Source organism: Amblyomma mixtum, chromosome 10, assembly GCF_055824585.1.
Source record: "Amblyomma mixtum isolate Tamu chromosome 10, ASM5582458v1, whole genome shotgun sequence".
Lineage (NCBI taxonomy): Eukaryota > Metazoa > Arthropoda > Arachnida > Ixodida > Ixodidae > Amblyomma > Amblyomma mixtum.
The window spans coordinates 150929301-151073479 of NC_143021.1; the positions used below are offsets into that span (position 1 = coordinate 150929301).

General features: G+C 45.3%; 1 long non-coding RNA gene and 9 other non-coding genes across 10 annotated transcripts; all 10 read left to right on the top strand.

Moving 5' to 3' along the window:
• The first annotated feature begins 9917 nt into the window (after positions 1–9917).
• Positions 9918–9989, top strand: TRNAW-CCA (transfer RNA tryptophan (anticodon CCA)). Its single transcript has one exon. It is a non-coding gene; the product is annotated as a tRNA-Trp (tRNA).
• A 10542-nt stretch (positions 9990–20531) lies between these two features.
• Positions 20532–20603, top strand: TRNAW-CCA (transfer RNA tryptophan (anticodon CCA)). The gene has a single exon. It is a non-coding gene; the product is annotated as a tRNA-Trp (tRNA).
• Positions 20604–42757: 22154 nt separating this feature from the next.
• LOC149327365 (uncharacterized) lies at positions 42758–54805 on the top strand. The gene is made up of 3 exons (XR_016285965.1): positions 42758–44108; positions 45213–45286; positions 54658–54805. It is a non-coding gene; the product is annotated as an uncharacterized LOC149327365 (long non-coding RNA).
• A 2372-nt stretch (positions 54806–57177) lies between these two features.
• TRNAW-CCA (transfer RNA tryptophan (anticodon CCA)) lies at positions 57178–57249 on the top strand. The gene has a single exon. It is a non-coding gene; the product is annotated as a tRNA-Trp (tRNA).
• Positions 57250–68288: 11039 nt separating this feature from the next.
• TRNAW-CCA (transfer RNA tryptophan (anticodon CCA)) lies at positions 68289–68360 on the top strand. The gene has a single exon. It is a non-coding gene; the product is annotated as a tRNA-Trp (tRNA).
• Positions 68361–91166: 22806 nt separating this feature from the next.
• On the top strand, positions 91167–91238 carry TRNAW-CCA (transfer RNA tryptophan (anticodon CCA)). Its single transcript has one exon. It is a non-coding gene; the product is annotated as a tRNA-Trp (tRNA).
• A 10597-nt stretch (positions 91239–101835) lies between these two features.
• TRNAW-CCA (transfer RNA tryptophan (anticodon CCA)) lies at positions 101836–101907 on the top strand. The gene has a single exon. It is a non-coding gene; the product is annotated as a tRNA-Trp (tRNA).
• Positions 101908–121478: 19571 nt separating this feature from the next.
• TRNAW-CCA (transfer RNA tryptophan (anticodon CCA)) lies at positions 121479–121550 on the top strand. Its single transcript has one exon. It is a non-coding gene; the product is annotated as a tRNA-Trp (tRNA).
• An 8626-nt stretch (positions 121551–130176) lies between these two features.
• Positions 130177–130248, top strand: TRNAW-CCA (transfer RNA tryptophan (anticodon CCA)). The gene has a single exon. It is a non-coding gene; the product is annotated as a tRNA-Trp (tRNA).
• An 8699-nt stretch (positions 130249–138947) lies between these two features.
• Positions 138948–139019, top strand: TRNAW-CCA (transfer RNA tryptophan (anticodon CCA)). The gene has a single exon. It is a non-coding gene; the product is annotated as a tRNA-Trp (tRNA).
• Positions 139020–144179: the final 5160 nt, after the last annotated feature.

A 144179-nucleotide genomic window follows, 5' to 3' on the forward strand; every position in this document is an offset into this window, starting at 1 on the left:
GCCGCGAGGTAGGACATGATGCCCAGTCATGCAAAGCTAAGAGACCAGGAGATCGTGAGGAGTCCGCCTGTTGCATGACACCTCAATATTCACATCCCGATAACCCTGCAGAGGTAACGCGCGTAGAGGTCCAGTTGGGGGAGATGGTCTGTCCTTCCAACCCGGTGGAAACTGCTATGCCCGTGACGCACGGTGAGGTGTTCGGCCAGCCTGGTTCGGTATTACGGGATACGGGCAGCACCGGTATTGTTGTGCGTGAGTCTCTTGTACCGCCAGCGGCACTTACAGGGAAAAAGGCTACATTATTCTTGGCCAATGGGACCCGTGTAGAAGTTCCGGAAGCGGAGGTGGTGATTTCTTCACCATACTTTTCGGGTAAGGCCATCGCGCGGTGCTTGTCTACACCCCTATACGACATCATAATAGGCAATGTCCCTGGCGCTAAACCTCCATTCTCGGTTGACCCGCCAGTTCTAACTGATCAGGCAGTTTCCCTTGCCATGACGGGTGCGGTCGATGTTCCTTCCCTTACGGTGACAGCAAAGATTTCAGAGAGTAGTAAAAGCCCCACTCTGAACACACTCCACTTGTCACGGCCGGAGTTTCGCCTCAAACAGGAAGAAGACCCGACCTTAGAGGTGTGTCGCAGGAAGTTGGGGCAAATATTTCGTGGCAAGGGACAGGCCGCCCACTCTTTTGATACAGATGACGGTGTTCTTTTCCGGACGTACCAAGTGTGTCCCGGCCAAGTCGTTGAGCAAGCGGTGGTACCGAAGGGCTTACGCAAGCAAGTCCTTAAGTTGGCGCATAAGAGTGCATTATCCGGCCATCAAGGAATACGGAAAACAATAGCAAGGGTGCTCAGTGAGTTTTACTGGCCCGGGGTACAGGCTGACATTAAGAGTTATGTCAGATCGTGTGCTAAGTGTCAACCGACTGTGTCAAAGGAAAGGGAGAACAAAGTAAATGACGCCGTTGTTCCATCGGTGCCGGCGGACAACGGCCGGCACAGAGTGTATAACAACGTAGGACGGGGACATTTAAAACCATGGTGGAGACCGAGGTCGGTTTGGAGAAACCGGTTTCACAAAGGAAAACGGAAGTACTAGTTGAAAGAGTTCTCGCGACGGTGAAGTGGTTTGATGTGAAGAATGGAATACGGAAGAATGTAGCCCACACCTGTTCTTGTTGGCATTATCTGTGCTCATGTTTGTTTTTGAGTGTCGGCTACCTAATTTGTATGCCTTCCGTGTTTCTTCGCCCTTCTATGGACGCTTCACGTTGACTTTCCATGTGCTCTCTGTGCTGTGTGTGCGAATGTCTGTGAACGCTTCGAACATTGACGACCGTCGTATTGTGTGTGGTGTGTAGTGTGCGCGATGTGGTGCGGTGTTCTGTGTTGCGATCGTCGAACGCGTCTGGTGTCGCTCTCCTGAAGTTGAGTTCTTTCCCTTGGAAAAAACTTCCGAAGAGGGGGCCTTCTGTAAGGAGATAGCGCCACCCAGCGGCGTTCGTGAGGAGAAGAAGACAAAGCACGAGGAGCGCGTGCGGAGGGGTACGCCGGGACAGGTCGAAGAGGATTACGTGGGAGAGAAGAGAAGAGCGCGGTGGACGACGGACGTGGACGAGTTCTGCTGGCTCCCCGAGTTCCGGGCTTGGGCCTTAGCCGCAGACGTCCGGGCCACCAGACCTGGACATCCATCGTCGAGAGCCTCAACCACCAGGCCCAGGCGCTACTCTTCTCCGTCCATCCGTCAGCTGCTCCACACAGGCTGCTTCTGGCGCCTACGTGACTTTTCCGGGATACCAGACCTGGGAACCGTGCTGGGAGCCACAGACGCTGACGCTGCGGTAGCGTTGCATGGACATTGGAAAGCCAAGAGACTCCCTAACTGCCCGACACCCAGCCAGTCCTCCCCGCACGTTCCTCGAACAAGAGACAAGTAGTGTGACTTTCCTCTTTGACTTTCTTTTTCCTGTATATTTCGTAAGCATTGTGTTCTGTTCCCCCGTGTGTTTTTCCCGTGTGTTGTTGCGTTGCTCTCTTGTTCCTTTCCTTTTTTCTCGCTCATATTGAAATTGGTTTCCTTTCCGATAAAAGCCGTCTCGTTTATTGTTTGTACTTTTGTGTTTGTTTAAAATAAGACCTGCAATCTCACAGAACCTCACAGGGCCCCAGCTTCCCCACGCTGCACCATGATGGATCTGGGCCAAAGCTGTCACGCTGGTCATTGTGGCAGCCGTACTTGCGTAAACTAGCGAAGTGGAAGGGTCACCGCCGTCTCCCTACCCTCCGAGGAATCCTCTTCTTCGGCCACCTACAGGCGTCGCCAAGCCGCTTCGCTCTCGAGTGACCTCCTCAGCGGTACTAAATAATTCCATTAAAGTGGCAGCTTGGGCTTGTTGGTAACACATGTCAACAAAAATAGCGCAGGTACAGAACAAGGACAAGAAAGGACACACACGAGCGCTAACTTCCAACAGTTTATTGTGAACCGCAGGGCGGTAAGCATATACGACGTGGCGATACATTGCACAGGCGCAGGGTAAATTTTTTCACTTCAATAGTTTCTCAGATAATGTAGTTCCTTACGAGATAATCTAACAGACGGTTTCGCGATGCACAAGTCACCTAGGCTATCTATGGCTTCTGCTTCAATAATTTCACGGCTAAGTTTCCTAGGGTTCTTGGCGATGACATTGCATGATTCATAGTGTGAGGACTCTGTGTGATTTCAGGTCTTATTTTAAACAGACACAAAAGTACAAACAATAAACGAGGCGGCTTTTATCGGAAAGGAAACCAATTTCAGTATGAGAGCGAAGAAAAGGAAAGGAACAAAAGAGCAAGGCAGCAACACACGGGAAAAACACACGGGGGAACAGAACAAGGTGCTTGCGAAAAATGCAGAAAAAAGAAAGTCAAAGAGGAAAGTCACACTACTTGTCTTATTCGAGCAACGAGCGGGGAGGACTGGCTGGGTGTCGGGCAGTCAGGGAGTCTCTGGGCGTTCCAATGTTGATGCTACGCTACCGCAGCGTCGGCGTCCGTGGGCTCCCGGCACGGTTTCCAGGTCTGGTATCCCGGAAAAGTCACGTAGGCGCCAGAAGCGGCCTGAGTGGAGCAGCTGACGGATGGACGGAGAAGAGTGGCGCCTGGGCCTGGTGGTTGAGGCTCTCGACGATGGATGTCCAGGTCTGGTGGCCCGGACGTCTGCGGCTGAGGCCCAAGCCCGGAACTCGGGGAGCCAGCAGAACTCGTCCACGTCCGTCGCCCACCGCGCTCTTCTCTTCTCTGCCCGTAATCCTCTTCTACCTTCCTGGCGTTCCCCTCCGCACGCGCTCCTCGAGCTTTGTCTTCTTCTCCTCATGAACGCCGCTGGGTGGCGCTATCTCCTTACACATAGCGAGGTACACACTCTTCACAGTTTCTGCAGTGGACATCAAGAAAACCCCATCTTTTTTTCTTTTACATTGTAGCGATGCTCGCGAAGACGTTCGTTCAGGCACCTTCCACTCTGACCTATATATTTCTTTCCGAATGGAAATGGTATGCTGTACACAAATAATTCCGTACATTCAACGAACTTTGTTCCATGCTTCGTGGTACACCCACTCTTTTTCGCAGGGCCAGGTCTTCCCAACTTGCAGAGTTCCGGCAGATTTCGGGAGCTGAAAAAATTACTTTGACTTTGGCCCGTTGTCCAATCCAAGCGATGAGACAAACCGTGAATGTATGGAATAATGGCAACTTTCTGCTTATTTGCTCAAAGAGGAGGGACATCTAGAGGTGAACAGATCTGTTTCAGGAGGATTTCAGCAATACTTGCAAGGACATGCATAGGAAACCCAGCGTTAGTTAGCCTCTGTGCTTGTTCAGCGAAACTTGCTACCATTAGCTGTGGAAAGGACTTTTTTGTGGCGTTAGAGAGGCAAAACTTTGCAATTCCCCTCTTGACAAGTTTGGAGTGCGCAGAATTATATGCGAGCAGTGGTTTGTTGGCACGTGGTTGATATTTCCAGAAAGTCTGATCGTCCTGGAATAAAAGGTTGATATCAAGGAACCGGATACTGTCCCCTGATGGCAACTCGTGAGTAATGACTAAAGGCGAGAAGCCTGTGCGTACGAAATCAAGTGTGTTAGTGGCAAGAGATTCGAAAGAACCAGAATCACAGTCAAGGAAGATTAAATAGTCGTCAACGTATCTAAAAACTTTTATTACTTTTAAGTCAGCGAGACGGCTGCAAAGCGCTCTGTCAAGTTCGGCCAAGTATAGATCGCTACGCACGGGGGCAATTCAAGACCCTATACATATCCCCTTTTTCTGCAGATAAGGCGACCCGTCCCAATGAATAAAAGTTGACTTGAGATACAGACATAAAAGTTGCAAAAAACCACAGCTAGACGTACCCTATGCATTGTGGAAGGCAATGACTCAAAACTTGTTGATGCAGGTTTGAACACAAGAAAGCAATTGAGCTTGCGCAAATGAATAAATCAAATCCTTGATATCTATAGAGAAAGCTCTTACACTCTGGAGCGGTGAGGACTTTACGTACGTTATGACAGCATCAGAGTCCTTGACTAAGGAGGGATCGTCGACTTGCAACAGGCTGAGGTTTTCTTGAAGGAAAAGAGCAATACACTTTTGCCACGTGTCACTCTCGGAGACAATCGCCCAGAAAGGAACGTCCTCCTTGTGCGTTTTAGCACTGAAGAAAATGTCAAGGTGATCCCGTTTGGACGATTCTATGCCCTTTAAAACTTTTAGTAGCTGCAGCCTGTTACAAAGCTCTTTGGCTTTTGTTTTCAGCTTAGAAATAGACCGCTTTCGGTGAGCTTCCAAAGCATTAGTGACTACTCCAAGGGCTTTTGCATTGAACAGCCCATGCGACATGACAGCAAAACCGCCCTCTTTTTGTCTGCAGGCAGCACACAAAGTTGGTAATCCCTCAAAACCGAAGCAACGCGTTTTACAGATACCTTCGTCGCTGGCGCTTTTCCATGGATCAAGGCATCCACACCTTCGGAAACACAGCGTGGGGAATCCTCTGTAGAGGCACCTGCTCCTCCTGCTCCTCCCCGCAGTTGCAGTTCCCTGCAGCGACGTGGTTGCGCTACACACTTATCTAAATATATAAAGAAATAACATAAGAAATAACAAGGAGTATAACAGGAATATCATCTAACTCGCAAAGGAAAGCAGAGAAAGAACGATAAGGTAAGATTTTAGCTTACATGCAGATCCAGTGTGGAACAGCGCCAGAAAAGTGACTTGGCATTAGGCAACAGATAGAAATGAATTATATAGCAATTTATGGGTTCAGGGAAGCGCACCTCAGGGACCTCCAAAAAGCTCCGCTTATTCGGGGCTACAGCTGGTAAGGTTGGAATAGGCAGGCTTGATAACGAAATGGCGGAGGAGTAGGAATGTTGCTTAGGCATGGACTCACTTCGCATAGAGTAAATAAACAATGTTAGGGGTATGTATCGATTAAATATAATAAAGCACGCAAAGAAGGAGTAATCTATTTGTGGACCAGAAGCAACAACACGGAGAGAAACGAAGTTTTCTTTAAATGTCTATCCGAAGATATGAAACAAATGCGAGGCAAAGGAGACGTTCTTATACTGGGAATATAAACGTTCGTATAGAAGAACTGAATGGATAACTAGACTTCAACGGAAAATGATGTCGACCATGTGTCAGCAAAACGACTTTTTTACGAAAAATAAAAAAGGGAAATGTGACGGCGTAATGACTTGGGAATAGAGTGCTTCCCACTCCAGTATTGAATACTGCATAATGACAATATGTTTCTATGAAAGGCTGAATGTAATTAAAATAGACGAGGAAGTAAACAGTATTTGTAGCGGTCATAAGAGGTTAATCGTAATGGTTGTGTATAGAGGAAAGGATGAAGCTGCTCCGCGAAAACATAACATTCAGCACGGAATTTGGTAAGGATTGACCGCCATTTGGTGACCGTATAAGAAGCGGTAGAAAACTGTATCCGAAACGTCTGCAGTGGTTCATGGACCTATGATGAAGTTCTAAAGGTAATTCTGAGAGGAACAGATTTCGTACTTAAGAAAACCGGTAGATCAAGCGGCAAAAAGACACCCAATTGTTAATTGCTCGTCGATATTAAACCTGCTGTATCAAGCCGCAAAGCCCCTTCCAGGGCACGCCAGAAAGCAAAAAAAGAAAATAGACCCTTGCCTGAAATTCAAGAGAAATAGGAGACGAGAGAAGAAAACCCTAGAATTATGCCCATAATATGTTCTAGGAAAAGGTTAAATAATAAGCTTGTTTTCAAGGTCCCCCACTATGCTGTTATGTTTTCTTCATAACTGTATGCATGTAATTATCTGATACCTGCTTTGAAGGGGAGAATTTACGTCCTAAGACTGTATACGCTGTGGCGCATGACAATCTTACTGCCGATAGCTCATGACTCGAGACCGGATTTTAGGCAAATGCCTATTTTTTTCAACGCTTCGTAGGCGCACCATTTTTACATATGAGCACGAATTAGGTGTTGACAATATGTTTAATACTGTTTTTATAGTGCCTATAAATGCCTATTTTGGGTGTCAGTGCCTATAAATGCCTATTTCCGACGTCGGTGCCTAAAAATGCCCTATTTTACAGAAAAGGGGCCTGAAATACGCTGTGGTTTTGCTTTCAAATTCTGTTTGCTTTCGAATCCATTTCGGTTTTGAGTAGAACACGCACGTGGCAACATGAGATGACCTCGTCAGTTGGCTGTGGTGAACACTGCACCTACGTCGGCTGTGTACGCAATACCAACCACGTCAGCCGAAAATATCGAAGCAACCTTTTTCCTATTTTCTGCCATTTTATCGTAGTGGCTTGTTGATGACTTTGGCTGTTTAAGTGGTAGTTGACCAGATGGCACCAAATTTTGTAAAGTACACAGAACAAGTTATAGGTTCGTCCAAATAATTCCCAGTTGGTTCCAACTGAAACCAACTGTAAAATGTTCCATAAACCTGCTGGAAACAGTTTAAGTGGTTAAAATTTCCACCTGGGTAACCTGCCTTACTTTCGTTCCTTGCGCCCCAGCCGCATGCCATCTTCATCAAATGGCATTTGGCGATAATCTTGTTGGAGCAGGCTACACTAGACAGCTGGCAGTCGTGCATGCATAAGAAAACGCATTCGTGCACTCAAATCATAGAGTAAATGACTCAATGACTGCTTCCATTGCTTTAACAGTGATTTCTAGATGGATGATGTTGATTTTACCATGGATCATCGTGGATGTACGCAGGCCCGCGCAAAACTATGATTCTTTTCAACATATTCCGCATCAAGCAGCACTGTGTGTAACATTTTATAGCATCTCGTATTTACGGTTTCCAGACACTTCTAATTGCAAGCACCATTTGATAGTCGCGTGGCTCCAGACACCCCTGTTGAAAATTCCAGCAAAAGTCATGTTGGAGAAAACGGTGGGCCGAATGGAAGTGTTGGTTTCCATGTTGGAGAAAACGGTGGGCTGATTGGAAGTGTTGGTTTCCACGCTGGGTGCTGTTGGAGCGAATGGGAGAGATGTTGGATGCACTAATGGCGACTTTGGGCCACCCTGGATTGAGTGGAAATTGTGGTGGCTGCACTGGCACTTTCAGTAAACAATATTGGGCTGAATGGAAACCACGCTGGACACTTCAGTGAACACGGTGAGACGGGATGGGCTTGGTGGTATCCATCGTGATTATCTCGGTGGGCCTGGCAGGCAACACTGGACTATGTGGAAACCACGGTGGGAGCCTATGGATGTGTACAGTCGCGAGCAAAAAATATTAGCACAGATCACTGGCGATCAGAATTCGTATATCTCACCACGCGGCGCTGTGGCTCCAGACACGTGAAGCCACAAACTATAAAATACTGTTTACACAAATGACAACTTATTTATTAATGTTGAAGCATCGTGTATGCCTGCAATAAATAAGTTCAATTCCTGTGTGAGCGAAGACTGAACTCATTTGTCAGATGCTTTGAGCTGACAACGTTTCTATCAATTCCTAAATACATGGCCTCCTGTTAAGGTGTTCATTCTTTCTACTTTTGTACACGACAACCGAATTGTTTTTTTCGAGGTATACGAAAGTGTTTTAAAAGGATTGGTAACCGTCCCTTTTACTCTGCTGAAGCATGTGTATTGTACGAAAAGTTGAGCGACAGCTTTAAAAAAAACGGCTTCAAATGTTCGCACCTTGCTTAAGGTCCCAAATCATTCCTGCTGTGTTTTTGGTTTATATTACGGCAGATATTGCGCACTCAAGTTCCGAACTGTGTGCACTTTTGATAAAGTTTATAGTGCCTATTTTTCTCCGTTAGCTGCCTGAAATGCAATTTTAGCTGCCTATTTATGGCGCATAAAACGTGCTTTTTAGTGCCTAAATATCCGGCTTCTACTCATGACTTAATGCTGAGCTCCTTGTTCGCGTGAGTTGATCGGCGCTGTCGCACGAAGCATTCTACCCATACCGCTTGCCTCGTCGCTCGATCTGCCCGGACAGAAAATTTCGATCGTCGCCCGGAAGTCCTCCCGCGATTAGCCAATCACAGCCCCCACTGGCCATTGCCAGTTTGTCAGAGCTTCTCCTTCGAGGTCTGTCTTCGTCTCAACAAGCGTGCCATTCTGGTCGTCGCCGCCGTAGGGAAAATATTTGCTTTGCTGTAGCTGTGAGGCAGACCCCCAACATTTGAATAATGAGAACAACCTGCTTATAGTTTACGCAGGCCTAACAACATTTGGAGCGCGCTGTACGAGTGCGCGCACTGCAGAGAGAGATGCGTGTCGAGCCGTGAGTACCAGCGCTCGTTCCACCGTGCCGCTGCGCTAAAATTGTGCGTGCAGAAACAATCGCAGCGCCTGTTCTCACGTGCATATTAGAGTTTTCTCACTCACAAGCAGAGTGCGGTGACAGTTTACGGGAGTGTTTTTACTAAGCCGGAGTGGAAATGGGGTGGCGGCGCGGTTCCTGGTCTCGGCTCCATGAAATATCTGCGAGCAAAAGGCTCTCTGTTTATTCCTCCGGTGTTTCATTTTTCGGGTTCAGAAAACCGCCTTTAAAGAAGCTGCTACAGGCTCTAGCCAAGGCTGAGTGCAAGCTGCATGCCTAACGTTTTCATTGTGTCGTCAAAGCGACATTGGCCGATATTCAGTTATATTGGTTTGTGATAAAGCAGACAGGTGAAAAAAATATAGCTGTTCCGTAGCAATGTCCATCAACCAAATTATCGATAAAAGTAAGACACCGGCTTCAAAGAAAAGAAAAGTTTAAAAGAAAATTAAACGTTTTCAGGAAACAAACTTTAATGAATTTCCTTGCCTCCTCACTACGGTATCCATCATAGCCTCAGTCTCTTTAGAACGTTAAACCCCTACAAACCAAACCAAACCAAACCAAACCATTCAAGAAAACTAAGTTTTGTTTTCTCATAAAAGGTGCGGGCTTCAAAAGTTCCAACCACGCCAAACACCCAGGACGAATGTTTTGACAGCGTAGGTTTCTCGCAAGAGCGCTCCAAAAAATACTTAATAAGCTGCATCGCAGTGCTTTCGTAGTTTCCACTGCGTGGTCAGTGCTGAGTTTTGTGGAATGCGCGTTTCAAGAATTTCTGTTGCACCATTGCAAGAGTACACGGTAATCAGCCAGTTCTTCACACAAATATACGAAGGCGACATCGGCCGAAAGAGAAAAAAAGGTTTGGGGTTCTGTGACCCTAATAGCCGAGAGTATCTGGTATCTGTTCTTTGGGAAAACTGGCCCTTATTAAGGCAAATGATGACAGAAGAAAGCTGACCATACAAAGCCGCACACAAGCTCTGATAAGTGTATTCCCAACAACTGCGTTTGCTGCTGCGAGCGCATATCTGACTCGTTGGCGCAACGGTAGCGCGTCTGACTCCAGATCAGAAGGTTGCTTGTTCGAATCACGTACGGGTCACTTTTATTTTTTTCGTGTGTTATAATCGTCGCCAAAGAGAACTTATTTTGTTAGTTCCTCAGTCAGGCTCTTGATTTTGAAGAATGATTATATGGCGGTCAGTCATACATCGAAAATTTTCCAATCGCTTCAAATGGTCCATCAAGAACTGAACGAGGGGTTCCCTGCATATCGAACCAAGTTAAAAACTAAAATTATTTCAAGGGGCCGAAACATAACGTGACTAATTTTATTTCAGTTGGCACAAGTCATTCCTTAGGTCATGCAGTTTTTAAGGCGAAAGCCTTTAGTGCCTCATCGTTGCCGACAGAAGGTTGTCAGCAGAGGTGTCATTCTTTTCGGTTGTTGGAAATGGTTATGACGAAAGAGTGCGCAGATTTGAATTAATTAGGTCACCCACGGTTGCCTGACGCCCCCTTTTGGAGCAGACGACGAATAATAAAAAAAAAATAGTTCTCGTCCGCTCCGACAGGGGGCTTAAGGCATCCATGGGTGACTACATTACATACAAAGAGAGAGAGTCGGGCTAAGGAGGCAGTCAAAGTCGGCAGTCAGTGTGTAGTTGCAATGTGTAGTCAAAGTGTGCAGTCAAATAAAGCACTAGCACAGCACAAAGAGTCTAGCTGTCAATGCCAAACAGTGCGCCTGGAAAGGCCTTCACCTTGCAGCAATTTAGAGAGCCAAAGTGCCACTGAATTTTTTTCTTTCTGACTGTAGCGGCTTAGGTGCGTTGGACGGAGCCACAGTACATTTTTTTTTTCCAGGATAAGTTGAACGGATCAGGGCAGCATTTCTTTTTTATGCACGCCGCACTTAAGGAACATTTCATGCCTGCGTCCGTATTTCGACAAAACTAAGGCGCACCTTTCTATTGCATTTCGAAGCGAGAGCTTCACTATTGGGCCTCGTGTTTCGATCGCCGGGTGCTCAGTTTTGACCTTCACCTGAGTTAGAGGTCAAACCATGGAAAAGAAATTGAATCAATATCCATGACTGGCAGTCGAACCCGCGGCTGCGCGAACAGATCTCCTTCAAGGACCGCTCAGCGAGACCACTAGGCTATCGGCGCATTTTTTTTGTTTCAGCAGTGTATTTATTACAATTACGCGATGTTTTATGTACATGAGCTTTCTACAAAGAGTCGCACATCAACACACAACCACGAGAAAATAGTCAAAAGCTATACATCATAGCTATAGCGTATAGCTATAGTTATACATAGTTATACATCATAACACGACACATCTAAGCAACAAAGACCTAGAAAAAAGGCAATGAAAAACACAGCACAAAGAGTCAGTACCACTCCGGTACATACTCGGTCTGGGCATACAATTCTTTTAGGTGTACAATTATTCTAGAGACATGGTCTTTGGCAGAAACAAGTTTCACAATGTCGGTCCATCATGCGTGTTTTCCAAAGACTGTGTAATCCAATTAAAAAAAAAACTTATCTAAGGGCTCATCATCAAATGGTAGTACAGTGAGAAATCGTACACAATGAGGCGTCAAATTAAGCCTTTTTTTTCAACGTCTGTTGCATGATGTCCCAGAAGAGTATTGCATCTTTACAATGGATGAAACAATACCCCATCGTTTCAGGAGCATCACAAAGGCGGCAGTTCACCATAGAGACGAAAATACCTTTTTTCTCTATCTATGTTTAAACTGGTAGTGTCTCAGTGTGTAGCTTAAATAAAAATATTTTTGCTCATGGCGAGAGGGGCATTATAAGTACTCTCTTGAGTACGTCACGCCCCGTTAAACGAAAAACCCACCCCGAGCAATAGTTGGCGGAAGAAAGAGCATATAAATGAAGTCCTTGTAGAACCGTTTCCTCGAAACAGAAAAAGGGAACTCAGGGGAAAAACGAACAAGTAGGAAACGAACAGCTTTCATTCACCTCATGCATGAATCCCCACAAACACGGACGTCAGAACCATTAGAAGACACAGTGATGCTCGGCAAAGCATGAACAAAATTTACTTGCAGGAATGCCCGCATTGCTGGCCGTGTATAGTGTCTCGAAAAAACATGAAACGTGAAACCACCTGTCGGAAAAATGTGTGGACTAATTCAGGGCGCCAGAGCTTGCAGGCCGGAAAAGGTTATCAGGCCTAGATGATTAAAAAGACGAACCCCATATAAAAGTTGTGAAAACCCTGTGGAAACGTTGGATATAAAGTCTTGTGCAATGCATAATTTGCAGTACAAATAAATTTTAGTGCCGAGGAACAGATTACATGCGGCCGCCCCGCCAAAACTCGAGAGACCATGGGGCACAAATGCCTGAGCATAGCGCTGAAGAGTTGGCACGCGGTCTTTCTAATAATGTGCACTGTGCTTATAGGCACTCAAAGGAACGCCAGGGCACTTTGGTGACGTGCGTATCCATTGTATACCCCCATATTCCGCAGGTGTCGTTCCCCACATACCAAACCAGGGACCGCAACTCTTAGAACTATTAATTCGAACACCTGACACTGAAGCGAAGTCTTCCGTTGAGCTAATAACCTCATCGATGCTTGGCTTATCAGTGCAGAGAAACGCGAGCTCATCCTCGTATGCTAACACCTTCAGTACGTGACCCATAATACGAAAACCATGGACAGCTGCACAGTTTATACCACTTAGACAAATGTGCCCCAAATGCAATCCGAACAGAAGTGCAGACAGTGGGAAACCATGTTTTACAGAGGACTGAATTTGAACTGGTTGTGAGAGACAGCTATTAAAAATCAAGACCGTTGTAGAGTTTTTTTTTTTAACAAAGGCGTATTCGAGTAGAAAGAACTGAACCTATATTGACATGATTTAGAAGAGAAAAAAGAAACCAATGGGACACCGGATCGAACGCCGTCGCCAGGTCAATTTCCAGCAATGATAATTGTTCAAGACCGTCGCTGACATACTGCAACACTGTGCGCGCCGTATGTAGATTAGATTGTATGGACCGACCCCTCAAGCCCCATGTTTGATGAGGTCCAATCAAAGTAGCCATTGCAAGCTGTAGAGGACATTATCGAAGATCTTGTTATCCACATTAGAAACCGTGATAGGTCTGTACCCATCTACAAAACTTAGTTCCTGCTTATCGTAAGTTTTCTGTATTAAGAAAATATGACTTTTGGTAAATGACTGCGGCAAAAATCCAACATCTATACTCTGCTCAAAATTTTGGAATAGGACAGGGGATAACACAGATTTAACGGTCGTATAAAATTCCCCGAGAGGCCATCAGGGCACGGGGTTTTCGAAAGTGGTAATCGATCAATTGCATCTTCCAATTCAGCCAAGGTTATAAGACCACTTATTATCTCGCACTCATCCTCACAAACCGGGGAAACCATAGACACCCAGAACGCCACAGGAACATCGTCAGCAGTGCTTGAAGCGGCAGCAAGAAGCGAGGTGTAGTATTTTGAAAACTCGGCTATTATTTCATCTGTGCTCGGCACCAGGGCGCCACCACAGCAGAGCTCAGAGACACGCTTGGCACTCACGTGCCGACGCTCATCAAGAAATGCATGTCTAGTTGGCTGCTCACAGTGCAAAGCAAGATTGCTGCGGGAGCGTACACGGGCCGCTCGAAAGCGTTCTGTATCGAACCTTTGAAGGTGACACTTTACAGTTGCAATTTCTTCTGTGTACAACCATGGAGCCTCGCATTCAAGTTCGTGCTCGATCACCACACCCGCTATCTCACTACCGATCAAAGAGAACAGACACGCAGGTCAGTCTGGACCAAATGCGGCCACAGGTGGCAGAGCGTTCTCGAGGACGGCCGCAGTCCTGTCGACCTCAATCATAGGCCCCTGTAAGAGGCGCTGCACATGATCGCAATTACGCTGCTAGCGAAGCCTTTGTGTCAGAAATATATCCCTCACGAAGATTTCGCTCTAAAATAAAAATACAAAAAGACAAGCAGGACCGCATTCCACCTCCACCGCGCACTTCTCACCTCTCCTCAGCCAACCACTGCCGACCAACAGTGTGCCGAGTTTCGGCCGTCGGGTGCCAGCTGCGACCAACTGGGGCCGCATTGGCGCTATGCACCCGACCGGCCTCAACGCGTGTTCCACCGGCGTGGATCGGAACCCACAGCCTACCGCAGCCCAAACGCGCGCCTCGAGTCACTCGCCACCACTGCGGTGAAGGTGAAGGTACAGGGATTTCGCGGTGATTATATTTCTACAAGGTAAATGAATTCATTTTTAGGTCACCTGAAATAATTAGAAGAATTGTGTTAGGCACGGCCACAGTAAAAACAGACAGGAGGAAGACGAGCGTGATTTCAAACTCGGATTCAATTGCAATTCTAGTGGTGCCATTTAAAAAGTGTTCAACTCGTTCCGACCCTAACACAGGAGCGAAAACTTCACATTGGGCACACATTTTTGTACTCTGCGCCTCTTGTTCTTCAGTGTAGCTCATATATCCCTTTTCAAGTGCACAGGCTTTTGAAGTCGGAAAAAATGATGGACGATTTCCGTAGTTAGACCACATGCAAATTAGGTGCGCTAGAACTTCAATTTTCACTTCGGTTTCGATATTCAGATCCATTGTTCATGGATGGCAGTGGTTCGGATAGTAATAATGGGTTAAGGCCCATATATTCGAGATTGGTCATTCTCTACACGCATACGATCCTGGGAATCGTCCTACCACTCCACCGCAGTGGTGCAGCGGTGAGGTGATGCGCCACCGCCTTTCTATGGGGGGTGCTGCCTTCTTTAGGACTCCGGCTGCTTTGGAAGGGTTGCGCCCAAGGTTGATCTTTCCTAGCAGCCTATCACGATTTAATGAATGGTCGCCTGACACGGTGGGCAGGTGAGCAGCCAACCATAAAACAGGCTTCAGCCGGACGCACAAACACACAACGGCTAAATGCGGGGAAGGGCCACTGTTGTAGTTTAGTTAGCCTGGACGGAGCGTGTTAATGCGTAACCGTAGACTGGTTACCGCGGGACCTATCTGGAGGTTGTTACCGAGAAGGAGGAGATATAGTATAGCCACTGCGGAGGAATGAAATGAATTATATAGCAATTTATGGGTTCAGGGAAGCGCACCTCAGGGACCTCCAAAAAGCTCCGCTTATCCCGGGCTACAGCTGGTAAGGTTGGAATAGGCAGGCTTGATAACGAAATGGCGGAGAAGTAGGAATGTTGCTGAGACATGGACTAACTTCGCATAGAGTAAATAAACAATGTTAGGGGTATGTATCGATTGCTGAAGAAAGGAGATTGCTGATCTTGTAAGCTTCAACGAAAATCTTCGAGCTGAAAACAAACGCTTGGCTCAAAAAGTGGAAGAACTTGAACAATGCGGACGCCTAAAAAACCTAGAGATCAAAGGTGTGAAGCCAGATATTGAACCCCGAGAAGTAATTGAGAAACTTGGCGAGGCCATCAATGAACAAGTTTCTACCGCCGACTTAGACACGTGTCACAGAATTCCCACAAGCACTAAAGGCGAAACCAACATTTTGGTCCGCTTTGTTCGCCGAGATAAGCGCTAAGCATTTCTTTCTAAGGCTAGAAAGCACGAGCTATCTAACAAGGACCTTGGCCTCACTGATAGCGGGCGCATCTATGTCAATGAACATTTGACTTACGGCAACAAACAACTGCTGGGAGCAACTATTGCCCGTAAGAAGGAAGAACGTTGGAAATTTGTTTGGACGAACGGAGGCAAAATTTTTGCACGCAGGGATGAAACGTCTGACACAATCAAAATTTGTGCACGATCTGACCTGAATAAAATGACCGAGTAGGCATCCACATCTTTGTCAGCTAGTGACTAGCCACTCGTTGGCATGGATTGCCCGCCCCAATGTATTCTTTGCGATACTTCTTGCTTTAACAATAAGGTTTCTCCTCTAGCAGATATGTTCTCTGCTATGCATGTTAATGTTCGCAGTATGAAGAACAAACGCGACTGTCTAGACATGTTTCTTGGGTCTCTAAACCGACCGTTTGATGTACTTTTGTTTACCGAAACATGGCTTACAACACATGATGATCATCTTCCATTCAAGGATTACCAGTATCATGGCCTCCTTCGTTTGAATATGAGAGGTGGTGGTCTTGCCGTGTACGTAAAGAGTTGTTATCCACATTTTGTGTTAAACGAAATTTCTGTGACAAATTCCAATGTTGAGTGTTTAGCCGTATCACTCTCCAGTGTCATTGTAGCTGTTTTGTACAGACCTCCCGCAGGGAACAAACTACTATTTTTCAAGTTTCTTGAAAGCTTACTCTTGAACCTCGTAGATTCCCGCTTGCCTTTTGTAATAATGGGTGACATTAACATAAACCTCATGCACGATGATCACAGTACGCGCGAATTTAATAGCCTTATTGCATCTTATGGTTGTTTAAATACTATAAACATACCTACTAGAATTACCGTTGCTACAGCTTCCCTGTTGGATGTTTGTGTCACAAGTATAGTGTCTCCAGAAACTGAGTCAGGCCTGTTATCCTCTGAAATCAGTGATCACATCCCGATTTTTTGTTTTCTTCCTGTAAAACGCATTACGTCAGTATCTAAAAATGCCTCGAGGGTAACTAGAGTCATTCCTGATGAAAATCTAGCCAAATTTACGACTCTTATACAGAATATGTGTGTGGAGAACGTATACAGCATATCTGAAGTTAACGAGGCGTATACTGCTTTTATTGCAAAATTCATTGAATGTTATAGTGCTGCGTTTCCTGCAATCGAGGTAAAACACAATTTCCGAAAATCCAGAAAGCCGTGGGTTGATAAAGTGTTATATAACAGGATACGTATTAAAAAAAAAAAGTATCATGACTTTGTACGTACTCACGATGCTGCGCTTTTTAGAGAGTTCAAAAAATTCAGAAATAAACTAAATAAAGACCTCAAGTCGGCAACAGCAGTTTACTATACAAAACGTTTTTCCAGAATTTACAATGATCGCAAGAAAGTTTGAAGCGAGATTAACGAACTATTAAACAAACACAAGTGCAGGGATAACTCAGAATTCGCTGCAACTAATTCCGAAACTAACGGAACTCAATTAGCTAACACCATAAACCACTTCTTCATTGAAGCTTGCAAGCTTACATTAGAACAAGCTCTCTCTAATGCTCCCGTAAGCAACCTCATTGTCCCTTTACCTAACTCTGTTTCGTTGCTGCCTGTGATCCCACAAGAAGTAGCTGCCTACATTGGGAAAATAAAAAACAATGTTTCAGCAGGCCATGACGACATCAAAGCTGTACCTTTGAAGTATGTGTCTGCATTAATAAGCGATGTTTTAGCGTATATTATAAATCTGATGCTCACATGTGGTGTGTTCCCAGATGAATTGAAGGTTGCTCGTGCTTGTCCTATATATAAAGGAGGAAACAGAAATGAAATCACGAACTATCGCCCGATCTCCGTCTTATCAGTGTTATCGAAGGTGTTTGAAGGAGCCATTAATAGCAGATTAGAAAAGTTCCTTAGCGTTCATAACATTATTAACCCCTCTCAGTATGGCTTTTTGAAACATAAATCGACTGAGCAAGCTTTACTCGCCGTTAAAGAAAAGATTATTGATAACATTGAATCCAGAGCATACACTCTTGGTCTGACCTGCGGAAAGCTTTTGACTGCGTACAGCATGATATTCTTTTAAGTAAACTGAACAGTTACGGTATACGCGGAATAGCTCTAAACCTGCTGAAAAGCTACTTAACTAACAGGATACAGTACGTTAAATGGAATAATTTTGTCTCGAACCGTTTGTACATAACCCAAGGGGTTCCTCAGGGGTCTATATTAGGTCCACTTTTGTTTTTATTGTATATTAACGATATCTGTAACATACCTGATTCTCCAGACTTGGTTATGTACGCTGACGATACAAATGTTTTTTTCACATCACATACTCTGCCAGAATTAGAAAATATCGTAAACACTTATTTGGTAAAATTATACACTTGGATGCAGGCGAATAAGTTTAGTTTAAACTTGTCAAAAACCAGGTACATAATTTTCAAGCCTATTAATGCCCCTGTTCATTGAACTCTTAACCTTACATATGCCAATACAAAACTGCAACAGGTAACAACTCAAAAGTTTCTTGGTGTCTGGTTTAATGAACATTTCTCATGGAACACACACATTTCCAAACTTCTCACTGACCTCAGTAAAACTGTTGGTTGTCTTTACAGGATCAGCGATCTCTTGCCCGTTTCCCTAAAAGTGTCCATATACTATGCACTATTTTTTTCCAAATTGTCGTATTGTGCACTGGTCTGGGGCACTAAAACAATAGGTAATTTTCAAAAGTTACTGATTTTGCAAAAGAAGGCATTACGGGCTATTGAGGGTTACCATGGTAGGCCGGAAAACCTACCAACATCACCACTCTATCATAAACATAATTTACTTAACGCAAACCATGTTTACATATTTCGCCTGTTACTGCACATTCATCGTAATCGTTTATATTCCATTGCTTCGAACCGCCCTCCTAGTAAATACCCCCTTCGGCAACACAGAAACTTGGTCCCTAAAACAAGGACAAATTACGGAAAACAAAAGCTCGATTATCAAATTCCAGTCGTTCTCAATAACCCATCTCTAAGTGTCATGCTTGATTTCCCAAAGAACAAGTTTAAAAAAGACATCAAAAGGTTACTAATCAGCACTGACGCAATATAATTTCGGTTTTACTTAGCGTAGAATCTCTTGTTTTCATGTTAAATTGTTTGTGTGTTTGCGTTTCTTTTTGTGACCTCCTGCCATGTTTATATACTACCTTTGATATGATTTATGGTGCACTGTCTTTGTTTTATTTATTATTGAAATACTGTCGCTTGCTGCAATGTTTTTTTTTGTCCCAATGTATTTTTGTCATATTACTTTAAATTTTGTTATGTGCTGCACACTGCTGCATGAACTGTATTGGGGAACTGTGACCTCGTCAGGCCTTACCGCCTTTTGTCACAGTTCCCTCTTTCATTTATTTGAAGGAAAATAAACCTCAAACTTCAAACTTCAAATATAATAAAGCACGCAAAGAAGGAGTAATCTACTTGTGGACCAGAAGCAACAACACGGAGAGAACCGAAGTTTTGTTTAAATGCCTATCCGAAGATATGAAACAAACACGAGGCAAAGGAGACGTTCTGATACTGATAATATGAACGCTCGCATAGAATAACTAGATGGATAACTAGACTTCAACGGAAAATGATGTTGACCATGGGTCAGCAAAACGACTTTTTTACAAAAAATAAAAAGGGATGACTTGGGAATCGAGTGCTTCCCACTCCAGCATTGAATACTGCATAATGGCAATATGTTTATATGGAAGGCTGAATGTAATGAAAATAGACGAGGAAGTAAAAAGAGTATTTGTAGCGGTCATAAGACGTTCATCGTAATGATTGGGCATAGAGGACAGAATGAAGGCGGTCCACGAAAACATAACATGCAGCACGAAATTTGGTATTTAATGTCCATATCAGAAGTGGTGGAAAACTGCATTCGAAAGATCTCCAGTGGATCAAGGACGTGTGATGAAGTTCTAAATGCAATTTAGAGAGAGATAGATTTGACACTTGAGAAAAACCGTTACATCTATGGGCAAAAAGAGACATAAACGTTGATTGGACGTGGATATTAAAGCTGTTATATCAAGCCTCCAAGCCGCTTCCTGGGCACGCCAGAAAGCAGAAAAAAAATAAAATAGACCCTTGCCCGAAATTCAAAAGAAACAGGAGACGAGTGAAGAAAACCCAAGAATTATGCACAAAATATGTTCCAGGAAAAGGTTAAGTAATCAGTTTGCTTTCAAGGTCTCCCACTATGCTGTTCTGTTTTGTTCGTAATTGTATGCGTGTAATTATCTGATGCCTGCTATGAAGTGGAGAATTTACGTCCTAAGACTGTATACGCCGTGGCGCATGACGATCTTACTGCCGATAGCTCATGAGTTAGCTCCATGTTCGCGTGAGTTGATCGGCGCTCTCGCACGAAGCATTCTGCCCATACCGGTTGCCTCGTCGCTCGATCTCGAGAAAGGAAACTTTAAAGTTAAAAGCTGTCACGAAATTTAGTAATCAATTTCCTTGCTTCCGGTTGAAAGAACTAAATTCTGTTTTCTCATAAAATGTTCGTGCTATAAAAGTTAAACCACGAAAAAGCACTCGGGCGAGTCTCTTGACAGCGTACGTTTCACGCAAGAGCGGCTCAAAAGATACTTATTAACGTGCATCGCAGTGCTTCCGCAGTTTCCATTGCGTGTTCTGTACAGTGTTTTGTTAGACGTGCTTTCATGAATTTCTGATGCATCACTTCAAGAGTTCAAAGTAATCAGCCAGTTTTTGAAGCCGTCATCGGCCAAAAGCGAAAGCAGATTTCGTGTTACGTCTACTCAATAGCTGAGACTATCTGTTCTATGGAAGGGCAGGCCCTTATCAAGGCAAATGATGAAAGAAGAAAGCTGGCCATGCACAGCCGCAGACAAGCTCTGATACGTGCACTCCCAATAACTGCGCTTGCTGCCAACAAAGCATGCCTGACTCGTTGGCGCAACGGTAGCGCGTCTGACTCCAGATCAGAAGGTTGCGTGTTCGAATCACGTACGGGTCACATTTATTTTTTTCATGGGTTATAATCGTCGCTAAAAAGAACCTATATTGTTAGTTCCTCAGTGAGGGTCTTAATTTTGATGAATGATTGTATGACCGCCATTCATACATTAACCTGCCGTGTCAGTGTAAGTGTTGCTGACATGTTTTACTTCTTTGTACCCGTTGTGAAAATGCAATAAAGAAAAAAAAATACGTCGAACATTTTCCAGTCACTTTAAATGTTTCATCAAGAACGGAACGAGGGGTTCCCTCTATATCGAACCAAGTTAAAAAGAAAAATTACTGCAAGGGGCCGAAACACAATGTGACTAATTTTATTTCAGTTTGTATAAATCATAATATAAATCATCTAAGTAATTATAGGCGTATTACGGTTCTTCCACTTTTTTCCAAAGTCACAGAACGTATTACATATGTCCGTTTGACTAACTTTCTTTAATCACTGGATGTAATTACGAACTGTCAATATGGGTTCGAAAAAGCCAAGTCGACTGAATCTGCATTACTACGAGTTAAAAATAGCATTCTTAGCAATATAGAGAGCAAGCTTTTTACTGTAGGAACTTTTTTAGACTTTCGAGAAGCATTTGATTCCATCAAACACAACATTTTATTACGAAAACTTGAGTTATGTGGAATAAGGGGTGTTGCACACCAGCAAATGCGTAGTTATCTTCAGTCGAGACTGCAGTATACATCAGTGCACGGTGTTTCATCCGCAATGAGTGTTATAAAATATGGAGTTCCACAGGGATATATATTAGGACCTTTACATTTCATTATTTACATTAATGATATAGTAAACATTCCTTCAACCAATGATATAATTTTATATGCCGATGATACTAACGTTTTCTTTCATGGTGAAAATCTTAAACAATTTGAAATTATTTCTAATACTTGGATACTGGAACTTAGCACGTGGCTTTTCCTAAATGAACTCCGATTAAATACAAATAAAACGAAGTTTATGTTGCTTTGTGCAAAAAGTAAGCCCATATTCCATGTTGTGAGACTGTCGTTTCGAACTTCTGTGATTGAACAGGTTGAAAATCTTTCGTTCTTAGGAGTTACCTTTGACAGTAAACTTAGTTGGTCATATCATGTTAATCATGTGCGCATCAAGGATGCAAAATCAGTTGGCATGCTGTACAGGCTTCGTAATCTGTTGCCCGTTTGGCTCAACTCGCGACTGTATTTTTCTCTTGTTCAATCTCATATAAATTATTGTCTGTTGGTATGGGGAACTGCCACAAAAACTAATCGCGAAAGACTATGTGTGCTCATTCGGAAAGCTGCACGTTTATTTCAGCCAGAAAACGGACAAGTCAGTGCTTCTGAGCTTATGATCCGCCACAATCTACCGTCTTTCATGTTTTCATATCACCTGAAACTGAGTCTGTATATATATATATATATAAAGAGCTGACAACAAATTCTGTGGCGTTTTGTAATCTCTACCTTGATAGAGATACCGGTTATTCATTGCGCCGTACTACCTTACTGACAGAAAGGCCAAGAACAAATTATGGTACACAAACTTTCGAGCATCAAATTTCAAAGTTCTGCAATTCCTATCCAGATATAATAGCTACTGCAAAAAATGTTACATCTGTATATCAGTTTAGGCAAAGAGCACGCATCCTATTGGGTCATTGATGTTCTCGTTTGTTTGTTTTTGTTAAATATTCCTATGTTTCTTCATGTCGCTATTAAGCAAAGTGTCATTTATGTCTCTCAGCTTGTGCATATGTGTATTGCATGTAGGATTATATAATCATCTGATCCGATCGTGATTAGGATGTATGCTTAAGGTGATATGTTATGTACTACTGCCTCTGCTGCGACCGGTGAGGCCAAGACCTAGTCAGGAGACCAAAAGTCTCCTTTGTCTTGCCTCGTGGGCAATACTTGTATTGCCTAAAAATGAATGAATAAATAAAAATAAATAAAAAAATAAAATAAATAAATTCCCTAAGTCATGCAATTTTCCTTTTCACCTTTAGTGGCTTAGGTACGTTGCACACAGCCGCAGGACATTTTTTTCCAGGATACGTTGAACGGATCCGGTCAGCGTTTCTTTTTTATGCATCAAATTTCCAGAGGCCCGTGTACTGTGCGATGTCAGTGCACGTTAAAGAACCCCAGGTGGTCCAAATTTTCGGAGCCCTCCACTACGGCGTCTCTCATAGCCTTAGTCGCTTTGGGACGTTAAACCCCATAAACCTAAACCTTTTTTATGCATCAATAAAAAATACACCGCACTTACCTCAAGAAAGATTTCATGCGTACATCCGTGTGTCGCGCTGATGTCAGGCGTATCTTTTTATTGCATTTTGAAGCCAACGCTTCACTACGGGACCTCGTGCTTCGATCACAGATAGGTTAGTGCACTGTGGTTCGTACCTCGGGATGGTCTCCGAAGTTGTTCTTCTCTCCAGCAACGTGCGGAATAAGATGCAGCCGGTTACTGCCAGACAAGATAGACGATTTTATTTACATAGCAGGTTATCAGGAGTCTCTCCTTTAAAAGCACACTGAAGCCACATTTTATACATTTTCAATTCCCCAGGTACCTATCTGGGGAAACTTGGTTGTTCGAACATCGCCAATCACATTCCTTGACGAAACCCGCCCACAAAAGGGCGGAACATCACCCTCTCGCCGATCCTCCCACCGTGACAAAAAGGCGGGACATTCACACTCTCGCCGGTCCTCCCACGCACAGGTGGTCGATTTGTGTATTTTGTTCACCCATCGTTCCGTGGAATTAGGAGTCCTTTGGCGGCAACTAAGGTGATATACACATTCTCGCTGTCAAGTCGGAGCCGTTTCGCACCATGATGGACTCCCTTTCGTTGTCGCTCCGCTGTCGGTTTTGAGCGAACTTGAGAATCCAAACGGACGCGTTTCCGCCGACAACCGATTTAGGGGCCTCCGTCCCCTGGTTGCGCCGCCACGCTTCCCCCCCGCAGCAGCCGCCGACAAAGGCTGCCGCAAAGGTTAGCCAGCAGTGTCTCTCGGCCGTGAAGGAGGGGGCGACGGCCGTTTCTCGACCTCGAAGGAGAGGGTAAGGAGCCACCGGCGGGCGCATGTGTGCGCGACCAACACACTTCCCAGAACGGGACGCCGCAAGCAAACGCGTACACAAATACACACACACTCAGCGTGCTGAAACCGGCCGTTATTCACGTAACCCAGTCCCGCTGGCGCCAACTGTCGTAGCTGCAGACGGCGCGTCGAGCCCAACACCTCCCCACAAAACTGTGCGGCACAGTCTTCGAACTTGCTGCACACAACAATCACAGGAGCTCGACGCATTGTTCCCACTTCATCTGTCAACAAGTACCCCTCGGTCCCCCGCCAACGCAGCACCCAACAATGCCATACCTCTCGCAAACCGAGGCCGCGAAAACGGACGACGGTATCTTACTCGCTTTCGTCATTGGCGACCATACGCGACATAGCGTCGGCATTTGCGTTTAGAGACCCCTTTTTGTACTCCACTACAATGTTATACTTCTGGAGAGCCAGCGCCCACCTTGTCAGCTTCGCGCTTAGTGGCGTGGTCAGAGTAAGAAATTTCAAGGGATTGTGGTCGGTAATTACCCTGATTCGTGCACCGAACAGCTACGTGTCAAGCTTTCCCAGCGCCCAAATGATGGCGTAGGCTTCTTTCTCGATTGTAGCCCATCGTGACTGGGCCGGGCTTAATTTCTTGCTCAGGAATGAAATGGGTTGCTCTTTTCCTTCGTCATCAAATTGTGCTAAACATGCTCTGACGGCATAATCTGAAGCATCAGTGGCCAGAATGAACTCTTTGTTCAGATCAGTTGCGCTCAACGCTGTGGCCTTTGTCAAACACTCCTTTACTTTTATAAACGCACCCTCGGCATCCTCCTTCCACGGTATCTTCTGAGGCACGCGCTTTCCAGTCAGGTTCGTCAGTGGTAGCACCACCTTTGAATACTCCGGAATGTAATCCCGGTAATAATTTGCTAGCCCCAAAAAGCTACGCAGCTGCCTTTTTGTTTGTGGTACAGGAATTTCTTGAATGGCTCTAAGCTTTTCTGGATCTGCGCCGTGTTTTCCTGACCCCACGATATGACCCAGAAACCGCACTTCCTTTTGCGCGAAATGGCACTTAGTGACATTAACTGTGAGCCCTGCGGCCGCTAGCGAAGCCAGTACCCTTCCGAGGTGTTCGAGGTGCTCTTCCCATGTCTGCGAGAAGACGCACATGTCATCTATATATGCGCACGCATATTCACGGTGTGGTACAAGGATCTGATTGATTATTCTTTGGTAGGTGCTTGCCGAATTTCTCAGTCCAAACGGCATAACCTTCCAAGCGTACTGTCCAGACGAGGTGACAAATGCTGTGTACTCCTGGGCTTTTTCGTCCAACGGAATCTGCCAATATCCTCTTAGCATATCGAGCAGGGTTATGTACTTTGCCTGCGCTACCTCTTAAATTAGGTCACCTGGCAGGTTCGTAGGAAACGCATCAGGCTCCGTTGCTTCATTCAGCTTGCGATAGTCACAGCATAACCTGACACTGCCATCTTTCTTAGCAACGCACACCACGGGATGTGCATGGGAGCTTTCTATCGGATATATCAAACCCCACGACCTTAGCTCTGCCACCTGTCGGTCAACTTCCTTTCTTAGTGCCATGGGCACCTTGTAAGGGTACGCACGCTTCAGCTGCGCCCAATCTTTTAGCTTGATTTTGTGCACTCCCCAGTTGCAGCGGCCAGGTTCATCACTGAACACCTCACAGTGCTTCCCGATTAGTTCCTTTACCTGCCTTTGCTGCAGCAGATCTAAATGGCTGAGAGTTACCCGTTCCAGCTGCTCAACTGCTGTCGTTGTATCTGACCACGCGGGAAGTTCTCCAAACTCCGTGTCGCCTTCAAATACTATGCCTACAGTGTTGACCCTCGCGTCGTATGGCCTAAGCTTATTTGCATGCACTGATCGGCGCGTGCCATCACTTAGCTCAATCGTATAGCTATATGGCCGCACCTTTTCCACAACTGTTACTGGACCTTTCCAGTGTGCCATTAACTTCCCATCGTCTTCTTTCTCCAGCCAAAGAACCTGGTCACCTGGAGAAAATTGTTTGTCGGTGATCCTCAAGTTGTACCTCCCCACATAAGCCTGCTGCGTGAGCTCGCTACTTTTTGCCGCTTCCCTACTGGCTGCCTCAAGATCATTTCTCAATTTCTCGAGATAGTCTGCTGCTGGCACTGCCAATGAGTCGGAAACAACCCAGTCTCCTGACCACGTCTTTTGCAGTATAGCCAGAGGTCCGACAGGCATCCTACCATACATAAGCTCGAACGGTGATTTACCCGTGATGGCATGTGGCACCTCTCTATAAGCCCAAAGCAGGAATGGCACCATTCGATCCCACTCGCGTCCATGCTCACTTACAATGTGAAACAGCATCCTTTTAAAAGTGCCGTTCCACCGCTCTACCAGTCCATTACTTTGTGGATGATCGGGAGTGGAAAATCTGAGAGTCGCTCCCATTTTCTGCAGCATAATTTGCGTTAAATTTGATGTAACATTTGTGCCCTGATCTGAGCATATGGTCTCTGGCACTCCCATTCTGGAAAATATCTGGGTGAGCGCGTCACAGGTGGCCTTAGCTGTTAAGGACCTCAAACAAACAACCTCAGGCCATCTAGTATGCAAGTCAACTACACACAGTGCGTAGCGATGTCCCCTTGCTGATGGTGGATCCAGTGGACCGATACAATCCATGTATACCACCTGAAATGGTGCACTAGGCCTGGCCAATGCCGTTATGGATACACGGTCCTTAGTTTTCATGGGGGCCCTGATTTGGCACTGGTGGCAGGACTGACAATGCTCCTTGACCTCCCAGCCCATGGTCGGCCAATAAAATGACATTTTTATGCGCTGCAATGTCTTTCGCTCTCCCAAATGGCCTGCCCAAGGCGAATCGTGTGCCCTCACTAGTGCTTCCTGTCGTTTAGGCGATGGCAGCACCAACTGCGTGCACATGCGTCCCACTACGTGCTCCTGGTGATAGGGTAACTCATCCTGGATTATCATTCCATGTGTGCCAGCTCTAGCCTGCTTCCGAGCCTCCTGCAGCGACGAGTCATTTTCCTGAGCCTCACGGAAAACTTGCCGCGCGCTCCGCTTTTTCTCGGCTTCTTCGTCTGTTCCCGTAACCGCCAAGGACGCACCCGTCTGCTGATTTTTATGCTCTGTCGTCTCCTTCTCACCTCCTTCGATCTCTGTCTCCGAAACAACTTCGATTACCACTGCCCTTTCTTCAAGGAGTTGTCGGTAGTCTGCGGGAGTTATGAGCGCGTCTATTCCGGCCAACAGTTTGTCTGTCAGCGCACATAGCAAAGCTGGTTGTGCCTTGTCGAACGAGACAAACGGTGCACCTTCTGTTGCTCTGAGAGGCACATATGCAAGCTCAGCTCTCACTTCATCGCCGAAAGCTCCCCTCAGCTTTATTGTGGAACCAGCTGCCTCATACTTCGGCACCAGAGCTCGCCTGATAACAGCCATTTCAGTCCCGGAATCAATCACAGCATTAATGCTTTGTTCCGAACTTCTCAATGTTACTGTTTTGAGGCAATTCCTACCTACCCTCTCTGTTTCCTGCATGCCAACCTCATTCGCGGGAGCTATTTCTTCCAAATGAGCATTCACTTTAGCCACCACGGCGCGGTCTCCTCGTTTTTCTTGGCCTCGTCTGCCTGCCTTATCCCCTGTCCTTTTAAGAGGGCAATCTCTAGCGAAGTGATTTGGTGACTTGCATTCAAAGCACCGTCCTTTCATTCCTCTTAGAGTAGAATTCTCCCATTGATGAGGTGTTGCACCGGCCCGCTCCTTCTGGTCACCACTCGGCCTCTTTCGATAGCCTCCAAAATGAGCTGCTGACCCTGGTTTGCATCTCACGCTTTCGTCGAAACTCTCCGTCAGCTTGGCCACTTCGCCCAGAGAAAGGAACCTCTGATTCTCATTGACAACAATATGAGCCCGTGCCTCAGCTGCTAAGCACTCCTTCAACCTGTCTGTGACCATTAACTGCTTTAATTCTGCAAAAGTGGTAGCCTTCGAGGTTTTTGTATAGTATTCAAAATAGTTTCCCAGCCGGATTTCGAATTGGCCCCCTGTCTCATCTGCTCCTTTTGCCGACCTCTCAAACATCCTTCTATATTCTGCTGCTGACAACCTCAATCCATCTAGAATACTTTGCTTCATTTTTTTATAGTCCTTTCTTTCTTCGGCTGTCAACGTAGAAAGCAATCCGCATGCTCTTTCACTCAACTGTGGCAAGACAAGCCCGGACCGCCACTCAGACGGGACGTCATATGAATCAAGAGTCGCCTCCACATCCTCAAACCACCCGGGCACTAAGAATTCCCGACTCGGCATCGGTGCTAGCACTCCTTTCAATAAGGATGCATATTTTAGGCGCCTATCCTCCTCTGACCTATCCACAGCTAGCGCTCCGCTGTTACCCTCTTCGTGGGACTCAGCCCGCTCTTGGGCTCGCAACTTCTGGCTCTCCAGAATTAAGCGTTGCTTTTCTTTTTCTGCTTCAACAATTTTGAATCGAAGCTCCAGCATTCTCATCTGCTGCTCCGACGCTGTTTCCGCCATGGCGCTACTCAGATCCCTCACCGCGTCACTGGTCACCGCCAACTCCTGCAAGCTTTCAACCCCGTCCGACTCCGCATCTGTGGTGTTAACCTCTCTGTCTCGCAAGTTATATGGCATTGTCATCAACTGCGCCCGACAGGAAACCAAGAGGCACTCGCCTGACTTCTGAAGAGTCACTCCGCGGTGCTCTCTTCTTCCACAGGCCTGGAGGGACTCGCTTTGGCAGGCCGCTGGCTCCTCAGTGACGTTCTCGGGTCCGCCGTCCACGCCACCAATCTCGTTCGCCGTCCACCGCTGCTGCTCTCATTCGCCCATCGCTGGAGATCCTGTCGACTGCGCCAGGTAGGTTAGTGCACTGTGGTTCGTACCTCGGGATGGTCTCCGAAGTTGTTCTTCTCTCCAGCAACGTGCGGAATAGGATGCAGCTGGTTACTGCCAGACAAGATAGACGATTTTATTTACATAGCAGGTTATCCGGAGTCTCTCCTTTAAAAGCACACTGAAGCCACATTTTATACATTTTCAATTCCCCAGGTACCTATCTGGGGAAACTTGGTTGTTCGAACATCGCCAATCACATTCCTTGACGAAACCCGCCCACAAAAGGGCGGAACATCACCCTCTCGCCGGTCCTTCCATGCACAGGTTGTCGATTTGTGTATTTTGTTCACCCATCGTTCCGTGGAATTAGGAGTCCTTTGGCGGCAACTAAGGTGATATACACATTCTCGCTGTCAAGTCGGAGCCGTTTCGCACCATGATGGACTCCCTTTCGTTGTCGCTCCGCTGTCGGTTTTGAGCGAACTTGAGAATCCAAACAGACGCGTTTCCGCCGACAACCGATTTAGGGGCCTCCGTCCCCTGGTTGCGCCGCAACGCTTCCCCCCGCAGCAGCCGCCGACAAAGGCTGCCGCAAAGGTTAGCCAGCAGTGTCTCTCGGCCGTGAAGGAGGGGGCGACGGCTGTTTCTCGACCTCGAAGGAGAGGGTAAGGAGCCACCGGCGGGCGCACGTGTGCGCGACCAACACACTTCCCAGAACGGGACGCCGCAAGCAAACGCGTACACAAATACACACACACTGAGCGTGCTGAAACCGGCCGTTATTCACGTAACCCAGTCCCGCTGGCGCCAACTGTCGTCGCTGCAGACGGCGCGTCGAGCCCAACAATCACCGAGTGCCTAGTTTTGACCTTCAGCTGAGTTAGAGGTCAAACCATGACAAACGGCAAAAGAAATTGAATCGACGTCCATGACTGGGAGTCGAACCCGCCTCTGCACGAACAGATCTCATTCAAGGGCCGCTCAGCGAGACCACTACGCTATCGCCGCATTTTATTTTGTTTCAGCAGTGTATTTATTACAATTATGCGATGTTTTATGTGCATGAGCTTTCTACGAAGAGTGGCACATCAACACACAACCACGAGAAAATAGTCAATAGCTATACATCATAGCTATAGCGTATAGCTATACATCACAACACGACACATCTAAGCAACAAAGAACTGGAAAAAAGGCAATGAACAACACAGCACTAAGAGTCAGTACAACTCCGGTACATACTCGGTCTGGGCATACAATTCTTTTCGGTGCACAATTATTCTCGAGACATGGTCTTTGGCTGAAACAAAAGTTTCACAATGTAGGTCTGTCATGCTTTTTTTCCACAGGATGTGTAGTCCAGTTAAAAAAAAAACAATCTAAGGCCTCATCAACAAATGGTAGTGCAGTGAGAAATCGTACAGAATGCACCGTCAAATAAAGTCTTTTTTCCAACGTTCGTTGCACAACGTCGCAGAAGAGTATTGCATGTCTACAATCGATCATCACAAAGGCAGCAGCTACCCATCGACACCTTTTTTCTCTCGCCATGTTTTAACTGGTAATATCTCAGTGTGTAGCTTAAAGAAAAGTGTTTTTGTACATGGCGAGAGGGGCATTATAAGTACTCTCTTGAGTACGTCATCTCCAGGTAAACCAAAATAAACAGGGCGATAGAGTGGCGGAGGAAAGAGCATACAGATTAAGTTTTTGTACAACCGTTTCCTCGAAACCAGAAAGAGGAACTCAGGGGAAAAACGAACAAGCAGGGAACGAACAGACTTCATACACCTCATGCATGAATCCCCACAAACACGGACGTCAGAACAATTAGAAGACACAGTGATGCTCGGCAAAGCATGAACAAAATTTACTTGCAGGAATGCCCGCATTGCTGGGCGTGTATAGTGTCTCAAAAAACATTAAACGTGAAACCACCTGTTGGACAAACAAGTGGACTAATTGAGGCCGCCAGTGCTTGCAGGCCGGAAAAGGTTATCAGGCCTAGATGATTAAAACGACGAACCCCATATAAAAGTTGTGAAAACTCTGTGGAAACGTTGGATATAAAGTCTTCTGCCATGCATAATTTGCAGTAGATATAAATTTTAGTGCCGAGAAACAGATTGCATGCGGCCGCCCTGTCAATAGTCGAAAGACCATGGGGCACAAATGCCTGATCATAGCGCTGAAGAGTTGGCACGCGGTTTTCCAATAATGTGCACTGTGCTTCTAGACACTCAAAGGAAAGCCAAGGTACCTTGGTGAAGTGCGTGTCCATTGAATGCAAGGATATTCGACAAGGAAGTGTCGGAAGTGTCGTACCCCACATACCAAACCTGAAACCGGAACTCTTAGGACGATTAATTCGAGCTCCTGACACTGAAGCGAAGTCTTCAGTTAAACGAATTACCTCATCCATGCTTGGCTTATCAGAGCAGAAAAACGCGACGTCATCCGCTTGGGCTACCACCTTCAGTTCGTGACCCATAGTACGAAAATCATTCACAGCGGCACTGTTTATAAGTGGCTCCAAGTAAAATGTGAACAGACCTGAATTTCAACTGGCTGTGAGACAGAGACAGTCCTTCCGTCCTTAAGAATCCAGAGCGTTGGCAGTTTTTGTAACAAAGGCGTATCCCAGTAGAAAGAACGGAAACAAGATTGGCGTGACTTACAAGAAAAAAAAGAAACGAATGGGACACCTGATCGAATGCCTTCGCCAGGTCTATTTGCAGCAATGCTAATTGTTCATGACCGTCGCTGCAATACTGCAACACTGTGCGCGCTATATGTAGATTAGATTGTATGGACCGACCCCTCAAGCCACATGTTTGACGAGGTCCAATCAAAGTAGTCATTGCAAGCTGTAGAGGACTTTAGCGAAGATCTTGTAATCAACATTAGGAAACGTGATAGGTTTGTAACCTACTAGAAATCGTAGATTTTCCTTGTCGTCAGTTTTCGGTATTAAGACAATATCACTTTCAGTAAATGACTGCGGCAAAAATCCAAACATCAATACTGTGCCCGAAAATTTGTAGTAGAACAGGTGATAACACAGATTTAAAGGTCTTATAAAATTCCCCTGAAAGGCCGTCAGGCCCTGGGGTTTTGGATAGGGACAATCGATCAATTGCATCTTCCAAGTCAGTCAAGATTATAAGACCACTCATTATATCGCACTCATCCTCGCAAAGCGGGGAAACCGTAGACGACCAGCGCGCTAAATGAACATCGTCAGCAGTGCTTGAAGGGGCAGCAAAAATACGAGGTGTAGTATTTTGAAAACTCAGCTATTATTTCATCTGTACTTGTGACCAGGGCGCCACCACAGCAGCGCTCAGACACGCTTGGCACTCACGTGCCGACGCTCATCAAGAAATGCATGTCTAGTTGGCTGCTCACAGTGCAAAGCAAGATTGCTGCGGGATCGTACACGGGCCGCTCGAAAGCGTTCTGTATCGAACCTTTGAAGGTGACACTTTACAGTTGCAATTTCTTCTGTGTAAAACTCTGGAGCCTCGCATTCAAGTTCGTGCTCCATCGCACTCCACCACACCCACTATCTCGCTGCTGATTAACGAGAACAGACACGCCGGTCAATCTGGACCAAATGCCCACAGGTGGCACCGCGTTCTCGAGGACGCCCGCAGTCCTCTCCACCTCGATCATAGGCCCCTCTAAGAGACGCTGCACATGTTCGCAATTACGCTGCTAGCGAAGCCTTTGTGTCACAAGGATATCCCTCACGTAGATTTCGCTCTAAAATAAAAATACAAAAAGACAAGCAGGACCGCATTCCACCTCCTCCGCGCACTTCTCTCCTCTCCCCAGCCAATCGCTGCCGACCAACAGTGTGCCGAGTTTCGGCCGTCGGGTGCCAGCTGCGACCAACCGGAGTCGCATTAGAGCTATGCACCCGACCGGCGTCAACGCGTGTCCCACCGGCGTGGATCGAAACCCACAGCCTACCGCAGCGCAAACGCGTGCCTCGAGTCACTCGTCCTCACTGCGGTGAACGTACAGGGTTTTCAGGGTGATTATAATTCTAAGAGGTAAATGGATTCATTTTTAGGTCACCTGAAATAATTAGAAGAATTGTGTTAGGCAAGGCCACAGTAAAAACAGACAGGAGGAACACGAGCGTGATTTCAAACTCGGATTCAATTGCAATTCTAGTGGTGCCATTTAAAAGGTGTTCGACTCGTTCCGACCCTAACACAGGAGCGAGAACTTCACATTGGGCACACATTTTTGTACTCTGCGCCTCTTGTTCTTCAGTGTAGCTCATATATCCCTTTTCTAGTGCAGAGGCTTTTGAAGCGGGAAAAAATGATGGTCCGTTTGCGTAGTTAGACCAAATGCAAATTAGGTGCGCTAGCACTGCGATTTTCACTTCGCTTTCGATGTTCAGATCCATTGTTCATGGATGGCAGTGGTTCGGATAGCAATAATGTGTTAGGGCCCATATATTCGAGATTGGTCATTCTCTGCATGCATACGTCCCTGGGAACCTTCGTACCACTCCATCGCAGTGGTGCAGCGGTCAAGTGATGCGCCACCGCCTTTTTATGGGAGGTGCGGCCTTCGGTGGGACTCCGGCTGCTTTGGAAGTGTTGCGTCAAAGGTTGATCTTTCCTAGCAGCCTCTCACGATTTACTGAATGGTCACCTGACATGGTGGGCAGGTGAGCAGCCAACCATAAAACAGGCTTCAGCCGGACACACAAACACACAACGGCTAAATGCGGGGAAGGGCCACTTTAGTAGTTTAGTTACTCTGGACGGAGCGTGTAAATGCGTAACCGTAGACAGGTTACCGCGGGACCTATCTGGAGGTTGTTACCAAGAAGGAGAGATAGTATAGCCACTGCGGAGGAATGTAACGCGGTCCATCTGAAGCAGCTGCTGCGAAAGGCATCGCTTGAGGAGAGGGTCTGGTTCAGACCGATCCAGGTTCGGTTCCAGGGGAGTAAAATGAATGGGTTCGGTTCGAATCGAGTTAGGACTGAAGATACAGCTTCAGCCCCTGTTTCGTGATCAGGTTCGGCTTTCGGTTCGACACCCTCCTCGAAACTCATTTCAACTCACTCCGAGCCGTGACTCATTCTGAGTCGACAAGTCCTTATGACTTACAACTGATTTAGACTTATGACCCTCCATATTCACTTAACTCACGACTCATCTGGACTTGATCACTCATTTCTACTCTCGACTCCTTTGTGCTCACTCCCTTAATTCGACTTACTGCTCATCTAGAATGACTCGTTTCGACTGATGACACGGTTGGCCTCACTGAATCATCTCAACTCCGGACCCATTTGGGCTCTCTCACTCGTTTCGGCTCAAGACTCAAGCGCGCAGCCTCCCCGCTGACCGAGACGCGCAACAAGGTTCCCCAGCTTCCACACGCTGCACCATGATGGATCTGGGCCAAAGCTGTCACGCTGGTCATTATGGCACCCGTACCTGCGTAAACTAGTGAAGTGGAAGGGTCACCGCCGTCTCCCTACCCTCCGAGGAATCCTCTTCTTCGGCCACCTACAGGCGTCGCCAAGCCGCTTCGCTCTCGAGTGACCTTCTCAGCGGTACTAAATAATTCCATTAAGGTGGCAGCTTGGGCTTGTTGGTAACACATGTCAACAAAAATTGCGCAGGAACAGAACAAGGACAAGAAAGGACACACACGAGCGCTAACTTCAACAGTTTATTGTGAACCGCAGGGCGGTAAGCATATACGACGTGGCGATACATTGCACAGGCGCAGGACAAATTTTTTCTCTTCAATAGTTTCTCAGATAATGTAGTTCTTTACGAGATAATCCAACAGACGGTTTCGCGATGCACAAGTCACCTAGGCTATCTATGGCTTCTGCTTCAATAATTTCACGGCTAAGTTTGCTAGGGTTCTCGGCGATGACTTTGCATGATTCATAGAGAGGTGCACACTGTTCACAGTTTTTGCAGTGGACATCAAGAAAACCCCTCTTTTTTCTTTTACATTGTAGCGATGCTCGCGAAGACGTTCGTTCAGGCACCTTCCACTCTGACCTATATATTTCTTTCCGCATGGCAATGGTATGCTGTACACAAATGATTCCGTACATTCAACGAACTTTGTTCCATGCTTCGTGGTACACCCACTCTTTTTCGCAGGGCCAGGTCTTCCCAGATTCCAGAGTTACTGCAGATTTCGGGACCTGAAAAAATTTCGTTGACATTGGCCCGTTGTCCAATCTTTTTCAAGCGATGAGACAAACCGTGAATGTATGGAATAATGCCAACTTTGTGCTTATTTGCTCAAAGAGGAGGGACGTCTAGAGGTGGACAGATCTCTTTCAGGAGGATTTCAGCAATACTTGCAAGGACATGCATAGGAAACCCATCGTTAGTTAGCCTCTGTACTTGTTCAGCGAAACTTGCTGCCATTAGCTGTGGACGGGACTTTTTTATGGCGTTAGAGAAGCATATATTTGCAATTCCCCTCTTGACAAGTTTGGAGTGCGCAGAATTATATAGGAGCAGTGGTTTGTTGGCACGTGGCTGATATTTCCAGAAAATCTGGTCGTCCTGGAATACAAGGTTGATATCAAGGAACCGTATACTGTCCACTGATGGCAACTCGTGAGTAATGACTAAAGGCGAGAAGCCTATGCGTACGAAATCAAGTGTGTTAGTGGCAAGTGATTCGAAAGAGCCAGAATCACAGTCAAGGAAGATTAAATAGTCGTCAACGTATCTAAAAAATTTTGTTACTTTTAAGTCAGCCAGATGGCTGCAAAGCGCTCTGTCAGGTTCGGCCAAGTATAGATCGCTTAGCACGGGGGCAATGCAAGACCCTATACATATCCCCTTTTCTGCAGATTAGGCGACCCGACCCAATGAATAAATTTTGAGTTGAGATACAGACTTTAAAGTTCCAAAAAATCACTGCTAGACGTACCCGGTGCATTCTGTAAGGGAATAACTCCAAACTTGTCAATGCCGGCTTGAACACAAGAAAGCAATTCAGCTTGCGGCCATGAATAAATCAAATCCTTGATATCTATAGAGAAAGCTCTTAAACTCTGGAGCGGTGAGGACTTTACGTAGGTTATGACAGCATTAGAGTCCTTGACTAAGGAGGGATCGTCGATTTGCAACAGGCTGAGGTTTTCTTGAAGGAAAAGAGCAATACACTTTTGCCACGTGTCACTCTCGGAGACAATCGCCCTGAAAGGAACGTCCTCCTTGTGCGTTTTAGCACTGAAGAAGATGTCAAGGTGATCCCGTTTGGACGATTCTATGCCCTTTAAAACTCCTAGTAGCTGCAACCTGTTACAAAGCTCTTTGGCTGTTGTTTTCAGCTTAGAAATAGACCGCTTTCGGTGAGCTTCGAAAGCATTAGTGACTGCTTCAAGGGCTTTTGCATTGAACAGCCCATGCAACATGATAGCAAAACCGCCCTCTTTTTGTCTGCAGGCAGCACACGAAGTTGGTGATCCCTCAAAACCGAAGCAACGCGTTTTACAGATACCTTCGTCGCTGGCGCGTTTCCATGGATCAAGGCATCCACACCTTCGGAAACACAGCGCGGGGAATCCTCTGTAGAGGCACCTCGAGACACTTCTCGTACAAGCGACAGGAGTTCCGGCGCTGTCCTGCTCTTGTCCACGGCAAACGTTGGGCCCTGAGACAGCACCTGAAGCACATTCTGCGGTAGGCTCACACGTTCCAGGAGGTGGACGGGGCTCTTGGTAGCCGGACACTTCTGGGGGAGACGATCTAGCAGTTGCTTGAGCTCAAGCTGCCAAACGAACTCTGTAGTGCGTTCAGTCAGGGCTGACAGCTCACGAAGCTGCTTCTTGGCAGCCTGAGGGGCACAGCAGTGCTGACCTGTAATTGCAGGAGTCTCCTATGCAGCCGTGCAAGACGGAGCCATTCAGATTTCTGAATCTTGCAAGTGCGGGTAGCATGACCAATAGAAGGGAGGAAACCTCTAAGCAAGGCTCGAACGTCGTCTGGTAGAATCATGTGGCGCATGCAAAAGGAGAGAGCCCTTGCTTTGCAGATGGCACTGGCAATGAAGGCCACTGTCGCCCCAGGGTCACGTGAAAGATGAAGAAAAGAGCCCGATGTACTAGGAATTAAATCTATTAAGGTGGCAGCTTGGGCTTGTTAGTAACACATGTCAACAAATATAGCCCAGGAACAGGCGCAGGACAGCGCCGGAACTCCTGTCACTTGTACGAGAAGTGTCTCGAGGTGCCTCTACAGAGGATTCCCCACGCTGTGTTTCCGAAGGTGTGGATGCCTTGATCCATGGAAAAGTGCCAGCGACGAAGGTATCTGTAAAACGCGTGGCTTTGGTTTTGAGGGATCACCAACTTTGTGTGCTGCCTGCAGACAAAAAGACGGCGGTTTTGCTGTCATGTCGCATGGGCTCTTCAATGCAAAAGCCCTTGGAGCAGTCACTAATGCTTTGGAAGCTCACCGAAAGCGGTCTATTTCTAAGCTGAAAACAAAAGCCAAAGAGCTTTGTAACAGGCTGCAGCTACTAAGAGTTTTAAAGGGCATAGAATCGTCCAAACGGGATCACCTTGACATCTTCTTCAGTGCTAAAACGCACAAGGAGGACGTTCCTTTCAGGCGCGATTGTCTCCGAGAGTGACACGTGGCAAAAGTGTAGTGCTATTTTCCTTCAAGAAAACCTCAGCCTGTTGCAAATCGACGATCCCTCCTTAGTCAAGGACTCTAATGCTGTCATAACCTACGTAAAGTCCTCACCGCTCCAGAGTTTAAGAGCTTTCTCTATAGATATCAAGGATTTGTTTTATTCATTGCCGCAAGCTCAATTGATTTCTTGTGTTCAAACCTGCATCAACAAGTTTGGAGTCATTCCCTTCCACAATGCATAGGGTACGTCTAGCAGTGGTTTTTTGCAACTTTTACGTCTATATCTCAAGTCAACTTTTATTCATTGGGACGGGTCGCCTAATCTGCAGAAAAGGGGATATGTATAGGGTCTTGCATTGCCCCCGTGCTTAGCGATCTATACTTGGCCGAACTTGACAGAGCGCTTTGCAGCCATCTCGCTGACTTAAAAGTAACAAAAGTTTTTAGATACGTTGACGACTATTTAATCTTCCTTGGCTGTGATTCTGGTTCTTTCGAATCACTTGCCACTAACACACTTGATTTCGTACGCACAGGCTTCTCGCCTTTAGTCATTACTCACGAGTTGCCATCAGAGGACAGTATCCAGTTCCTTCATATCAACCTTTTATTCCAGGACGATCAATTTCCTGGAAATATCAGCCACGTGCCAACAAACCACTGCTCCCATATGATTCTGCGCACTCCAAACTTGTCAAGAGGGGAATTGCAATGTTATGCCTCTCTAACGCATAAAAAAGCCTTGTCCACAGCTAATGGCAGCAAGTTTCGCTGAACAAGCACAGAGGCTAACTAACGCTGGGTTTCCTATGCATGTCCTTGCAAGTATTGCTGAAATCCTCCTGAAACAGATCTGTTCACCTCTAGATGTCCTTCCTCTTTGAGCAAATAAGCACAAAGTTGTCATTATTCCATACATTCACGGTTTGTCTCATCGCTTGAAAAAGATTGGACAACGGGCATATGTCAAATTCATTTTTTCAGCTCCTGAAAAGCTGCAGGAACTCTGCAAGTTGACAAGACCTGGCCCTGCGAAGAAGAGTGGGTGTACCACGAAGCATGGAACAAAGTTCGTTGAATGTACGGAATCATTTGTGTACAGCATACCATTAGCATGCGGAAAGAAATATATAGGTGAGAGTGGAAGGTGCCTGAACGATCGTCTTCGCGAGCATCGCTACAATGTAAAAGAAAAAAGAGGGGGTTTTCTTGATGTCCACTGCAGAAACTGTGAAGAGTGTGTACCTCTCTATGAATCATGCAATGTCATCGCCGAGAACCCTAGCAAACTTAGCCGTGAAATTATTGAAGCAGAAGCCATAGATAGCCTAGGTGACTTGTGCATCGCGAAACCGTCTGTTGGATTATCTCGAGAAGAACTGCATTATCTGAGAAACTATTGAAGTGAAAAAATTTACCCTGCGCCTGTGCAATGTATCGCCACGTCGTATATGCTTACCGCCCTGCGGTTCACAATAAACTGTTGGAAGTAAGCGCTCGTGTGTGTCCTTTCTTGTCCTTGTTCTGTGCCTGCGCTATTTTTGTTGACAAATAATTCCTCTCGACTGTTAGCAAACAAGAATGTGAAAAAAGCAAGCGCACACCATCGGCCCGAATACACAAATCTGAGCAGGGACACGTATGACTGAGATCATGACTTAAATGTGATTACGGAAACACCCGCGACTCAGATCACACTCTGCATCTGACCCCGGACTCAGTCAGGACACAGATCATGATTTGAATGTCAGCCCGAGCGAGGGTGAGTGATTGGACTCGTGAGTGAACCCCCGACCTATGAACTGGCATGACGGCACACCTGCTCCTCCCCGCAGTTGCAGTTCCCTGCAGCGACGTGGTTGCGCTACACACTTATCTAAATATATAAGGAAATAACAAAAGAAATGACAAGGAGTATAAAAGCAATATGATCTAACTCGTAAAGGAAAGCAGAGAAAGAACGATAAGGTAAGATATTAGCTTACATGCAGATCCAGTGTGGAACAGCGCCAGAAAAGTGACTTGGCATTAGGCAACAGATAGAAATGAATTATATAGCAATTTATGGGTTCAGGGAAGCGCACCTCAGGGACCTCCAAAAAGCTCCGCTTATTCGGGGCTATAGCTGGTAAGGTTGGAATAGGCAGGCTTGATAACGAAATGGCGGAGGAGTAGGAATGTTGCTTAGTCATGGACTCACTTCGCATAGAGTAAATAAACAATGTTAGGGGTATGTATCGATTAAATATAATAAAGCACGCAAAGAAGGAGTAATCTATTTGTGGACCAGAAGCAACAACACGGAGAGAAACGAAGTTTTGTTTAAATGCCTATCCGAAGATATGAAACAAATGCGAGGCAAAGGAGGCGTTCTTATACTGGGAATATAAACGTTCGTATAGAAGAACTGGATGGATAGCTAGACTTCAACGGAAAATGATGTTGACCATGAGTCAGCAAAACGACTTTTTTACGAAAAATAAAAAAGGGAAATGTGACGGCGTAATGATGGGAATAGAGTGCTTCCCACTCCAGTATTGAATACTGCATAATGACAATATGCAGTATTCAATGACAATAAGGAAAGGATGAAGCTGCTCCGCGAAAACATAACATTCAGCACGGAATTTGGTAAGGATTGAACGCCATTTGATGACCGTATAAGAAGCGGTAGAAAACTGTATCCGAAACGTCTGCAGTGGTTCATGGACGTATGATGAAGTTATAAAGGTAATTCTGAGAGGAACAGATTTCGTACTTAAGAAAACCGGTAGATCAAGCGGCAAAAAGACACCCAATTGTTAATTGCTCGTCGATATTAAACCTGCTGTATCAAGCCGCAAAGCCCCTTCCAGGGCACGCCAGAAAGCAAAAAAAGAAAATAGACCCTTGCCTGAAATTCAAGAGAAATAGGAGACGAGAGAAGAAAACCCTAGAATTATGCCCATAATATGTTCTAGGAAAATGTTAAATAATAAGTTTGTTTTCAAGGTCTCCCACTATGCTGTTATGTTTTCTTCATAACTGTATGCATGTAATTATCTGATACCTGCTTTGAAGGGGAGAATTTACGTCCTAAGACTGTATACGCTGTGGCGCATGACAATCTTACTGCCGATAGCTCATGACTAGAGACCGGATTTTAGGCAAATGCCTATTTTTTTCAACGCTTCGTAGGCGCACCATTTTTACATATGAGCACGAATTAGGTGTTGACAATATGTTTAATACTGTTTTTATAGTGCCTATAAATGCCTATTTTGGGTGTCAGTGCCTATAAATGCCTATTTCCGACGTCGGTGCCTAAAAATGCCCTATTTTACAGAAAAGGGGCCTGAAATAAGCTATGGTTTTGCTTTCAAATTCTGTTTGCTTTCGAATCCATTTCGGTTTTGAGTAGAACACGCACGTGGCAACATGAGATGACCTCGTCAGTTGGCTGTGGTGAACACTGCACCTACGTCGGCTGTGTACGCATACCAACCACGTCAGCCGAAAATATCGAAGCAACCTTTTTGCTATTTTCTGCCATTTTATCGTAGTGGCTTGTTGATGACTTTGGCTGTTTAAGTGGTAGTTGACCAGATGGCACCACATTTTGTAAAGTACACAGAACAAGTTATAGGTTGGTGCAAATAATTCCCAGTTGGTTCCAATTGAAACCAACTGTAAAATGTTCCATAAACCTGCTGGAAACAGTTTAACTGGTTAAAATTTCCACCTGGGTAACCTGCCTTACTGTCGTTCCTTGCGCCCCAGCCGCATGCCATCTTCATCAAATGGCATTTGGCGGTAATCTTGTTGGAGCAGGCTACACTAGACAGCTGGCAGTCGTGCATGCATACGAAAACGCATTCGTGCACTCAAATCATAGAGTAAATGACTCAATGACTGCTTCCATTGCTTTAACCGTGATTTCTAGATGGATGATGTTTATTTTACCATGGATCATCGTGGATGTACGTAGGCCCGCGCAAAACTATGATTCTTTTCAACATATTCCGCATCAAGCAGCACTGTGTGTAACATTTTATAGCATCTCGTATTTACGGTTTCCAGACACTTCTAATTGCAAGCACCATTTGATAGTCGCGTGGCTCCAGACACCCCTGTTGAAAATTCCAGCAAAAGTCATGTTGGAGAAAACGGTGGGCCGAATGGAAGTGTTGGTTTCCATGTTGGAGAAAACGGTGGGCTGATTGGAAGTGTTGGTTTCCACGCTGGGTGCTGTTGGAGCGAATGGGAGAGATGTTGGATGCACTAATGGCGACTTTGGGCCACCCTGGATTGAGTGGAAATTGTGGTGGCTGCACTGGCACTTTCAGTAAACAATATTGGGCTGAATGGAAACCACGCTGGACACTTCAGTGAACACGGTGAGACGGGATGGGCTTGGTGGTATCCATCGTGATTATCTCGGTGGGCCTGGCAGGCAACACTGGACTATGTGGAAACCACGGTGGGAGCCTATGGATGTGTACAGTCGCGAGCAAAAAATATTAGCACAGATCACTGGCGATCAGAATTCGTATATCTCACCACGCGGCGCTGTGGTAGGCAGAACTGCCTAACGGGCCGTTTCCATGTTTGCAGCCTAGGGGGGGGGGGGGGCGGCGGCAGGAAGTAAGCTTTATCAAGCGTGCACCGCCCGAGCGTTGAAGTGCCAACCCTACGTGACTGTGCTTGCGGAATTTATTTTGGCTCGGTTATCATGAGCACAGATGGCTTCTTTTTATTACTGTTTTTTTATGTCCGCGATGGTTTGTCAAAAGGAACTCGCGGGAACAATAGATGATAGCGCTGCTTTTAGTCAGCAGTTTTGCTGTCCGTGGCAGTCCGCTAATTTGCTGTCCGTGGCAGTCCGCAGTAATTTTACTGTCCGTGGCAGACCCCCTTAATACTGTAGAATGGGAACGGCCCGGCACTCCCGTTATCAGCCTCTCCGCCACCCGCAGTGCCAGGCGTTGTCATTCCGGCGCTCTGGTGTTCCGTCATGTGTGCTAATCTTTTTTACCCACGACTGTACCTACTTGTTTGGCATGGCACAAACCATGGCTGTATTTGAATGGCCGATGCTGGGCAGCAGATACTGCATATGCATGTGCCTATATGGTTGACAAAATGAAACTCATCAATGCACTAACAATCTCAGTGGGTCAAATCCATCAAACGTACAGTCTTTGTCAAAAGTAACCAGGCTGCATGGTTTGCTTCTAGCTCGTACAGCGGATCCCTCACAGCTTCCCTGAAGCTGGAATGGTAGCTAAAGGTAAGGGCTGAGGGTCTTATTACCTTCCAACACGTTTTGATCCTTAGGAATAACACAAGGGCTCCTCTATACAAGCTAGAAGCAAACCATGCAGCCTGGTTACTTTTGACAAAGACTGTACACTTGGCACTTTATGCTGTTAGAATAAAAACTGCAAGACAAATTTCTCTTTTTTTACACGTGCATTTGTTGACTTGACAGTTTCAGAAAATTTTTTTAAAAAGTAACGACTTATATACTTGGGCTTAGATTATCATTAGCAAAATATTTGAGAAAAAGTTTAACTTCATTGTTCACAAAATAATAAATTGCAGGTTTGCAGAGCCCTGCATGCCTGAATCCGAACACTCAATTTCATTCAGAAAATTTTATTGAGCGTGCATTTCAAGACATATACTAATTCAATTAACAAATTGTTAACCACATAGCTGGCCACACAGCTTCTTTGTAGAAGGGTTACGAATACAAATATATACACAGAATATTTCGACAAGGCTGCACTCTTATACATGCACCTCGGTACACAATTACCAGTACAACACTGTTTTTCAAAATAGAAATGCAGATATATATAAATACAATATGAGGATATAAATTACACAGCATATTTCATACTAAGAATTGATTTGGTTTTCACGTTGGATGAGAGAACTCCACTATAAAAAATGCACACCTTCACTGTAGTCTCAAGAAAGCATATACCGTGGAGGTTGTTCTCTCGACGCGCGTTTCAACGCTGCCGCCTCTCACGTCGTGCTGCCGATCAAACAGCGTCACCATGTTTTTACGACAACCTACTCTCTACGACTGCTACGTTGGGTATTTTGTTAGCCTTGCTGATCTCCCATCAATATAAAAAAAAACTTCCCCATACAAACAGAAATCGGCATGTAATTTCGTGAATGAGCAAAGCAGCAAGCCATACTGCCGTGAGAACTCAGGCATTTTTCAACCGCAGCGCAAGCAACAGGTCGTTAATTCGCGCGTTTCTACCAGTGGTAATTGCTCGCAATCGCTGCAATTTCTGTGGATGCCGATACGGCTGAATACCCAATAAAAATACCAAAAATAAAATAAAAAGTAGGATACAAGCTTTTTCACAACGAAACCGAAACAAAAACTGGTTGTCACCGCCAGGTGGCTGCCGGTAGCTGTTTTTCTGTATAACCCTCATGGCGGTTCGGGTGCTGCGTCGCGTGCATCGCGCTTCGGCGCTTGCTACAATTCGCTACTTGGATTGTGAGCCGTCGTGAACTGTGTTGTGGTTTGCGTGTGTTTCTTCTTGCTCAAGGGTGCACAATCGCGCAGTGCTGTCGACGTAGCCTATTCGAGGCAAAGTGTCATTTTTCTGGTCTCTCTAACTTTTCAGTCTGTGCGCTTCTTTGTGTAGTCCAGGATGGGTGTCCAGGCACAAAGACGCGCGGGCAGTGTCGCGGTGGAAATGTTCCAAATAAGGCCCGGAATATTTTCTTCTGTGTGACTACGTGGTAGAGAGTGCCGGCTACGTAGCACTCGTGCTGAAATCTCACTGGTTGGTGTAGTGCCCGTGACACGAAGGCAAACAGCGTTCTGCACGACTACGCAATCATCTGAAAAGGTAAGCAGTACTCGTGCATTATCCGAAGCATATAATGCTGGAACGGTGACCTGTCGTACTGCTGCAGTATTCGTGTTCAATGCTATAAAAAGCGTTTAAGGCGCTTTTGTTGTCGCCGCGGTGAGTTGCTCTGCCAAGAATTGTCGCTGTCGGTACTTGTTTTGGCGAAGGGGATGCGACCGTGCGTGCGCTAGCTTTGCATGATTTTGGTATGCGCATGTTTGCGCGTTTTGTTTCTTGTTGAGCACAGATTTGTCCTCGTATATGCCTCGTTCTACGCGTTTCTGCCCATGCTTGTTCACACCACCGCGCACGTTTCAAGGACCGGCACTTTGGCTGTGCGTAAAATGTATGATTGTCTTTCAAGATAGCGTTAGCACTTTGAGGGGGATTGAAACACTTTTTATTCGCCGCGGTTTTTGCTTGGCCCTAGACTGTTGAACCTTAGGTCGTGGGGTCGATCCTGATGGCAGTAGCCGCATTTCGATTTAGGTGAAATGAAAAATAGAATGCCCCTGTGCTGTGCGATGTCAGCTCACGTTAAATTCTAGGTGGTCTAAATTAATCCGGAACCCTCCAATACGATCAGTGCCCATTTTCCGCATCTGAATTCAAACCCCACTATAAAGAAAGCACTGTCTCAGGTTGCAGTTACCAACGAAAGTTAATTTCCGGCCGTCAGGATCTAATTTTTAAATGAGTATGTGAAGATTTTTTTTTTTATGATACCGATAGCGTTTCTGGCTACCCAGAGTATAGGATCTTGCATTTCGATCACTCTGCTGTTTGAAAATTGGTTTCTGAGGAAAACAAGTGACGCAATAATTGTCTCAGTTATTACGATGTTTATCTACGCTTTCGAACGCAGATTTGTTTTGCTCATAGCAAGATTCCTTTACTAGTGCTAGGGGAACTGATGCATTTTAAACAGGGTAGTTTTCCTTTGTATTGAGGCGTATACTTGGGCAAGTATATTTGCGTATACTTGGGCAAGTATATTTTTCGTGATCTTTTTACATTCATGTGATATTCACTGTTGGACCGAGTTCGCATGCTTGTTTTTGTACTCCTGTCATAGTGATAATGGAAAATTGGTATCTGCAGGTGGCACATCTGTCTTCCAGTCCGAGTCAATGGCATGGATTTTGTGGCCACCAGATGAAGTCAAAAGCTGTGTTGTAAGTTGTTACTGCATTGTGCTTTGTTCTTGTGGTTGCCATGAAATGTTCTCTTACTTTCATTGCTCTTTTCCTTAATGCTACTGCTTGGAGCAGTTTGGATTGCTCTGGCCTGATATGTTTACATGTTTATATGAGTAATATTAGTTGGCTGTCAGAATGGGCCGGTTGCAGGCCATTTGAAGTTTTACATTCAATATTGCTCGTCTTTTAACCGTTGCATTCTATGCATGAAGTGCGAAATGTCTGCATGTTTTTGGCTGCATTATGTGATACTATTTGACTACGAATATTAACATTATGATGCATGTGTGTTAACTTAAATATGTGTTTTTATGCCACTCATCGCAGGTCACAGATGTAAAAGAAAAAGTGCACACATGAGAACTGGTTTCATTACTGCTGCCTTGTTTTTGCTAAGCATGGAGAGCTGAGCTAATTGGTTCTGGGTAGAATTATGAGACATCATTCCAGTGTACAAAAACACATGAACGAAGAGAGTAGACTCCATAGACCCCATACTTCAACTGAGGTTGATTCCACAACATGAGCTTTTTACATGCAAAGTGGTACTAGTGACCCCTGTGGCTGAAAAGTGTTTCCTCGACCAGGTAACAATTATTCAATGTTGCAAAAACAAAAACATAGGCGTAAGGTAAGCTTGTCACTCAAGTTGAATGCATTGGCGTGACTAAACATTGCCTACCTGGCTGACCCAACACACATTTGCGTTGAGATAATCTATTTCTTTTTCTGCCTGCCTGCTCCAGTCGCCTTACTTCGGCATTGACGCTGTCACGACTCTGTGACAGCATCAATGCGCAAGTAAGGAGACTGGAGCAGGCAGTTTTCACAGGAGAAATTGTAGCCTTAGTGGTAGAAAGCCAGGTTCGAGAGATGAAGTGTGCTGGGCAGCGCAAGCCGGAAGACAACGCACATTCGCAACAGTGACCTGTCATTGTGCCCTATTGCCATCAGGTGTCACACCGCCTCAAGAAGGCCAGTGACAAACACGATGTACATGTCGTATTTTCAGCTTGGGAAAGCTGGGATGCATGTGCCACCTGATAAATGACGTTACGAAAAAGCCTGCCTACAAAACTAAGCACACCAAACCCCTCGTTAAACATGAGGTTGACATGGTGTACAGCATCCTCCTTGCCTGTGGCAAACATTACATTAGACAGACGAGGCTTGCATCAATGAACGCTTGCTTGAACATTGCAGGACAGCTGATTCATTAAGTGGCAGAGGTCATTTAGCTGAGCACATTCGCCTTTGCTCGCACAAGCGAGCATGCAAGGCGTTTTTGAAAGAAACACATGCCTTGTGCAAGTTTAGCACTTGGAAGGGCTGGGAAATTTTTTAAGCCTTTTGTATCTCTGTTGAAAAAGAGAATTGCGTCAGCAGCCCTTCTGCAGCGCTCCAGAAAAAGAAATAGATTATCTGGAGGCAAATATGTTTGTTGGGTCAGCCAGGTAGGTGATGCATAGGCGTGCCGATGTGTTTAATGTGAGTGGCAAGATACCTTTACCCCTATGTTTTTTTGTGTTTTGGTTTTTGCCGTCCTGAATAATTGTTATCTGGTGGCGGAAATACTTTTCAGCCCCAGGGATCACTAGTACCCCTTTGCACATAAAAAGCCTGTGTTGTGGAATAAACCTCAGTTGAAATATGGTGTCCATGGAGTCTACTCTCTTCATCCGTGTGATTTTGTGTGCCGGAATGATGTCTCATAATTCTCCCTTGTTTTCAGTGAATAAGGAGGGCTTCTGGTGTCTCTTTTTTTGTATGTGATGGTTATAACAAAGTGGCTACCCATAAACTGTCATTTTGGGCTTAATTGAAGGATCCTTGGGAATTTGTTTGACAGCATATTCCATGGGCACTTTCTTGAGAAAAATCAGTTATTTGTTACCCATTTCACTGCATTAACCATTGCTTCTCATCATGTCTCGAAAGTCATTGATAAGCACAAGCTTTCGAGTACCTGAGGGCTGTGTGAGAAGCCTTCTGACATACTTTAAACTACTGAGGATATCTGAAGACAGATTTTACCAATAATTGTTAGCCAATCCAAACCTCTTGGTTCTATCCCTGACAACCTGAAGCTGACCTGTCAATAATTAAGGCTGGAAACCGTTCTGATCCCCAAACTGTTCTCCTATTTTATTGATGTGCATTTTGCATGAACTGTTAGAGCACGAAATGAGTCCGCATATTACTTGCCACCATAATTCAAACTAATATTTCTATACCACTCATCACGGCTCCCATTCTCTTTACTAATGTGCAATCCAACTTTTTGAATTCACAACAGATTTTCACCCAAATTTAGATTCTTTATTTTAGGCAAGTGTCATCGACTTGAATTTCTCGAAAGCTTTTCATGTTTCATTATAACCTTTTAGCTACACTCTCATGCTTGAGCCTTCATTCTTTGATATTAGTGTAGATTCATTGCTTCCTGTTCTACGGCTGGCCTTAAAAAACTATTGTACTTCTTCTCTTATGAAGCCCAGCATATCAATATGCAAAATCATAAGGCGTCCCTCATCCTGAGTCACTTTGGGATGTTAAACCCCCATAAACCAAACCAAGCACATTACTAAAGTGCATTAATATTAGCCATTCAATAACAGTCTTTGTCTTTATGTCCCAACCTTGTCTTTATGACTGCATTATTCTGAAGGATGCCCCAACTATCTCTGCTACTCTGACTGTATTCATTTTTGCAAGACGGATGAATGGGCTTGTTTGTAATTCATTATGTCAAAACAGCGCAAAGAAGAGAAAGATGAGGAAGGAATGCGACGGTGCGAGTGCTGACTTTCAAGAAGGTTTATTGGAAAGCACATCAAAATATATACACTGTGGCCTAAAAAAAGAATGAAGAAAGGGTGCCTTGTAACATTCACTTTGGATCTGTCAAAAACAAAACGAAAGTTGAATATGAAGCATTTAAGAGCATGAACTCTTTCTTAGGGAGCGATAAAGAAGGTGTGTTAACACATTGATTGCGTTTTTTCTACAATTTCAGTGGCCTCGATCATCTCATGCACAAACTTTTCTGTGTCTGTCTATCACAATGCAGCACAAGAAATTACGCCTCACAGCATAAAGGATGTGGCAAACGATCGCAGTCGCGACAATGAAACATCAGATTCCCCCTGCTAGCTTTGTTCACATCGTAACGGTGGTCTTTTGACCTCTCATTGGCACCTCTGCTAGTTTCTTGCTGAAGTTGATACATTAGCCAGATGGTTCAACTTTAGATTATTACATAGTTTCTTGGCTCTGGACATTGTTATTAACAAATCAGCTGTTGTGTGACACTTGAACTCAGAATTAACTGCCTCCGTTGCCTTGGACAGAAAGACGCCTTTAGACATGACCACAAAACCACCTTCTTTATCAGCAGTTGAATGCGATAGGGCCCACCGTCTTAAACCCGTTACAGTTCAGCCTGCGGGCAAGTTTCTGGCATGGTTCAAACCACGACACCCCATCAACCAACGCCCCCTGAAACACACCTGTCACGCTCAGGTCCAGGCACAGGAAGGCAAGACGTCAAAGTATGGCAAACAGCTCCAGAATATTCCTCTTCGAAGGAACAATGGCAAATTTTTGCCCGTATATGCTTCAAGCAGCAGACGAGGCAGCAACTCAGTGTCGACATTGTGCACCTTGTTTTGAGACACTCGTGCCTTGGCTTCTCTGCTCCGGGCTAGTGAGCGCAAAGTGGCTGCAAAGTGGCATTCCAGATGGCTTTCACCTGGTCAACGGTGCGTGACACCGTCAACCAGCCACTCCCTGGCTTGTTTTCAGGCACAAGAGTTTGACAACAAGGTGCACACCTTCAGCTTGGAGTCGCTGCCTCGTCTGGTCCTTGAAGTGCTTATGGACCAAAATTTTCCGTTCCTCCGAAGAGAACTATTGTGGAGATGCTTGCCATGGTTTGACGAGTTGCCTTTTCCACGCACAGACCTGAGTGTGACAGGTGTGCTTCGGGATGTTTTGATGCAGTGTCACGGTTTGAACCCTCTTTAGGAACTTGCCCACAGGCCGAACTGTGTCGTATTTAAGAGGGTGGGCCCTCTTGCTTTCAACTGCTGATAAACGGTGGTTTTGTGGTCGTATCGAAAGGCGCCTGTCAGTCCAAGGCCACAGATGCAGTGTATTCTGAATTTGAGTGCCACTTACTATCTGATTTGTTAAAAGCAAAGTCCAGTGCCAAGAAACATTAACAATCTAGAGTTTAACCATCAGGCTAATGCCATCAACTTCAGTAAGAAAAATTGTCCAGCTATCTTCTTTACCGCAAAGACCCATAAAGGTGACTGCTCCTTGAGGGTTGTAGTTTAAGAGAATGGAACCTGTCAGAAACAAATCGCCTTCTCTTTGCGACATAAAATTAAGTTGCTGAGCATTGATGACTCCTCTCGTGTAAGATCTGCAGAGAAAGTAACGCAGTTTCTACACAATAACTCTCGCACCAGTTTCATGGGGTGCTATGTTGACATCAAGGATTTATATTACGCCATCCCTCAATCAGGATCAATAATGTGTTGAAGAATTCATTAACCTAAATGGAGCAGTGGCATTCCAAACGTCTCAGGCGTTTTGGTGAATAATTTTGTCGCACTTTTAAGCTCATACCTTCAGTCCACCTTTATTACATTTCAGAATAGCTTGTTTTTGCAAAAAAAAACTATTAGCGCCGCTGTTACGTGGCTTATTGCAGGATCTCCAATCCTGACGAAGCATTGTCTAAGGTGAGAGAGGAGTTCAGTCAAAGCCTCAGTCCACTTTGAATCACCACTGAAATTATAGAGGATAATATGTCATCACATTTATTGGATCTCAATCTTGGGTGGTTACACTTGTTGGGCTTACGAGTCAAGGGAAAACAAGCTACTTTTACCATTTTCTTCGGTTCAGTCTAAGCTGGTCAAGAGGTGTCACTAACCTTTGCTTCAAAAATTCCTTAATGAAATCCTGTTTGATTGCCATGACATCCAGTTTTGCCCAGCTCATATGCCGTTTGTCCTTTACTGGATATTTAGAACCTTTGTCAGTGTCTTTAGCCGATTGCTTTAAGCAGAAGTTGAAACATTCTTTTTGTGCCCCCGTCGAGACTGTAACTCCCAAAAGGAAGTTTGTACGTACCTTTCTCTACATCCACAATTGGTCGCACCGGTTAAATAGGCAGTCGAGTTGGCATCGATATTGTTTTTCTAACCCTATGAAGTTTCAGTACCTGTAGTCAACCGAGATTATCCATCAGAGTCTCTTCGTGCACTGCACAGAAGACATAGTGTGTTCGAACGCCTTGAAATGCGGCTATGTTTACAGTGGGAAAACAGGCAAGTGTGTCACTGAGAGGTTTAAAAGACCACCACGACGATGTGAACAAAGCTTGCGGGAGAACTTTGATGATTCACTGTCGCAATTGCAATTGTTTGCCAGATCCTAAACGCTGTGAACCGGAATTCATGTTCTGCATTTTGCCTGACAGACACAGAAAAGTTTGTGCGTGAGATAATCGAGGCCACTGAAATTTAAAAAAAAAACCGTAATCACTGTGTTAGCACACCTTCTTTACGCTTCCTAAGGAAGAGTTCATGCTCTTAAATGCTTCTTTGTCAGTTTTTGTTTTGTTTTACACTCATGCAATGTGGTTGACACAAGGTGCCCTTTGTTCGTTGTTTTTTTTAGGCCACAGTGTATATATTTTGACGTGGTTTCCAATACACATTGGCGATAGTCAGCACTCATGCCATCATATTTATTCCTTCGTTGTCCTTGTCTTGTCTGCATTGTTTTGTCACAACGTATTGACCTCCTTTCCCACCTCTAGGGTTAATGGTATGGAGAAACCTTAACCAGATGCAGCCCCACATACTTGGAGCATGTCACGATACATGCTGCTGGCACCACAAGGGCACTCGGGTTTATCAGGAGATGTCATGATCTGTGTGCTCTTGCCATGCTGCGCAGTTTATGCATAAAAATTTTATTGATTCCAAACTGAAGTATTCCCTAGCTCTTTCAATTTTGCACCAAACTGTTTGATGCTACGCCACCAACTCCCTTTAATCCAACAGCGACACTTGGTACAGCATATGTGTAATCAGTCATCTCATTTGACCACCAGACATCACTGCATAAAAGGGGAAACGCTCGTTTAGGTGTGTTCCATATACTCTACAATACTTTTCCACAACTTAATGTTAAATGTTGCTGCCCCGCTTCAGACCAGGATGCCATCACAACTAAATCAAGAAATTTTTCCTGTTCCCATTTAAGAATAAATCAAATCAAAGTTTATTTCCCATCTAGCACTACAGATGGAGGAATCGTAGAAAAAAGCTGCCCTTGGGCAGCTTGACGAGTCTACAATCCTTATTATTGACAGGGAGGCAACACAAGAGTTTATACAATTTTAAAAAACAAGCACATCAAGGAAGCACCGGAGAATACACGAAACAGCAATATGTATACATAATGAAACTTAAACAATGTTATGCAAAAACAAATTATGTAGTTCATGACGTGAAAAAGAAAACAAATCGAGGTTAATGTGGATATACCTATTTAGAAGAGATGGAAGTGTGTACTGAAGGCATTCCCTACCAAGATTTAGTCGAGGTGTTGGCACTGTCCATTCTTCGCCACGTCTTGTTGGATAGACTGATTCTTTTTTCCTTAGTTCTGCAAAATTTTTAAGATTTGTTACATTCTTCTTGATTTCTGTTTTAAAAGTAACACTGAGGCGATATTTATAAAGATTATGTGCTTTAATAACTCTGGAATGACAAAAGAAAGCTGCACTGGGATGTCGGAACGGTAAATTATATGCATTTCGGAGATATCTCTTTTGCATTAAATGAATACGTTCAAGGTTAGTGAATGTTGTAGTGCCCCACACCAACTGGCAATAGTTTAAATGCGAGTTGAATATTGAATTGTATACCAGCATCTTAGTTTTTGTGGGAAGTATGTATTTTAGACGGCCTATAACACCAGTGATTTGAGCTATTTTTTTTAAGATATCATTGACATGATAATCCCATGACATACTGGCAGAAAATATGACCCCAAGGCATTTAAACTGCTCAACAATTTCTACAGCCCGCGAGTTTAATATAATATTCTCGTGCAGTGGGATAACTTTATTTTTCGGCCTAAATATGACAGCTTTGGTCTTACTCTCATTTATTTGCATCAGGTTAACTGCAGACCAGACCTCAAGAGGCATTGTGGCATTACATTGTTTGATAAGTTCATGAACATTTTCACCCGAAAAAAATACGCTCATATCGTCTGCATAGATGGAAAACTTTGTATTATCGCTAATGTTGACAATATCGTTTCGGTAAATATTGAAGAGTAGAGGCCCTAGCGTACTGCCTTGGGGGACACCGTAGAAGAGCGGCTTCGGTTCAGACTGTATACCATTTATGTACACCACTTGCTGTCTAAACGACAAATAAGAACTTAACAATGAGAGCGCTTTTTCTCGGATACCATAGTAGTGTAATTTATTTAGTAAGATTTTATGATTTACCAGGTCAAAAGCCTTTGAGAAGTCCACAAATACACCAATGACAATAGATTTGTTTTCAAGTTGCTTTATTATATATTCCTTTTGTTGGAGTAATGCAAGTTCAGTGGATTTGGTTTTGCAGAAGCCAAACTGAAATGGTGTTAGCAAGTTAAATTTATGGATGAAATTTGACATTCTTAGATGCAGCATTTTCTCAAATGCTTTCGAAAACACTGGCAAAATAGAGATTGGTCTGTAGTTGGCGAGGGCGTTGCGATCTCCTTTTTTGTAAAGAACAACAACTTTTGCTAATTGCATTTTTTCCGTAAAAACTGCAGTTTCTAAACAGATGTTAAAGATGTGAGCAAGTATGGGAGCAATTATGTCAACTACATGCTTGACTGGCCGTATTTGGATATCATCAATGTCACAGCTACTGCTATTGTTAAGATTTGTTATCACCGACACTACTTCGTCTACCGTGACTGGGTGCAGAAAAATTGTTTCATCATTCTGAATTCGAACATATTTGCAAGCGTCAGATTCGGCAGCACGTGTTATAGCACGGGTAGCCAAGCTCGTTAAAAAAGTATTGAATACATTAGCCAGTTCGACCCCAGAAACTTCCTTTCCATCAATATTTAATTTTGTTAATGCAGTGCGTGAACTGTCCCGCTGCAGAAGTGTATTTAATCTCGACCATAGTACACCATTTCGAACATTCTTAACATCTAGAAGTGACACGTGATAGGCTGTTCGTGTAGACCGCAGTTTTTTAGTCAATTTGTTCCTATATTTCTTAAATACCGCAAGGTCCTCAACCTTCCGGCTGCTCAAAAATTTTCTGTACAGCTTGTCTTTCATTTGTATTTCTCCGCGAAGCTCTGGCGTTACCCATGGCTTGCGGATTCTGCGACTTTTCACGCGTGTTACAAGAGGAAAGCAGTCGTGATATATCTGTTTAAAGCAATCGACAAACGTATTATAGGCAACATTTGCATCATGAAGTTCAGCTATCTTACTCCAATATACTTTCATGAGCGCATCCCTAAAGGATTTCAATGATGATTCTGTAATAGCTTGGTATGTGATTGATGTGGACTTACTTCCTATTGTACTAGCGTTCTCAATGCAAGCAAACACAGGAAGATGGTCACTAACACAACAAGATAAAACACCAGAAAAAGCATTCAGCTGCATAGAGTTAGTAATAATTAAATCGAGAATAGAATGGCCTTCGCTTGTGACTCTACCTCACCACATTTTCATTGCATGTGGTCCCTCAAAATTATGGAAATAAGTGATATCGCTTGGAGCATTGACACTGGTTTGTTTTACCTTTTCTTTGCTGCTGTTTTTATTTTTTGCAACTGATGTATCAATGGATTGTATGCCTCTTTTCGTAGTGTATCGTCTGCGACATCTCAGCTGTGCTACTGCAGTCACCCTTCTGATGTTACCTTTATATTGTCCCTCTTATTAATACCCCACTAAAAGCCTTCAGAGGACAAAAAACGATGGCTTTTTTATTTTGCTCATTATGGCACACGTCAGGCTTATGTTTAGGGATATAGGAGAGGCCTTTGTCTTGCAGTGGTGCTAGTTATGCTGCTGATGATGGTACTTAATGACGAGCATATGATATATTGAATAAGAACCTCAAATTATTTTTCTTTTTGAGTGCGAATAGCTTCAGTGGTTCTTGATTTAGGCTCACTTTATTCCTGTGGCCACAATACGGAGTTTACTTTTTTAGCACTCTAATACTGGCAAGAATAAAAACTTGTGGATCCTAATTCTTTCATTTCAATCTTTTCTGCAGAGTGCATCGCCCAGTTTTCCCAAGCCCTCATGCACCGGTGGTACATCAACAAGGCTGTTTCATGGGGCCCAGCTGCATTGACAAGTGGCTAAAGAAGAGCAAGAGGAGCATGAACACAAAATAAAACTGGCTGTAGGAGCTTCATCTATTTTGAAATTTGCTGTCTCATTGCGACAGACATAACATTGCTGCATGGCCCCTGCCCCAACATCTCCCAGTCATTCCAACATGCCCAGTCATTCCAACATGCCCAATCATTCCAACATGCCCAGTCATTCCAACATGCCCAGTCATTCCAACCTGCCCAGTCATTCCAACATGCCCAGTCATTCCAACATGCCCAGTATTCCAACATGCCCAGTCATTCCAACATGCCCAGTCATTCCAACATGCCCAGCATTCCAACATGCGCAGTCATTCCAACGCATTTTCCATTACCATAATCCACCAAGGTTTCCAGTGTTGGTTTCCAATATTTACATCATTGCCTTTTTTTCCAATAGGGACGTGAAGCCACAAACTATAAAATACTGTTTACACAAATGACAACTTATTTATTAATGTTGAAGCATCGTGTATGCCTGCAATAAATAAGTTCAATTCCTGTGTGAGCGAAGACTGAACTCATTTGTCAGATGCTTTGAGCTGACAACGTTTCTATCAATTCCTAAATACATGGCCTCCTGTTAAGGTGTTCATTCTTTCTACTTTTGTACACGACAAGCGAATTGTTTTTTTCGAGGTATACGAAAGTGTTTTAAAAGGATTGGTAACCGTCCCTTTTACTCTGCTGAAGCATGTGTATTGTACGAAAAGTTGCGCGACAGCTTTAAAAAAAAAAACGGCTTCAAATGTTCGCACCTTGCTTAAGGTCCCAAATCATTCCTGCTGTGTTTTTGGTTTATATTACGGCAGATATTGCGCACTCAAGTTCCGAACTGTGTGCACTTTTGATAAAGTTTATAGTGCCTATTTTTCTCCGTTAGCTGCCTGAAATGCAATTTTAGCTGCCTATTTATGGCGCATAAAACGTGCTTTTTAGTGCCTAAAAATCCGGCTTCTACTCATGACTTAATGCTGAGCTCCTTGTTCGCGTGAGTTGATCGGCGCTGTCGCACGAAGCATTCTGCCCATACCGCTTGCCTCGTCGCTCGATCTGCCCGGACAGAAAATTTCGATCGTCGCCCGGAAGTCCTCCCGCGATTAGCCAATCACAGCCCCCACTGGCCATTGCCAGTTTGTCAGAGCTTCTCCTTCGAGGTCTGTCTTCGTCTCAACAAGCCTGCCATTCTGGTCGTCGCCGCCGTAGGGAAAATATTTGCTTTGCTGTAGCTGTGAAGCAGACCCCCAACATTTGAATAATGAGAACAACCTGCTTATAGTTTACGCAGGCCTAACAACATTTGGAGCGCGCTGTACGAGTGCGCGCACTGCAGAGAGAGATGCGTGTCGAGCCGTGAGTACCAGCGCTCGTTCCACCGTGCCGCTGCGCTAAAATTGTGCGTGCAGAAACAATCGCAGCGCCTGTTCTCACGTGCATATTAGAGTTTTCTCACTCACAAGCAGAGTGCGGTGACAGTTTACGGGAGTGTTTTTACTAAGCCGGAGTGGAAATGGGGTGGCGGCGCGGTTCCTGGTCTCGGCTCCATGAAATATCTGCGAGCAAAAGGCTCTCTGTTTATTCCTCCGGTGTTTCATTTTTCGGGTTCAGAAAACCGCCTTTAAAGAAGCTGCTACAGGCTCTAGCCAAGGCTGAGTGCAAGCTGCATGCCTAACGTTTTCATTGTGTCGTCAAAGCGACATTGGCCGATATTCAGTTATATTGGTTTGTGATAAAGCAGACAGGTGAAAAAAATATAGCTGTTCATAGCAATGTCCATCAACCAAATTATCGATAAAAGTAAGACACCGGCTTCAAAGAAAAGAAAAGTTTAAAAGAAAATTAAACGTTTTCAGGAAACAAACTTTAATGAATTTCCTTGCCTCCTCACTACGGTATCCATCATAGCCTCAGTCTCTTTAGAACGTTAAACCCCTACAAACCAAACCAAACCATTCAAGAAAACTAAGTTTTGTTTTCTCATAAAAGGTGCGGGCTTCAAAAGTTCCAACCACGCCAAACACCCAGGACGAATGTTTTGACAGCGTAGGTTTCTCGCAAGAGCACTCCAAAAAATACTTAATAAGCTGCATCGCAGTGCTTTCCTAGTTTCCACTGCGTGGTCAGTGCTGAGTTTTGTGGAATGCGCGTTTCAAGAATTTCTGTTGCACCATTGCAAGAGTACACGGTAATCAGCCAGTTCTTCACACAAATATACGAAGGCGACATCGGCCGAAAGAGAAAAAAAGGTTTGGGGTTCTGTGACCCTAATAGCCGAGAGTATCTGGTATCTGTTCTTTGGGAAAACTGGCCCTTATTAAGGCAAATGATGACAGAAGAAAGCTGACCATACAAAGCCGCACACAAGCTCTGATAAGTGTATTCCCAACAACTGCGTTTGCTGCTGCGAGCGCATATCTGACTCGTTGGCGCAACGGTAGCGCGTCTGACTCCAGATCAGAAGGTTGCTTGTTCGAATCACGTACGGGTCACTTTTATTTTTTTCGTGTGTTATAATCGTCGCCAAAGAGAACTTATTTTGTTAGTTCCTCAGTCAGGCTCTTGATTTTGAAGAATGATTATATGGCGGTCAGTCATACATCGAAAATTTTCCAATCGCTTCAAATGGTCCATCAAGAACTGAACGAGGGGTTCCCTGCATATCGAACCAAGTTAAAAACTAAAATTATTTCAAGGGGCCGAAACATAACGTGACTAATTTTATTTCAGTTGGCACAAATCATTCCTTAAGTCATGCAGTTTTTAAGGCGATAGCCTTTAGTGCCTCATCGTTGCCGACAGAAAGTTGTCAGCAGAGGTGTCACGCTTTTCGGTTGTTGGAAATGGTTATGACGAAAGATTGCGCTGATTTGAATTAATGAGGCCACCCACAGATGCCTGACGCCCCCTGTTGGAGCAGAGGACGAATAATAAGAAAAATAGTTGTCGTCCGCTCCGACAGGGGGCTTAAGGCATCCATGGGTGACTACATTACTTACCTCATTACCGTGAACAGAGCCATGGATACAACCAAACTCATCGAAGCAAAGAGAGAGTCGGGCTAAGGAGGCAGTCAAAGTCGGCAGTCAGTGTGTAGTTGCAATGTGTAGTCAAAGTGTGCAGTCAAATAAAGCACTAGCACAGCACAAAGAGTCTAGCTGTCAATGCCAAACAGTGCGCCTGGAAAGGCCTTCACCTTGCAGCAATTTAGAGAGCCAAAGTGCCACTGAATTTTTTTCTTTCTGACTGTAGCGGCTTAGGTGCGTTGGACGGAGCCACAGTACATTATTTTTTCCAGGATAAGTTGAACGGATCAGGGCAGCATTTCTTTTTTATGCACGCCGCACTTAAGAAACATTTCATGCCTGCGTCCGTATTTCGACAAAACTAAGGCGCACCTTTCTATTGCATTTCGAAGCGAGAGCTTCACTATTGGGCCTCGTGTTTCGATCGCCGGGTGCTCAGTTTTGACCTTCACCTGAGTTAGAGGTCAAACCATGGAAAAGAAATTGAATCAATATCCATGACTGGGAGTCGAACCCGCGGCTGCACGAACAGATCTAATTTAAGGGCCTCTCCGCGAGACCACTAGGCTATCGGCGCATTTTTTTTGTTTCAGCAGTGTATTTATTACAATTACGCGATGTTTTATGTACATGAGCTTTCTACAAAGAGTGGCACATCAACACACAACTACGAGAAAATAGTCAAAAGCTATACATCATAGCTATAGCGTATAGCTATAGTTATACGCTATAGTGTATAGCTATACATAGCTATACATCATAACACGACACATCTAAGCAACAAAGACCTAGAAAAAAAAGGCAAAGAAAAACACAGCACAAAGAGTCAGTACCACTCCGGTACATACTCGGTCTGGGGATACAATTCTTTTAGGTGTACAATTATTCTAGAGACATGGTCTTTGGCAGAAACAAGTTTCACAATGTCGGTCCATCATGCGTGTTTTCCAAAGACTGTGTAATCCAATTAAAAAAACATATCTAAGGGTTCATCACCAAATGGTAGTGCAGTGAGAAATCGTACTGAATGAGGCGTCAAATTAAGCCTTTTTTTCTCAACGTCTGTTGCATGATGTCCCAGAAGAGTATTGCATCTTTAGAATGGATGAAACTATGCTCAATCGTTTCAGGAGCATCACAAAGGCGACAGGTCACCGTAGACACGAAAATACCTTTTTCACTAGCCATGTTTTAACTGGTAATGTCTCAGTGTGCAGCTTAAAGAAAAATGTTTTTGTACATGGCGAGTGGGGCATTTACGTACTCTCTTGAGTACGCAATGTTCCCGGTAAACCAAAACACACCGAGCAATAGTTGGCGGAAGAAAGAGCATATAAATGAAGTCCTTGTAGAACCGTTTCCTCGACACAGAAAAAGGGAACTCAGGGGAAAAACGAACAAGTAGGAAACGAACAGACTTCATTCACCTCATGCATGAATCCCCACAAACACGGACGTCAGAACCATTAGAAGACACAGTGATGCTCGGCAAAGCATGAACTAAATTTACTTGCAGGAATGCCCGCATTGCTGGGCGTGTAGTGTCTCGAAAAAACATGAAACGTGAAACCACCTGTCGGAAAAATGTGAGGACTAATTGAGGCCGCCAGTGCTTGCAGGCCGGAAAAGGTTATCAGGCCTAGATGATTAAAAAGACGAACCCCATATAAAAGTTGTAAAAACTCTGTGGAAACGTTGGATATAAAGTCTTGTGCAATGCATAATTTGCAGTACAAATAAATTTTAGTCCCGAGGAACAGATTACATGCGGCCGCCCTGCCAAAAATCGAGAGACCATGGGGCACAAATGACTGAGCATAGCGCTGAAGAGTTGGCACGCGGTCTAATAATGTGCACTGTGATTATAGGTACTGAAAGGAACGCCAAGGCACTTTGGTGACGTGCGTGTCCATTGTATACCCCCATATTCCGCAGGTGTCGTTCCCCACATACCAAACCAGGGATCGCAACTCTTAGAACTATTAATTCGAACCCCTGACACTGAAGCGAAGTCTTCCGTTGAGCTAATAACCTCATCGATGCTTGGCTTATCAGTGCAGAGAAACGCGAGGTCACCCGCGTATGCTAACACCTTCAGTACGTGACCCATAATACGAAAACCATGGACAGCTGCACAGTTTATACCACTTAGACAAATGTGCCCCAAATGCAATCCGAACAGAAGTGCAGACAGTGGGAAACCATGTTTCACAGAGGACTGAATTTGAACTGGTTGTGAGAGACAGCTATTAAAAATCAAAACCGTTGAAGAGTTTTTTTTTTTTAACAAAGGCGTATTCGAGTAGAAAGAACTGAACCTATATTGACATGATTTAGAAGAGAAAAAAGAAACGGTTGGGACACCAGATCGAACGCCGTCGCCAGGTCAATTTCCAGCAATGATAATTCTTCAATAGCGTCGCTGAAATACTGCAACACTGTGCGCGCTGTATGTAGATTAGATTGTATGGACCGACCCCTCAAGCCCCATGTTTGATGAGGTCCAATCAAAGTAGCCATTGCAAGCTGTAGAGGACATTATCGAAGATCTTGTTATCCACATTAGAAACCGTGATAGGTCTGTACCCATCTACAAAACTTAGTTCCTGCTTATCGTCAGTTTTCTGTATTAAGAAAATATGACTTTTGGTAAATGACTGCGGCAAAAATCCAACATCTATACTCTGCTCAAAATTTTGGAGTAGGACAGGGGATAACACAGATTTAAAGGTCGTATAAAATTCCCCGAGCGGCCATCAGGGCACGGGATTTTCAAAGTGGTAATCGATCAATTGCATCTTCCTATTCAGCCAAGGTTATAAGACCACTTATTATCTCGCACTCATCCTCACAAAGCGGGGAAACCATAGACTACCAACGCGCTAAATGAACATCGTCAGCAGTGCTTGAAGCGGCAGCAAGAAGCGAGATGTAGTATTTCGAAAACTCGGTTACTATTTCATCTGTGCTCGGCACCAGGGCGCCACCACAGCAGAGCTCAGAGACACGCTTGGCACTCACGTGCCGACGCTCATCAAGAAATGCATGTCTAGTTGGCTGCTCACAGTCCAAAGCAAGATTGCTGCGGGAGCGTACACGGGCCGCTGAAAGCGTTCTGTATCGAACCTTTGAAGGTGACACTTTACAGTTGCAATTTCTTCTGTGTACAACCATGGAGCCTCGCATTCAAGTTCGTGCTCGATCACCACACCCGCTATCTCACTACCGATTAAAGAGAACAGACACGCAGGTCAGTCTGGACCAAATGCGGCCAAAGGTGGCAGAGCGTTCTCGAGGACGGCCGCAGTCCTGTCGACCTCAATCATAGGCCCCTGTAAGAGGCGCTGCACATGTTCGCAATTACGCTGCTAGCGAAGCCTTTGTGTCAAAAGGGATATCCCTCACGTAGATTTCGCTCTAAAATAAAAGTACAAAAAGACAAGCAGGACCGCATTCCACCTCCACCGCGCACTTCTCTCCTCTCCCCAGCCAACCACTGCCGACCAACAGTGTGCCGAGTTTCGGCCGTCGGGTGCCAGCTGCGACCAACTGGGGCCGCATTGGCGCTATGCACCCGACCGGCCTCAACGCATGTTCCACCGGCGTGGATCGGAACCCACAGCCTACCGCAGCCCAAACGCGCGCCTCGAGTCACTCGCCACCACTGCGGTGAAGGTGAAGGTACAGGGATTTCAAGGTGATTATATTTCTACAAGGTAAATGAATTCATTTTTAGGTCACCTGAAATAATTAGAAGAATTGTGTTAGGCACGGCCACAGTAAAAACAGACAGGAGGAAGACGAGCGTGATTTCTAACTCGGATTCAATTGCAATTCTAGTGGTGCCATTTAGAAAGTGTTCAACTCGTTCCGACCCTAACACAGGAGCGAAAACTTCACATTGGGCACACATTTTTGTACTCTGCGCCTCTTGTTCTTCAGAGTAGCTCATATATCCCTTTTCAAGTGCACAGGCTTTTGAAGTCGGAAAAAATGATGGTCGATTTGCGTAGTTAGACCACATGCAAATTAGGTGCGCTAGAACTTCGATTTTCACTTCGGTTTCGATATTCAGATCCATTGTTCATGGATGGCAGTGGTTCGGATAGTAATAATGGGTTAAGGCCCATATATTCGAGATTGGTCATTCTCTACACGCATACGATCCTGGGAATCGTCCTACCACTCCACCGCAGTGGTGCAGCGGTGAGGTGATGCGCCACCGCCTTTCTATGGGGGGTGCTGCCTTCTTTAGGACTCCGGCTGCTTTGGAAGGGTTGCGCCCAAGGTTGATCTTTCCTAGCAGCCTATCACGATTTAATGAATGGTCGCCTGACACGGTGGGCAGGTGAGCAACCAACCATAAAACAGGCTGCAGCCGGGCGCACAAACACACAACGGCTAAATGCGGGGAAGGGCCACTGTTGTAGTTTAGTTAGTCTGGACGGAGCGTGTTAATGCGTCACCGTAGACTGGTTACCGCGGGACCTATCCGGAGGTTGTTACCGAGAAGGAGGAGATATAGTATAGCCACTGCGGAGGAATGAAATGAATTATATAGAAATTTATGGGTTCAGGGAAGCGCACCTCAGGGACCTCCAAAAAGCTCCGCTTATCCCGGGCTACAGCTGGTAAGGTTGGAATAGGCAGGCTTGATAACGAAATGGCGGAGGAGTAGGAATGTTGCTGAGACATGGACTCACTTTGCATAGAGTAAATAAACAATGTTAGGGGTATGTATCGATTGCTGAAGAAAGGAGATTGCTGATCTTGTAAGCTGCAACGAAAATCTTCGAGCTGAAAACAAACGCTTGGCTCAAAAAGTGGACGAACTTGAACAATGCGGACGCCTAAACAACCTAGAGATCAAAGGTGTGAAGTCAGATATTGAACCCCGGGAAGTAATTGAGAAACTTGGCGAGGCCATCAATGAACAAGTTTCTACCGCCGACTTAGACACGTGTCACAGAATTCCCACAAGCACTAAAGGCGAAACCAACATTTTGGTCCGCTTTGTTCGCCGAGATAAGCGTCAAGCATTTCTTTCTAAGGCTAGAAAGGACGAGCTGTCTAACAAGGACCTTGGCCTCACTGATAGCGGGCGCATCTATGTCAATGAACATTTGACTTACGGCAACAAACAACTGCTGGGAGCAACTATTGCCCGTAAGAAGGAAGTACGTTGGAAATTTGTTTGGACGAACGGAGGCAAAATTTTTGCACGCAGGGATGAAACGTCTGACACAATCAAAATTTGTGCACGATCTGACCTGAATAAAACGACCGAGTAGGCATCCACATCTTTGTCAGCTAGTGACTAGCCACTCGTTGGCATGGATTGCCCGCCCCAATGTATTCTTTGCGATACTTCTTGCTTTAACAATAAGGTTTCTCCTCTCACAGATATGTTCTCTGCTATGCATGTTAATGTTCGCAGTATGAAGAACAAACGCGACTGTCTAGACATGTTTCTTGGGTCTATAAACCGACCGTTTGATGTACTTTTGTTTACCGAAACATGGCTTACAACACATGATGATCATCTTCCATTCAAGGATTACCAGTATCATGGCCTCCTTCGTTTGAATATGAGAGGTGGTGGTCTTGCCGTGTACGTAAAGAGTTGTTATCCACATTTTGTGTTAAACGAAATTTCTGTGACAAATTCCAATGTTGGGTGTTTAGCCGTATCACTCTCCAGTGTCATTGTAGCTGTTGTGTACAGACCTCCCGCAGGGAACAAACTACTATTTTTCAAGTTTCTTGAAAGCTTACTCTTGAACCTCGCAGATTCCCGGTTGCCTTTTGTAATAATGGGTGACATTAACATTAACCTCATACACGATGATCACAGTACGCGCGAATTTAATAGCCTTTTGCATCTAATGGTTGTTTAAATACTATAAACATACCTACTAGAATTACCGTTGCTACAGCTTCCCTGTTGGATGTTTGTGTCACAAGTATAGTGTCTCCAGAAACTGAGTCAGGCCTGTTATCCTCTGAAATCAGTGATCACATCCCGATTTTTTGTTTTCTTCCTGTAAAACGCATTACGTCAGTATCTAAAAATGCCTCGAGGGTAACTAGAGTCATTTCTGATGAAAATCTAGCCAAATTTACGACTCTTATACAGAATATGTGTTGGGAGAACGTATACAGCATATCTGAAGTTAACGAGGCGTATACTGCTTTTATTGCAAAATTCATTGAATGTTATAATGCTGCGTTTCCTGCAATCGAGGTAAAACACAATTTTCGAAAATCCAGAAAGCCGTGGGTTGATAAAGTGTTATATAACAGGATACGTATTAAAAATAAAATGTATCATGACTTTGTACGTACTCGCGATGCTGCGCTTTTTAGAGAGTTCAAAAAATTCAGAAATAAACTAAATAAAGACCTCAAGTCGGCAAAAGCAGTTTACTATACAAAACGGTTTTCCAGAATTTACAATGATCGCAAGAAAGTTTGGAGCGAGATTAACGAACTATTAAACAAACACAAGTGCAGGGATAACTCATAATTCGCTGCAACTAATTCCGAAACTAACGGAACTCAATTAGCTAACACCATAAACCACTTCTTCATTGAAGCTTGCAAGCTTACATTAGAACAAGCTCTCTCTAATGCTCCCGTAAGCAACCTCATTGTCCCTTTACCTAACTCTATTTCGTTGCTGCCTGTGATCCCACAAGAAGTAGCTGCCTACATTGGGAAAATAAAAAACAATGTTTCAACAGGCCATGACGACATCAAAGCTGTACCTTTGAAGTATGTGTCTGGATTAATAAGCGATGTTTTAGCGTATATTATAAATCTGATGCTCACATGTGGTGTGTTCCCAGATGAATTGAAGGTTGCTCGTGCTTGTCCTATATATAAAGGAGGAAACAGAAATGAAATCACGAACTATCGCCCGATCTCCGTCTTATCAGTGTTATCGAAGGTGTTTGAAGGAGCCATTAATAGCAGATTATAAAAGTTCCTTAGCGTTCATAACATTATTAACCCCTCTCAGTATGGCTTTTTGAAACATAAATCGACTGAGCAAGCTTTACTCGCCGTTAAAGAAAAGATTATTGATAACATTGAATCCAGAGCATACACTCTTGGTCTGACCTGCGGAAAGCTTTTGACTGCGTACAGCATGATATTCTTTTAAGTAAACTGATCAGTTACGGTATACGCGGAATAGCTCTAAACCTGCTGAAAAGCTACTTAACTAACAGGATACAGTACGTTAAATGGAATAATTTTGTCTCGAACCGTTTGTACATAACCCAAGGGGTTCCTCAGGGGTCTATATTAGGTCCACTTTTGTTTTTATTGTATATTAACGATATCTGTAACATACCTGATTCTCCAGACTTGGTTATGTACGCTGACGATACAAATGTTTTTTTCACATCACATACTCTGCCAGAATTAGAAAATATCGTAAACACTTATTTGGTAAAATTATACACTTGGATGCAGGCGAATAAGTTTAGTTTAAACTTGTCAAAAACCAGGTACATAATTTTCAGGCCTATTAATGCCCCTGTTCATTGAACTCTTAACCTTACATATGCCAATACAAAACTGCAACAGGTAACAACTCAAAAGTTTCTTGGTGTCTGGTTTAATGAACATTTCTCATGGAACACACACATTTCCAAACTTCTCACTGACCTCAGTAAAACTGTTGGTTGTCTTTACAGGATCAGCGATCTCTTGCCCGTTTCCCTAAAAGTGTCCATATACTATGCACTATTTTTTTCCAAATTGTCGTATTGTGCACTGGTCTGGGGCACTACAACAATAGGTAATTTTCAAAAGTTACTGATTTTGCAAAAGAAGGCATTACGGGCTATTGAGGGTTACCATGGTAGGCCGGAAAACCTACCAACATCACCACTCTATCATAAACATAATTTACTTAACGCAAACCATGTTTACATATTTCGCCTGTTACTGCACATCCATCGTAATCGTTTATATTCCATTGCTCCGAACCGCCCTCCTAGTAAATACCCCCTTCGGCAACACAGAAACTTGGTCCCTAAAACAAGGACAAATTACGGAAAACAAAAGCTCGATTATCAGATTCCAGTCGTTCTCAATAACCCATCTCTAAGTGTCATGTTTGATTTCCCAAAGAACAAGTTTAAAAAAGACATCAAAAGGTTACTAATCAGCACTGACGCAATATAATTTCGGTTTTACTTAGCGTAGCATCTCTTGTTTTCATGTTAAATTGTTTGTGTGTTTGCGTTTCCTTTTGTGACCTCCTGCCATGTTTATATACTACCTTTGATATGATTTATGGTGCACTGTCTTTGTTTTATTTATTATTGAAATACTGTCGCTTGCTGCAATGTTTTTTTTTGTCCCAATGTATTTTTGTCATATTACTTTAAATTTTGTTATGTGCTGCACACTGCTGCATGAACTGTATTGGGGAACTGTGACCTCGTCAGGCCTTACCGCCTTTTGTCACAGTTCCCTCTTTCATTTATTTGAAGGAAAATAAACCTCAAACTTGAAACTTCAAATATAATAAAGCACGCAAAGAAGGAGTAATCTACTTGTGGACCAGAAGCAACAACACGGAGAGAACCGAAGTTTTGTTTAAATGCCTATCCGAAGATATGAAACAAATACGAGGCAAAGGAGACGTTCTGATACTGATAATATGAACGCTCGCATAGAATAACTAGATGGATAACTAGACTTCAACCGAAAATGATGTTGACCATGGGTCAGCAAAACGACTTTTTTACAAAAAATAAAAAGGGATGACTTGGGAATCGAGTGCTTCCCACTCCAGCATTGAATACTGCATAATGGCAATATGTTTATATGGAAGGCTGAATGTAATGAAAATAGACGAGGAAGTAAAAAGAGTATTTGTAGCGGTCATAAGACGTTCATCGTAATGATTGGGCATAGAGGACAGAATGAAGGCGGTCCACGAAAACATAACATGCAGCACGAAATTTGGTATTTAATGTCCATATCAGAAGTGGTGGAAAACTGCATTCGAAAGATCTCCAGTGGATCAAGGACGTGTGATGAAGTTCTAAATGCAATTTAGAGAGAGATAGATTTGACACTTGAGAAAAACCGTTACATCTATGGGCAAAAAGAGACATAAACGTTGATTGGACGTGGATATTAAAGCTGTTATATCAAGCCTCCAAGCCGCTTCCTGGGCACGCCAGAAAGCAAAAAAAAAATAAAATAGACCCTTGCCCGAAATTCAAAAGAAACAGGAGACGAGTGAAGAAAACCCAAGAATTATGCACAAAATATGTTCCAGGAAAAGGTTAAGTAATCAGTTTGCTTTCAAGGTCTCCCACTATGCTGTTCTGTTTTGTTCGTAATTGTATGCGTGTAATTATCTGATGCCTGCTATGAAGTGGAGAATTTACGTCCTAAGACTGTATACGCCGTGGCGCATGACGATCTTACTGCCGATAGCTCATGAGTTAGCTCCATGTTCGCGTGAGTTGATCGGCGCTCTCGCACGAAGCATTCTGCCCATACCGGTTGCCTCGTCGCTCGATCTCGAGAAAGGAAACTTTAAAGTTAAAAGCTGTCACGAAATTTAGTAATCAATTTCCTTGCTTGCGGTTGAAAGAACTAAATTCTGTTTTCTCATAAAATGTGCGTGCTATAAAAGTTAAACCACGAAAAAGCACTCGGGCGAGTCTCTTGACAGCGTACGTTTCACGCAAGAGCGGCTCAAAAGATACTTATTGACATGCATCGTAGTGCTTCCGCAGTTTCCATTGCGTGTTCTGTACAGTGTTTTGTTAGACGTGCGTTCATGAATTTCTGATGCATCACTTCAAGAGTTCAAAGTAATCAGCCAGTTTTTGAAGCCGTCATCGGCCAAAAGCGAAAGCAGATTTCGTGTTACGTCTACTCAATAGCTGAGACTATCTGTTCTATGGAAGGGCAGGCCCTTATCAAGGCAAATGACGAAAGAAGAAAGCTGGCCATGCACAGCCGCAGACAAGCTCTGATACGTGCACTCCCAATAACTGCGCTTGCTGCCAACCAAGCATGCCTGACTCGTTGGCGCAACAGGTTCAACGTTGCGATCTTGCATGCGCGTTTTCCAAAGACTATGAAGTCCAATCAGAAGAATCATATCATAAGGATTCGAGTCAGGTTGGGAAACAACAAGGTAGCGCACACTGTAGGAATTTAGGAGGAAATCTTTCTGTAGCTTTCTGTTGTTTCGCCCAGAATTCACTTTAGCCGAATGTTGCTGCAGGTAACGGACATTTACAAAAAATCGGACTTTGTACCGGATTGGTTTCCTCTCCTGATGCGCTGTATATCTTTACCGGCCTTTTAGTTATAATATGTTACTATTATGTTTCTGCCACGTAGCGCCTACCTAGGTGCTGTGTAAATAGTTGTTTTTGTGTGTGTATATACACACACACATATGTATATATATGCTTTGTATACAAAACCATGTAAATAAATACCATGAAAGAAAAAAAACTGACTCGTTGGCGCAACGGTAGCGCGTCTGACTCCAGATCAGAAGGTTGCGTGTTCGAATCACGTACGGGTCACATTTATTTTTTTCATGGGTTATAATCGTCGCTAAAAAGAACCTATATTGTTAGTTCCTCAGTGAGGGTCTTAATTTTGATGAATGATTGTATGACCGCCATTCATACATTAACCTGCCGTGTCAGTGTAAGTGTTGCTGACATGTTTTACTTCTTTGTACCCGTTGTGAAAATGCAATAAAGAAAAAAAAATACGTCGAACATTTTCCAGTCACTTTAAATGTTTCATCAAGAACGGAACGAGGGGTTCCCTCTATATCGAACCAAGTTAAAAAGAAAAATTACTGCAAGGGGCCGAAACACAATGTGTCTAATTTTATTTCAGGTTGTATAAATCATAATATAAATCATCTAAGTAATTATAGGCGTATTACGGTTCTTCCACTTTTTTCGAAAGTCACAGAACGTATTACATATGTCCGTTTGACTAACTTTCTTTAATCACTGCATGTAATTACGAACTGTCAATATGGGTTCGAAAAAGCCAAGTCGACTGAATCTGCATTACTACGAGTTAAAAATAGCATTCTTAGCAATATAGAGAGCAAGCTTTTTACTGTAGGAACTTTTTTAGACTTTCGAAAAGCATTTGATTCCATCAAACACAACATTTTATTACGAAAACTTGAGTTATGTGGAATATGGGGTGTTGCACACCAGCAAATGCGTAGTTATCTTCAGTCGAGACTGCAGTATACATGAGTGCACGGTGTTTCATCCGCAATGAGTGTTATAAAATATGGAGTTCCACAGGGATATATATTAGGACCTTTACTTTTCATTATTTACATTAATGATATAGTAAACATTCCTTCAACCAATGATATAATTTTATATGCCGATGATACTAACGTTTTCTTTCATGGTGAAAATCTTAAACAATTTGAAATTATTTCTAATACTTGGATACTGGAACTTAGCACGTGGCTTTTCCTAAATGAACTCCGATTAAATACAAATAAAACGAAGTTTATGTTGCTTTGTGCAAAAAGTAAGCCCATATTCCATGTTGTGAGACTGTCGTTTCGAACTTCTGTGATTGAACAGGTTGAAAATCTTTCGTTCTTAGGAGTTACCTTTGACAGTAAACTTAGTTGGTCATATCATGTTAATCATGTGCGCATCAAGGATGCAAAATCAGTTGGCATGCTGTACAGGCTTCGTAATCTGTTGCCGGTTTGGCTCAACTCGCGACTGTATTTTTCTCTTGTTCAATCTCATATAAATTATTGTCTGTTGGTATGGGGAACTGCCACAAAAACTAATCGCGAAAGACTATGTGTGCTCATTCGGAAAGCTGCACGTTTATTTCAGCCAGAAAACGGACAAGTCAGTGCTTCTGAGCTTATGATCCGCCACAATCTACCGTCTTTCATGTTTTCATATCACCTGAAACTGAGTCTGTATATATATATATAAAGAGCTGACAACAAATTCTGTGGCGTTTTGTAATCTCTACCTTGATAGAGATACCGGTTATTCATTGCGCCGTACTACCTTACTGACAGAAAGGCCAAGAACAAATTATGGTACACAAACTTTCGAGCATCAAATTTCAAAGTTCTGCAATTCCTATCCAGATATAATAGCTACTGCAAAAAATGTTACATCTGTATATCAGTTTAGGCAAAGAGCACGCATCCTATTGGATCATTGATGTTCTTGTTTGTTTGTTTTTGTTAAATATTCCTATGTTTCTTCATGTCGCTATTAAGCAGTGTCATTTATGTCTCTCAGCTTGTGCATATGTGTATTGCATGTAGGATTATATAATCATCTGATCCGATCGTGATTAGGATGTATGCTTAAGGTGATATGTTATGTACTACTGCCTCTGCTGCGACCGGTGAGGCCAAGACCTAGTCAGGAGACCAAAAGTCTCCTTTGTCTTGCCTCGTGGGCAATACTTGTATTGCCTAAAAATGAATGAATAAATAAAAATAAATAAAAAATAAAAAAAAAAATTCCCTAAGTCATGCAATTTTCCTTTTCACCTTTAGTGGCTTAGGTACGTTGCACACAGCCGCAGGACATTTTTTTCCAGGATACGTTGAACGGATCCGGTCAGCGTTTCTTTTTTATGCATCAAAATTCCAGAGGCCCGTGTACTGTGCGATGTCAGTGCACGTTAAAGAACCCCAGGTGGTCCAAATTTTCGGAGCCCTCCACTACGGCGTCTCTCATAGCCTTAGTCGCTTTGGGACGTTAAACCCCATAAACCTAAACCTTTTTTATGCATCAATAAAAAATACACCGCACTTACCTCAAGAAAGATTTCATGCGTACATCCGTGTTTCGCGCTGATGTCAGGCGTATCTTTTTATTGCATTTTGAAGCCAACGCTTCACTACGGGACCTCGTGCTTCGATCACAGATAGGTTAGTGCACTGTGGTTCGTACCTCGGGATGGTCTCCGAAGTTGTTCTTCTCTCCAGCAACGTGCGGAATAAGATGCAGCCGGTTACTGCCAGACAAGATAGACGATTTTATTTACATAGCAGGTTATCAGGAGTCTCTCCTTTAAAAGCACACTGAAGCCACATTTTATACATTTTCAATTCCCCAGGTACCTATCTGGGGAAACTTGGTTGTTCGAACATCGCCAATCACATTCCTTGACGAAACCCGCCCAGAAAAGGGCGGAACATCACCCTCTCGCCGATCCTCCCACCGTGACAAAAACGCGGGACATTCACACTCTCGCCGGTCCTCCCACGCACAGGTGGTCGATTTGTGTATTTTGTTCACCCATCGTTCCGTGGAATTAGGAGTCCTTTGGCGGCAACTAAGGTGATATACACATTCTCGCTGTCAAGTCGGAGCCGTTTCGCACCATGATGGACTCCCTTTCGTTGTCGGTCCGCTGTCGGTTTTGAGCGAACTTGAGAATCCAAACAGACGCGTTTCCGCCGGCAACCGATTTAGGGGCCTCCGTCCCCTGGTTGCGCCGCCACGCTTCCCCCCCGCAGCAGCCGCCGACAAAGGCTGCCGCAAAGGTTAGCCAGCAGTGTCTCTCGGCCGTGAAGGAGGGGGCGACGGCCGTTTCTCGACCTCGAAGGAGCGGGTAAGGAGCCACCGGCGGGCGCATGTGTGCGCGACCAACACACTTCCCAGAACGGGACGCCGCAAGCAAACGCGTACACAAATACACACACACTCAGCGTGCTGAAACCGGCCGTTATTCACGTAACCCAGTCCCGCTGGCGCCCACTGTCATCGCTGCAGACGGCGCGTCGAGCCCAACACCTCCCCACAAAACTGTGCGGCACAGTCTTCGAACTTGCTGCACACAACAATCACAGGAGCTCGACGCATTGCTCCCACTTCATCTGTCAACAAGTACCCCTCGGTCCCCCGCCAACGCAGCACCCAACAATGCCATACCTCTCGCAAACCGAGGCCGCGAAAACGGACGACGGTATCTTACTCGCTTTCGTCATTGGCGACCATACGCGACATAGCGTCGGCATTTGCGTTTAGAGACCCCTTTTTGTACTCCACTACAATGTTATACTTCTAGAGAGCCAGCGCCCACCTTGTCAGCTTCGCGCTTAGTGGCGTGGTCAGAGTAAGAAATTTCAAGGGATTGTGGTCGGTAATTACCCTGATTCGTGCACCGAACAGCCACGTGTCAAGCTTTCCCAGCGCCCAAATGATGGCGTAGGCTTCTTTCTCGATTGTAGCCCATCGTGACTGGGCCGGGCTTAATTTCTTGCTCAGGAATGAAATGGATTGCTCTTTTCCTTCGTCATCAAACTGTGCTAGACATGCTCCGACGGCATAATCTGAAGCATCAGTGGCCAGAATGAACTCTTTGTTCAGATCGGGTGCGCTCAACGCTGCGGCCTTTGTCAAACACTCCTTTACTTTTATAAACGCACCCTCGGCATCCTCCTTCCACGGTATCTTCTGAAGCACGCGCTTTCCAGTCAGGTTCGTCAGTGGTAGCACCACCTTTGAATATTCCGGAATGTAATCCCGGTAATAATTTGCTAGCCCCAAAAAGCTACGCAGCTGCCTTTTTGTTTGTGGTACAGGAATTTCTTGAATGGCTCTAAGCTTTTCTGGATCTGCGCCGTGTTTTCCTGACCCCACGATATGACCCAGAAACCGCACTTCCTTTTGCGCGAAATGGCACTTAGTGACATTAACTGTGAGCCCTGCGGCCGCTAGCGAAGCCAGTACCCTTCCGAGGTGTTCGAGGTGCTCTTCCCATGTCTGCGAGAAGACGCACATGTCATCTATATATGCGCACGCATATTCACGGTGTGGTACAAGGATCTGATTGATTATTCTTTGGTAGGTGCTTGCCGAATTTCTCAGTCCAAACGGCATAACCTTCCAAGCGTACTGTCCAGACGAGGTGACAAATGCTGTGTACTCCTGGGCTTTTTCGTCCAACGGAATCTGCCAATATCCTCTTAGCATATCGAGCAGGGTTATGTACTTTGCCTGCGCTACCTCTTAAATTAGGTCACCTGGCAGGTTCATAGGAAACGCATCAGGCTCCGTTGCTTCATTCAGCTTGCGATAGTCACAGCATAACCTGACACTGCCATCTTTCTTAGCAACGCACACCACGGGATGTGCATGGGAGCTTTCTATCGGATATATCAAACCCCACGACCTTAGCTCTGCCACCTGTCGGTCAACTTCCTTTCTTAGTGCCATGGGCACCTTGTAAGGGTACGCACGCTTCAGCTGCGCCCCATCTTTTAGCTTGATTTTGTGCACTCCCCAGTTGCAGCGGCCAGGTTCATCACTGAACACCTCACAGTGCTTCCCGATTAGTTCCTTTACCTGCCTTTGCTGCAGCAGATCTAAATGGCTGAGAGTTACCCGTTCCAGCTGCTCAACTGCTGTCGTTGTATCTGACCACGCGGGAAGTTCTCCAAACTCCGTGTCGCCTTCAAATACTATGCCTACAGTGTTGACCCTCGCGTTGTATGGCCTAAGCTTATTTGCATGCACTGATCGGCGCGTGCCATCACTTAGCTCAATCGTATAGCTATATGGCCGCACCTTTTCCACAACTGTTACTGGACCTTTCCAGTGTGCCATTAACTTCCCATCGTCTTCTTTCTCCAGCCAAAGAACCTGGTCACCTGGAGAAAATTGTTTGTCGGTGGTCCTCAAGTTGTACCTCACCACATAAGCCTGCTGCGTGAGCTCGCGACTTTTTGCCGCTTCCCTACTGGCTGCCTCAAGATCATTTCTCAATTTCTCGAGATAGTCTGCTGCTGGCACTGCCAATGAGTCGGAAACAACCCAGTCTCCTGACCACGTCTTTTGCAGTATAGCCAGAGGTCCGACAGGCATCCTACCATACATAAGCTCGAACGGTGATTTACCCGTGATGGCATGTGGCACCTCTCTATAAGCCCAAAGCAGGAATGGCACCATTCGATCCCACTCGCGTCCGTGCTCACTTACAATGTGAAACAGCATCCTTTTAAAAGTGCCGTTCCACCGCTCTACCAGTCCATTACTTTGTGGATGATCGGGAGAGGAAAATCTGGGAGTCGCTCCCATTTTCTGCAGCATAATTTGCGTTAAATTTGATGTAACATTTGTGCCCTGATCTGAGCATATGGTCTCTGGCACTCCCATTCTGGAAAATATCTGGGTGAGCGCGTCACAGGTGGCCTTAGCTGTTAAGGACCTCAAACAAACAACCTCAGGCCATCTAGTATGCAAGTTAACTACACACAGTGCGTAGCGATGTCCCCTTGCTGATGGTGGATCCAGTGGACCGATACAATCCATGTATACCACCTGAAATGGTGCACTAGCCCTGGCCAATGCCGTTATGGGTACACGGTCCTGTGTTTTCATGGGGGCCCTGATTTGGCACTGGTGGCAGGACTGACAATGCTCCTTGACCTCCCGGCCCATGGTCAGCCAATAAAATGACATTTTTATGCGCTGCAATGTCTTTCGCTCTCCCAAATGGCCTGCCCAAGGCGAATCGTGTGCCCTCACTAGTGCTTCCTGTCGTTTAGGCGATGGCAGCACCAACTGCGTGCACATGCGTCCCACTACGTGCTCCTGGTGATAGGGTAACTCATCCTGGATTATCATTCCTTGTGTGCCAGCTCTAGCCTGCTTCCGAGCCTCCTGCAGCGACGAGTCATTTTCCTGAGCCTCACGGAAAACTTGCCGCGCGCTCCGCTTTTTCTCGGCTTCTTCGTCTGTTCCCGTAACCGCCAAGGACGCACCCGTCTGCTGATTTTTATGCTCTGTCGTCTCCTTCTCACCTCCTTCGATCTCTGTCTCCGAAACAACTTCGATTACCACTGCCCTTTCTTCAAGGAGTTGTCTGTAGTCTGCGGGAGTTATGAGCGCGTCTATTCCGGCCAACAGTTTGTCTGTCAGCGCACATAGCAAAGCTGGTTGTGCCTTGTCGAACGAGACAAACGGTGCACCTTCTGTTGCTCTGAGAGGCACATATGCAAGCTCAGCTCTCACTTCATCGCCGAAAGCTCCCCTCAGCTTTATTGTGGAACCAGCTGCCTCATACTTCGGCACTAGAGCTCGCCTGATAACAGTCATTTCAGTCCCGGAATCAATCACAGCATTAATGCTTTGTTCCGAACTTCTCAATGTTACTGTTTCGAGGCAATTCCTACCTACCCTTTCTGTTTCCTGCATGCCAACCTCATTCGCGGGAGCTATTTCTTCCAAATGAGCATTCACTTTAGCCACCACGGCGCGGTCTCCTCGTTTTTCTTGGCCTCGTCTGCCTGCCTTATCCCCTGTCCTTTTAAGGGGGCAATCTCTAGCGAAGTGATTTGGTGACTTGCATTCAAAGCACCGTCCTTTCATTCCTCTTAAAGTAGAATTCTCCCATTGATGAGGTGTTGCACCGGCCCGCTCCTTCTGGTCACCACTCGGCCTCTTTCGATAGCCTCCAAAATGAGCTGCTGACCCTGGTTTGCATCTCACGCTTTCGTCGAAACTCTCCGCCAGCTTGGCCACTTCGCCCGGAGAAAGGAACCTCTGATTCTCATTGACAACAATATGAGCCCGTGCCTCAGCTGCTAAGCACTCCTTCAAGCTGTCTGTGACCATTAACTGCTTTAATACTGCAAAAGTGGTAGCCTTCGAGGTTTTTGTATAGTATTCAAAATAGTTTCCCAGCCGTATTTCGAATTGGCCCCATGTCTCATCTGCTGCTTTTGCAGACCTCTCAAACATCCTTCTATATTCTGCTGCTGACAACCTCAATCCATCTAGAATACTTTGCTTCATTTTTTTATAGTCCTTTCTTTCTTCGGCTGTCAACGTAGAAAGCAAACCGCGTGCTCTTTCACTCAACTGTGGCAAGACAAGCCCGGACCGCCACTCAGACGGGACGTCATATGAATCAAGAGTCGCCTCCACATCCTCAAACCACCCGGGCACTAGGAATTCCCGACTCGGCATCGGTGCTAGCACTCCTTTCAATAAGGATGCATATTTTAGGCGCCTATCCTCCTCTGACCTATCCACAGCTAGCGCTCCGCTGTTACCCTCTTCGTGGGACTCAGCCCGCTCTTGGGCTCGCAACTTCAGGCTCTCCAGAATTAAGCGTTGCTTTTCTTTTTCTGCTTCAACAATTTTGAATCGAAGCTCCAGCATTCTCATCTGCTGCTCCGACGCTGTTTCCGCCATGGCGCTACTCAGATCCCCCACCGCGTCACTGGTCACCGCCAACTCCTGCAAGCTTTCAACCCCGTCCGACTCCGCATCTGTGGTGTTAACCTCTCTGTCTCGCAAGTTATATGGCATTGTCATCAACTGCGCCCGACAGGAAACCAAGAGGCACTCGCCTGACTTCTGAAGAGTCGCTCCGCGGTGCTCTCTTCTTCCACAGGCCTGGAGGGACTCGCTTTGGCAGGCCGCTGGCTCCTCAGTGACGTTCTCGGGTCCGCCGTCCACGCCACCAGTCTCGTTCGCCGTCCACCGCTGCTGCTCTCATTCGCCCATCGCTGGAGATCCTGTCGACTGCGCCAGATAGGTTAGTGCACTGTGGTTCGTACCTCGGGATGGTCTCCGAAGTTGTTCTTCTCTCCAGCAACGTGCGGAATAGGATGCAGCTGGTTACTGCCAGACAAGATAGACGATTTTATTTACATAGCAGGTTATCAGGAGTCTCTCCTTTAAAAGCACACTGAAGCAACATTTTATACATTTTCAATTCCCCAGGTACCTATCTGGGGAAACTTGGTTGTTCGAACATCGCCAATCACATTCCTTGACGAAACCCGCCCACAAAAGGGCGGAACATCACCCTCTCGCCGATCCTCCCACCGTGACAAAAAGGCAGGACATTCACACTCTCGCCGGTCCTTCCATGCACAGGTGGTCGATTTGTGTATTTTGTTCACCCATCGTTCCGTGGAATTAGGAGTCCTTTGGCGGCAACTAAGGTGATATACACATTCTCGCTGTCAAGTCGGAGCCGTTTCGCACCATGATGGACTCCCTTTCGTTGTCGGTCCGCTGTCGGTTTTGAGCGAACTTGAGAATCCAAACAGACGCGTTTCCGCCGACAACCGATTTAGGGACCTCCGTCCCCTGGTTGCGCCGCCACGCTTCCCCCCCGCAGCAGCCGCCGACAAAGGCTGCCGCAAAGGTTAGCCAGCAGTGTCTCTCGGCCGTGAAGGAGGGGGCGACGGCCGTTTCTCGACCTCGAAGGAGAGGGTAAGGAGCCACCGGCGGGCGCACGTGTGCGCGACCAACACACTTCCCAGAACGGGACGCCGCAAGCAAACGCGTACACAAATACACACACACTCAGCGTGCTGAAACCGGCCGTTATTCATGTAACCCAGTCCCGCTGGCGCCAACTGTCGTCGCTGCAGACGGCGCGTCGAGCCCAACAATCACCGAGTGCCTAGTTTTGACCTTCAGCTGAGTTAGAGGTCAAACCATGACAAACGGCAAAAGAAATTGAATCGACGTCCATGACTGGGAGTCGAACCCGCCTCTGCACGAACAGATCTCATTCAAGGGCCGCTCAGCGAGACCACTACGCTATCGCCGCATTTTATTTTGTTTCAGCAGTGTATTTATTACAATTATGCGATGTTTTATGTACATGAGCTTTCTACGAAGAGTGGCACATCAACACACAACCACGAGAAAATAGTCAATAGCTATACATCATAGCTATAGCGTATAGCTATACATCACAACACGACACATCTAAGCATCAAAGAACTGGAAAAAAGGCAATGAACAACACAGCACTAAGAGTCAGTACAACTCCGGTACATACTCGGTCTGGGCATACAATTCTTTTCGGTGCACAATTATTCTCGAGACATGGTCTTTGGCTGAAACAAAAGTTTCACAATGTAGGTCTGTCATGCTTTTTTTCCACAGGATGTGTAGTCCAGTTAAAAAAAACAATCTAAGGCCTCATCAACAAATGGTAGTGCAGTGAGAAATCGTACAGAATGCACCGTCAAATAAAGTCTTTTTTCCAACGTTCGTTGCACAACGTCGCAGAAGAGTATTGCATGTCTACAATCGATCATCACAAAGGCAGCAGCTACCCATCGACACCTTTTTTCTCTCGCCATGTTTTAACTAGTAATGTCTCATTGTGTAGCTTAAAGAAAAGTGTTTTTGTACATGGCGAGAGGGGCATTATAAGTACTCTCTTGAGTACGTCATCTCCAGGTAAACCAAAATAAACAGGGCGATAGAGTGGCGGAGGAAAGAGCATACAGATTAAGTTTTTGTACAACCGTTTCCTCGAAACCAGAAAGAGGAACTCAGGGGAAAAACGAACAAGCAGGGAACGAACAGACTTCATACACCTCATGCATGAATCCCCACAAACACGGACGTCAGAACAATTAGAAGACACAGTGATGCTCGGCAAAGCATGAACAAAATTTACTTGCAGGAATGCCCGCATTGCTGGGCGTGTATAGTGTCTCAAAAAACATTAAACGTGAAACCACCTGTTGGACAAACAAGTGGACTAATTGAGGCCGCCAGTGCTTGCAGGCCGGAAAAGGTTATCAGGCCTAGATGATTAAAACGACGAACCCCATATAAAAGTTGTGAAAACCCTGTGGAAACGTTGGATATAAAGTCTTCTGCAATGCATAATTTGCAGTAGATATAAATTTTAGTGCCGAGAAACAGATTGCATGCGGCCGCCCTGAATATAGTCGAAAGACCATGGGGCACAAATGCCTGATCATAGCGCTGAAGAGTTGGCACGCGGTTTTCCAATAATGTGCACTGTGCTTCTAGACACTCAAAGGAAAGCCAAGGTACCTTGGTGAAGTGCGTGTCCATTGAATGCAAGGATATTCGACAAGGAAGTGTCGGAAGTGTCGTACCCCACATACCAAACCTGAAACCGGAACTCTTAGGACGATTAATTCGAGCTCCTGACACTGAAGCGAAGTCTTCAGTTATACGAATTACCTCATCCATGCTTGGCTTATCAGAGCAGAAAAACGCGACGTCATCCGCTTGGGCTACCACCTTCAGTTCGTGACCCATAGTACGAAAATCATGGACAGCGGCACTGTTTATAAGTGGCTCCAAGTAAAATGTGAACAGACCTGAATTTCAACTGGCTGTGAGACAGAGACAGTCCTTCCGTCCTTAAGAATCCAGAGCGTTGGCAGTTTTTGTAACAAAGGCGTATCCCAGTAGAAAGAACGGAAACAAGATTGGCGTGACTTACAAGAAAAAAAAGAAACGAATGGGACACCTGATCGAATGCCTTCGCCAGGTCTATTTGCAGCAATGCTAATTGTTCATGACCGTCGCTGCAATACTGCAACACTGTGCGCGCTATATGTAGATTAGATTGTATGGACCGACCCCTCAAGCCACATGTTTGACGAGGTCCAATCAAAGTAGTCATTGCAAGCTGTAGAGGACTTTAGCGAAGATCTTGTAATCAACATTAGGAAACGTGATAGGTTTGTAACCTACTAGAAATCGTAGATTTTCCTTGTCGTCAGTTTTCGGTATTAAGACAATATCACTTTCAGTAAATGACTGCGGCAAAAATCCAAACATCAATACTGTGCCCGAAAATGTGTAGTAGAACAGGTGATAACACAGATTTAAAGGTCTTATAAAATTCCCCTGAAAGGCCGTCAGGCCCTGGGGTTTTGGATAGGGACAATCGATCAATTGCATCTTCCAAGTCAGTCAAGATTATAAGACCACTCATTATATCGCACTCATCCTCGCAAAGCGGGGAAACCGTAGACGACCAGCGCGCTAAATGAACATCGTCAGCAGTGCTTGAAGGGGCAGCAAAAAAACGAGGTGTAGTATTTTGAAAACTCAGCTATTATTTCATCTGTACTTGTGACCAGGGCGCCACCACAGCAGCGCTCAGACACGCTTGGCACTCACGTGCCGACGCTCATCAAGAAATGCATGTCTAGTTGGCTGCTCACAGTGCAAAGCAAGATTGCTGCGGGATCGTACACGGGCCGCTCGAAAGCGTTCTGTATCGAACCTTTGAAGGTGACACTTTACAGTTGCAATTTCTTCTGTGTAAAACTCTGGAGCCTCGCATTCAAGTTCGTGCTCCATCGCACTCCACCACACCCACTATCTCGCTGCTGATTAACGAGAACAGACACGCCGGTCAATCTGGACCAAATGCCCACAGGTGGCACCGCGTTCTCGAGGACGCCCGCAGTCCTCTCCACCTCGATCATAGGCCCCTCTAAGAGACGCTGCACATGTTCGCAATTACGCTGCTAGCGAAGCCTTTGTGTCACAAGGATATCCCTCACGTAGATTTCGCTCTAAAATAAAAATACAAAAAGACAAGCAGGACCGCATTCCACCTCCTCCGCGCACTTCTCTCCTCTCCCCAGCCAATCGCTGCCGACCAACAGTGTGCCGAGTTTCGGCCGTCGGGTGCCAGCTGCGACCAACCGGAGTCGCATTAGAGCTATGCACCCGACCGGCGTCAACGCGTGTCCCACCGGCGTGGATCGAAACCCACAGCCTACCGCAGCGCAAACGCGTGCCTCGAGTCACTCGTCCTCACTGCGGTGAACGTACAGGGTTTTCAGGGTGATTATAATTCTAAGAGGTAAATGGATTCATTTCTAGGTCACCTGAAATAATTAGAAGAATTGTGTTAGGCAAGGCCACAGTAAAAACAGACAGGAGGAACACGAGCGTGATTTCAAACTCGGATTCAATTGCAATTCTAGTGGTGCCATTTAAAAGGTGTTCAACTCGTTCCGACCCTAACACAGGAGCGAGAACTTCACATTGGGCACACATTTTTGTACTCTGCGCCTCTTGTTCTTCAGTGTAGCTCATATATCCCTTTTCTAGTGCACAGGCTTTTGAAGCGGGAAAAAATGATGGTCCGTTTGCGTAGTTAGACCAAATGCAAATTAGGTGCGCTAGCACTTCGATTTTCACTTCGGTTTCGATGTTCAGATCCATTGTTCATGGATGGCAGTGGTTCGGATAGCAATAATGTGTTAGGGCCCATATATTCGAGATTGGTCATTCTCTGCATGCATACGTCCCTGGGAACCTTCGTACCACTCCATCGCAGTGGTGCAGCGGTCAAGTGATGCGCCACCGCCTTTCTATGGGAGGTGCGGCCTTCGGTGGGACTCCGGCTGCTTTGGAAGTGTTGCGTCAAAGGTTGATCTTTCCTAGCAGCCTCTCACGATTTACTGAATGGTCACCTGACATGGTGGGCAGGTGAGCAGCCAACCATAAAACAGGCTTCAGCCGGACACACAAACACACAACGGCTAAATGCGGGGAAGGGCCACTTTAGTAGTTTAGTTACTCTGGACGGAGCGTGTAAATGCGTAACCGTAGACAGGTTACCGCGGGACCTATCTGGAGGTTGTTACCAAGAAGGAGAGATAGTATAGCCACTGCGGAGGAATGTAACGCGGTCCATCTGAAGCAGCTGCTGCGAAAGGCATCGCTTGAGGAGAGGGTCTGGTTCAGACCGATCCAGGTTCGGTTCCAGGGGAGTAAAATGAATGGGTTCGGTTCGAATCGAGTTAGGACTGAAGATACAGCTTCAGCCCCTGTTTCGTGATCAGGTTCGGCTTTCGGTTCGACACCCTCCTCGAAACTCATTTCAACTCACTCCGAGCCGTGACTCATTCTGAGTCGACAAGTCCTTATGACTTACAACTGATTTAGACTTATGACCCTCCATGTTCACTTAACTCACGACTCATCTGGACTTGATCACTCATTTCTACTCTCGACTCCTTTGTGCTCACTCCCTTAATTCGACTTACTGCTCATCTAGAATGACTCGTTTCGACTGATGACACGGTTGGCCTCACTGAATCATCTCAACTCCGGACCCATTTGGGCTCTCTCACTCGTTTCGGCTCAAGACTCAAGCGCGCAGCCTCCCCGCTGACCGAGACGCGCAACAAGGTTCCCCAGCTTCCACACGCTGCACCATGATGGATCTGGGCCAAAGCTGTCACGCTGGTCATTATGGCACCCGTACCTGCGTAAACTAGTGAAGTGGAAGGGTCACCGCCGTCTCCCTACCCTCCGAGGAATCCTCTTCTTCGGCCACCTACAGGCGTCGCCAAGCCGCTTCGCTCTCGAGTGACCTTCTCAGCGGTACTAAATAATTCCATTAAGGTGGCAGCTTGGGCTTGTTGGTAACACATGTCAACAAAAATTGCGCAGGAACAGAACAAGGACAAGAAAGGACACACACGAGCGCTAACTTCAACAGTTTATTGTGAACCGCAGGGCGGTAAGCATATACGACGTGGCGATACATTGCACAGGCGCAGGACAAATTTTTTCTCTTCAATAGTTTCTCAGATAATGTAGTTCTTTACGAGATAATCCAACAGACGGTTTCGCGATGCACAAGTCACCTAGGCTATCTATGGCTTCTGCTTCAATAATTTCACGGCTAAGTTTGCTAGGGTTCTCGGCGATGACTTTGCATGATTCATAGAGAGGTTTACACTGTTCACAGTTTTTGCAGTGGACATCAAGAAAACCCCTCTTTTTTCTTTTACATTGTAGCGATGCTCGCGAAGACGTTCGTTCAGGCACCTTCCACTCGCACCTATATATTTCTTTCCGCATGGCAATGGTATGCTGTACACAAATGATTCCGTACATTCAACGAACTTTGTTCCAAGCTTCGTGGTACACCCACTCTTTTTCGCAGGGCCAGGTCTTCCCAGCTTCCAGAGTTACTGCAGATTTCGGGACCTGAAAAAATTTCGTTGACATTGGCCCGTTGTCCAATCTTTTTCAAGCGATGAGACAAACCGTGAATGTATGGAATAATGCCAACTTTGTGCTTATTTGCTCAAAGAGGAGGGGCGTCTAGAGGTGGACAGATCTCTTTCAGGAGGATTTCAGCAATACTTGCAAGGACATGCATAGGAAACCCATCGTTAGTTAGCCTCTGTACTTGTTCAGCGAAACTTGCTGCCATTAGCTGTGGACGGGACTTTTTTATGGCGTTAGAGAGGCATATATTTGCAATTCCCCTCTTGACAAGTTTGGAGTGCGCAGAATTATATAGGAGCAGTGGTTTGTTGGCACGTGGCTGATATTTCCAGAAAATCTGGTCGTCCTGGAATACAAGGTTGATATCAAGGAACCGTATACTGTCCACTGATGGCAACTCGTGAGTAATGACTAAAGGCGAGAAGCCTATGCGTACGAAATCAAGTGTGTTAGTGGCAAGTGATTCGAAAGAGCCAGAATCACAGTCAAGGAAGATTAAATAGTCGTCAACGTATCTAAAAAATTTTGTTACTTTTAAGTCAGCCAGATGGCTGCAAAGCGCTCTGTCAAGTTCGGCCAAGTATAGATCGCTAAGCACGGGGGCAATGCAAGACCCTATACATATCCCCTTTTCTGCAGATTAGGCGACCCGACCCAATGAATAAATTTTGAGTTGAGATACGGACTTTAAAGTTCCAAAAAATCACTGCTAGACGTACCCGGTGCATTCTGTAAGGGAATAACTCCAAACTTGTCAATGCCGGCTTGAACACAAGAAAGCAATTCAGCTTGCGGCCATGAATAAATCAAATCCTTGATATCTATAGAGAAAGCTCTTAAACTCTGGAGCGGTGAGGACTTTACGTAGGTTATGACAGCATTAGAGTCCTTGACTAAGGAGGGATCGTCGATTTGCAACAGGCTGAGGTTTTCTTGAAGGAAAAGAGCAATACACTTTTGCCACGTGTCACTCTCGGAGACAATCGCCCTGAAAGGAACGTCCTCCTTGTGCGTTTTAGCACTGAAGAAGATGTCAAGGTGATCCCGTTTGGACGATTCTATGCCCTTTAAAACTCCTAGTAGCTGCAACCTGTTACAAAGCTCTTTGGCTGTTGTTTTCAGCTTAGAAATAGACCGCTTTCGGTGAGCTTCGAAAGCATTAGTGACTGCTTCAAGGGCTTTTGCATTGAACAGCCCATGCGACATGATAGCAAAACCGCCCTCTTTTTGTCTGCAGGCAGCACACGAAGTTGGTGATCCCTCAAAACCGAAGCAACGCGTTTTACAGATACCTTCGTCGCTGGCGCTTTTCCATGGATCAAGGCATCCACACCTTCGGAAACACAGCGCGGGGAATCCTCTGTAGAGGCACCTCGAGACACTTCTCGTACAAGCGACAGGAGTTCCGGCGCTGTCCTGCTCTTGTCCACGGCAAACGTTGGGCCCTGAGACAGCACCTGAAGCACATTCTGCGGTAGGCTCACACGTTCCAGGAGGTGGACGGGGCTCTTGGTAGCCGGACACTTCTGGGGGAGACGATCTAGCAGTTGCTTGAGCTCAAGCTGCCAAACGAACTCTGTAGTGCGTTCAGTCAGGGCTGACAGCTCACGAAGCTGCTTCTTGGCAGCCTGAGGGGCACAGCAGTGCTGACCTGTAATTGCAGGAGTCTCCTATGCAGCCGTGCAAGACGGAGCCATTCAGATTTCTGAATCTTGCAAGTGCGGGTAGCATGACCAATAGAAGGGAGGAAACCTCTAAGCAAGGCTCGAACGTCGTCTGGTAGAATCTTGTGGCGCATGCAAAAGGAGAGAGCCCTTGCTTTGCAGATGGCACTGGCAATGAAGGCCACTGTCGCTCCAGGGTCACGTGAAAGATGAAGAAAAGAGCCCGATGTACTAGGAATTAAATCTATTAAGGTGGCAGCTTGGGCTTGTTAGTAACACATGTCAACAAATATAGCCCAGGAACAGGCGCAGGACAGCGCCGGAACTCCTGTCACTTGTACGAGAAGTGTCTCGAGGTGCCTCTACAGAGGATTCCCCACGCTGTGTTTCCGAAGGTGTGGATGCCTTGATCCATGGAAAAGTGCCAGCGACGAAGGTATCTGTAAAACGCGTGGCTTTGGTTTTGAGGGATCAGCAACTTTGTGTGCTGCCTGCAGACAAAAAGACGGCGGTTTTGCTGTCATGTCGCATGGGCTCTTCAATGCAAAAGCCCTTGGAGCAGTCACTAATGCTTTGGAAGCTCACTGAAAGCGGTCTATTTCTAAGCTGAAAACAAAAGCCAAAGAGCTTTGTAACAGGCTGCAGCTACTAAGAGTTTTAAAGGGCATAGAATCGTCCAAACGGGATCACCTTGACATCTTCTTCAGTGCTAAAACGCACAAGGAGGACGTTCCTTTCAGGCGCGATTGTCTCCGAGAGTGACACGTGGCAAAAGTGTATTGCTATTTTCCTTCAAGAAAACCTCAGCCTGTTGCAAATCGACGATCCCTCCTTAGTCAAGGACTCTAATGCTGTCATAACCTACGTAAAGTCCTCACCGCTCCAGAGTTTAAGAGCTTTCTCTATAGATATCAAGGATTTGTTTTATTCATTGCCGCAAGCTCAATTGATTTCTTGTGTTCAAACCTGCATCAACAAGTTTGGAGTCATTCCCTTCCACAATGCATAGGGTACGTCTAGCAGTGGTTTTTTGCAACTTTTACGTCTATATCTCAAGTCAACTTTTATTCATTGGGACGGGTCGCCTAATCTGCAGAAAAGGGGATATGTATAGGGTCTTGCATTGCCCCCGTGCTTAGCGATCTATACTTGGCCGAACTTGACAGAGCGCTTTGCAGCCATCTCGCTGACTTAAAAGTAACAAAAGTTTTTAGATACGTTGACGACTATTTAATCTTCCTTGACTGTGATTCTGGTTCTTTCGAATCACTTGCCACTAACACACTTGATTTCGTACGCACAGGCTTCTCGCCTTTAGTCATTACTCACGAGTTGCCATCAGAGGACAGTATCCAGTTCCTTCATATCAACCTTTTATTCCAGGACGATCAATTTCCTGGAAATATCAGCCACGTGCCAACAAACCACTGCTCCCATATGATTCTGCGCACTCCAAACTTGTCAAGAGGGGAATTGCAATGTTATGCCTCTCTAACGCATAAAAAAGCCTTGTCCACAGCTAATGGCAGCAAGTTTCGCTGAACAAGCACAGAGGCTAACTAACGCTGGGTTTCCTATGCATGTCCTTGCAAGTATTGCTGAAATCCTCCTGAAACAGATCTGTTCACCTCTAGATGTCCTTCCTCTTTGAGCAAATAAGCACAAAGTTGTCATTATTCCATACATTCACGGTTTGTCTCATCGCTTGAAAAAGATTGGACAACGGGCATATGTCAAATTCATTTTTTCAGCTCCTGAAAAGCTGCAGGAACTCTGCAAGTTGACAAGACCTGGCCCTGCGAAGAAGAGTGGGTGTACCACGAAGCATGGAACAAAGTTCGTTGAATGTACGGAATCATTTGTGTACAGCATACCATTAGCATGCGGAAAGAAATATATAGGTGAGAGTGGAAGGTGCCTGAACGATCGTCTTCGCGAGCATCGCTACAATGTAAAAGAAAAAAGAGGGGGTTTTCTTGATGTCCACTGCAGAAACTGTGAAGAGTGTGTACCTCTCTATGAATCATGCAATGTCATCGCCGAGAACCCTAGCAAACTTAGCCGTGAAATTATTGAAGCAGAAGCCATAGATAGCCTAGGTGACTTGTGCATCGCGAAACCGTCTGTTGGATTATCTCGAGAAGAACTACATTATCTGAGAAACTATTGAAGTGAAAAAATTTACCCTGCGCCTGTGCAATGTATCGCCACGTCGTATATGCTTACCGCCCTGCGGTTCACAATAAACTGTTGGAAGTAAGCGCTCGTGTGTGTCCTTTCTTGTCCTTGTTCTGTGCCTGCGCTATTTTTGTTGACAAATAATTCCTCTCGACTGTTAGCAAACAAGAATGTGAAAAAAGCAAGCGCACACCATCGGCCCGAATACACAAATCTGAGCAGGGACACGTATGACTGAGATCATGACTTAAATGTGATTACGGAAACACCCGCGACTCAGATCACACTCTGCATCTGACCCCGGACTCAGTCAGGACACAGATCATGATTTGAATGTCAGCCCGAGCGAGGGTGAGTGATTGGACTCGTGAGTGAACCCCCGACCTATGAACTGGCATGACGGCACACCTGCTCCTCCCCGCAGTTGCAGTTCCCTGCAGCGACGTGGTTGCGCTACACACTTATCTAAATATATAAGGAAATAACAAAAGAAATGACAAGGAGTATAAAAGCAATATGATCTAACTCGTAAAGGAAAGCAGAGAAAGAACGATAAGGTAAGATATTAGCTTACATGCAGATCCAGTGTGGAACAGCGCCAGAAAAGTGACTTGGCATTAGGCAACAGATAGAAATGAATTATATAGCAATTTATGGGTTCAGGGAAGCGCACCTCAGGGACCTCCAAAAAGCTCCGCTTATTCGGGGCTATAGCTGGTAAGGTTGGAATAGGCAGGCTTGATAACGAAATGGCGGAGGAGTAGGAATGTTGCTTAGTCATGGACTCACTTCGCATAGAGTAAATAAACAATGTTAGGGGTATGTATCGATTAAATATAATAAAGCACGCAAAGAAGGAGTAATCTATTTGTGGACCAGAAGCAACAACACGGAGAGAAACGAAGTTTTGTTTAAATGCCTATCCGAAGATATGAAACAAATGCGAGGCAAAGGAGGCGTTCTTATACTGGGAATATAAACGTTCGTATAGAAGAACTGGATGGATAGCTAGACTTCAACGGAAAATGATGTTGACCATGAGTCAGCAAAACGACTTTTTTACGAAAAATAAAAAAGGGAAATGTGACGGCGTAATGATGGGAATAGAGTGCTTCCCACTCCAGTATTGAATACTGCATAATGACAATATGCAGTATTCAATGACAATAAGGAAAGGATGAAGCTGCTCCGCGAAAACATAACATTCAGCACTGAATTTGGTAAGGATTGAACGCCATTTGATGACCGTATAAGAAGCGGTAGAAAACTGTATCCGAAACGTCTGCAGTGGTTCATGGACGTATGATGAAGTTATAAAGGTAATTCTGAGAGGAACAGATTTCGTACTTAAGAAAACCGGTAGATCAAGCGGCAAAAAGACACCCAATTGTTAATTGCTCGTCGATATTAAACCTGCTGTATCAAGCCGCAAAGCCCCTTCCAGGGCACGCCAGAAAGCAAAAAAAGAAAATAGACCCTTGCCTGAAATTCAAGAGAAATAGGAGACGAGAGAAGAAAACCCTAGAATTATGCCCATAATATGTTCTAGGAAAATGTTAAATAATAAGTTTGTTTTCAAGGTCTCCCACTATGCTGTTATGTTTTCTTCATAACTGTATGCATGTAATTATCTGATACCTGCTTTGAAGGGGAGAATTTACGTCCTAAGACTGTATACGCTGTGGCGCATGACAATCTTACTGCCGATAGCTCATGACTAGAGACCGGATTTTAGGCAAATGCCTATTTTTTTCAACGCTTCGTAGGCGCACCATTTTTACATATGAGCACGAATTAGGTGTTGACAATATGTTTAATACTGTTTTTATAGTGCCTATAAATGCCTATTTTGGGTGTCAGTGCCTATAAATGCCTATTTCCGACGTCGGTGCCTAAAAATGCCCTATTTTACAGAAAAGGGGCCTGAAATACGCTATGGTTTTGCTTTCAAATTCTGTTTGCTTTCGAATCCATTTCGGTTTTGAGTAGAACACGCACGTGGCAACATGAGATGACCTCGTCAGTTGGCTGTGGTGAACACTGCACCTACGTCGGCTGTGTACGCATACCAACCACGTCAGCCGAAAATATCGAAGCAACCTTTTTGCTATTTTCTGCCATTTTATCGTAGTGGCTTGTTGATGACTTTGGCTGTTTAAGTGGTAGTTGACCAGATGGCACCACATTTTGTAAAGTACACAGAACAAGTTATAGGTTGGTCCAAATAATTCCCAGTTGGTTCCAATTGAAACCAACTGTAAAATGTTCCATAAACCTGCTGGAAACAGTTTAACTGGTTAAAATTTCCACCTGGGTAACCTGCCTTACTGTCGTTCCTTGCGCCCCAGCCGCATGCCATCTTCATCAAATGGCATTTGGCGGTAATCTTGTTGGAGCAGGCTACACTAGACAGCTGGCAGTCGTGCATGCATACGAAAACGCATTCGTGCACTCAAATCATAGAGTAAATGACTCAATGACTGCTTCCATTGCTTTAACAGTGATTTCTAGATGGATGATGTTTATTTTACCATGGATCATCGTGGATGTACGTAGGCCCGCGCAAAACTATGATTCTTTTCAACATATTCCGCATCAAGCAGCACTGTGTGTAACATTTTATAGCATCTCGTATTTATGGTTTCCAGACACTTCTAATTGCAAGCACCATTTGATAGTCGCGTGGCTCCAGACACGTGAAGCCACAAACTATAAAATACTGTTTACACAAATGACAACTTATTTATTAATGTTGAAGCATCGTGTATGCCTGCAATAAATAAGTTCAATTCCTGTGTGAGCGAAGACTGAACTCATTTGTCAGATGCTTTGAGCTGACAACGTTTCTATCAATTCCTAAATACATGGCCTCCTGTTAAGGTGTTCATTCTTTCTACTTTTGTACACGACAAGCGAATTGTTTTTTTTCGAGGTATACGAAAGTGTTTTAAAAGGATTGGTAACCGTCCCTTTTACTCTGCTGAAGCATGTGTATTGTACGAAAAGTTGCGCGACAGCTTTAAAAAAAAAACGGCTTCAAATGTTCGCACCTTGCTTAAGGTCCCAAATCATTCCTGCTGTGTTTTTGGTTTATATTACGGCAGATATTGCGCACTCAAGTTCCGAACTGTGTGCACTTTTGATAAAGTTTATAGTGCCTATTTTTCTCCGTTAGCTGCCTGAAATGCAATTTTAGCTGCCTATTTATGGCGCATAAAACGTGCTTTTTAGTGCCTAAAAATCCGGCTTCTACTCATGACTTAATGCTGAGCTCCTTGTTCGCGTGAGTTGATCGGCGCTGTCGCACGAAGCATTCTGCCCATACCGCTTGCCTCGTCGCTCGATCTGCCCGGACAGAAAATTTCGATCGTCGCCCGGAAGTCCTCCCGCGATTAGCCAATCACAGCCCCCACTGGCCATTGCCAGTTTGTCAGAGCTTCTCCTTCGAGGTCTGTCTTCGTCTCAACAAGCGTGCCATTCTGGTCGTCGCCGCCGTAGGGAAAATATTTGCTTTGCTGTAGCTGTGAAGCAGACCCCCAACATTTGAATAATGAGAACAACCTGCTTATAGTTTACGCAGGCCTAACAACATTTGGAGCGCGCTGTACGAGTGCGCGCACTGCAGAGAGAGATGCGTGTCGAGCCGTGAGTACCAGCGCTCGTTCCACCGTGCCGCTGCGCTAAAATTGTGCGTGCAGAAACAATCGCAGCGCCTGTTCTCACGTGCATATTAGAGTTTTCTCACTCACAAGCAGAGTGCGGTGACAGTTTACGGGAGTGTTTTTACTAAGCCGGAGTGGAAATGGGGTGGCGGCGCGGTTCCTGGTCTCGGCTCCATGAAATATCTGCGAGCAAAAGGCTCTCTGTTTATTCCTCCGGTGTTTCATTTTTCGGGTTCAGAAAACCGCCTTTAAAGAAGCTGCTACAGGCTCTAGCCAAGGCTGAGTGCAAGCTGCATGCCTAACGTTTTCATTGTGTCGTCAAAGCGACATTGGCCGATATTCAGTTATATTGGTTTGTGATAAAGCAGACAGGTGAAAAAAATATAGCTGTTCCGTAGCAATGTCCATCAACCAAATTATCGATAAAAGTAAGACACCGGCTTCAAAGAAAAGAAAAGTTTAAAAGAAAATTAAACGTTTTCAGGAAACAAACTTTAATGAATTTCCTTGCCTCCTCACTACGGTATCCATCATAGCCTCAGTCTCTTTAGAACGTTAAACCCCTACAAACCAAACCAAACCAAACCAAACCATTCAAGAAAACTAAGTTTTGTTTTCTCATAAAAGGTGCGGGCTTCAAAAGTTCCAACCACGCCAAACACCCAGGACGAATGTTTTGACAGCGTAGGTTTCTCGCAAGAGCGCTCCAAAAAATACTTAATAAGCTGCATCGCAGTGCTTTCGTAGTTTCCACTGCGTGGTCAGTGCTGAGTTTTGTGGAATGCGCGTTTCAAGAATTTCTGTTGCACCATTGCAAGAGTACACGGTAATCAGCCAGTTCTTCACACAAATATACGAAGGCGACATCGGCCGAAAGAGAAAAAAAGGTTTGGGGTTCTGTGACCCTAATAGCCGAGAGTATCTGGTATCTGTTCTTTGGGAAAACTGGCCCTTATTAAGGCAAATGATGACAGAAGAAAGCTGACCATACAAAGCCGCACACAAGCTCTGATAAGTGTATTCCCAACAACTGCGTTTGCTGCTGCGAGCGCATATCTGACTCGTTGGCGCAACGGTAGCGCGTCTGACTCCAGATCAGAAGGTTGCGTGTTCGAATCACGTACGGGTCACTTTTATTTTTTTCGTGTGTTATAATCGTCGCCAAAGAGAACTTATTTTGTTAGTTCCTCAGTCAGGCTCTTGATTTTTAAGAATGATTATATGGCGGTCAGTCATACATCGAAAATTTTCCAATCGCTTCAAATGGTCCATCAAGAACTGAACGAGGGGTTCCCTGCATATCGAACCAAGTTAAAAACTAAAATTATTTCAAGGGGCCGAAACATAACGTGACTAATTTTATTTCAGTTGGCACAAATCATTCCTTAAGTCATGCAGTTTTTAAGGCGATAGCCTTTAGTGCCTCATCGTTGCCGACAGAAGGTTGTCAGCAGAGGTGTCACGCTTTTCGGTTGTTGGAAATGGTTATGACGAAAGATTGCGCTGATTTGAATTAATGAGGCCACCCACAGATGCCTGACGCCCCCTGTTGGAGCAGAGGACGAATAATAAGAAAAATAGTTGTCGTCCGCTCCGACAGGGGCTTAAGGCATCCATGGCTGACTACATTACTTACCTCATTACCGTGAACAGAGCCATGGATACAACCAAACTCATCGAAGCAAAGAGAGAGAGTCGGGCTAAGGAGGCAGTCAAAGTCGGCAGTCAGTGTGTAGTTGCAATGTGTAGTCAAAGTGTGCAGTCAAATAAAGCACTAGCACAGCACAAAGAGTCTAGCTGTCAATGCCAAACAGTGCGCCTGGAAAGGCCTTCACCTTGCAGCAATTTAGAGAGCCAAAGTGCCACTGAATTTTTTTCTTTCTGACTGTAGCGGCTTAGGTGCGTTGGACGGAGCCACAGTACATTATTTTTTCCAGGATAAGTTGAACGGATCAGGGCAGCATTTCTTTTTTATGCACGCCGCACTTAAGAAACATTTCATGCCTGCGTCCGTATTTCGACAAAACTAAGGCGCACCTTTCTATTGCATTTCGAAGCGAGAGCTTCACTATTGGGCCTCGTGTTTCGATCGCCGGGTGCTCAGTTTTGACCTTCACCTGAGTTAGAGGTCAAACCATGGAAAAGAAATTGAATCAATATCCATGACTGGGAGTCGAACCCGCGGCTGCACGAACAGATCTAATTTAAGGGCCTCTCCGCGAGACCACTAGGCTATCGGCGCATTTTTTTTGTTTCAGCAGTGTATTTATTACAATTACGCGATGTTTTATGTACATGAGCTTTCTACAAAGAGTGGCACATCAACACACAACTACGAGAAAATAGTCAAAAGCTATACATCATAGCTATAGCGTATAGCTATAGTTATACGCTATAGTGTATAGCTATACATAGCTATACATCATAACACGACACATCTAAGCAACAAAGACCTAGAAAAAAAAGGCAAAGAAAAACACAGCACAAAGAGTCAGTACCACTCCGGTACATACTCGGTCTGGGCATACAATTCTTTTAGGTGTACAATTATTCTAGAGACATGGTCTTTGGCAGAAACAAGTTTCACAATGTCGGTCCATCATGCGTCTTTTCCAAAGACTGTGTAATCCAATTAAAAAAAAAACATATCTAAGGGCTCATCATCAAATGGTAGTACAGTGAGAAATCGTACCGAATGAGGCGTCAAATTAAGCCTTTTTTTCCAACGTCCGTTGCATAATGTCCCAGAAGAGTATTGCATCTTTACAATGGATGAAACAATACCCCATCGTTTCAGGAGCATCACAAAGGCGGCAGTTCACCATAGACACGAAAATACCTTTTTTCTCTATCTATGTTTAAACTGGTAGTGTCTCAGTGTGTAGCTTAAATAAAAATATTTTTGCTCATGGCGAGAGGGGCATTATACGTACTCCCTTGAGTACGCATGCCCCGTTAAACGAAAAACCCACCCCGAGCAATAGTTGGCGGAAGAAAGAGCATATAAATGAAGTCCTTGTAGAACCGTTTCCTCGACACAGAAAAAGGGAACTCAGGGGAAAAACGAACAAGTAGGAAACGAACAGACTTCATTCACCTCATGCATGAATCCCCACAAACACGGACGTCAGAACCATTAGAAGACACAGTGATGCTCGGCAAAGCATGAACTAAATTTACTTGCAGGAATGCCCGCATTGCTGGGCGTGTAGTGTCTCGAAAAAACATGAAACGTGAAACCACCTGTCGGAAAAACATGTGGACTAATTGAGGCCGCCAGTGCTTGCAGGCCGGAAAAGGTTATCAGGCCTAGATGATTAAAAAGACGAACCCCATATAAAAGTTGTAAAAACTCTGTGGAAACGTTGGATATCAAGTCTTGTGCAATGCATAATTTGCAGTACAAATAAATTTTAGTGCCGAGAAACAGATTACATGCGGCCGCCCTGCCAAAAATCGAGAGACCATGGGGCACAAATGCCTGATCATAGCGCTGAAGAGTTGGCACGCGGTCTTAATGTGCACTGTGCTTATAGGCACTCAAAGGAACGCCAAGGCACTTTGGTGACGTGCGTGTCCATTGTATACCACCATATTCCGCAGGTGTCGTTCCCCACATATCAAACCAGGGACCGCAACTCTTAGAACGATTAATTCGAACCCCTGACACTGAAGCGAAGTCTTCCGTTGAACTAATAACCTCATCGATGCTTGGTTTATCAGTGCAGAGAAACGCGAGGTCATCCGCGTATGCTAACACCTTCAGTACGTGACCCATAATACGAAAACCATGGACAGCTGCACAGTTTATACCACTTAGACAAATGTGCTCCAAATGCAATCCGAACAGAAGTGCAGACAGTGGGAAACCATGTTTTACAGAGGACTGAATTTGAATTGGTTGTGAGAGACAGCTATTAAAAATCAAGACCGTTGAAGAGTTTTTTTTTAACAAAGGCGTATTCGAGTAGAAAGAACTGAACCTATATTGACATGATTTAGAAGAGAAAAAAGAACCGAATGGGACACCGGATCGAACGCCGTCGCCAGGTCAATTTCCAGCAATGATAATTGTTCAAGAGCGTCGCTGAAATACTGCAACACTGTGCGCGCTGTATGTAGACTAGATTGTATGGACCGACCCCTCAAGCCCGATGTTTGATGAGGTCCAATCAAAGTAGCCATTGCAAGCTGTAGAGGACTTTATCGAAGATCCTGTTATCCACATTAGAAACCGTGATAGGTCTGTACCCATCTACAAAACTTAGTTTCTGCTTATCGTCAGTTTTCTGTATTAAGAAAATATGACTTTTGGTAAATGACTGCGGCAAAAATCCAACATCTATACTCTGCTCAAAATTTTGGAGTAGGACAGGGGATAACACAGATTTAAAGGTCGTATAAAATTCCCCGAGAGGCCACCAGGGCACGGGGTTTTCGAAACTGGTAATCGATCAATTGCATCTTCCAATTCAGCCAAGGTTATAAGACCACTTATTTTCTCGCCCTCATCCTCACAAAGCGGGGAAACCATAGACACACAGAACGCCACAGGAACATCGTCAGCAGTGCTTGAAGCGGCAGCAAGAAGCGAGGTGTAGTATTTTGAAAACTCGGTAACTATTTCATCTGTACTTGTGACCAGGGCGCCACCACAGCAGCGCTCAGAGACACGCTTGGCACTCACGTGCCGACGCTCATCAAGAAATGCATGTCTAGTTGGCTGCTCACAGCGCAAAGCAAGATTGCTGCAGGAGCGTACACGGGCCGCTCGAAAGCGTTCTGTATCGAACCTTCGAGGGTGACACTTTACAGTTGCAATTTCTTCTGTGTACAACCATGGAGCCTCGCATTCAAGTTCGTGCTCGATCACCACACCCGCTATCTCACTACCGATTAAAGAGAACAGACACGCAGGTCAGTCTGGACCAAATGCGGCCCACAGGTGGCAGACCGTTCTCGAGGACGGCCGCAGTCCTGACGACCTCAATCATAGGCCCCTGTAAGAGGCGCTGCAGATGTTCGCAATTACGCTGCTAGCGAAGCCCTTGTGTCAGAAGGATATCCCTCACGCAGATTTCGCTCTAAAATAAAAATACAAAAAGACAAGCAGGACCGCATTCCACCTCCACCGAGCACTTCTCTCCTCTCCCCAGCCAACCACTGCCGACCAACAGTGTGCCGAGTTTCGGCCGTCGGGTGCCAGCTGCGACCAACCGGGGTCGCATTGGCGCTATGCACCCGACCGGCCTCAACGCGTGTTCCACCGGCGTGGATCGGAACCCACAGCCTACCGCAGCCCAAACGCGCGCCTCGAGTCACTCGTCCTCACTGCTGTGAACGTACAGGGTTTTCAAGGTGATTATATTTCTACAAGGTAAATGAATTCATTTTTAGGTCACCTGAAATAATTAGAAGAATTGTGTTAGGCACGGCCACGGTAAAAACAGACAGGAGGAAGACGAGCGTGATTTCAAACTCGGATTCAATTGCAATTCTAGTGGTGCCATTTAAAAGGTGTTCAACTCGTTCCGACCCTAACACAGGAGCGAAAACTTCACATTGGGCACACATTTTTGTACTCTGCGCCTGTTGTTCTTCAGTGTACCTCATATATCCCTTTTCAAGTGCACAGGCTTTTGAAGTCGGAAAAAATGATGGTCGATTTGCGTAGTTAGACCACATGCAAATTAGGTGCGCTAGTACTTCGATTTTCACTTCGGTTTCGATGTTCAGATCCATTGTTCATGGATGGCAGTGGTTCGGATAGAAATAATGTGTTAGGGCCCATATATTCGAGATTGGTCATTCTCTGCATGCATACGTCCCTGGGAACCTTCGTACCACTCCATCGCAGTGGTGCAGCGGTGAAGTGATGCGCCACCGCCTCTCTATGGGAGGTGCTGCCTTCTTTGGGACTCCGGCTGCTTTGGAAGGGATGCGCCCAAGATTGATCTTTCCTAGCAGCCTATCACGATTTAATGAATGGTCGCCTGACACGGTGGGCAGGTGAGCAACCAACTATAAAACAGGCTTCAGCCGGGCGCACAAACACACAACGGCTAAATGCGGGGAAGGGCCACTGTTGTAGTTTAGTTAGTCTGGACGGAGCGTGTAAATGCGTAACTGTAGACTGGTTACGGCGGGACCTATCCGGAGGTTGTTACCGAGAAGGAGGAGATATAGTATAGCCACTGCGGAGGAATGAAATGAATTATATAGCAATTTATGGGTTCAGGGAAGCGCACCTCAGGGACCTGCAAAAAGCTCCGCTTATCCCGGGCTATAGCTGGTAAGGTTGGAATAGGCAGGCTTGATAACGAAATGGCGGAGGAGTAGGAATGTTGCTGAGACATGGACTCACTTCGCATAGAGTAAATAAACAATGTTAGGGGTATGTATCGATTGCTGAAGAAAGGAGAATGCTGATCTTGTAAGCTGCAACGAAAATCTTCGAGCTGAAAACAAACGCTTGGCTCAAAAAGTGGAAGAACTTGAACAATACGGACGCCTAAACAACCTAGAGATCAAAGGTGTGAAGTCAGATATTGAACCCCGAGAAGTAATTGAGAAACTTGGCGAGGCCATCAATGAACAAGTTTCTACCGCCGACTTAGACACGTGTCACAGAATTCCCACAAGCACTAAAGGCGAAACCAACATTTTGGTCCGCTTTGTTCGCCGAGATAAGCGTCAAGCATTTCTTTCTAAGGCTAGAAAGCACGAGCTATCTAACAAGGACCTTGGCCTCACTGATAGCGGGCGCATCTATGTCAATGAACATTTGACTTACGGCAACAAACAACTGCTGGGAGCAACTATTGCCCGTAAGAAGGAAGTACGTTGGAAATTTGTTTGGACGAACGGAGGCAAACTTTTTGCACGCAGGGATGAAACGTCTGACACAATCAAAATTTGTGCACGATCTGACCTGAATAAAATGACCGAGTAGGCATCCACATCTTTGTCAGCTAGTGACTAGCCACTCGTTGGCATGGATTGCCCGCCCCAATGTATTCTTTGCGATACTTCTTGCTTTAACAATAAGGTTACTCCTCTCACAGATATGTTCTCTGCTATGTATGTTAATGTTCGCAGTATTAAGAACAAACGCGACTGTCTAGACATGTTTCTTAGGTCTATAAACCGACCGTTTGATGTACTTTTGTTTACCGAAACATGGCTAACAACACATGATGATCATCTTCCATTCAAGGATTACCAGTATCATGGCCTCCTTCGTTTGAATATGAGAGGTGGTGGTCTTGCCGTGTACGCAAAGAGTTGTTATCCACATTGTGTGTTAAACGAAATTTCTGTGACAAATTCCAATGTTGAGTGTTTAGCCGTATCACTCTCCAGTGTCATTGTAGCTGTTGTGTACAGACCTCCCGCAGGGAACAAACTACTATTTTTCAAGTTTCTTGAAAGCTTACTCTTGAACCTCGCAGATTTCCGGTTGCCTTTTGTAATAATGGGTGACATTAACATTAACCTCATGCACGATGATCACAGTACGCGCGAATTTAATAGCCTTATTGCATCTTATGGTTGTTTAAATACTATAAACATACCTACTAGAATTACCGTTGCTACAGCTTCCCTGTTGGATGTTTGTGTCACAATTATGGTGTCTCCAGAAACTGAGTCAGGCCTGTTATCCTCTGAAATCAGGGACCACATCCCGATTTTTTGTTTTCTTCCTGTAAAACGCATTAAGTCAGTATCTAAAAATGCCTCGAGGGTAACTAGAGTCATTTATGATAAAAATCTAGCCAAATTTACGACTCTTATACAGAATATGTGTTGGGAGAACGTATACAGCATATCTGAAGTTGACGAGGCGTATACTGCTTTTATTGCAAAATTCATGGAATGTTATAATGCTGCGTTTCCTGCAATCGAGGTAAAACACAATTTCCGAAAATCCAGAAAGCCGTGGGTTGATAAAGTGTTATATAACAGGATACGTATTAAAAATAAAATGTATCATGACTTTGTACGTACTCGCGATGCTGCGCTTTTTAGAGAGTTCAAAAAATTCAGAAATAAACTAAATAAAGACCTCAAGTCTGCAAAAACAGTTTACTATACAAAACGGTTTTCCAGAATTTACAATGATCGCAAGAAAGTTTGGAGCGAGATTAACGAACTATTAAACAAACACAAGTGCAGGGATAACTCAGAATTCGCTGCAACTAATTCCGAAGCTAACGGAACTCAATTAGCTAACACCATAAACCACTTCTTCATTGAAGCTGGCAAGCTTACATTAGGTCAAGCTCTCTCTAATGCTCCCGTAAGCAACCTCATTGTCCCTTTACCTAACTCTATTTCGTTGCTGCCTGTGATCCCACAAGAAGTAGCTGCCTACATTGGGAAAATAAAAAACAATGTTTCAGCAGGCCATGACGACATCAAAGCTGTACCTTTGAAGTATGTGTCTGCATTAATATGCGATGTTTTAGCGCATATTATAAATCTGATGCTCACATGTGGTGTGTTCCCAGATGAATTGAAGGTTGCTCGTGTTTGTCCTATATATAAAGGAGGAAACAGAAATTAAATCACGAACTATCGCCCGATCTCCGTCTTATCAGTGTTATCGAAGGTGTTTGAAGGAGCCATTAATAGCAAATTACAAAAGTTCTTTAGCGTTCATAACATTATTAACCCCTCTCAGTATGCCTTTTTGAAACACAAATCGACTGAGCAAGCTTTACTCGCCGTTAAAGAAAAGATTATTGATAACATTGAATCCAGAGCATACACTCTTGGTCTGTTCTTAGACCTGCGGAAAGCTTTTGACTGCGTACAGCATGATATTCTTTTAAGTAAACTGAACAGTTACGGTATACGCGGAATAGCTCTAAACCTGCTGAAAAGCTACTTAACTAACAGGATACAGTACGTTAAATGGAATAATTTTGTCTCGAACCGTTCGTACATAACCCAAGGGGTTCCTCAGGGGTCTATATTAGGTCCACTTTTGTTTTTATTGTATATTAACGATATCTGTAACATACCTGATTCTCCAGACTTGGTTATGTACGCTGACGACACAAATGTTTTTTTCACATCACGTACTCTGCCAGATATAGAAAATATCGTAAACACTTATTTGGTAAAATTATACACTTGGATGCAGGCGAATAATTTAGTTTAAACTTGTCAAAAACCAGGTACATAATTTTCAGGCCTATTAATGCCGCTGTTCATTGCACTCGCATACAAAACTGCAACAGGTAACAACTCAAAAGTTTCTTGGTGTCTGGTTTAATGAACATTTATCATGGAACACACACATTTCCAAACTTCTCACTGACCTCAGTAAAACTGTTGGTTGTCTTTACAGGATCAGCGATCTCTTGCCCGTTTCCTTAAAAGTGTCCATATAATATGCACTATTTTTATCCAAATTGTCGTATTGTGCACTGGTCTGGGGCACTACAACAATAGGCAATTTTCAAAAGTTACTGATTTTGCAAAAGAAGGCATTACGGGCTATTGAGGGTTACCATGGTAGGCCGGAAAACCTACCAACATCACCACTCTATCATAAACATAATTTACATAAAGCAAACCATGTTTACATATTTCGCCTGTTACTGCACATCCATCGTAATCGTTTATATTCCATTTCTCCAAACCGCCCTCCTAGTAAATACCCCCTTCGGCAACACAGAAACTTGGTCCCTAAAACAAGGACAAATTACGGAAAACAAAAGCTCGATTACCAGATTCCAGTCGTTCTCAATAACCCATCTCTAAGTGTCATGTTTGATTTCCCAAAGAACAAGTTTAAAAAAGACATCAAAAGGTTACTAATCAGCACTGAAGCAATATAATTTCGGTTTTACTTAGCGTAGCATCTCTTGTTTTCATGTTAAATTGTTTGTGTGTTTGCGTTTCCTTTTGTGACCTCCTGCCATGTTTATATACTACCTTTGATATGATTTATGGTGCACTGTCTTTGTTTTATTTATTATTGAAATACTGTCGCTTGCTGCAATGTTTTTTTTGTCCCAATGTATTTTTGTCATATTACTTTAAATTTTGTTATTTATGTGCTGCACACTGCTGCATGAACTGTATTGGGGAACTGTGACCTCGTCAGGCCTTACCGCCTTTTGTCACAGTTCCCTCTTTCATTTATTTGAAGGAAAATAAACCTCAAACTTCAAACTTTAAACTTGAAATATAATAAAGCACGCAAAGAAGGAGTAATCTATTTGTGGACCAGAAGCAACAACACGGAGAGAAACGAAGTTTTGTTTAAATTCCTATCCGAAGATATGAAACAAATGCGAGGCAAAGGAGACGTTCTGATAATGGGAATATGAACGCTCGCATAGAATAACTAGATGGATAACTAGACTTCAACGGAAAATGATGTTGACCATGGGTCAGCAAAACGACTTTTTTACAAAAAATAAAAAAGGATGACTTGGGAATCGAGTGCTTCCCACTCCAGCATTGAATACTGCATAATGACAATATGTTTATATGGAAGGCTGAATGTAATGAAAATAGACGAGGAAGTAAAAAGAGTATTTGTAGCGGTCATAAGACGTTCATCGTAATGATTGGGCATAGAGGACAGAATGAAGGCGGTCCACGAAAACGTAACATGCAGCACGAAATTTGGTATTTAATGTCCATATCAGAAGTGGTGGAAAACTGCATTCGAAAGATCTCCAGTGGATCAAGGACGTGTGATGAAGTTCTAAATGCAATTTAGAGAGAGATAGATTTGACACTTGAGAAAAACCGTTACATCTATGGGCAAAAAGAGACATAAACGTTGATTGGACGTGGATATTAAAGCTGTTATATCAAGCCTCCAAGCCGCTTCCTGGGCACGCCAGAAAGCAAAAAAAAATAAAATAGACCCTTGCCCGAAATTCAAGAGAAACAGGAGACGAGTGAAGAAAACCCAAGAATTATGCACAAAATATGTTCTAGGAAAAGGTTAAGTAATCAGTTTGCTTTCAAGGTCTCCCACTATGCTGTTCTGTTTTGTTCGTAATTGTATGCGTGTAATTATCTGATGCCTGCTATGAAGTGGAGAATTTACGTCCAAAGACTGTATACGCTGTGGCGCATGACGATCTTACTGCCGATAGCTCATGAGTTAATGCTGAGCTCCATGTTCGCGTGAGTTGATCGGCGCTCTCGCACGAAGCATTCTGCCCAAACCGGTTGCCTCGTCGCTCGATCTCGAGAAAGGAAACTTTAAAGTTAAAAGCTGTCACGAAATTTAGTAATCAATTTCCTTGCTTCCGGTTGAAAGAACTAAATTCTGTTTTCTCATAAAATGTGCGTGCTATAAAAGTTAAACCACGAAAAAGCACTCGCGCGAGTCTCTTGACAGCGTACGTTTCACGCAAGAGCGGCTCAAAAGATACTTATTAACGTGCATCGCAGTGCTTCCGCAGTTTCCATTGCGTGTTCTGTACAGTGTTTTGTTAGACGTGCGTTCATGAATTTCTGATGCATCACTTCAAGAGTTCAGAGTAATCAGCCAGTTTTTGAAGCCGTCATCGGCCAAAAGCGAAAGCAGATTTCGTGTTACGTCTACTCAATAGCTGAGACTATCTGTTCTGTGGAAACGCGGACCCCTATCAAGGCAAAAGATAACAGAACAAAGCTGGCCAAACAAAGCCGCACACAACCTCTGATACGTGCACTCCCAATAACTGCGCTTGCTGCCAACTAAGGATGCCTGACTCGTTGGCGCAACGGTAGCGCGTCTGACTCCAGATCAGAAGGTTGCGTGTTCGAATCACGTACGGGTCACGCTTATTTTTTTCATGGGTTATAATCGTCGCTAAAAAGAACCTATATTGTTAGTTCCTCAGTGAGGCTCTTAATTTTGATGAATGATTGTATGACCGCCATTCATACATTAACCTGCCGTGTCAGTGTAAGTGTTGCTGACATGTTTTACTTCTTTGTACCCGTTGTGAAAATGCAATAAAGAAAAAAAAATACATCCAACATTTTCCAGTCACTTTAAATGTTTCATCAAGAACGGAACGAGGGGTTCCCTGTATATCGAACCAAGTTAAAAAGAAAAATTACTGCAAGGGGCCGAAACACAATGTGACTAATTTATTTATTTAACCATACTGCAGGCCAATGCTTTGGCCCTAGCAGGAGGGGCATTTCACGAACAATGCAAAGTAAGAAGGCTACAAAAACAGAAGAAAAATGTCCAGAAATTCAACACTAGTAAGTCTGGCAACAAATGAATACAACGTAAAGGGGCATTAATAAAGAAAGAGTGAGAAAATGACATGGTACAGTGCAAGAATACAGTGCAAATCAAGGCGCCTCTACTTGGGAAAAAAAAGACATTCCAGTTCTGATAGAAAGTTGTTCGATTCAAAAATGCTCGGTGGTAGTTTGTTCCATTCATTCACTGTTTTGGGGAAAAAACTGTTCTGGTAAGAATTGGTTTTTGCAAAAATCGGAGCCCATGTGTATTGTGTAGTGTGCCTTGTTCGCCTGGTGGTAGCTTTCTGAATGCAGTCTGGAAGTTTAAACGGGACTTTACTTGACAAAAATTTATGAAGGAGCAGAAGTCGATTTATTTTCCGGCGTATTGCTAATGTTGGAATTTTATGTTCTTGCATGAGTAGTGAGGAGAATCTAGTCTTCTATATTTTCCAAATATAAACCTCACTGCTTTTCTTTGAATGCGTTCCAATTTTTCTATGTCCTTCTTGGTGTAGGGATCCCACAGCACCGACGCGTATTCCAGTCTCGATCTTATACATATGTTGTAGGCTAAAAGTTTGTTCTGACGGGAGCATTTTTAAGCTTTCGTTTCAAAAAGCATAATTTTTGAAAAGCGGAAGCACAAATATCTGTGATATGAATGGACCATGATAGATTATTTGTGAGGGTTATTCCTAGATACTTATATTTATCAACTACAGAGATCACAGTCTTGCCTATTTCGTATGTAAATATGCTGGGGTGTTTCTTTCTTGTAACGCGGAGCAGAACAGTTTTTTCCCCGTTTAATTCCATGCCCCACTCTTGACACCAAAGATCAATAGCATTCAAGGCAGCCTGTAGAGAAGTGTGGTCTTCCGTGCTCGAGATCTTTTTAAAAACAACACAATCGTCTGCGAATAACCTGATTGAAAGATCATTTGGTAAAACATCTACTAGATCATTTATATAAAGTAAAAATAACAATGGTCCCAGAACACTTCCCTGGGGAACTCCGGAGGTAACAGAAAGCATGCCGGATGAGTAATCTTTAATTTGAACAAATTGTTGTCTGTCTCTAAGATAAGCATAAATCCATCCTATTATGTCAGACGGAAGACCAAGGCGCTGCAACTTGAACAATAATTTACCATGAGGCACTTTGTCAAAGGCCTTGCAGAAATCTAAAAACAACACATCTAACTGGCCAGAAGTGTCAAGAACACTCAAAAATTCATGAACTGTTGAGACCAACTGTGTGACAGTAGACAGGCCTTTTCTAAAACCATGCTGGTAAGCGGAAAGTGTGTTTTGCTCAGCAAGGAATTTCTGAAGGTAACTTGCTATAACATGCTCCAGCAACTTACAACATTGACTAGTGATAGAAACTGGGCGATAGTTCGTTACTAAGAGGCGACTCCCTTTTTTATGTATAGGTACAATGCGTGCCTTTCGCCAGTCATCTGGTATATCACATGAACTCACTGAGAAATTAAAAAGATCCGTAAGGAATCCAGAAACCTGCTCTGCATAGCGTCTCAGAAACAAATTAGGAATGCCATCAGGTCCACCAGATTTCCTGGTATTGACATTCAAAACCATCGCCAGAACACCCTCGCGCGTGATTACAATTTCTTGTGAAGAAACAGATGCGGGTGATCTATGCACAAATTCATCCGGTTCCGAGAATACACTTTGAAAGTAGCGATTAAAACTTTCTGCTATGCTACAAGGGTTAGTCAGTGTTCTGTCATCGACCTTTATTTTCGAAAGGTCTGTTTTAGTTTGCCCAAGAAATCGCCAGAATTTTGAAGGGTCACTTTTAATAAACTCCTCCAACCTGTAACTGAAAAAATTATTTCTGGCTTGCTTAATCATTCTCAATAAATTGTTCTTCAGAAGTTTTAGCCGCTCACTTTCTGTCTTAGCTTTCTTCCGCATTCATTTTATTTTGCGCCCACAGTGAATTATCTCTCTCGTAATCCATGGGTTTGAGCGACGTTTACGCACTTTTTTTGATGGAATAAAATTTTCTACACAGTATGTGACTGTATTACGAAACAACTGCCATGCGCTTTCAACGTTAGTCACCGGAAAGCAAAGGTGAGTATCCAAATAGTCTATTATTTCCACATCATTGGCTCGATTAAAATCTTTAACGAAGTTTTCTGCAGAAGTGTTTTTCTGCTGATCAAGAGCCCTAGCCCACGTGAAAAAAATTAGTTCATGATCTGAAATTCCAGTCTCAACGGATACATTTCCACTGCAAAAAATTTCACTAACGAACAGAAGGTCAAGGATTGAATTCTCTCTTGTGTTTACTTTTACTACTTGATCCAGGTTAAGAGAAAGCATGATGTCCAGAAGCGCGTCCGAAGAAGTGGAGCATCCATAATTAAGGTCGTTCCAATTAATACTTGGCAAATTGAAGTCTCCAGTGATTATTAAATTTTTTCCTTGCAGCTTTGCAACTTCATCATATAACTGAATCATGTAATCGTCTTTTGAATCAGGACAGCGGTAAACCGTGACAAGAACAAAAGTCACTCCCGACCACACCACTCTTAAGAAAAAATTCAGGGGGCACTTTGACTGTCTAAAGTGGGTAGAGGCGGAAGCGTTTTCCGCACCACCTTCGCTGTTTCTGTGGCACTGGTGGCGTCACATATAATTGAGTACTAATTACTAAGTGATGACAAATCACTAATTAATGGTTAATTACTGATTAATGCGTGAATACTAATTAACTGCTAATTAACGACGCTTAAGCTTCGCCTTTAGGAGTGGAACGCGACAGCGCGTTGTAGTGCTGCCAGGGAGTCCACGGAACGCCACCACCCGTTCGGCGCGATGCCTTGCCCTTTGAACGCAACGCTTTTTGAGGAAAGGAAATGGCGCAGTAAATCTCTGTCATCTCGGTGGACACCTGAACCGCACCGTAGAGGAAGGGAGGAAGTGGGAGTGAAAGAAGATAGATAAAGAGGAGCCGTAATGAAGGAAATGAAAATTGTATTTGAGGAAAGGAGATTACGCAGTAACTGTCTCACAAAATTCAGGGGGGCACTTTGTTGACCTAAAGTGTGGTCACTGATGTGTGGTTAAGATGTTAAGCTTCACCCCTAAGAGTGGAACGCGACAGCGTCTTGCAACGCTGCCAAGGAGTCCACAGAACGCCATCGCCTATTTGGTTCTACGCCTCGCTCGTCGGTAAATTGGTTTTTGAGGAAAGGAAATGTATCTGTCTCTCATTTGTCGGTGGACACCTAAACCTCGCCGGAAGGGAATGGAGGAGGATGAGAGTGAGTGAAGACACTGTATTCACTAGACGCGCCTTTGTTCATTCCAAACCGTCGAGCTGGCATGGCGGAATGGATAGCATGCTCGTCTCTCACGCCGAAGACCGGGGTTCGATTGGCGAGCTCGACCAATTTCTTAATCGGTTTTATTTATTTATATGGCCTGACTAGTAAAGCTAATTAGGCTAATTGGGTAATTAAGCAATTAACTAAGCTCAATCCCACTTACTCGGAGCATCACTATACGATCCCTTCAATTGGTTGCATGGTTACTAGCCAAAGTATAATTGGCCCCGTTTGAAATTCGCGCACTGTGACGTCACGACCGTTTCCACCAATTGAAAAGCGTGACATTTTCTGTCGACAACTGCTGCTTACAACGATGAGACATTAAAGGCTTCCGCCTTAATAAACTTTCGTGATTGTGGATTTGATCAAGAACGTCTATGTTAATTCCCCTTTTCGCGATGACTGCTACACCACCGCCCCGAGAGCCTCTATCTCTTCTATACAACTGATAAGCTGGTGGAACTATTTCATCGTCATGAATCCACTCGCTCAACCAAGTTTCTGTGATAACGCAAAGATGGGGGGCATACAGCAACAAAAGATTTTCAAGCTTATCTGCTTTATTTACAATACTGCGAGCATTTAGAGACAGCAAGCGTAATTGGCAAGGCTCTGACTGCTAGCTAGAAGAAGATAGCCTTTTCGGTTTCGGCAGCTCTTTTCTGGTGTTCAACGCGTCATCCCAAAGAAAGGTCTTGTCGCCGATTCTAAGTTTATCGTATGCAAGTGACACCTTTTCCTTAGCGTCTCTTTCACGTTTAGAACTGTCCCAAAGCAACTTGCGTTTCCTTAACGTGTCTGCGCAATAATCCTGCTGAATATAAGTGTTTGTTCCCTTCAGTTTTTTTGCGTTTAACAAGACGGCTTGCTTCTCTCGGAAATCTTGGAAAGAAAGAATAATTGGTCGATTTGGTTTAGGCTTTCCAAGTCTATGAATACGAGCGACAGACGAACAGGTAACGCCCAGTTTATGCTCGAATGTTTCTGTTATAACTTTATTTCTTAAGTCGGCTTCTGTTTCGTCAGGTATATCTGCGATTCCGAAAACAATTAAGTTCGATCTGCGACTTCTATCTTCCAGATCGACTAATTTTGCATGCTGCGATTGGAGAGTCACCTGTATGTCTGTTAAAGCTCAGATAACACCCTCGTTCGAGATAATCTTTCCCTGCATCTCGTTTACTTTGCTCTCGAGGTCTGTCAAACGCACACCAAAACTTTGTATTAGTGTCTCTGTGTTCTCCAGTCGTGTTTTCAAGTCAGCTATGTCTGACCTAATAGTCTGCTGAGCATCTACAAGAGTCTGAAGCATTTCCTCTATTGCTGGTCCAGGATTTTCTTCCACGTCTCCGCAAACAAGTAATTTCAAAACACAAAAACAATTTTATTTCAGTTTGTATAAATCATAATATAAATCATCTAAGTAATTATAGGCGTATTACGGTTCTTCCACTTTTTTCGAAAGTCACAGAACGTATTACATATGTCCGTTTGACTAACTTTCTTTAATCACTGCATGTACTTACGAACTGTCAATATGGGTTCCAAAAAGCCAAGTCGACTGAATCTGCATTACTACGAGTTAAAAATAGCATTCTTAGCAATATAGAGAGCAAGCTTTTTACTGTAGGAACTTTTTTAGACTTTCGAAAAGCATTTAATTCCATCAAACACAACATTTTATTACGAAAACTTGAGTTATATGGAATAAGGGGTGTTGCACACCAGCTAATGCGTAGTTATCTTCAGTCGAGACTGCAGTATACATCAGTGCACGGTGTTTCATCCGCAATGAGTGTTATAAAATATGGAGTTCCACAGGGATCTATATTAGGACCTTTACTTTTCATTATTTACATTAATGATATAGTAAACATTCCTTCAACCAATGATATAATTCTATATGCCGATGATACTAACGTTTTCTTTCATGGTGAAAATCTTAAACAACTTGAAATTATTTCTAATACTTGGATACTGGAACTTAGCACGTGGCTTTTCCTAAATGAACTCGAATTAAATACAAATAAAACGAAGTTTATGTTGTTTTGTGCAAACAGTAAGCCCATATCCCATGTTGTGAGACTGTCGTTTCGAACTTCTGAGATTGAACAGGTTGAAAAACTTTCGTTTTTAGGAGTTACCTTTGACAGTAAACTTAGTTGGTCATATCATGCTAATCATGTCCGCATCAAGGATGCAAAATCAGTTGGCATGCTGTACAGGCTTCGTAATCTGTTGCCCGTTTGGCTCAAGAAGCGACTGTATTTTTCTCTTGTTCAATCTCATATAAATTATTGTCTGTTGGTATGGGGAACTGCCACAGAAACTGATCGCGAAAGACTATGTGTGCTCATTCGGAAAGCTGCACGTTTATTTCAGCCAGAAAACGGACAAGTCAGTGCTTCTGAGCTTATGATCCGCCACAATCTACCGTCTTTCATGTTTTCATATCACCTGAAACTGAGTCTGTATATATATATAAAGAGCTGACAACCAATTCTGCGGCGTTTTGTAATCTCTACCTTGATAGAGATACCGGTTATTCATTGCGCCGTACTACCTTACTGACAGAAAGGCCAAGAACAAATTATGGTACACAAACTATCGAGCATCAAATTTCAAAGTTCTGCAATTCCTATCCAGATATAATAGCTACTGCAAAAAATGTTACATCTGTATATCAGTTTAGGCAAAGAGCATGCACCTTATTGGGTCATTGATGTTCTTGATTGTTTGTTTTTGTTAAATATTCCTATGTTTCTTCATGTCGCTATTAAGCAAAGTGTCATTTATGTCTCTCATCTTGTGCATATGTGTATTGCATGTAGGATTATATAATCATCTGATCCGATCGTGATTAGGATGTATGCTTAAGGTGATATGTTATGTACTACTGCCTCTGCTGCGACCGGTGAGGCCAAGACCTAGTAAGGAGACCAATAGTCTCCTTTGTCTTGTCTCGTGGGCAATACTTGTATTGCCTAAAAATGAATGAATAAATAAAAATAAATAAAAAATAAAAAAAATTCCCTAAGTCATGCAATTTTCCTTTTCACCTTCACTGGCTTAGGTACGTTGCACACAGCCGCAGGACATTTTATTCCAGGATACGTTGAACGGATCCGGTCAGCGTTTCTTTTTTATGCATCAAAAAAAAATGCACCGCACTTACCTCAAGAAAGATTTCATGCGTACATCCGTGTTTCGCGCTGATGTCAGGCGTATCTTTTTATTGCATTTTGAAGCCAACGCTTCACTACGGGACCTCGTGCTTCGATCACCGAGTGCCTAGTTTTGACCTTCAGCTGAGTTAGAGGTCAAACCATGACAAATGGCAAAATAAATTGAATCGACGTCCATGACTGGGAGTCGAACCCGCCTCTGCACGAACAGATCTCATTCAAGGGCCGCTCAGCGAGACCACTAGGCTATCGCCGCATTTTTTTTTGTTTCAGCAGTGTATTTATTACAATTATGCGATGTTTTATGTACATGAGCTTTCTACGAAGAGTGGCACATCAACACACAACCACGAGAAAATAGTCAATAGCTATACATCATAGCTATAGCGTAAAGCTATAGCTATGCGCTATAGTGTATAGCTATACATCCCAACACGACACATCTAAGCAACAAAGAACTGGAAAAAAGGCAATGAACAACACAGCACTAAGAGTCAGTACAACTCCGGTACATACTCGGTCTGGGCATACAATTCTTTTCGGTGCACAATTATTCTAGAGACATGGTCTTTGGCAGAAACAAAAGTTTCACAATGTAGGTTTGTCATGCTTTGTTTCCACAGGATGTGTAATCCAGTTAAAAAAACAATCTAAGGCCTCATCAACAAATGGTAGTGCAGTGAGAAATCGTACAGAATGCGCCGTCAAATAAAGTCTTTTTTCCAATGTTCGTTGCACAACGTCGCAGAAGAGTATTGCATGTCTACAATCGATCATCACAAAGGCAGCAGCTACTCATCGACACCTTTTTTCTCTCGCCATGTTTTAACTGGTAATGTCTCAGTGTGTAGCTTAAAGAAAAGTGTTTTTGTACATGGCGAGAGGGGCATTATAGGTACTCTCTTGAGTACGTCATCTCCAGGTAAACCAAAATAAACAGAGCGATACAGTGGCGGAGGAAAGAGCATACAGATTAAGTTTTTGTACAACCGTTTCCTCGAAACCAGAAAGAGTAACTCAGGGGAAAAACGAACAAGCAGGGAACGAACAGACTTCATACACCTCATGCATGAATCCCCACAAACACGGACGTCAGAACCATTAGATGACACAGTGATGCTCGGCAAAGCATGAACTAAATTTACTTGCAGGAATGCCCGCATTGCTGGGCGTGTATAGTGTCTCGAAAAAACATGAAACGTGAAACCACCTGTTGGACAAACAAGTGGACTAATTGAGGCCGCCAGTGCTTGCAGGCCGGAAAACGTTATCAGGCCTAGATGATTAAAAAGACGAACCCCATATAAAAGTTGTGAAAACTCTGTGGAAGCGTTGGATATAAAGTCTTGTGCAATGCATAATTTGCAGTAGATATAAATTTTAGTGCCGAGAAACAGATTGCATGCGGCCGCCCTGTCAATAGTCGAAAGACCATGGGGCACAAATGCCTGAGCATAGCGCTGAAGAGTTGGCACGCGGTTTTCCAATAATGTGCACTGTGCTTATAGGCACTCAAAGGAAAGCCAAGGTACCTTCGTGAAGTGCGTGTCCATTGAATGCAAGGATATTCGACAAGGAAGTGTCGGAGGTGTCGTACCCCACATACCAAACCTGAGACCGGAACTCTTAGGACAATTAATTCGAGCTCCTGACACTGAAGCGAAGTCTTCAGTTAAACGAATTACCTCATCCATGCTTGGCTTATCAGAGCAGAAAAACGCGACGTCATCCGCATGGGCTACCGCCTTCAGTTCGTGACCCATAGTACGAAAACCATGGACAGCTGCACTGTTTATAAGTGGCTCCAAGTGAAATGTGAACAGAGCTGAATTTCAACTGGCTGTGAGACAGAGACCGTCCTTCAGTCCTTAAGAATCCAGAGCGTTGAGCAGTTTTTGTAACAAAGGCGTATCCCAGTAGAAAGAACGGAAACAAGATTGGCGTGACTTACAAAAAAAAAAAGAAACGAATGGGACACCTGATCGAATGCCTTCGCCAGGTCTATTTGCAGCAATGCTAATTGTTCATGACCGTCGCTGCAATACTGCAACACTGTGCGCGCTATATGTAGATTAGATTGTATGGACCGACCCCTCAAGCCACATGTTTGACGGGGTCCAATCAAAGTAGTCATTGAAAGCTTTAGAGGACTTTAGCGAAGATCTTGTAATCAACATTAGGAAACGTGATAGGTTTGTAACCTACTAGAAATCGTATATTTTTCTTATCGTCAGTTTTCGGTATTAAGACAATATCACTTTCCGTAAATGACTGCGGCAAAAATCCAAACATCAATACTGTGCCCGAAAATTTGTAGTAGAACAAGATATAACACAGATTTAAAGGTCTTATAAAATTCCCTTGAAAGGCCGTCAGGCCCTGGGGTTTTGGATAGTGACAATCGATCAATTGCATCTTCCAATTACGCCAAGATTATAAGACCACTCATTATATCGCACTCATCCTCGCAAAGCGGGGAAATCGTAGACGACCAGCGCGCTAAATGAACATCGTCAGCAGTGCTTGAAGGGGCAGCAAAAAAACGAGGTGTAGTATATTGAAAACTCAGCTATTATTTCATCTGTACTTGTGACCAGGGCGCCATCACAGCAGCGCTCAGAGACACGCTTGGCACTCAAGTGCCGACGCTCATCAAGAAATGCATGTCTAGTTGGCTGCTCACAGTGCAAAGCAAGATTGCTGCGGGATCGTACACGGGCCGCTCGAAAGCGTTCTGTATCGAACCTTTGAAGGTGACACTTTACAGTTGCAATTTCTTCTGTGTAAAACTCTGGAGCCTCGCATTCAAGTTCATGCTCTATCGCACTCCACCACACCCACTATCTCGCTGCCGATTAACGAGAACAGACACGCAGGTCAATCTGGACCAAATGCCCACAGGTGGCACCGCGTTCTCGAGGACGCCCGCAGTCCTCTCCACCTCGATCATAGGCCCCTCTAAGAGACGCTGCACATGTTCGCAACTACGCTGCTAGCGAAGCCTTTGTGTCTGAAGGATATCCCTCACGCAGATTTCGCTCTAAAATAAAAATACAAAAAGACAAGCAGGACCGCATTCCACCTCCACCGCGCACTTCTCTCCTCTCCCCAGCCAACCACTGCCAACCAACAGTGTGCCGAGTTTCGGCCGTCGGGTGCCAGCTGCGACCAACCGGGGTCGCATTAGGGCTATGCACCCGACCGGCGTCAACGCGTGTCCCACCGGCGTGGATCGAAACCCACAGCCTACCGCAGCGCAAACGCGCGCCTCGTGTCACTCGTCCTCACTGCGGTGAACGTACAGGGTTTTCAAGGTGATTATAATCCTAAGAGGTAAATGGATTCATTTTTAGGTCACCTGAAATAATTAGAAGAATTGTGTTAGTCACGGCCACAGTAAAAACAGACAGGAGGAAGACGAGCGTGATTTCAAACTCGGATTCAATTGCAATTCTAGTGGTGCCATTTAAAAGGTGTTCAACTCGTTCCGACCCTAACACAGGAGCGAAAACTTCACATTGGGCACACATTTTTGTACTCTGCGCCTCTTGTTTTTCAGTGTAGCTCATATATCCCTTTTCAAGTGCACAGGCTTTTGAAGCGGGAAAAAATGATGGTCCATTTGCGTAGTTAGACCAAATGCAAATTAGGTGCGCTAGCACTTCGATTTTCACTTCGGTTTCGATGTTCAGATCCATTGTTCATGGATGGCAGTGGTTCGGATAGCAATAAGTGTTAGGGCCCATATATTGGAGATTGGTCATTCTCTGCATGCATACGTCCCTGAGAACCTTCGTACCACTCCATCGCAGTGGTGCAGCGGTGAGGTGATGCGCCACCGCCTTTCTATGGGAGGTGCGGCCTTCGGTGGGACTCCGGCTGCTTTGGAATTGTTGCGTCCAAGGTTGATCTTTCCTAGCAGCCTCTCACGATTTACTGAATGGTCACCTGACATGGTGGGCAGGTGAGGAGCCAACCATAAAGCAGGCTTCAGCCGGACACACAAACACACAACGGCTAAATGCGGGGAAGGGCCACTTTAGTAGTTTAGTTACTCTGGACGGAGCGTGTAAATGCGTAACCGTAGACTGGTTACCGCGGGACCTATCTGGAGGTTGTTACCAAGAAGAAGGAAAGATAGTATAGCCACTGCGGAGGAATGTAACGCGGTCCATCTGAAGCAGCTGCTGCGAAAGGCATCGCTTGAGGAGAGGGTCTGGTTCAGACCGATCCAGGTTCGGTTCCAGGGGAGTAAAATGAATGGGTTCGGTTCGAATCGAGTTAGGACTGAAGATACAGCTTCAGCCCCTGTTTCGTGATCAGGTTCGGCTTCGGTTCGACACCCTCCTCGAAACTCATTTCAGCTCACTCCGAGTCGTGACTCATTCTGAGTCGACAAGCCCTTATGACTTACAACTGATTTACACTTATGACCCTCCATGTTCACTTAACTCACGACTCATCTGGACTTGATCACTCATTTCTACTCTCGACTCCTTTGTGCTCACTCCCTTAATTCGACTTACTGCTCATCTAGAATGACTCGTTTCGCCTGATGACACGGTTGGCCTCACTGAATCATCTCAACTCCGGACCCATTTGGGCTCTCTCACTCGTTTCGGCTCAAGACTCAAGCGCGCAGCCTCCCCGCTGACCGAGACACGCAACAAGGGGCCCCAGCTTCCCTACGCTGCACCATGATGGATCTGGGTCACATCTGTCACGCTGGTCATTATGGCAGCCGTACCTGCGTAAACTAGTGAAGTGGAAAGGTCACCACCGTCTCCCTACCCTCCGAGGAATTCTCTTCTTTGGCCACCTACAGGCGTCGCCAAGCCGCTTCGCTCTCAAGTGACCTTCTCAGCGGCACTAAATAATTCCATTAAGGTGGCAGCTTGGGCTTGTTGGTAACACATGTCAACAAAAATAGCGCAGGAACAGAACGAGGACAAGAAAGGACACGCACGAGCGCTAACTTCCAACATTTTATTGTGAACCGCAGGGCGGTAACCATATACGACGTGGCGATACATTGCACAGGCGCAGGACAAATTTTTTCTCTTCAATAGTTTCTCAGATACTGTAGTTCTTTACGAGATAATCCAACATACGGTTTCGCGATGCACAAGTCACCTAGGCTATCTATGGCTTCTGCTTCAATAATTTCACGGCTAAGTTTGCTAGGGTTCTTGGCGATGACATTGCATGATTCATAGAGAGGTGCACACTGTTCATAGTTTCTTCAGTGGACATCAAGAAAACTCCCTCTTTTTTCTTTTACATTGTAGCGATGCTCGCGAAGACGTTCGTTCAGGCACCTTCCACTCTCACCTATATATTTCTTTCCGCATGGCAATGGTATGCTGTACACAAATGATTCCGTACATTCAACGAACTTTGTTCCATGCTTCGTGGTACACCCACTCTTTTTCGCAGGGCCAGGTCTTCCCAACTTCCAGAGTTCCTGCAGATTTCGGGACCTGAAATAATTACGTTCACATTGGCCCGTTGTCCAATCTTTTTCAAGCGATGAGACAAACCGTGAGTGTATGGAATAATGGCAACTTTGTGCTTATTTGCTCAAAGAGGAGAGACATCTAGAGGTGGACAGACCTGTTTCAGGAGGATTTCAGCAATACTTGCAAGGACATGCATAGGAAACCCATCGTTAGTTAGCCTCTGTACTTCTTCAGCGAAACTTGCTGCCATAAGCTGTGGACAGGACTTTTTTATGGCGTTAGAGAGGCATAACTTTGCAATTCCCCTCTTGACAAGTTTGGAGTGCGCAGCATTATATAGGAGCAGTGGTTTGTTGGCACGTGGCTGATATTTCCAGAAAATCTGGTCGTCCTGGAATAAAAGGTTGATATCAAGGAACCGTATACTGTCCTCTGATGGCAACTCGTGAGTAATGACTAAAGGCGAGAAGCCTGTGCGTACGAAATCAAGTGTGTTAGTGGCAAGTGATTCGAAAGAACCAGAATCACAGTCAAGGAAGATTAAACAGTCGTCAACGTATCTAAAAACTTTTATTACTTTTAAGTCAGCGAGATGGCTGCAAAGCGCTCTGTCAAATTCGGCCAAGTATAGATCGCTAAGCACGGGGGCAATGCAAGACCCTATACATATCCCCTTTTTCTGCAGATAAGGCGACCCGTCCCAATGAATAAAAGTTGACTTGAGATACAGACATAAAAGTTCCAAAAAACCACTGCTAGACGTACCCTATGCATTGTGGAAGGGAATGACTCCAAACTTGTTAATGCAGGTTTGAACACAAGAAATCAATTGAGCTTGCGGCAATGAATAAAACAAATCCTTGATATCTATAGAGAAAGCTCTTAAACTCTGGAGCGGTGAGGACTTTACGTAGGTTATGACAGCATTAGAGTCCTTGACTAAGGAGGGATCGTCGATTTGCAACAGGCAGAGGTTTTCTTGAAGGAAAAGAGCAATACACTTTTGCCACGTGCCACTCTCGGAGACAATCGCCCTGAAAGGAACGTCCTCCTTGTGCGTTTTAGCACTGAAGAAGATGTCAAGGTGATCCCGTTTAGACGATTCTATGCCCTTTAAAACTCTTAGTAGCTGCAGCCTGTTACAAAGCTCTTTGGCTTTTGTTTTCAGCTTAGAAATAGACCGCTTTCGGTGAGCTTCCAAAGCATCAGTGACTGCTCCAAGGGCTTTTGCATTGAACAGCCCATGCGACATGACAGCAAAACCGCCCTCTTTTTGTCTGCAGGCAGCACACAAAGTTGGTGATCCCTCAAAACCGAAGCAACGCGTTTTACAGATACCTTCGTCGCTGGCGCTTTTCCATGGATCAAGGCATCCACACCTTCGGAAACACAGCGTGGGGAATCCTCTGTAGAGGCACCTCGAGACACTTCTCGTACAAGCGACAGGAGTTCCGGCGCTGTCCTGCGCCTGTTCCTGGGCTATATTTGTTGACATGTGTTACCAACAAGCCCAAGCTGCCACCTTAATAGATTTCATTCCTTGTACATCGGGCTCTTTTTTTCATCTTTCACGTGACCCTACGGCGACAGTGGCCTTCATTGCCAGTGCCATCTGCAAAGCAAGGCTTCTTGCCTTTTGCATGCGCCACAAGATTCTGCCAGACGACGTTCGAGCCTTGCTTAGAGGTTTCCTCCCTTCTATTGGTCATGGTACCCGCACTTGCAAGATTCAGAAATCTGAATGGCTCCGTCTTGCACGGCTGCATAGGAGACTCCTGGGATTACAGGTCAGCACTGCTGTGGCCCCTCAGGCTGCCAAGAAGCAGCTTCGTGAGCTGTCAGCCCTGACTGATCGCACTACAGAGTTCGTTTGGCAGCTTCAGCTCAAGCAACTTCTAGATCGTCTCCCCCAGAAGTGTCCGGCTACCAAGAGCCCCGTCCACCTCCTGGAACGTGTGAGCCTACCGCAGAATGTGCTTCAGGTGCTCTCACGGGGCCCAATGTTTGCCGTGGACAAGAGCAGGACAGCGCTGGAACTCCTGTCGCCTGTACGAGAAGTGTCTCGAGGTGCCTCTACAGAGGATTCCCCACGCTGTGTTTCCGAAGGTGTGGATGCCTTGATCCATGGAAAAGCGCCAGCGACGAAGGCATCTCTAAAACGCGTTGCTTCGGTTTTGAGCGATCGCCAACTTTGTGTGCTGCCTGCAGACAAAAAGAGGGAGGTTTTGCTGTCATGTCGCATGGGCTGTTCAATGCAAAAGCCCTTGCAGCAGTCACTAATGATTTGGAAGCTCACCGAAAGCGGTCTATTTCTAAGCTGAAAACAAAAGCCAAAGAGCTTTGTAACAGGCTGCAGCTACTAAGAGTTTTAAAGGGCATAGAATCGTCCAAACGGGATCACCTTGACATCTTCTTCAGTGCTAAAACGCACAAGGAGGACGTTCCTTTCAGGGTTATTGTCTCCGAGAGTGACACGTGGCAAAAGTGTATTGCTCTTTTCCTTCAAGAAAACCTCAGCCTGTTGCAAGTCGACGATCCCTCCTTAGTCAAGGACTCTAATGCTGTCATAAACTACGTAAAGTCCTCACCGCTCCAGAGTTTAAGAGCGTTCTCTATAGATATCAATGATTTGTTTTATTCATTGCCGCAAGCTCAATTGATTTCTTGTGTTCAAACCTGCATTAACAAGTTTGGAGTCATTCCCTTCCACAATGCATAGGGTACGTCTAGCAGTGGTTTTTTGCTACTTTTAAGTCTATATCTCAAGTCAACTTTTATTCACTGGGACGGGTCGCCTAATCTGCAGAAAAGGGGATATGTATAGGGTCTTGCATTGCCCCCGTGCTTAGCGATCTATACTTGGCCGAACTTGACAGAGCGCTTTGCAGCCATCCCGCTGACTTAAAAGTAACAAAAGTTTTTAGATACGTTGACGACTATTTGATCTTCCTTGACTGTGATTCTGGTTCTTTCGAATCACTTGCCACTAACACACTTGATTTCGTACGCACAGGCTTCTCGCCTTTAGTCATTACTCACGAGTTGCCATCAGAGGACAGTATCCGGTTCCTTCATATCAACCTTTTTATTCCAGGACGACCAGATTTTCTGGAAATATCAGCCACGTGCCAACAAACCACTGCTCCCATATGATTCTGCGCACTCCAAACTCTTCAACAGGGGAATTGCAAAGTTACGCCTCTCTAACGCATAAAAAAGCCCTGTCCACAGCAAATGGCAGCAAGTTTCGCTGAACAAGCACAGAGGCTAACTAACGCTGGGTTTCCTGAGCATGTCCTTGCAAGTATTGCTGAAATCCTCCTGAAACAGATCTGTTCACCTCTAGATGTCCTTCCTCTTTGCGCAAATAAGCACAAAGTTGTCATTATTCCATACATTCACAGTTTGTCTCATCGCTTGAAAAAGATTGGACAACGGGCATATGTCAAAGTCATTTTTCAGCTCCTGAAAAGCTGCAGGAACTCTGCAAGTTGACAAGACCTGGCCCTGAGAAAAAGAGTGGGTGTACCACGAAGCATGGAACAAAGTTCGTTGAATGTACGGAATCATTTGTGTACAGCATACCATTGCCATGCGGAAAGAAATATATAGGTGAGAGTGGAAGGTGCCTGAACGAACGTCTCCGCGAGCATCGCTACAATGTAAAAGAAAAAAGAGGGGGTTTTCTTGATGTCCACTGCAGAAACTGTGAAGAGTGTGTACCTCTCTATGAATCATGCAATGTCATCGCCAAAAACCCTAGCAAACTTAGCCGTGAAATTATTGAAGCAGAAGCCATAGATAGCCTAGGTGACTTGTGCATCGCGAAACCGTCTCTTGGATTATCTCGAGAAGAACTACATTATCTGAGAAACCATAAAAGTGAAAACATTTACCCTGCGCCTGTGCAATGTATCGCCACGTCGTATATGCTTACCGCCCTGCGGTTCACAATAAACTGTTGGAAGTTAGCGCTCGTGTGTGTCCTTTCTTGACCTTGTTCTGTGCCTGCGCTATTTTTGTTGACAAATAATTCCTCTCGACTGTTAGCAAACAAAAATGTGAAAAAAAGCAAGAGCACACCATCGGCCCGAATACACAAATCTGAGCAGGGACACGTATGACTGAGATCATGACTTAAATGTGATTACGGAAACATCCGCGACTCAGATCACACTCTGCATCTGACCCCGGACTCATTCAGGACACAGATCATGATTTGAATGTCAGGCTGAGCGAGCCTGAGTGATTGGACTCGTGAGTGAATCCCCCGACCTATGAACTGGCATGACGGCACACCTGCTCCTCCCCGCAGTTGCAGTTCCCTGAAGGGACGTGGTTGCGCTACACACTTGTCTAAATATATAAGGAAATAGCATAAGAAATAACAAGGAGTATAAAAGCAATATGATCTAACTCGTAAAGGAAAGCAGGGGAAGAACGATAAGGTAAGATATTAGCTTACATGCAGATCCAGTGAGGAACCGCGCCAGAAAGGTGACTTGGCATTAAGCAACAGATAGAAATGAATTATATAGCAATTTATGGGTTCAGGGAAGCGCACCTCAGGGACCTCCAAAAAGCTCCGCTTATTCGGGGCTATAGCTGGTAAGGTTGGAATAGGCAGGCTTGATAACGAAATGGCGGAGGAGTAGGAATGTTGCTTAGGCATGGACTCACTTCGCATAAAGTAAATAAACAATGTTAGGGGTATGTATCGATTAAATATAATAAAGCACGCAAAGAAGGAGTAATCTATTTGTGGACCAGAAGCAACAACACGGAGAGAAACGAAGTTTTGTTTAAATGCCTATCCGAAGATATGAAACAAATGCGAGGCAATGGAGACGTTCTTATACTGGGAATATGAACTATCGTATAGAAGTAGATGCATAACTAGACTTCAACGGAAAATAATGTTGACCATGAGTCAGCAAAACGACTTCTTTACAAAAAATGAAAAACGGAAGTTGACGGCGTAATGTCTTTGGAATTGAGTGCTTCCCACTCCAGCACTGAATACTGCATAATGACAATATGTTTATATGAAAGGTTCAATGTAATGAAAATAGACGAGGAAGTAAAGACAGTATTTGTAGCGGTCATAAGAGGTTAATCGTAATGGTTGTGTACAGAGGAAAGGATGAAGCTGCTCCGCGAAAACATAACATTCAGCACGGAATTTGGTAAGGATTGAACGCCATTTGACGACCGTATAAGAAGCGGTAGAAAACTGTATCCGAAACGTCTGCAGTGGTTCATGGGCGTATGATGAAGTTCTAAAGGTAATTCAGAGAGAGACAGATTACGTACTCAAGAGAACCGGCAGATCAAGCGGCAAAGAGACCCAATTGTTGATTGCACGTCGATATTAAACCTGCTGCATCAAGCCGCAAAGCGCCTTCTAGGGCACGCCAGAAAGCAAAAAAAGAAAATAGACCCTTGCCCGAAATTCCACAGGAACAGGGGACGAGTGAAGAAACCCCAAGAATTATGCCCAAAATATTTTCCAGGAAAAGGTTAAATAATGAGTTTGCTTTCAAGGTCTCCCGCTATGCTGTTATGTTGTCTTCGTAATTGTATGCGTGTAATTATCTGATACCTGCTATGAAGTGGAGAATTTACGTCCTAAGGCTGCATACGCTGTGGAGCATGACGATCTCACTGACGATAGCTCATGAGTTAATGCTGAGCTCCATGTTCGCGTGAGTTGATCGGCGCTGTCGCACGAAGCATTCTGCCCATACCGCTTGCCTCGTCGATCGGTCTGCCCCGACAGAAAATTTCGGTCGTCGCCCGGAATTCTCCCGCGATTAACCAATCACTGCCCCCACTGGCCATTTCCAGTTTGTCAGAGCTTCTCCTCCGAGATCTGTCTTCGTCTCAACAAGCGTGCCATTCTGGTCGTCGCCGCCGTAGGGAAAACATTTGCTTTCCTGTAGCTGTGAGGCAGACCCGCAACATTTGAATAACGAGAACTATCTGCTTGTCGTTTACGCAGGTCGAACAACATTTGGAGCGCGCTGTACGAGTGGGCGCACTGCAGGGAGAGATGCGTGTGGAGCCGCGAGTACCAGCGCTCGATCCATCGTGCCGCTGCGCTGAAATTGTGCGTGCAGAAACAGTCGCTATGCGTATTCACAATTGCATATTACAGTTTCCTCACTTACAAGGAGATTCCGGTAACAGTTTACGGGAGTGTTTTTACTAAGCCGGAGTCGAAATGGGGTGGCGGCGTGGTTCCTGGTCTCGGCTCCGTGAAATATCTGGGAGCAAAAGGCTCTCTGTTGATTGTTCCTGTGTTTTATATTTCGGGCTCAGAACACCGCCGTTGAAGAAGCTGCTACAGGCTCTAGCCAAGGCTGAGTGCAAGCTGCATGCCTAACATTTTCATTGTGTCGTCAAAGCGACATTGGTCGATATTTAGTTATATTGGTTTGTGATAAAGGAGACGGGTGAAAAAAATATGTGTTCCTTAGCAATGTTCATCAACCAAATTATCGATAAAAGTAAGACGCCGGTCCCCCCCAAAAAAAGGAAAGTTTAAAAGAAAATTAAAAGTTTTAAGGAAACAAACTTTAGTGAATTTCCTTGCCTCCTCACTACGGCATCCCTCATAGCCTCAGTCTCTTTAGAACGTCTCAGTCTCTTTAGCCCCTATAAACCAAACCAAACCAAACCAGTCAAGAAAACTAAGTTTTGTTTTCTCATAAAAGGTGCGCCCTTCAAATGTTCCAACCACGCCAAACACTCAGTGCGAATTTCTTGACAGCGCGCGTTTCACGCAAGAGCGCTTTCAACAATACTTACTAAGGTGCATCGCACTGCTTTCGCAGATTCCATTGCATGGTCTGTAGTGCGTTTTGTGGAATGCACTTTTCAAGAATTTCTGATGCACCATTGCAAGAGTACATGGTAATCAGCCAGTTTTTCACAGAAATATACGAAGGCGACATCGGCCAAAAGAGAAAAAAAAGGTTTGGGGGTTCTGTGACCTCAATACCTAAGAGTATCTGTTCCCTAAGACTGGCCCTTATCAAGGCAAAAGATAACAGAAGAAAGCTGACCACACAAAGCCGCACACAAGCTCTGATAAGTGCATTCCCAACAACTGCGCTTGCTGCCCACCGCGCATACCTGACTCGTTGGCGCAACGGTAGCGCGTCTGACTCCAGATCAGAAGGTTGCGTGTTCGAATCACGTACGGGTCATTTTTGTTTTTTTTATATATTATAATCGTCGCCAAAGAGAACTTATATTGTTAGCTCCTCAGTCAGGGTCTCGATTTTGATGAATGATTATAGGACCGTTATTCATACATCGAACATTTTCCAGTTACTTTAAATGTTCCATCAAGAACTGAACGAGGGGTTCGCTGTATATCGAACCAAGTTAAAAATAAAAATTATTGCAAGGGGCCGAAACACAATATGATTAATTGTATTTCCATCGGCACAAATCATTCCTAAAGACATGCAATTTTCCTTTTTAACTTTAGTGGCTGAGGTACGTTCTACGGAGTCGCAGTACATTTGTTTTTTTTCCAGGATACATTGAACGGACCCGGTCAGCGTTTATTTTTTGTGTATTGTAAAGAGGAAGATGCTTAGCAATCGGAGCAACAGAACCGATGCGCGGCGCGAGGCGAGAAGAAGACGATCGGCAGCTGAAGCAGCAGAGCCGACGCGCGGCGCGGGGCGAGAGCATCAACTGTTCTGGGAACGGGCCTGCCCTTTCCCGCTCTAACCGGCTTCACAACCAGTCATATCTTGCCAAAAAAGGCCTTTACAGTATCAATAAAAAATACGCCGCACTTACCTTAAGAAACATTTCATGCCTGCGTCCGTATTTCGCGCGGATGTAAGGCGTACCTTTCTATTGCATTTTGAAGCCAAAGCTTCACTACGGGACCTCGTGATTCGATCACCGAGTGCCATTTTGACATTCAGCTGAGTTAGAGGTCAAACCATGAAAAAGAGAACGAATTTGAATCGATGTCCATGACTGGGAGTCGAGCCCACGGCTGCGCGAACGGGTCCCATTTAAGGGTCGCTCAGCGATAGCACTAGGCTATCGCCGCTTTTTTCTTCAGCATGGTATTTATTACAATCATGCTATGTTTGATATCCATGAGATATCTACACACAGTGGCACATCAACACACGAACACTAGAAAAGAGTCAATTCGCAGCATATATTGAATAGATCATAACACTACACATCTCAGCAACAAAGAACTAGAAAAAAGGTAATAAACAAAACAGCGCTAAGAGTCGGTACCACTCCGGTTCAGAGTCGGTCTGGGCATACAATTCTTTTAGGTGCACAATCATTCTGCAGAAATGGTCTAAGGCAGAAACAACTTATTTAAAATGCCGGCTCATCATGCGCGTTTTCTACAGGCTGCGTAATACAATTAAAAATAATATATCGAAGGGCTCATCACCAAATGGTAGTGCAGTGAGAAATCGTAAAGAATGCGGAGTCAAATTAAGCCTTTTTTTTCAACGTCTGTTGCATGATGTCCCAGAAGAGTATTGCATCTTTACAATGGATGAAACTATGCTCAATCGTTTCAGGAGCATCACAAAGGCGACAGTTCACCGTAGACACAAGAAAACCTTTTTTCTCTGGCCATGTTTTACCTGGTAATGTCTCAGCGTGTAGCTTAAAGAAAAATGTTTTTGTAAATGGCGAGAGGGTAATTTTCCGTACTCTCTTGAATACGTCATGCCCCGTTAACCGAAATACACCGAGCAATAGTTGGCGGAGGAAAGAGCATATAATTTAAGCCCTTGTAAGGAGTTTCCTTCACACCAAAAAAAGTAACTCAGGGGAAAAACGAACAAGTAGGAAACGAACAGACTTCATTCACCTCATGCATGAATCCCCACAAACACGGACGATCAGAACCATTAGAAGACACAGTGATGCTCGGCAAAGCATGACTAAATTTACTTGCAGGAATGCCGGCATTACTGGGTGTGTAGTGACCCGGAAAGATGTGAAACGTGAAACCTTGTGTCGGACATACCGGTGGACTAAACGGAGGCCACCAGCGCTTACAGGCCGGGAAAGGCTATCAGGCCTCGATGATTCAAAAGACGAACCCTCTATAAAAGTTGTGAAAACTCTGTGGAAACGTTGGATATAAAGTCTTGTGCAATGCATAATTTGCAGTACAAATAAATTTTAGTGCCGAGAAACAAATTGCATGCGGCAGCCCTGCCAATAATCGAAAGACCATGGGGCACAAATGCCTTAGCGTAGCGCTGAAGAGTTGGCACGCGGTCTTTCTAATAATGTGCACTGTGCTTAGAGGCACTCAAAGGAACGCCAAGGCACTTTGGTGACGTGCGTGTCCATTGTATACAAGCATATTCGGCAAGTGTCCTACCCCACATACCAAACTAGAGACCGCAACTCTTAGAACGATTAATCCGAGCTCCTGACACTGAAGCGAAGTCTTCCGTTAAACGAATTACCTCATCGATGCTTCAGTTATCAGTGCAGAAAAACGCGACGTCATCCGCATAGGCTAAAACCTTCAGTTCGTGACCCATAGTACGAAAACCATGGACAGCTGCACTGTTTATAAGTGGCTCCAAGTAGAATGTGAACAGAGCTGAATTTGAACTGGCTTTGAGATAGAGACAGTCCTTCAGACCTTAACAATCAAGAGCGTTGAGCAGTCTTCGTAACAAAGGCGTATCCCAGTAGAAAGAACTGAAACAAGATTGGCATGATTTACAAGAAAAAAAAGAAACGAATGGGACACCTGATCGAATGCCTTCGCCAGGTCTATTTGCAGCAATGCTGATTGTTCATGAGCGTCGCTGCAATACTGCTACACTGTGCGCGCTATATGTAGATTAGATTGTATGGACCGACCCCTCAAGTCACATGTTTCACGAGGTCCAATCAAAGTAGCCACTGCAAGGTGTAGAGCACTTTAGCGAAGATCTTGTAATCAACATTAGAAAACGTGATAGGTTTGTAACCTTCTAGAAATCGTATATTTTCCTTATCGTCAGTTTTCGGCATTAAGACAATATCACTTTCCGTAAATGACCGCGGCAAAAATCCAACATCAATACTGTGCTCAAAAATTTGTAGGAGAACAGGAGATAACACAGATTTAAAGGTCTTATAAAATTCCCCTGAAAGGCCGTCAGGCCCTGGAGTTTTCGATAGTGACAATCGATCAATTGCATCTTCCAGTTCAGCCAAGATTATAAGACCACTCTTATATCGCACTCATCCTCACAAAGCGGGGGAACCGTAGACGACCAGCGCGCTAAATGAACATCGTCAGCAGTGCTTGAAGGGGCAGCAAAAAAATGAGGTGTAGTATTTTGAAAACTCAGCTACTATTTCATCTGTACTTGTGACCTGGGCGCCACCACAGCATAGGTCAGAGACACGCTTCGCACTCATGTGCCGACGCTCATCAAGCAATGCTTGTCTAGGTGGCTGCTCACAGTGCAAAGCAAGATTGCTGCGTGATCGTACACGGGCCGCTCGAAAGCTTTCTGTATCGAACCTTTGAAAGTGACACTTAACAGTCGCAATTTCTTCTTTTTACAACCTTGGAGCCTCGCATTCAAGTTCGTGCTCCATTGCACTCAGCCACACCCGCTATCTCGCTGCCGATTAAAGAGAACAGACACGCAGGTCAATCTGGACCAAATGCCGACAGGTGGCAGCGCATTCTCCAGGACGCCCGCCGTCCTATCCACCTCGATCATAGGCCCCTCTAAGAGACGCTGCACATGTTCGCAATTGCGCTGCTAGCGAAGCCTTTGTGTCAGAAGGATATCCCTCACGTAGATTTGGCTCTAAAATCAAAATACAAAAAGGCAAGCAGGACCGCATTCCACCTCCACCGCGCACTTCTCTCCTCTCCCCAGCCAACCACTGCCGACCAACAGCGTGGCGAGTTTCAGCCGTCGGGTGCCAGCTGCGACCAACCGGGGTCGCATTGGAGCTATGCACCCGACCGGCGTCAACGCGTGTCCCACCGGCGTGCATCGGAACCCACAGCCTACCGCAGCCGTAAACGTGCGCCTCGAGTCACTCGCCACCACTGCGGTGAAGGCAAAGGGGTTTCAAGGTAATATATTTCTACAAGGTAAATGGATTCATTTTTAGGTCATCTGAAATAATTAGAAGAATGTGTGTTAGGCACGGCCACAGTAAAAACATGCAGGAGGAAGACGAGCGTGATTTCAAACTCGGATTCGATTGCAATTCTAGTGGTGCCATTTAAAAGGTGTTCAACTCGTTCCGATCCTAACGCAGAAGCGAAATCTTCACATTCGTCACACATTTTTGTACTCTGGGCCTCTTGTTCTTCAGTATAGCTCATATATCCCTTTTCAAGTGCACAGGCTTATGAAGCGGGAAAAAAATGATGGTCGGTTTGCGTAGTTAGACCAAATGCAAATTAGGTGCTCTAGCACTTCGATTTTCACTTCGGTTTCGATGTTCAGATCCATTGTTCATGGATGCCAGTGGTTCGGATAGCAACAATGGGTTAAGGCCCATATATTCGAGATTGGTCATTTTCTGCGTGCATATGTTCCTGGGAATTTTCCTACCACTCCATCGCGGTGGTGCAGCCGTAAAGTGATGCGCCACCGCCCTTCTATGGAAGGTGCTGCCTTCTTTGGGACTCCGGCTGCTTTGGAAGGGTTGCGTCCAAGGTTCATATTTCCTAGCAGCCTATTACGATTTACTGAATGGTCACCTTACATGGTGGGCAGGTGAGCAGCCAACCATAAAACAGGCTTCAGCCGGACACACAAACAAACAACGGCTGAATGCGGGGAAGGGCCACTGTAGTAGTTTAGTTACCCTGGACGGAGCGTGTAAATGCGTATCCGTACACTGGTTACCGTGGGACCTATCCGGAGGTTGTTACCAAGAACGAGGAGAGAGAGTATAGCCACTGCGGAGGAATGTGGCACGGTTCATCTGAAGTAGCCGCTGCGAAAGGCATCGCCTGAGGAGACGGTCTAGTTCAGACCGATTCAGGTTCGGTTTCAGGGGACTAAAATGAATGGGTTCGGTTCGAATTCAGTTCGGACTGAAAATACAGCTTCAGCCCCTATTTCGTGATCAGTTTCGGCTTCGGTTCGACACCCTCCTCGAAACTCATTTCAACGCACTCCGACTAGCGACTCATTCTGAGTCGACAAGTCGTTATGACTTAGACTTATGATTTAGACTTCTCGTTATGATTTAGACTTCTGACCCATCTGTGGTCAGTCAACTAACGACTCATCTGGACTTGATCAGTCATTTCTACTCTCGACTCCCATGTGCCCACTCACTTAATTCGACTTACTGCTCGTCTGGTCTAACTCGTTTCCACTAATGACTCAATTGGGCTCACTGAATCACCTCAGCTCTGGACCGATTTGGGCTCACTCACTCGTTTCGGCTCAAGACTCAAGCGCGCTTCGGTGGCAAGCCTCCCCGCTGACCGAGACGCCCAACAAGGGCCCCAGCTTCCCCACGCTGCACCATGATGGATCTGGGCCATAGCTTCCGATACATTCACACGCTGGTCATCATGGCACCCGTACCTGCGTAAACTAGCGAAGTGGAAGGGACCTTAATACCCTCTAAGGAATCCTCTTCTTTGGCCGCCTACAGGTGTAGCCAAACCGCTTCGCCCTCCAGGGTCCTTGCTAGCAGCACTAAATGATTCCTCTCCTCTAGTGTCAGCAAACACGGCAGGGGAAAAAGCCAAGCGCACACCATCGGTCCGAAAACACAGATCAGGATCTGAATCTGAGCTGGGACACATGACTGAGATCATGACCTGAATGTGATTACGGAAACACCCGCGACTCAGGTCAGTCTGCATGTGAATACCGACTCAGTCCGGGCACACCTCATGATCTGAATGTGAGCCCGAGCGAGCCTGAGTGATTCGACTCGTGAGTGAATCCCTCGACCCATGAACTGGCATGACGGCACACCTGCTCTTCCCTGCAGTTGGCGCCGCTACTGGAGCGCAGTGGAGCAGCAGTGTGGTTGCGCTAGACACTTATCTAAATATATAAGTAAATAACATAAGAAATATTAAGTAGTATAAAAACAATATGATCTAACTCGTAAAGGAAAGCAGAGGAAGAACGATAAGGTAAGATATTAGCTTACATGCATATCCAGGGAGGAACAGCGCCAGCGAGGTGGCTTGGCATTAAGCAATAGATAGAAATGAATTATGTAGCAACTTATGGGTTTAAGGAAGCGCACCTCAGGGACCTCCAAAGAGCTCCGCTTATTCCGGGCTATAGCTGGTAAGGTTGCAAAGGAGACTGCAGGACGAAATGGCAGAGGAGTAGGAATGTTGCTTAGGCATGGACCCACTTCGCAAAGAGTAAATAAACAATGTTGGGGGTATGTATCGATAAATAGAATACAGCACGCAATGAACTGCTATTAGGAGTAATCTGCTTGTGGACCAGAAGCAACAACACGGAGAGAAACGAAGTTTTGTTTAAATGCCTATCCGAAGATATGAAGCAAATGCGAGGCAAAGGAGACGTTCTTATACTGGGAATATGAACGCTCGAGTAGAAGAACTAGATGGATAACTTGACTGTAACGGAAAATGATGTTGACCATGAGGCAGCGAAATGACGTTTTTACAAAAAATAAAAAAGAAAAATGTGGCGGCGTAATGACTTGGGAATCGAGTGCTCCCACTCCAGCATTGAATACTGCATAATGACAATATGTTTATATGAAAGGCTGAATGTAATGAAAATAGACGAGGAAGTAGAGTATTTGTAGCGGCTATAAGAGGTTAATCGTAATGGTCTGTATAGAGGAAAGGATGAAGCTGCTACGCGAAAACATAACATTCACCAAGGAATTTGGTATGGATTGACCGCCATTTGATGACCGTATAAGAAGCGGTAGAAAACTGCATCCGAAACGTCTACAGTGGTTAATGGACGTATTATGAAGTTCTAAAGGTAATTCAGAGAGAGACAGATTTCGTACATAAGAAAACCGGTAGATCAAGCGGCAAAAAGAGATCCAATTGTTGATTGCACGTCGATATTAAACCTGCTCCATCAAGCCGCAAAGCGCCTTCTAGGGCACGCCAGAAAGCAAAAAAAGAAAATAGACCCTTGCCCGAAATTCCACAGGAACAGGAGACGAGTGAAGAAAACCCAAGAATTATGCCCAAAATATGTTCCAGGAAAAGGTTAAATAATGAGTTTGCTTTCTAGGTCTCCCACTATGCTATTATGTTTTCTTTGTAATTGTATGCGTGTAATTATCTGATACCTGCTATGATGTGGAGAATTTACGTCCTAAGGCTGCATACGCTGTGGAGCATGACGATCTTACTGACGACAGCTCATGAGTTAATGCTGAGCTCCATGTTCGCGTGAGTTGATCGGCGCTGTCGCACGAAGCATTCTGCCCATACCGCTTGCCTCGTCGCTCGGTCTGCCCCGACACAAAATTTCGGTCGTCGCCCGGAATTCTCCCGCGATTAACCAATCACTGCCCCCACTGGCCATTTCCAGTTTGTCAGAGCTTCTCCTCCGAGATCTGTCTTCGTCTCAACAAGCGTGCCATTCTGGTCATCGCCGCCGTAGGGGAAACATTTGCTTTCCTGTAGCTGTGAGGCAGACCCGCAACATTTGAATAATTAGGACAACCTGCTTGTCGTTTACGCAGGTCTAACAGCATTTGGAGCGCGCTGTACGAGTGGGCGCACTGCAGGGAGAGATGCGTGTCGAGCTCTGAGTACCAGCGCTCGATCCACCGTGCCGCTGCGCTAAAATTGTGCGTGCAGAAACACTCGCGGCGATTATTCTAATCTGCATATTAGAGTTTGCTCACTTACAAGCAGATTGCGGTGACAGTTTACGGGAGTGTTTTTACTAAGCCGGAGTGGAAATGGGGTGGCAGCGTGGTTCCTGGTCTCGGCTCCGTGAAATATCTGGGAGCAAAAGGCTCTCTGTTTATTCCTCCCGTGTTTTATATTTCGGGCTCAGAACACCGCCGTTGGAGAAGCTGCTACAGGCTCTAGCCAAGGCTGAGTGCAAGCTGCATGCCTAACATTTTCATTGTGTCGTCAAAGCGACATTGGTCGATATTTAGTTTTATTGGTTTGTGATAAAGGAGACGGGTGAAAAAAAAACATATTTGTTCCGTAGCAATGTTTATCAAACAAATTATCGATAAAAGTAAGACACCGGCTTCAAAGAAAACAAAAGGTTAAAAGAAAATTAAAAGTTTTCAGGAAACAAACTTTAATGAATTTCGTTGCCTCCTCACTACGGCATCCCTCATAGCCTCAGTGTCTTTAGAACGTTAAAGCCCTATAAACCAAACCAAACCAAACCATTAAAGGAAACTAAGTTTTGTTTTCTCATAAAAGGTACGAGCTTCAAATGTTCCAACCACGCTAAACACTCAGGACGAATGATTCGACAGCGTACGTTTAACACAAGAGCGCTTCAAAAAACACTTAACGTCCATCGCAGTGCTTTCGTAGTTTCCATTGCATGGTCTGTAGTGCGTTTTGTGGAATGCACTTTTCAAGAATTTCTGAGGCACCATTGCAAGAGTACACGGTAAACAGCCAATTTTTCACACAAATATACGAAGGCGACATCGGCCAAAAGAGAAAAAAAGGTTTTAGGGTTCTGTGACCTCAATAGCTAACAGTATTTGTTCCCTAAGACTGACCCTTATCAAGGCAAAACATAACAGAAGAAAGCTGACCATATAAAGCCGCACACAAGCTCTTATAAGTGCATTCCCAACAACTGCGCTTGCTGCTTGGAGCGCATGCCTGGCTCGTTGGCGCAACGGTAGCGCGTCTGACTCCAGATCAGAAGGTTGCGTGTTCGAATCACGTACGGGTCATTTTTGTTTTTTTTTCATATATTATAATCGTCGCCAAAGAGAACTTATATTGTTAGCTCCTCAGTCAGGGTCTCGATTTTGATGAATGATTATAGGACCGTGATTCATACATCGAACATTTTCCAGTTACTTTAAATGTTCCATCAAGAACTGAACGAGGGGTTCGCTGTATATCGAACCAAGTTAAAAATAAAAATTATTGCAAGGGGCCGAAACACAATACGATTAATTGTATTTCCATCGGCACAAATCATTCCTTAAGACATGCAATTTTCCTTTTTAACTTTAGTGGCTGAGGTACGTTCTACGGAGCCGCAGTACATTTGTTTTTTTTTTCCAGGATACATTGAACGTATCCGGTCAGCGTTTATTTTTTGTGTATTGTAAAGAGGAAGATGCTTAGCAGTCGGAGCAACAGAACCGATGCGCGGCGCGAGGCGAGAAGAAGACGATCGGCAGCTGAAGCAGCAGAGCCGACGCGCGGCGCGGGGCGAGAGCATCATCTGTTCTGGGAACGGGCCTGCCCTTTCCCGCTCTAACCGGCCTTCACAACCAGTCATATCTTGCCAATAAAGGCCTTTACAGTATCAATAAAAAATACGCCGCACTTACCTTAAGAAACATTTCATGCCTGCGTCCGTATTTCGCGCGGATGTAAGGCGTACCTTTCTATTGCATTTTGAAGCCAAAGCTTCACTACGGGACCTCGTGATTCGATCACCGAGTGCCTAATTTTGACCTTCAGCTGAGTTAGAGGTCAAACCATGAAAAAGAGACAACGAATTTGAATCGATGTCCATGACTGGGAGTCGAGCCCACGGCTGCGCGAACGGGTCCCATTTAAGGGTCGCTCAGCGATAGCACTACGCTATCGCCGCTTTTTTCTTCAGCATGGTATTTATTACAATCATGCGATGTTTGATATCCATGAGATATCTACACACAGTGGCACATCAACACACGAACACTAGAAAAGAGTCAATTTGCAGCATATTTTGAATAGATCATAACACTACACATCTCAGCAACAAAGAACTAGAAAAAAGGTAATAAACAAAACAGCGCTAAGAGTCGGTACCACTCCGGTTCAGAGTCGGTCTGGGCATACAATTCTTTTAGGTGCACAATCATTCTGCAGAAATGGTCTAAGGCAGAAACAACATATTTAAAATGCCGGTTCATCATGCGCGTTTTCTACAGGCTGCGTAATACAATTAAAAATAATATATCGAAGGGCTCATCACCAAATGGTAGTGCAGTGAGAAATCGTAAAGAATGCGGAGTCAAATTAAGCCTTTTTTTTCAATGTCCGTTGCATGATGTCCCAGAAGAGTATTGCATCTTTACAATGGATGAAACTATGCTCAATCGTTTCAGGAGCATTACAAAGGCGACACGTCACCGTAGACACAAGAAAACCTTTTTTCTCTCGCCATATTTTTACCTGGTAATGTCTCAGCGTGTAGCTTAAAGAAAAATGTGTTTGTACATGGCGAGAGGGTAATCTTCCGTACTCTCTTGAATACGTCATGCCCCGTTAACCGAAATACACCGAGCAATAGTTGGCGGAGGAAAGAGCATATAATTTAAGCCCTTGTAAGGAGTTTCCTTCACACCAAAAAAAGTAACTCAGGGGAAAAACGAACAAGTAGGAAACGAACAGACTTCATTCACCTCATGCATGAATCCCCACAAACACGGACGATCAGAACCATTAGAAGACACAGTGATGCTCGGCAAAGCATGAACTAAATTTACTTGCAGGAATGCCGGCATTACTGGGTGTGTAGTGACCCGGAAAGATGTGAAACGTGAAACCTTGTGTCGGACATACAGGTGGACTAAACGGAGGCCACCAGCGCTTACAGGCCGGAAAAGGCTATCAGGCCTCGATGATTTAAACGACGAACCCTCTATAAAAGTTGTGAAAACTCTGTGGAAACGTTGGATATAAAGTCTTGTGCAATGCATAATTTGCAGTACAAATAAATTTTAGTGCCGAGAAACAAATTGCATGCGGCAGCCCTACCAATAATCGAAAGACCATGGGGCACAAATGCCTTAGCGTAGCGCTGAAGAGTTGGCACGCTGTATTTCTAATAATGTGCACTGTGCTTAGAGGCACTCAAAGGAACGCCAAGGCACTTTGGTGACGTGCGTGTCCATTGTATACAAGCATATTCGGCAAGTGTCCCACCCCACATACCAAACCAGAGACCGCAACTCTTAGAACGATTAATCCGAGCTCCTGACACTGAAGCGAAGTCTTCCGTTAAACGAATTACCTCATCGATGCTTCACTTATCAGTGCAGAAAAACGCGACGTCATCCGCATAGGCTAAAACCTTCAGTTCGTGACCCATAGTACGAAAACCATGGACAGCTGCACTGTATATAAGTGACTCCAAGTAGAATGTGAACAGAGCTGAATTTGAACTGGCTTTGAGATAGAGACAGTCCTTCAGTCCTTAACAATCAAGAGCGTTGAGCAGTCTTTGTAACAAACGCGTATCCCAGTAGAAAGAACTGAAACAAGATTGGCGTGATTTACAAGAAAAAAAAGAAACGAATGGGACACCTGATCGAATGCCTTCGCCAGGTCTATTTGCAGCAATGCTGATTGTTCATGAGCGTCGCTGCAATACTACAACACTGTGCGCGCTATATGTAGATTAGATTGTATGGACCGACCCCTCAAGCCACATGTTTCACGAGGTCCAATCAAAGTAGCCACTGCAAGGTGTAGAGGACTTTAGCGAAGATCTTATAATCAACATTAGAAAACGTGATAGGTTTGTAACCTTCTAGAAATCGTATATTTTCCTTATCGTCAGTTTTCGGCATTAAGACAATATCACTTTCCGTAAATGACCGCGGCAAAAATCCAACATCAATACTGTGCTCAAAAATTTGTAGGAGAACAGGAGATAACACAGATTTAAAGGTCTTATAAAATTCCCCTGAAAGGCCGTCAGGCCCTGGAGTTTTCGATAGTGACAATCGATCAATTGCATCTTCCAGTTCAGCCAAGATTATAAGACCACTCATTATATCGCACTCATCCTCGCAAAGCGGGGAAACCGTAGACGACCAGCGCGCTAAATGAACATCGTCAGCAGTGCTTGAAGGGGCAGCAAAAAAATGAGGTGTAGTATTTTGAAAACTCAGCTACTATTTCATCTGTACTTGTGACCTGGGCGCCACCACAGCAGAGGTCAGAGACACGCTTCGCACTCATGTGCCGACGCTCATCAAGCAATGCATGTCTAGGTGGCTGCTCACAGTGCAAAGCAAGATTGCTGCGGGATCGTACACGGGCCGCTCGAAAGCGTTCTGTATCGAACCTTTGAAAGTGACACTTAACAGTCACAATTTCTTCTGTTTACAACCTTGGAGCCTCGCATTCAAGTTCGTGCTCCATCGCACTCAGCCACACCCGCTATCTCGCTGCCGATTAAAGAGAACAGACACGCAGGTCAATCTGGACCAAATGCCGACAGGTGGCAGCGCGTTCTCCAGGACGCCCGCCGTCCTATCCACCTCGATCATAGGCCCTTCTAAGAGACGCTGCAAATGTTCTCAATTACGCTGCTAGCGAAGCCTTTGTGTCGGAAGCATATCCCTCACGTAGATTTCGCTCTTAAATCAAAATACAAAAAGGCAAGCAGGACCGCATTCCACCTCCACCGCGCACTTCTCTCCTCTCCCCAGCCAACCACTGCCGACCAACAGTGTGCCGAGCTTCAGCCGTCGGGTGCCAGCTGCGACCAACCGGGGTCGCATTGGAGCTATGCACCCGACCGGCGTCAACGCGTGTCCCACCGGCGTGCATCGGAACCCACAGCCTACCGCAGCCGTAAACGCAAGCCTCGAGTCACTCGCCACCACTGCGGTGAAGGCAAAGGGGTTTCAAGGTAATATATTTCTACAAGGTAAATGGATTCATTTTTAGGTCATCTGAAATAATTTGAAGAATGTGTGTTAGGCACGGCCACAGTAAAAACATGCAGGAGGAAGACGAGCGTGATTTCAAACTCGGATTCGATTGCATGCACCCTGGCCAATCCCCCGCCGTGGGTATGTGCCATTCAGCCCGAGGACATCATCATCATCATCATTCTAGTGGTGCCTTTTAAAAGGTGTTCAACTCGTTCCGATCCTAACGCAGAAGCGAAAACTTCACATTGGTCACACATTTTTGTACTCTGGGCCTCTTGTTCTTCAGTATAGCTCATATATCCCTTTTCAAGTGCACAGGCTTTTGAATCGGGAAAAAATGATGGTCGGTTTGCGTAGTTAGACCAAATGCAAATTAGGTGCTCTAGCACTTCGATTTTCACTTCGGTTTTGTTGTTCTGATCCATTGTTCATGGATGCCAGTGGTTCGGATAGCAACAATGGGTTAAGGCCCATATATTCGAGATTGGTCATTTTCTGCGTGCATATGTTCCTGGGAATTTTCCTACCACTCCATCGCGGTGGTGCAGCGGTAATGTGATGCGCCACCGCCTTTCTATGGAAGGTGCTGTCTTCTTTGGGACTCCGGCTGCTTTGGAAGGGTTGCGTCCAAGGTTGATATTTCCTAGCAGCCTATCACGATTTACTGAATGGTCACCTGACATGGTGGGCAGGTGAGCAGCCAACCATAAAACAGGTTTCAGCCGGACACACAAACACACAACGGCTGAATGCGGGGAAGGGCCACTGTAGTAGTTTAGTTACCCTAGACGGAGCGTGTAAATGCGTATCCGTACACTGGTTACCGTGGGACCTATCCGGAGGTTGTTACCAAGAACGAGGAGAGAGAGTATAGCCACTGCGGAGGAATGTGGCACGGTTCATCTGAAGTAGCCGCTGCGAAAGGCATCGCCTGAGGAGACGGTCTGGTTCAGGCCGATTCAGGTTCGGTTTCAGGGGACTAAAATGAATGGGTTCGGTTCGAATTCAGATCGGACTGAAAATACAGCTTCAGCCCCTGTTTCGTGATCAGTTTCGGCTTCGGTTCCACACCCTCCTCGCAACTCATTTCAACTCACTCCCACTAGCGACTCATTCTGAGTCGACAAGTCGTTATGACTTATAACTGATTTAGACTTCTGACCCATCTGTGGTCAGTCAACTCACGACTCATCTGGACTTGATCAGTCATTTCTACTCTCGACTCCCATGTGCCCACTCACTTAATTCGACTTACTGCTCGTCTGGTCTAACTCGTTTCCACTAATGACTCAATTGGGCTCACTGAATCACCTCAGCTCTGGACCGATTTGGGCTCACTCACTCGTTTCGGCTCAAGACTCAAGCGCGCTTCGGTGGCAAGCCTCCCCGCTGACCGAGACGCCCAACAAGGGCCCCAGCTTCCCCACGCTGCACCATGATGGATCTGGGCCATAGCTTACGATACATTCACACGCTGGTCATCATGGCACCCGTACCTGCGTAAACTAGCGAAGTGGAAGGGACCTTAATACCCTCTAAGGAATCCTCTTCTTTGGCCGCCTACAGGTGTAGCCAAACCGCTTCGCCCTCCAGGGTCCTTGCTAGCAGCACTAAATGATTCCTCTCCTCTAGTGTCAGCAAACACGGCAGGGGAAAAAGCCAAGCGCACACCATCGGTCCGAAAACACAGATCAGGATCTGAATCTGAGCTGGGACACATGACTGAGATCATGACCTGAATGTGATTACGGAAACACCCGCGACTCAGGTCAGTCTGCATGTGAATACCGACTCAGTCCGGGCACACCTCATGATCTGAATGTGAGCCCGAGCGAGCCTGAGTGATTCGACTCGTGAGTGAATCCCTCGACCCATGAACTGGCATGACGGCACACCTGCTCTTCCCTGCAGTTGGCGCCGCTACTGGAGCGCAGTGGAGCAGCAGTGTGGTTGCGCTACACACTTATCTAAATATATAAGTAAATAACATAAGAAATATTAAGTAGTATAAAAACAATATGATCTAACTCGTAAAGGAAAGCAGAGGAAGAACGATAAGGTAAGATATTAGCTTACATGCATATCCAGGGAGGAACAGCGCCAGCGAGGTGGCTTGGCATTAAGCAATAGATAGAAATGAATTATGTAGCAACTTATGGGTTCAAGGAAGCGCACCTCAGGGACCTCCAAAGAGCTCCGCTTATTCCGAGCTATAGCTGGTAAGGTTGCAAAGGAGACTGCAGGACGAAATGGCAGAGGAGTAGGAATGTTGCTTAGGCATGGACCCACTTCGCAAAGAGTAAATAAACAATGTTGGCGGTATGTATCGATAAATATAATACAGCACGCAATGAAGTGCTATTAGGAGTAATCTACTTGTGGACCAGAAGCAACAACACGGAGAGAAACGAAGTTTTGTTTAAATGCCTATCCGAAGATATGAAGCAAATGCGAGGCAAAGGAGACGTTCTTATACTGGGGATATGAACGCTCGCGTAGGAGAACTAGATGGATAACTTGACTGTAACGGCAAATGATGTTGACCATGAGGCAGCAAAATGACTTTTTTTACAAAAAATAAAAAATAAAAATGTGGCGGCGTAATGACTTGGGAATCGAGTGCTTCCCACTCCAGCATTGAATACTGCATAATGACAATATGTTTATATGAAAGGCTGAATGTAATGAAAATAGACGAGGAAGTAGAGTATTTGTAGCGGCCATAAGAGGTTAATCGTAATGGTTGTGTATAGAGGAAAGGATGAAGCTGCTACGCGAAAACATAACATTCACCAAGGAATTTGATATGGATTGACCGCCATTTGTTGACCGTATAAGAAGCAGTAGAAAACTGCATCCGAAACGTCTACAGTGGTTCATGGACATATGATGAAGTTCTAAAGATAATTCTGAGAGGGACAGATTTCGTACATACGAAAACCGGTAGATCAAGCGGCAAAAATAGATCCAATTGTTGATTGCACGTCGATATTAAACCTGCTGCATCAAGCGGCAAAGCGCCTTCTAGGGCACGCCAGAAAGCAAAAAAAGAAAATAGACCCTTGCCCGAAATTCCACAGCAACAGGAGACGAGTGAAGAAAACCCAAGAATTATGCCCAAAATATGTTCCAGGAAAAGGTTAAATAATGAGTTTGCTTTCAAGGTCTCCCACTATGCTATTATGTTTTCTTTGTAATTGTATGCGTGTAATTATCTGATACCTGCTATGAAGTGGAGAATTTACGTCCTAAGGCTGCATACGCTGTGGAGCATGACGATCTTACTGACGATAGCTCTTGAGTTAATGCTGAGCTCCATGTTCGCGTGAGTTGATCGGCGCTGTCGCACGAAGCATTCTGCCCATACCGCTTGCCTCGTCGCTCGGTCTGCCCCGACAGAAAATTTCGGTCGTCGCCCGGAATTCTCCCGCGATTAACCAATCACTGCCCCCACTGGCCATTTCCAGTTTGTCAGAGCTTCTCCTCCGAGATCTGTCTTCGTCTCAACAAGCGTGCCATTCTGGTCGTCGCCGCCGTAGGGAAAACATTTGCTTTCCTGTAGCTGTGAGGCAGACCCGCAACATTTGAATAACGAGAACTATCTGCTTGTCGTTTACGCAGGTCGAACAACATTTGGAGCGCGCTGTGCGAGTGGGCGCACTGCAGAGAGAGATGCGTGTCGAGCTCTGAGTACCAGCGCTCTATCCACCGTGCCGCTGCGCTAAAATTGTGCGTGCAGAAACAGTCGCTATGCGTATTCACACTTGCATATTACAGTTTCCTCACTTACAAGCAGATTGCGGTGACAGTTTACGGGAGTGTTTTTACTAAGCCGGAGTGGAAATGGGGTGGCGGCGTGGTTCCTGGTCTCGGCTCCGTGAAATATCTGGGAGCAAAAGGCTCTCTGTTTATTCCTCCCGTGTTTTATATTTCGGGCTCAGAACACCGCCGTTGGAGAAGCTGCTACAGGCTCTAGCCAAGGCTGAGTGCAAGCTGCATGCCTAACATTTTCATTGTGTCGTCAAAGCGACATTGGTCGATATTTAGTTATATTGGTTTGTGATAAAGGAGACGGGTGAAAAAAATATATGTGTTCCTTAGCAATGTTCATCAACCAAATTATCGATAAAAGTAAGACGCCGGTCCCCCCCAAAAAAGGAAAGTTTAAAAGAAAATTAAAAGTTTTAAGGAAACAAACTTTAGTGAATTTCCTTGCCTCCTTACTACGGCATCCCTCATAGCCTCAGTCTCTTTAGAACGTCTCAGTCTCTTTAGCCCCTATAAACCAAACCAAACCAAACCAGTCAAGAAAACTAAGTTTTGTTTTCTCATAAAAGGTGCGCGCTTCAAATGTTCCAACCACGCCAAACACTCAGTGCGAATTTCTTGACAGCGCGCGTTTCACGCAAGAGCGCTTTCAACAATACTTACTAAGGTGCATCGCACTGCTTTCGCAGATTCCATTGCATGGTCTGTAGTGCGTTTTGTGGAATGCACTTTTCAAGAATTTCTGATGCACCATTGCAAGAGTACATGGTAATCAGCCAGTTTTTCACAGAAATATACGAAGGCGACATCGGCCAAAAGAGAAAAAAAAGGTTTGGGGGTTCTGTGACCTAAATAGCTAAGGGTATCTGTTCCCTAAGACTGGCCCTTATCAAGGCAAAAGATAACAGAAGAAAGCTGACCATACAAAGCCGCACACAAGCTCTGATAAGTGCATTCCCAACAACTGCGCTTGCTGCCCACCGCGCATACCTGACTCGTTGGCGCAACGGTAGCGCGTCTGACTCCAGATCAGAAGGTTGCGTGTTCGAATCACGTACGGGTCATTTTTTTTTTTTCATATATTATAATCGTCGCCAAAGAGAACTTATATTGTTAGCTCCTCAGTCAGGGTCTCGATTTTGATGAATGATTATAGGACCGTTATTCATACATCGAACATTTTCCAGTTACTTTAAATGTTCCATCAAGAACTGAACGAGGGGTTCGCTGTATATCGAACCAAGTTAAAGATAAAAATTATTGCAAGGGGCCGAAACACAATATTGTAGCGTGCAACGCCAAAAAGAACACCCGCGCAGAGACGAAAAACCTGCGGCGGTCCCCTAGTGGTTCGAGCGCGCGCGAGAGAGCCAACTAACTTCTTCCTCTTCTAGCGCATGCGCTACTTCTGTCTCTTCTTCGAATGCATGTATCACTGCCCCCCTCTTCTGCAGCATCGACACGATGCGGCTGGGAGTGAAAAGTCAGCGAAAGGGTAGAACACAGCTGCAGTGGACCGCAGTTCAGTCAGGTAGCCGGTCGTGGTAAGGCTTCATGCGAACAACGTGTACGACTTCAGTTCGGTGCGACCGGCGCGATGAACAAGCTGTCGGGGCGGGAGCAACTGCATAAGTCACATCACTGATGCGGCGCACTACTTCGTAAGGGCCGAAGTATCGGCGCAGCAGCTTTTCAGAGAGCCCGCGGCGACGAACAGGTATCCAAATCCACACAAGGTCGCCGGGAGCATAAGTGACGAAACGGCGTCCACGGTTGTACTTAGTGGCGTCAGCCTCCTGTTGACGGTGGATGCGCAGGCGGGCCAGTTGACGCGCTTCCTCAGCACGCTGAACGAAGGTATCTACGTCGATGTCAGCGTCAGAGTCGCAGTAAGGGTCGACGGGCAACATAGCATCCAACGGAGTGGTCACCTGGCGACCGAAGACAAGCTGAAAGGGGGTCAGTCGGGTTGTTTCCTGCAGGGCGGTGTTGTACGCAAACGTTACGTACGGCAGAATGGCGTCCCAAGTTCGATGCTCGACGTCAACGTACATTGATAGCATGTCGGCTAGTGTGCGGTTGAGTCGCTCTACCAACCCGTTTGTCTGCGGGTGATACGCCGTAGCACGTCGGTGGCTCGTGTGCGTCAGAGTCATCACGGACTGGGTTAAGCGGGCCGTGAAAGCAGTTCCCCGGTCAGTAACAACAACGGCGGGTGCTCCATGACGCAAGACAATGTTGTGGACGAAGAACTGCGCCACTTCAGCAGCAGTGCCTTTGGCAAGAGACGTGGTCTCAGCGTACCGTGTGAGGTAGTCAGTCGCAACGACTATCCAACGCTTTCCAGACGAAGACTTCGGAAATGGGCCAAGGAGGTCCATGCCCACTTGATGGAAAGGGGTCTTCGGTGGATCGACGGGGTGAAGAAATCCGGCCGGTTTCAATGGAGGAGTCTTCCGACGTTGGCATTCACGGCATGTTTTGACGTAGGCCCGCACCGATGGGAGTAACCTGGGCCAATAATACTTTTGTCTAATCCGCGCGAGTGTACGGCTGACTCCAAGGTGGCCGGCGGATGGTGCATCATGACAGGCACTCAAGATCTCAGACCGCAGCTGTGATGGTACGACAAGTAGGAACACTTCTTCGCTATTGGCAAAGTTGCGCTTGTAGAGAACACCAGACCGTAAAGTGAAGGTGTGAAGCCCTCGAAGAAAAACACGCGGAATGGGAGCTTCACTGCCTTCGAGGTAATCGATGAGCGGCGCCAACTCCGTGTCCGCCCTCTGAAGCTGCGCCATTTGGGTGGTACTAACAGAGCCCAGGAAAGGAAAATCATCGGTGGTTTCTTCGGTATTGATTGGGATAGGCGCGCGCGACAGACAATCCGCATCCTGATGCTTGCGGCCAGACTTGTAAACTACTGTCAAGTCGTATTCTTGCAAGCGTAAGCTCCATCTAGCCAAGCGTCCTGAGGGGTCTTTGAGGCTCGCCAGCCAGCATAAGGAGTGGTGGTCGCTTACCACACGGAAGGGTCGTCCGTAGAGGTACGGTCGGAACTTGCAGATGGCCCATATCACTGCAAGACATTCTTTCTCCGTCGTAGAATAATTGGTCTCGGAGCGCGTAAGTGTCCGACTAGCATAACTGATGACCCGTTCTGCACCGTCTTGCCACTGGATCAGTACTGCACCAAGGCCAACATTGCTGGCGTCAGTGTGGATGTCCGTGGCAGCATGCTCGTCGAAATGGCCGAGTATCGGAGTGCTTTGCAGACGGCTGCGAAGCTCGACAAATGCAGCCTCTTCGTCGGTCCCCCACAGGAAGGGCGTGTCGTCACGGGTCAGTGCGTTCAGCGGTTCCGCGATTTTCGAGAAATCTTGAATAAAGCGCCTATAATAGGAGCACAGGCCTAAAAACCGGCGAACGGCCTTCTTGTCAGTTGGGCGTGGAAAACCTGAGACGGCAGCAGTCTTGTCAGGGTCCGGGCGAACACCTTGTGCGCTGACAACGTGACCGAGAAAGCGAAGTTCCTCAAAGCCAAAATGGCATTTCTCGGCTTTGATGGTGAGTTGCGCGGATTTGAGCGCTTGTAGCACAATGCGCAACCGCTCCAAGTGTTGGTCAAAGGTGGGCGAAAATATAACGACATCGTCCAGGTACACCAGGCAGGACTGCCATTTCAAGCCGGAGAGGACAGTGTCCATCATGCGTTGGAAAGTGGCCGGTGCTGAGCACAGACCAAATGGGAGCACTTTAAACTCATAGAGGCCGTCAGGCGTCACGAAAGCCGTCTTCTCCCGGTCTCTCTCGTCCACTTCGATTTGCCAGTACCCGCTTTTAAGATCCAATGACGAGAAGTATCTGGCGTTCCGCAATCGGTCGAGCGCGTCATCTATCCTGGGCAGCGGGTAAACGTCCTTTTTGGTCACGCTGTTAAGTTTCCTGTAGTCCACGCAGAAACGCAGAGTATTGTCCTTCTTTTTGACAAGAACCACAGGCGATGCCCACGGACTGGTGGACGGCTGAATGACATCGTCTGCAAGCATCTCGGCAACCTGATTCTGAATGGCTTCTCTCTCCACCGGGGAAACATGATATGGGCGCTGGCAGACGGGTCGCGTAGTCTCGTCAGTGATGATACGATGCTTGGCGAGTGGAGTTCGGCCGACCTTCGAGCACGTAGCGAAACAGTCCGCAAATTCTGCCAAGAGGGCCGACAGAAGATCCCTCTGAACCGACGGCAAGGCAGGATTTATTCTGACTGACTGAAGAACGTGATGTGGGCCAGCATACTCCGGAGAGGGTCCTCCCACGGTGCACAAACCTGGAACCTCAGCAACGTCGTGGAGGAAGGCAATAGCCATGCCTTTGGCCAGGTGCTGGTATTCGTTGGCAAAGTTAGTCAGGAGGACGTGGGTGCGGCCGTCACGTAGTTGGACGAGACCTCTTGCAACGGCAAGTCCCCGCTTAAGCAGCAGTGGACTATGGCTGTCCGCTAGGCCCTCGTAGTCATGAAAGAGGTCGTTCCGCACGAGCACCAGAACACTGCACCGCGGCGGCACCGTGACGTCGTTCTCGACAATGCGCAGAGCGTTGCTGCAGGGATCGCGGGAGTCAAAGCGCGCCACGGCCTGTTTGGTCGAGAACGTGACACGTGCCTCCTGAAAGTCAATCACAGCGCCGTTCGACTGCAGGAAGTCGATCCCCAGAATCAAGTCTCTGGAACACTCGGGGAGTACGACAAATTCACCAACGTACGTAAAACCACTAATCCCAACTCTAGCCGTGCACTTGCCCACAGGGGAAATTAGGTGGCCACCAGCGGTGCGAATGGGGGTCCCCGTCCACGGTGTCAGAACCTTCTTAAGTTCTCCAGCGAAGGCACGGCTCATAACAGAGTAATCAGCACCGGTATCGAGCAGCGCGGTATGTCAGTGCCATCAATTGTCACACGCAAATCGGATGCAGCGTATCTGATACTGTCGCTGCCTCTCTCTGTCCGGGTATCGTCGGCTCGAGGGTTCCGCGATGGAGGATCTTGACACGTCCCGACGTCAGCGGCCTTGCCTCCAGAGGTCGCTGGTGTTAGTTTTCCCGACGCGGACTCGGCGAGCGACGGCCAGCAGAGCTACTCTGGCGGCCAGGGCTGGAAGAGCGATAACGGAGAGGCGAAGGGGAACGGGACTCGCGCCTTCCAGAGTAGGCAGGGTTCTGGCGTGCCCAGAGATGCTGCGCAATCTCATGCGGTCGTTCGCCGTTCTGAGGGCAGGGTGCGTCGGGATGGAAACCGCGAAGGCCCACTTGGCGGTACGGACAAGCGCGGTAGAGGTGACCAGGCTCCCCACAGTGGTAGCAGAGAGGCCTGCGGTCCGGTGTACGCCACCATTCCGACTTGCGAGGGCGTGGCCCAGCTGTAGCAGATGCGGTTGCAGAATACGTGGCGATGTTACTCACGGAGGTCGACGGGGTCACACCGTAGCCAGGCACGCTTGCGTGACATGTGCCGATGTTGCTCACGCCAGGCGTTGGGGTAATGGGACCGTAGCCTGTCGTGCGACGTACAACAGATGCGTACGTGGGTCGGTCATCGAACCGGGATGGCGCTTCGGGGACAGGAGGTGCCTGCGCAGCCTGTCGCACCTCGTCCCTGACAACTTCGGACAGCGCTGCCAGCGGCGCAGGTGCAACCTGAGGCAGATGGATCCGTTGCAGTTCCTCCCGGACAACGGAACGAATTAGTTCACGCAAGGTGTCTGCACTGCCGCCGAGACACGACGAAAAGCCTTCGGGCACCATGAAGTTGATGTCCCGGTTGTACTGGCGGGCCCGTTGTTGCAGCGTCGTCTCCATCGTGGTCGCCTCGGTTAGAAATTCCGCCACCGTGCGGGGTGGGCTGCGCACGAGGCCCGCGAACAGCTCCTGCTTAACCCCACGCATGAGATGGCGCAGCTTCTTCTCCTCTGTCATGTTGGGGTCGGCGCGCTTGCAAAGACGGGTCATGTCTTCGGTGTACATGCGCACGCTTTCGTTCGTGCGCTGATTTCGGGAGTGCAGCGCAGCTTCGGCCTTCTCCCGGCGGTCAGCGTTGGGGAACGTAGCCAGGAGACTCCGGCAAAACGTCTCCCAGGTGGGAAGTGTAGCCTCGTGGTTTTCAAACCATGTCCGAGCAGACTCTTCCAGGGCAAAGTAGACGTTATTCAGCTTGCGCTCGTCGCACCAGC